The sequence below is a fragment of the Dermacentor andersoni genome, chromosome 1 (assembly GCF_023375885.2).
Source record: "Dermacentor andersoni chromosome 1, qqDerAnde1_hic_scaffold, whole genome shotgun sequence".
Lineage (NCBI taxonomy): Eukaryota > Metazoa > Arthropoda > Arachnida > Ixodida > Ixodidae > Dermacentor > Dermacentor andersoni.
The window spans coordinates 268,429,749-268,573,927 of record NC_092814.1 but is presented as its reverse complement, the minus strand read 5'-3'; the positions used below and the strand labels follow the sequence as shown (position 1 = coordinate 268,573,927).

Here is a 144,179-nt window from a genome sequence, read left to right as displayed (position 1 = left end):
CCTTTTCAAAATGGCGTCATACTTGACATCTCCGGAGCGTCTGCTGTTCTTGAAGAGTGTTTTTCATCGACGGAAACAATGAGGTGTGCAACGGACATATACAAAGTGTATGGAGCCGGAGCATTTCACTCTTCGAAAGTCTACCTGCCGTGGTTGCTTAGCGGCTATATTGTTGGGCTGCTAAGCTCGAGGTAGCAGGATCGAATCCCAGTAACGGCAGTCGCATTTTCGATGGGGGCGAAATGCGAAAACACCCGTGTACTTAGATTTAGGTTCATGTTAAAGAACCCCAGTTGGTCCAAATTTCCGGAGTCCCCCACCACGGCGTGCCTCATAATCTGATCGTGGTCTTGGCATGTAAAACTGCATAATTAATTAATTAAATCTTCAAAAGTCTGCGGTACAGTTCATTTCACTGCTGAGCCCGTTTTACTCCTAAATTTCACTGCCAACTGAAGTCAACTTGACAATAAATAGTTGCAGCGATGCAAGCATTTTATTGCAGTTGAATAAAGAATTAGACTTTCGCCATTCCACTGTAATAGGCGAGGGAAAACGCATAAAATTACGCGCTAATAATTTTATTTTGGTGGCTACCGCCTTATTTGGGTAGCATGAAAAGTTCGAAGTTTGTAGCCTCGCGGAGGAACAGTGGCTGGCGGTTATGAGGGCGGGGCTTCCCTGCAGACTTAAGTTGTATTTGACTATAGTAGCGTTTTTTTTAATTAGCTCTGGAAGAATTATAGAGAAGTATTAATTTGCGGTACAATCACAGGTTCTTTTGTATCCCTCGTTTACTGCTCTACCAAGTGCCAAAACCGACTCGTATTGTTATTTGGGAAATTGCGTAACGATGCGTGGCCGCCAGTCCCGTACAGCCGCGTAGAGCGCGGAACGCTGCAGTTCTAGACGTACTGCGCCCACCGCGGAAGGTTAGAAAAACACCTACATAAACACAGCAGAGAAGTGGCTACGTGAAGTGGCTTGACTGATAACTGAAACGCGTCATTCAAAACACACAAACTCATTCTCCACTTCCGGTGGCGTTTTCTTCATTTCTATTTTAAATAAAAAGATGTTGATCCATAAATATTTTCATAAACAATGGTTAAATTTGTTAATTTTCGCTTTTCCTTCCTGTTTGGCTGTTGCCTTGGCTCTCTCCCTTAGTATATCGCCTAATTTCTCGATTGCTTGCGACTCTCGTTTCCAGTTGCCAGTTTTGCGCGAAAAGTGCTGTACAATTAGAGAAAAAGCAGACGAGGTTACGGGTTACAGTCATATTGCTTATGGGTTTAAGGGTTATTGCAGGGTTTGATGATGGACGCTGTTTCGCATTATTTTATTTTCCACCTTATCTAACCCATATCGCGGCTATATGGTTCCGAGGATCTGCCAGTGTCGCGGCGAGCCGTCACTCGGGGAAATAATGATCCAGAAAGGGTCCTTTTGAACTCCTTATCTGGCATTACACCGCAGCTCCACCCCACAAAGACCCCACAAAGGCCTGCCACACCTTCTGTATAAGGTTTTGACCAGATGGGAGTAAAATGAAAAGGCGGTGTTCCCTACCATGTTCCCGTTTCGAAGTGAAATTTAGTGAATTTAGTGAAGTACGAGAATACTCTCAAGCTGAATGTAATTTTCAATACCACGCGTGCTATTCACTCCTTTAGTGCTACGCCACTACTCCAGTGTTTTACATGGTCCGAACGGCCGGGAGCGTCTTTTTGCGTTCACTGGAATGCGTGTCGTCCGTTATGTGGTGTTTCGAGGCAGTGGGAAGGAAGGTATGGCAATGCCCCATCAAAACTCCCCCCCGCACCCTCAAACCATTAATTAGTAGCGAGGAGCTGTGGGATACTGCCTTGCGCAGCTCCGGTCCCACCCTACAGGACCGAGTCCCTGAGGTGGGCTGAAGAAGTAGCGGAGGCATACCACGTCTGGTAGACGGACGTCTAGCCACATTATGTGATGACGGACGCCTGCTGGGACTGGAGTACATAGACCTCTCCCCCCCCCCCCCCCGGCCCCTCCCCTCTCTTAAAAGGGAAATAAAGTTCATTCATTCATTCATTCATTCATGACAATTCTCCACGTTGCCGTTACACTAAAGTTCGCCTTTCTTTTTCAGTAGTTAATGATACTACGGAATAATCGTAATTGACACATTACACGCGTCCTTAAAACAAAGGTCGCAGCGCTCCTCAGAAAAAAGTCAGCCGACGGATATTCCTCTGGTGTATATGTTGCAAATCGGAAGGTCGTGACCTTGGGTTGCCACAGATGCGTAAGTTCTCGTGTAGTTGCACGCAAGTGCTTCCAAGTTAGAATACGTAGAGGTCAGCATTACTGATCGAGGATGCTCTCTACGCTGGATAATATTCGTGACAAAAGAACACTAGGCGACAGATAAACATAGTACGTCACTAGAAACGCGACAAAAGGCACGGAGGCAAGAAACAGTACTACACAACGCTCACTTTGCGAGACAGCGGAAGGGACAAACCTACCGCTATTTATAGGCATGCACTACGAGGAACCGATCCATCCGGTGATCGTCCCTTTACCACAACAACTCACGGCGCGAACAAAGGAGACCTACCTCGCCAGGAAGTCACGCTCACCGAGTGTGGCGTCTTCTAGGCGTTTATTGGTCATATTGCGAGTACTTTCGACGCATGCCGCCTCCTTTATTTATTTTTTTTTCTAAGGAAGTTGCAACGTTACTCCCGGTGATGATATACTATAGCATGGCTTACTCAGCTAGGACACCCCGATGCGGCACAGTGAAGACATATAGCGGGTAACGGACTCTGCAGGCTCGTCCGTCCCATGCACCATTTGCAGCAGTGGCGACACTCGGCTTTCCGGCACCCGGTGCGGCTGCTCCGAGTGTCGCACCCCCTCCCGTCTTTTCTTGCCGCTCCCTCCTGTTTTCGTAGCGCACATTTTGTATAGAGAATGTGAAGTAATTTAGAAGGGCAGCGCTTTTAGTTGTTACCTGTAATTTGACATATATCTCTTTTAAAAAGAAAGAAGACAATATGGTGGCAGTTTGGCATGCCACATTTTTATAAGCGTTCTAGAAATCGTGCCGCTAGGCCCTGCAAACTGGGAGCCCACAGTTAGCAGCTAAAATATTATACATTAAAATGACACAAAGTAAACAATGCCATGCATGATACGAACTATGCTTATCTAAACGATAGCTTACCAGGGTGTGAGCTTGGCGCGAGTTGGTAATCCAATTTAACTTGCTAAGGCGTGTTATTGGCGGGAGCTGGACGAAGAAACATGTAAGACAAGTATGGCATTTCTTGCAAGTCGCGTTCATTGAAGGGTAACAGAATATATACAAAAGAAATGCATCATAAAAACAGATAATGTTGCCACCAAAGTGATCAAGGCGCGAAGGAGAGGACTGCATCAGCGCTCCTTCCCTGTCCTTATCGAACAAGGAACTACGTTTCCTTGCTAACTCGCCTTGGTCACGTTGATTGCAACATAAGTCTTCATCTTGGGTTTCTTCGGTATATACTCCGTTGCCCTTCAATAAATGCGAGGTGGAAGTAGCACCTTGTTTGTCTTACATTATTATTTTCGTAATACTGCCAGCCGCCTTTTGCCAGCCAAAGCAGGGATGGATCACAAAACACTAGAAGAAAGGATAAGAACGAAGCAACTGACAATGCGCGTGAATAAAAAAAAATGAATGCATAATCGTGTTCATCATACACAACTAAATAAAACGCATAATCAAATGAAAGATGGGTTGCAAAACCCTGATACGAACCGAGAGAAATAGGAACGAAGCAACTGACAATTCGCGTGAAAAATATTTATTAAGCACACATGTTTCTTCGTCTAAGTCTAGTCAGCAATGCGCTTTAGCAAGTTAAAATGCTTATAGCAAAATATAGTTACTACTCCTTACAACGGGAAGCAGTTAGTTTTCATAAACATCAGGCAAAAAAAGAAAAAGTATCGGGCGACAACTTTGAACGGTCACATCGGGTGTACTTAAGGTATAAAGAACAAAATTAGGCTCACACGAAAACACACTGAAAACATATTGGTTCCAAAGCTTGTGCGTTCAACTAAAAACATTGAGGAGCCATTCCATTCTGTGAAGGTGAATCACCAGCGAAGCTGTAGCACGTCACACAGGGTTAGACAAGGGTGCATGTATTAATTTTCATCATTTCATCAGAATACCACTGCGAACTCACTGGCAATATACGATTACTGATAATACTATAGACAGCACCCCATTAAACACTAAATATGTTTACAGAAAACAAACGCGCGGGCTGCACCCTTGTCAGCACACCCCCTAGTGACGCCACTGGTCCGAAGTCCTTTATTAGCCCAAATTATATTGCCATAAAAAAGAAAGAAAACAGTAGAAAGAAAGAGAAAACCACTAACCACACCAATTTTACACCGTGCCTGTATACAGGGTGTCCCACGTAACTTGAGCCAAACATTAAAAATTTGCAAATGCAACGTAGCCGGACAGAAGCAAGGTAATCCTGAATGCCGTCGCTTGGAGGTATTCAGATTATTTTGTTAATTCCACCTAATTAGATAATTAGTCTTAATTAATTAATCAACTTCTCAAATATTATAAGGAGATTAAAAGTGCCAATGAGAAAATTGTAGAACAACGTGAAAAACTCCCGATACAGCTTTCTGTTGCTCTGTACTTGCTACATATAAGTGTTTTTCCGAGCGCGAAAGAAGCACGCGAATACACTGGAACCCGCCGTGGTTGCTCAGTGGCTATGGTGTTGGGCTGCTGAGCACAAGGTCGCGGGATCGAATCCCGGCCACGGCGGCTGCGTTTCGATGGGGGCGAAATGCGAAAACACCCGTGTACTTAGATTTAGGTGCACGTTAAAGACCCCCAGGTGGTCGAAATTTCCGGAGCCCTCCACTACGGCGTGCCTCATAATCAGAAAGTGGTTTTGGCACGTAAAACCCCATTAAAAAAAATACACGGGAAATTGCCACGCGACTGGCCGCCCGAGGCACTTTGAGTGTATTTGGGGGCTTCTTTCACGCTCGGAAAAACACTTGTATGTAGCAGTGAATATTCAGTTTAGTTTACTTTCAGTTAAGTGAACTATTTCCTTCGGTCCCTTGAAGTTCACTCAAGTGAGAGTTCACTGTATTAACTCTATGTCACCATGACTTCACTTCAAACGTTCTCGTGCGAACTCTATGACTTTACACACGTTCTACACTCCCTGGTACGCAGTCGCATAGTCACATATACATTGGTACCTGCCATGTCATGGCTGCCATGACGTGTTTTTGGTTGTTGCAGTCGTTTCTGACGCCAGGAACCATGCTCTTCGAGATTTCCTATAGAGGTAGCCGTCACTGGGGTTGATATTAGGACACCGTACGGACTGCTTCCGTCCTTCGAAGGGCGCAAAAGCATTGCCTTTAAGATTGGTCAATTCCTGTTACTCAGAGAGAGCTGCTTGTTCAATTATCCGTCAATGACAGTCCCGAATTGGCCGAGGCGTTGATTTCAGCCAACGAGCATTGCATATGAAGCGTCTTGGGCAGTCCTGGACAGCCCAGGGGGACATGTCGAAGAAGCCCATCAACCATGTGGCGGCTATATTTCCAGCTCCTGAATTTGCTTCCGGAGCTTGCAGCACACAGAAGTGTGGACTTGAAGATCTGACGTTTGGGGCTGTTGCTTCGAGGGGGCCGTCGGGGGGAGTGCGATTCGGCCACTATCTATAACAATTATCACTGCCAAAAGTAGCCAGAAAGTAGCCATGTCGCCAAGCACAATTTTCGGTCGCCAGGAGCCTCTAAATGTAGTCAATCTGGTGAGGAACCACCAAATCTGGCAACTCTGATTGTGAGGCAGAGGCGTGTGCAAAAGTCTGGCTCCTGAAGACAAGCGTGCCAATTCGTTATCCTCTATACATCACGCGCCGAAGTTATCGAGCACAGTAATGTACCTCCTACTATAAACACATTTTTTTTTTTTTGCGAGAATCGCAGTTCCGATTTAAAATTTACCTTTATTATTAATTTTGAGATACCTAGGGTAGTACATTTTCCAGCCACCAACGCTAGTCTAGCGCTTCTTGCGTTCGCGTTCATTCTGTGAAACTGCACGGCACCACCTGCTCTTGCGTTCGTCTCGTACGTCTCTGTATGAGGTCTGTTAGAAAAGTATCCGACCTTTGGCCGAAGAAGAAAAACTCGCATAACTGTAGCGTTGGAAGCCTAATCACCCTCAAAGTAGCCTCCTTGGGACTCCACAGACTTCTCCCAGCGGTGCTGCCATTGTAGGAAGCATTGCGAGAAGGCCTCTTTCGGAATGGAATTCAGCTCAGCTGTCGTTGCAGCCACAATGTCCTCTCTTGTCTGAAATAGCGCTCATTTCAATGGCCTCTTGATTTTGGGAAACAGCCAGAAGTCGCAGAGGGCCATATCAGGATAGTAAGAAGGCTGTTGAACTACAGGAGCTCGTTTTTCGTCAAAAAAGTCTGAATCAAGTTCGAGGTATGTGCAGGAGCATCGTCGTGATGGATGCGCCAATTTCCTGTTGACCACAACTCTGGTCTCTCGCGCCGCACAGTATCACGTAGGCGACTGAGGACACCCTGTAGTACTCTTTGGTGATTGTTTGACCCTGCGGTGCGTACTCGTGGTGTACCACACTGCGGGAGTCAAAGAAAGCAGTCAGCATCACTTTGAAGTTGCTGCGCACTTGGAGGGCCTTCTTTGGTCTTGGTGACGTGGAATGCTTCCACTGTGACGACTGGGATTTGGTTTCCGGGTCGTATCCGTACACCCAAGACTCGTCACCAGTGATTATGGTGTTCATGAAGTCGGGGCCACTGTTTGTGGAATCCAGCATGTCCTGTGAGACTTCAATACGAAGTTGCTTTTGCTCCACCGTGAGCAGCTTCGGCACGAATTTCGCCGCAACTCTCTTCATGGCCAAATATTCGGTCATAATGGAATGTGCAGAAAAGTACTGATGCCCACCTCTTCCGCAATTTCTCGGATAGTCACACGACGGTCCCGCATCACTACAGCGTTCACTTCGGCAATGACCTGGTCATTTCGGCATGTTGATGGCCGACCGGAGCGTGGCTCGATCTCCACCGATGTGCGGCCGTCTTTAAACCGGTTGCACCACTCCTTAATCTGTGTGCTGCTCATAGCATCGTCACCGAAAGCCGTCTGAATCTTCCGAATGGTTTCCACTTGGCTGTCGCCCAGTTTCTGGCAAAATTTGATGCAGTAGCGCTGCTCCAGTCGCTCGGCCATTTTCCTTGCAATAAAAAACCGACGAGAGCACTGCGCACTACCTCACTCAAACGCTGCGTCCCAGCGAATGACGCTATCAGCAGGCGGGGAAAAAATTCGCACATGCGCACGAAGGTTCAAGGTCGGCTGATCCAAGCGCGCTCAATTAATTGTTTCATATCCATCAGGTGTTCGCATATATATATATATATATATATATATATATATATAGTAAGTTTTCGGGTGTCAGGCACAGCCGACCAAAATAACCCCTGGTGCCGGAAATCATTCTGGAGTTTGTCCAGAATGTCCTTTTTACGCTCGAAAAGACATTTCAGCACGAACATTGCAAAGTCGGGCTGTATTTCGCGGCAACGCCCATACACTGGGAGTCACATACCGCAAGGAGCCCCATCCGAGCACAAAGTTTCAAGGGCGTTCTGATGACGAGCGGGCTCGTCGTGGCATCTCGCGGAGGCCGCGGAATTTACGGAGCGCATGGATTTAAATTCCGAAACTTTATGTGTATAATGTTCTCACAAAATTTTGGTGCGAGAGGTGTATTCACATTTTCAAAGTCTTGCTTTAGCTTTTCGATTCCGGAAGTTTGTGGGTTTAATGTTGTTATAAACATTTGACGCCAAAGGTGCATTAATTTTTCTAAAGTCGTACGTCGGACCATACAACGAGGCAAACCAAATCAACACACTATATATCAGACGAGTTGACAACGCACGCAGCGAGGCCCGATGAGACGAAGCGTTGTGGTGGTTCATTGTGCCGTCACGTCACAGAAAAGAATATCAAATTTTTTTTCACCTGCGCCAAAGCATCCATGTCAAAACACTAAAGCCAGCAAAGGTAACTAAGTTCTTATTTATTTTTCTATACTTTGACTTTTATTCGCGAGGACACATTGAGCGTCTTCAATTTTCTTCTTCTCGCTACCCGCGGGCTGCCAGAGCAAAAACGCATGTGCTTTGGCTGCAGTCAGAGCCCATGCGTTTTCCTCATGTTGCCCCTACCACCGCGCGGTGCACTTCGGTGCGCGTTCGTTTTTCTCTGGCCGAGTGGATTTTCGCCTGGCAGAATTTTGGACGCTTTCTGGCTAGCAGACGAGAAAAAGAAACAATGGTCGCTCGCCGCCATTACTGTGGGGACTTGACGGATTTCAACGCTTCGCTTGAGCGCAACCTTTTCGGAAAGTCTTGTCTCGCCGGAGTAGGATACCAAACAGTATGCGTATTGGTTGTCTGTGTAGCAAGCGTCTCACGTTTTCTTCGATATTCATTCGGTAGCCACATTATAGGTGCCAAAAGTAGGCGTTCGATTGTGGCCAACATGCTTTCCTTTGCGTTTTTTTTTTCATTCCGGTGTTCCGGCCCCACAAAAGAAAAAAAAAAGACATTGTTGCGGCGCAGGGAATTGCCGCGTGGTGAAAGTTCGAGTTCGTTACTTCCTCTTTTGCGGAAAGTAATGGGCCACGGGACGCTTCATTTGCCGGATACTCTTTTTATATTATAGCGATAGCAATTATATGGACATTCCAGGCGCATTCCTGCCGTCGCCCTCATGTTCCGCATAAAGTCCAAGGCCGATAACATCGTGACCACGCGCCGCATGCTGCATCTGCGAGGGAAAGCGGGGGGTGGGGGCATGGCCGCATGGGTGAGCATGGGTGAAGTGGCCTGGGTGAGCCGACGATGGTGGCTCAGTCTTGTGTGCGCAAATGAAAAAAGCGAGGAGGAAGCGCGCCGCCTTCAGTCGCGCGTGATACATCAGGGGGAGTGGAGGGAGGGGTGGGCGGGCCTTAGGATTCTGTGATCTGTGAATCTGTGATTGCCCAGCATGTTTATTTGCCTTGTTTGACGCATTATATATAGTGACTTTTTCTTAGAAATGCAGATTTATTGGAGACTTATACGTGCATATAAATATCTTGTTGCGAGCTCTTGTGTATACGCGCAGCGAACTTTGTTACCAGTGACACTTTTCTGCCCTTTATCAAGCTGTATCTTCGCATTTGTATATTCCGTTGTATCTTCGCATTTCTAATGTACAAGGGTGAGTCAAATGAAAGTGAGCCAACCATCCCGGAGCAATAATGGTTCTGTTCGTTATCTGCGAAGCCTGCGCGTAGCACAAGGGCATATCTCATTTACAAAAGTGACACGCAAGAGTGGAGATAAATGTTCTTTAATGTTATCATACACTGGGTTGAACATGGTTGCGGGACATAATGGACGCTCTAAATGTTGAACAGCGTGATGTCGTGAGATTTTTGACAGCTGAAAAATTAAATTATGGGGTTTTACGTGCCAAAAACACTTTCTGATTATGAGGCACGCCGTAGTGGAGGACTCTGGAAATTTCGACCACCTGGGGTTCTTTAACGTGCACCTAAATCTAAGTACACGAGTGTTTTCGCATTTCGCCCCCATCGAAATGCGGCCGCCATGGCCGGGATTCGATCCCGCGATCTTGTGCTCAGCAGCCTAACACCATAGCCACTGAGCAACCACGGCGGGTTGACAGCTGAAGATGTTTCCCAAAAAGAAGTTAGTCACCGTATGGCTTCCGTGTACGTTGAACATTGCATTTCGTTGGCCACTGTGAAGCGTTGGAGCAAACGGTTTAAAGAAGGACGTGAAAGTTGCAAAGACGATCCAAGACCAGGCCAAAGCCACCGTGCAATCACCCCCAACACAACTGCAAAGGTTCAGTTCAGTTCAGTTTATTACCTTAAAGGTCCCCCGTAGGGGCATTACATAAGGGGTGGGTTTTTATAAGATAGCAAACCATCGTCAGAAATAATTATTTAACAAAATAGTCGGTTACAAGTTCTGTGAACGAAGATGGACAAGTGGTATTAGCGATCTTGGCCGGAAGGCCGTTCCAGTCTGTGGCGGTATGGAAGAAAAAGGAGGCTGCGAAGGTGGTTGTCCGTACACGTGGGCGTGCCACTTGAAGTGGATGGCTGGTGCAATGAAATATGCGTGCTGCTGCTGTGATATAAGGCTCTTGATTAAGGGAAGAAAAGAAGAACTTGTGGTACAGGGAAAGACTGGAAATGCGACGTCGACATGAAAGTATTGACAAGCCGGATTCTGATTTCAGAGATAAAACGCTGACGTCGTGTGAGTATCAGGTATGAATGAATCTAACAGCACGATTTTGAACTGATTGTAATGAGTCTGTGAGATATGCCTGATGCGGGTTCCAGATGGCTGACGCGTATTCCAGTTTCGGCCTGACAAGTGACTTATATGCTAGTAATTTTCTATCTGATGGGACCTGCCGTAGATTCCGTTTTAGAAAACCTAAGGTTTTGTTAGCTGCGGAGATAATGCTCGTGACATGTGCGCGCCAAGACAAATCGTGAGATAGGGTTACACCTAGATATTTATAGGATTGTACTGATTCTAATGGTGTGTTATTAATTGCATATGGGAAGAAGGAAGGGTTGCGACGGCGGGAGAAGGACACGAATTTACATTTGTTGGCGTTAAGCGTCATCAGCGAATTGCTGCACCATTCTAAACCACTTAAGATCATTTTGGAGAACAGTATGGTCAGAGGAGTTATTGATAGAGCGGTAGATGACGCAGTCGTCTGCAAAAATGCGTATATTACAGGAGACACACTGAGGTAAGTCATTAATATATATTGAAAATAACAGGGGACCAAGAACAGATCCTTGGGGCACGCCAGAGGTTACTGGGAGGTGTTAGGGTTGGCGTCTGCCACCACGTGCAGAGAAGAATTTCAACCGACCATCTCACCCTGCCTCGTCGAAATGAGGCGTGACTTCGCCTGCTATTGTGGGCGTCCCACACCTCGTGCACAAAGAACTTTCTCTCACCCGACCTTCTTCCACCAGGCCTCGTCGAAATGAAGCGTGACTTCCTAATTGGCCATCATCGGACCGTTTCGAGTGTCTGCCTGTCTGCCGGAAGCCCCGCAGTGTACAGGCCTCTTTTGTGTGTGTATGTGTGTGTGGGTGTGCGAGTTTAGAGAGGCCCTTTCCTCGAATTGGACCTAGAGGAGAACTTCCACGAACCCGCAACGCGCAGAAGAGACGGACAGGCGTCTACAATTCCAGGAGGCGTGACGACCTCCTCCCTGCAGCAATCTTGGTATAACCAGAGGAGGCGGGGCCCTCTTTCTGTGCCGGTCACGTGACGTCGACGGAAGCAAGATCCCGCCCACGATTGTAGAAAGCCTATTTAAGGGGCTCCGAAATGTAGTTTTAATCACTTCATGCTCTTCTCATTTTCTTTCATCTACCTTTGAATAAACCGTGCAAGTTTCGCACTAGAAATCGTCTCGCCCTTGCTTGGTCGCCATGGTCTACCGGATGCCTGCAGCCCGCCGACAACGCCACGCTACCCAATAAGTAACGTCGGTCGAGCTTCGATAGGCAGGCGCCGCTACTACTCGGCAGCAGTACGATACGCTACTGTTGTGAATCGGCATGCGCCGCTGACACGTGTTTGTTTTGTTAGATTCACCGGCCATGCCTCTTGAGATTCGGCAGTGGCTGCGGTGCACGTGACGTCACAAGATAAAGACTATAAAAGCTACACTAACCTTTAATAAAGCGCTCGTTCTTTGCCAACTGCTTCTCGAGTTACTTCAACAACCCTGGAGTACGCAGCAGAGGGGACTTGATAGGTTACCGTTGACTAAAACCATTTGTGTGCGATTAGACAAATTCCTTCATCCAGATTACAACGTTAGGGTTCAAGTTCAACAGTTGAAGTTTTAGTAGCAAACGTCGGTGGGATACTTTATCAAATGTCTTTGCAAAATCTAAAAAGATTGCGTCAGTTCGTACATTGATGCAGTGGCGTAGCAACAGGGGGGGGGGGGGGGGGGCGGGGGCCGTGGGCCCCGGGTGCAAGAGGCCAGCGGGGGGGGGGGGGGGGGGTGTCATATACGTCTGAAGACACCCGGAACTTGTTGATATCCTCGCGTTCCTCGACTACACCCGGGGGGGGGGGGGGGGGTGACAGAACACCTATGGGCCCCGGGTGCCAGAGGACCTAGCTACGCCACTGCATTGATGTCAAGGTTAGTATGCAAGTCATGAATGAAAATAGCTAATTGAGTTTCGCAAGAGAAACCTTTGCGAAAACCATGTTGTGAAGGGTGAAAAAAGTTATTACTGTCCAAGAAGGCAACGATTTGAGAGTGGATGACATGTTCCATGATTTTGCACGGCACGCTTGTTAATGAGATGGGTCGATAATTTAATGGGGAATTTCTGTTACCTGTTTTGTAGACTGGAATGATCCTTCCTGCTTTCGTATCACCCGGCATGTTTCCTGAAGAGAGTGACTGTGAGATTGATTAGACAAGAACGGAGGATAAGCATCGATAAACTGGCAGAGCCTGTGAACATCAGTCATGGTTCGGTTCACGCCATAATTCATGAACACCTCGGATATCGGCTCTTGTGCACGGAATGGATGCCCAAATTGCAGCTCGGTCTCCTCCTTAAGAGGAAGCTTTAGCTCGGGCGCTCGTATCTAAATACATGTAGAAGGAGAACTCGTTTTTCTCCGCAACCAATGCAGCAAATTTGACGAGGTTTGTTGCATTTAAAAGAAAAACTTAAATTCTAGTGACTGTTGGTTTCGAATTTTTCATTTAGGTCGTCAATTCTTCATTAGATATTCACCAAAATCGCAAATTTTCCTAAACCTAAATTATCAAGTTTAAAACTAGGCAACTCAGCAATGAAAAATGATATCACAATTCTGTGAATTGCACCTAATAGTGCATCTACAGCGGACAAAATTTCTATGTTACACGTGAATCTCAAGAAATTTAGCATTATGGAAATACGGCTTTCGCAGAATCCTTGTACACAACGTAACCAATTCACGTAAGATACGAATTGACACACCAAATTTGTCCGCTTTGACTGTTACAATAGATGCCGTTTACTGAACAGCGACATGTGTGCTTGATGCAGAGATATTAGTTTGTAAACGTCGTGCTTCTATATTTTTTTTTCAGCTTTCGAGATTTTCAAAATATTTAAACAATGTTAAGGCCCTAAATCGAAATTCCGCTGGCAACAGACACTAGAATTTAACTTTCTCTCTCAAATGCAACAAATTTCATTAAAAGCGATCCGGGGGTTATCACAGAAAAGCGTTTCTGCGTTTTACATGTATGTGAATAGGCCGCGCCGGAGTTGGGCGCGAGCTAATTCTTCCTCTCAAACAATTTGTCCGGGGATCAAATACATGAATAATAACTGCATTGTCATTGCTAAATAAGCTGCAAACGAATTCTTAAACGCTACGCAATGTCAAAACAAGTAAAATATGTATTTTTTCGTAAAAGAATATACTTGTATGTGCCAAAAATTTTGCCCGAAATAATCGATATCAGTGCTTCCATGTTTTTTCTCTATTTAATAAGTAAATAAAATATCACACGAACTTTAGAACTATGTCAGTTCGAAACCAGCAAGGCAGTGCATGCCGCTGATATGAAAAATGTAAAGGCCATGAAATTAACAAGGTGAGCACAAATATTGTAATGAAACTTTGTCATTCAAGAACCTTGTTTAGATTCTTGTACATATGCAACGGCCAGTGAAAAATCTCAATGACGCTGTCATTTGTTCCAATGCATTACGCAGGAGCAGCTGTCACCGGTCGTGTATCGTGAGTAATTGCACCGAAATTATAGCCGCAACAGAGAGCGCGTATAAAGAGCAGGAGTTCTGCAAAATAAACGAGGGCGAGTAAAATGAAAGTCAGCCAATGCGAATGTATGACAAACTGGGTACCTTATTTAAATGTAGTCTCTATGATCATTTAGACATTTGTCCCGTTGTCTAACGAGTCACGTGATTTCCCTCTCATTAAATTCCTCGGGTTGCTGCTTCAAAAAGTCTGCAACTGACTCTTTCACGTCATCGTCCGACACGAATCTGGTTCGCTTGAGCTGTTTTTTTAAATGTGGAAAATGTGGAAGTCGCAAGGCGACAGGTCTGGGCTGTATGGCGGATGTTGCAGCGTTTCCCACTTGAACATCGCCAGTTTTGTATTAACCACATCAGCGACGTGGGGATGGCATTGTCGTGGAAGAAGATGACCCCATTCGTCAATTTTCCACGTAGTTTGTTCTTGATTCTGACACGCAGCCGATCTGGCGTTTTACAATAACGAAACAAATTGATAGACTCTCAAGATTTAGCAAATTCTATCAGTAATGGCCCCTGATGATCGAAAAAAAAAAGAAGTCAACACCTTTCCGGCGGAAATGATGGCCTTTCCTTCCTTGGGGGGGGGGGGGGGGGGGTGAATTCGAATGTTTCCACTGTAAGCTTTGCCGTCGTGTTTCAGGCTCGTAGAAGTGGCACCATGGTTTGTCCCCGATCACAATTGGAGACAAGAAGTCGTCACCCTTATTGTGATACCGGGTCAGATGAGACAAGGCAGCGCTGAACTTCTCCGTCTTCCGGAAGTTCAAAATCTTGGGCAACCAATGCGCGCACAAGAGCGGATAACCGAGATGTTCATGAATTATGGCGTTAACCGAACCGTTACTGATGTTCACACGCTCTGCCATTTCATCGATGCTTATCCTCCGTTCTTGCCTCATCAGCTCATCAACGTTTGCAATTTTGTTAGGGGTGATTGCACGATGGCTTTGGCCCGGCCTTGGATCGTCTTTGCAACTTTCACGTCATTCTTTGAACCGTTTGCTCGAACGCTTCACAGTGTCCAATGAAATGCAATGTTCAACGTACACGGCAGCATTACGGCGACTAATTTCTTTTGGGGAAATACCTTCAGCTGTCAAAAATCTCAGGGCACCACGCTGCTCAACTTCTAGAGCGCCCATTATGTCGCGCAACCATGTTCAACCCAGTGTATGAGAGCATTAAACTACCTTGACACTCACACTTGCGTGTCACTTTTGTAATAGAGAGATGCCTCTGTGTCACGTGCATGCCTCGCAGATAATGGACCGAAAAATTATTGCGCGGGGTGGGTTGGCTCACTTTCATTTTACTCGCCTTCGTACATTAGAAATGCGAAGATTTTATTTATTTATTTATTTATAGTACCCTCAGGGCTTACAATGAAGCATTATAGAGGGGAGGGGCTAATAAATACAGATAAGTATGCAAGAAAGGAGAAAGAAAACACGAATACTAATTAGATGACAATGCATGGTACAACGTAAAAATAACTCGAGAGCGACACAAAAAACAAAAAAGCATAATGCGGTAAAAATATAATTATACAAAGAAAAACGGAAAACTTCAGTAATACAGATTAAATATAAATACATGGTATATAGGACAGGTTAGAGTGAGACAATAAGCACAGAATGATAGAAAATAAAGCATAATACAGTACACAATGTTTGCAGATTAGGTAGATAATAAAACAGAGAGTTTATCAACAATAATATTCAGGAGAAAGCGGAATTGCTTTATACATTCACATCAGGCATACTAGATAATATTAGTAAGTGCCTTACGGAAGTTATCTGTGTTAGTTATACAGACTAGTGGATCCGGTAGGTGATTCCATTCCTGGCATGTTTTTGGAAGAAATGAATTACCATAGGTAGACGTTTTGTGGAATGGGATGTTCACCTTATGACGATGGTCCAAGTGTGCGGAAGTAAAATGGGCTGGTTCGATAAAGCGTGATTTGAGTGTAGGAATTAAGTGGTATATTTTATGAAACAGACAAAGGCGAGCGATTTTTCTGCGTTTGGAAAGGAGAGGTATGTTGAGGGCAAGTCTGATGCTAGTTACGCTTGCTGTGCGCTGGTAATTGTTGAGAATAAAACGAACGGACCGATTCTGCACAGCTTCTAAGCTGTTAATTAAGGTTAATTGATGAGGGTCCCATATTGAGGATGCATACTCTAGATTAGGCCGAATGTAGGTGACATATAGCTGTTTTTTCAGGGAAGAAGGTGCGAGTGAAAAATTTCGTTTAAGATAGCCCAGCATGCGGTTAGCTTTTGATGTAATGTGTTCGATATGTCGTTTCCATGAGAGATTATTTGTAATGTGCACTCCAAGATATTTATAACAAGATACTGATTCAAGTGGGATGTTGTTAAGATGGTAGTTATAAAAAGATACTTGGCTGCGTGAGATTCTCATGAATTTGCATTTTGAAGTGTTAAGATTCATGTGCCAGCGGGAGCACCAGGTTGTAACGTTATCAAGGTCTGATTGTAATGTAACCGTATCAGAATCATTAGTTATTTTTCGGTAAATTACGCAATCGTCGGCAAACAAACAAATAGAGCTAGTGATTTGGTTAGGCAGGTCGTTAATATAAATGAGGAAAAGTAAAGGCGCCAACACAGAGCCTTGGGGTACACCCGATTCTACTGGCACCTCTGGTGAGTCATTGTCATTGATGGTTACATATTGGGTACGATTAGAAAGAAAGCTGCAAATCCATTTGAATATTAAAGGGTCAATATTTAGAAGGCTTAGCTTATAGATAAGTAATTCGTGATTAACTTTATCGAAGGCTTTAGAAAAGTCTAAAAAAATACAGTCCGTCGCAAAACCTGAGTCCAAGAACGCATGCAAGTCTTTAGTGAATGTTATTAGTTGTGTTTCACAAGAAAAAGATTTTCTGAAACCATGCTGATAAGGGCTAAAAAAATTGTTTGATTCAAGAAAGTTTACAAGGTGAGTGAAAATGATGTGCTCAAAAATTTTGCAGGGTACCGAAGTTAATGAGATGGGTCTGTAATTCAAAGGGTGATGTGGGTTTCCCGATTTAAAAAGTGGGGTAACCTTACCGGTTTTCCAATCAATGGGTAGGGCACTGTCGTTAAGTGATCTAGTAAAAATAAAGGTAAGTATGATGGAGCTGTATTCTGCAGTGTTTTGGAGAAACTTGGAATTAATACCGTCAATACCACATGATGATGACCGCTTTATCGTGAAAATTCTGGCTCGGATACCTGCTGGGTCCAGGGTAATGGGATCCATCGCCGGAAAGTTAGGGGATGTAAAATTGTAAATGATTGGGCAAACGTGTTGTTTAGTACAGATACAATGGAATATACAAATGCGAAGATACAGCTTGATAAAAGGCAAAAAAGTGTCACTGGAAACAAAGTTCACTGCACGTATACACAAAACCCCGCAACAAGATATTTAAATATACGTATAAGTCTCCAATAAATCCACGTATCTAAAAAAAAGTCACTGTATACAATGCGTCAAACAAGGCAAATAAACTTGTTGCGCAATCAGATATCCACAGAATCCTAGATCCCACCCCCATTCCATCCACTCCCCCCGATGTATCGCGCGCGACGGAAGGCGGCGCGCTTGCTCCCCGCTTTTCTCTTTTGCACACACAAGACTGAGCCACCATCGTCGTCGTCTCACCCATTCCAGCCCCCCATCACTCTCCCTACGCTTTCACTCGCACATACAGCATGCGGCGCGCGGTCACGATGTTATCGCCCTTTTAATTTTTTTTTAATTATGGGGTTTTACGTGCCAAAACCACTTTCTGATTATGAGGCACGCCGTAGTGGAGGACTCCGGAAATTTCGACCACCTGGGGTTCTTTAACGTGCACCTAAATCTAAGTACACGGGTGTTTTCGCATTTCGCCCCCATCGAAATGCGGCCGCCGTGGCCGGGATTCGATGCCGCGACCTCGTGCTCAGCAGCCCAGCACCATAGCCACTGAGCAACCACGGCGGGTGTTATCGCCCTTAGACTTTATACGAAACATGTGGGCGACGGCGACGGCAGGAATGCGCCTGGAGTGTCCATATAATTGCTATCGCAATACTATATAATAAGACTATCCGGCAACTGAAGCGTCCCGTGGCCCATTACTGTCCGCAAAAGAAAAAGTAACAAAATCGAACTTTCACCATACGACAATTCGCTGCGCCACAGCAATGTCTGTTTTTTTTCCTTTGTGGGGCCGGGGCACCGAAATGAAAAAGCGCAACGTATGTTGGCCACAATCGAATGCCTACTTTGGGCACCTAATGTAGCTACCGAAAGAAGATCGAAGAAAACGTGAGACGCTTGTTCCACCGAGAACCATACGCATACTGCTCGGTATCCCACACTGGCGAGACAAGACTCCGAAGAGGTTGCGCTCAAGCGAACGCGGTGCAATTCGTCGAGTCCCCACAGTGATGGCAGCGAGCGACGATAGTTTCTTTTTCTCGTCTGCCAGCCAGAAAGTGCCCAAAACTCTGCCAGGCGAAAATCCACTCGGCCAGAGAAAAAAATTGGAGGACGCTTAAGCTTCGCCTTCAAGAGTGGAACGCGACAACGTTCCCGTCGACCCGCCAAGGGGTGTAAGACAATGAGCTACGGCGCAGCGATCACTTACGAGGCGCCCCGCATCGGACTTTGCGCCCACCTATCACGCGGTGAGCGTCGAGCAACGCAGCGTTCGGCGCGGCAACGAAACATGCGCCTGAGCAAACGGAACGAACCAAAGAACTCGGTGTCTCGGAGGGGGAAACGATCTACGCGAGCCAAACGTCGTGATCGGCACGGGCAGAGAGATAGATAGATAGTGATCTAAAGAAAGGAACGACGCTTGATTCTGCAACCCGTGTGGGAGCACGGCGAAGCGTCGTTAGGGGAGAGAGAGTCGGGGCCGCGACGCGCCTCGCACCGGTCCCCGCACAGCCCCAATGCGCGCGTGGCGCGCCACCTGTCGGGGCAGCGCCGTACATTGAGAGGAGGGGTCTTCTGTGTTTGTCGCAAGATGGCTCTGCGTGCGCGGAAAGCTCAGAAGAAATGTAGCGGAAACGTACTTCGCTACGCGTTTAACTGCGACTTGTGTAATTTACATGCACATAATTACCGATATACACAGCAGTATAGCTTTCTACGGCACGTTTGTAAGGCAACACCGCATTCACTAGAGGCATTTTTGTCCCACTTTGACCGATCGAACTCAAGGCTGAGTGGTAGCGTCTCCGCCTCACACTCCGGAGACCCTGGTTCGGTTCCCGCGCGGCCCATCTTGCAAGTTGTTTTTATTTATGAATTGCCTGCCGGGATTTTTCGCTCACGGTCAACGCCGCCGACACCGACGACGCCGGCTTTTCTGCGACACGAGCTCCTTAGGGCTGATTTACGCTCGAGCCGCCCATCGCCGCAAGCCGCACCGCACGCTTGCGGTCGCGCGAAAAATTGCACGTATCCAGCACTTGTGCACAAATTACCATTTACACTGTGTGCACAGTGTATACCTTACACATTGTAAACCGAAATTTGTGCACAAGTGTTTGATACGTGCAATCTTTCGCGCGACCGCACGCGTGCGGTGCGGCTTGCGGCGATGGGCGGCTCGAGCGTAAATCGGCCCTAACGCTCTTGCGTTAAAAGCGAACGCGCACCGAAGTGCGCCGCGCGGTGGTCGGAGCAACACGAGAAAAACGCATGCGCTCTGGCTGCCTCTGGCAGGCCGCGGGTAGGGTAGCGAGGAGAAAGAAATTGAAGAGGCTCAATGTGTCCTCGCGAATAAAAGTCGAAGTAGAAAAAATAAATAAGAACGTAGTTACCTTGGCTGACCTTTAGTGTCTAGACATGGACGCTTTGGCGTAGGTGAAAAAAAGTGTTGATATTTTTTTATGTGTCATGACCGCAACAAATGAACCACCAGAACGCTTCATCTGATCGGACCTCGCTGCTGGCTTTGTCAACTTGTCTGATAGTGTGTTGATTTGGCTTGTCTCGTTGTATGGTCCGTTGATTTGGCTTGTCTCGTTGTATGGTCCGATGTAAGACTTTAGAAAAGTCAATGCACCTTTGGCGTCCAATATTTATAGTAACATCAAACCCACAAAGTTTCGCAATTGAAAATCTAAAGCACCACTTTGGAAATGTCAATGCACCTTTCACATCAAAAGTTTATGAGAACTTTATACCCATCAATTTCGGAATTGACATCCATGCGCTGCGTAGATTCCGCGGCCTCCGCAAGATGCCGTGGCGAGCCCGTTCACCATCGAAACGCCCTTGAAACTTAGTGCTCGGATGGGGCTGCTTGCGTTATGTGACTCCCGGTGCATGGGCGCTGCCGCGAAATCCAGCCAGAGTTCGCAAGGTTCGCGCTGAAATGTCTTTTCGAGCGTGAAAACGACATTCTAGAGAAAATTTAGAATGATTTCCGGCACCGGGGATATCTTGGGTGGGCGGTGCATGGACAGCACGAAAAAATTTCGGGGGGGGGGGGGGGCTGAAGCCCCATAAGCCCCTCCCCCCCCCCCCCCTTGGCTACACCACTGGTGCTCTCTGTTGCGACTATAATTTCAGTGCAATCGCTCACAATACACGACCGGTGACAGCTTCTCCTGTGCAATACATTGGAACAAAGGATAGCGTCATTGAGATTTTTCCCTGGCCGTTGCAGATGTACAAAAATGTAAACAAGGTTCTTGAATGAGAAAGTTTCATTGAAATATTTGTCCTGAACTTTCTCATTTCACGGCATTTGTATTTCTCGTATAAGCGGCATGCACTGCTTTGCTGGTTTCAAACTGATATAGTTCTAAAGTTCGTGTGATATTTTCTTTACTTATTAAGTAGACGAAAAAACATAGAAGCGTTGATATCAGTTATTTTGGGTACAATTTTTGGGACATACGAGTATATTCTTTTATGAGAAAATACATATTTTACTTGTGCTGACAGTACGCGTAGCGTTCAAGAATTCATTTGCAGCATCTTTGGCAATTCCAATGCAGTTATTATTCATTGTGGTCCCTCGACAAATTCTATTCCTGTATATGGCTCCGGCAGTGGCGTAGTCAGAATTTTCGTTGGGAGGGGGGGGGGGGGGGGCTCGGCCTCCTCCTCATGGCGCGATCGCAAGATTGCGATTGAGGCGAAGGCGAAGAGGCGATTGGAAGATTGGTGGAAGAAAAGTAGGGAAACGACAAAAAATGGAGACGAACAAAAGCAAAGTTCGCAATATGGGGTCAGGAAATTTGCTTGTGGGAGTTCATGGGGCTTTCTTTTTTCTTTTTTAACCTAGGTAGGACATTAGGCAGTATAATTGCAAGAGCTTGGTGGCGCAGCCCAGCGCCCCGTTCCAAAGGGGACGCTCATAACATCCATCCACATCCAAACATCCATCGCAGCTTCGCCTGACCATTGAAGGTGGCCTATGCACTCCAAAAGTCAAAACCTTTCAGACCTATTTCTAGAGACATGTCGACGATCCGCGCGCTTACAGCTGGAAACAGCAGTCAGAATGTAACCGCAACGCGAGAAGCTTGCGATGTGCTAGAAGCGAGCCAGACGGACACATGTCACTGTCTGCACGCAGGAGAAGACGACCCTCTTATCGCTTACACTTGAACTTGAAATAAATCAAATAGGAGCTGTTAACTTTCTAAATCCGCTTCAGCATAAATTGCAATACATAAGCAAACGGGGAAAATGCAAGAAATTGAAATGAACTTTAGCTGAGTATCAGTAATATGACCACGGAACGTTTCAAAACTGAACTGAAAATAGGACGAAAGACCCCGTTCTCTTACCACATATTTGTCAGCTACTAAGTAATCATAAAAAAAGAAAAAAAGTTATAGACGTAATTCCTAAGGTAATTCCATTATCCGCCGCGCACATGACAAACTGTGTGATAGACAGAATTGCGTTCGATCCACGCACCATTTTTGCGGGACAAAACTACGTTTACACGCCAATGTTCTAGATGAAAACGTAACATCTCGAAAGTGATGCAAACCTCAGGAATGAGTACGTGTCAACCGACCCCAGTCCTCATTTGCAACGTGTGCTATAAAGTAGTTACCAATTAAACGTTAATAAGCATTTATCGCACGAATTTTTTAGCATAAATGGCTGTCGGTGCTAATAACAATCGTTGCTGAGGAAATAATTCCCACCTAATCTGCGACAATTTATATATCAGAACACGCAAATTGAGACCAGGGATTTCACTTGAAAGCACTAGTCGTGTGATTCACTGAACTAGCGGCTTATTAATTCCTGGTGACGTTAAAGGGCCCTTCACCAAGCCACATAGCAAATTTTGGTTATACGCTCGAAGCTGTTACATGTCCTCTAGGGAGCGTTCTGACGCAAAAATTTTTCAAATCGCCTCATTAATAGCCGAGATAGAAATATGTCAGTGCCGCGAACCCATGATTTCAGCAGGCGGGCTCCACTGCCAAGCAAGACGCTCTCTCCACCCACCCCGTCTAGCCTTCGCAAGCGAAATTTCTTCCCTGCGTTCTCCCATACCAGACGTCGAGGATCGCGGGACGCATATGTCACAGGCCCCGCCTTCATTTGTTTTTTTCTCCTCGCATTTTTTTTTTTTTTCCTGTGGTACGCATTTCCACTGACAGCGCCGCGCGCGAGCCGTTGTCTCGTTCGCGCAGCGGACGATGTTGCGCGCTGTGCGCAAGGAAACATGACTAGCGGTATAATTCTGTGCTACACGAATACTGAGGCAGGACAAGCGGATCGCAGAGCTTGATCACGTGCTGGAACACGGTAGAAAATGGCATAGTTTCGGTACCTGCGCACGTGACCGCACGACCGTGGGAACAAGCAGACGAAGCGGAAGTACATCTCTCTTGCTTCGGTGCGAAGTAAAACAAAAAACATGCAGACATTCCGTTTGTGTGTTTAATTACTTCTCTAAACTTCAATTCATCAATTCAAGCAACAGATCGCACAGATAACAGATGTTGTCTTGAATAATTCTCGAGGTCACGTGTCACTACGAGCGACGTCGCACTGCGGACACGAGTACGTAGGCGCAGGGGCAGGATTACGTCACCATCCGGCTTGGAGCGCGGCGTCCGCGAGTGAAGAGGGAAACGGCTTTCGGATTGAAAGTTCAGATCTTTCCGTGGCGCGTAGCGACGTAATACTTTGCAGACACGATTGTTATCGCGTAATGTATGCTCTGCGCTTGTCAGCTCAAAATAGCCAGACCTGGTGAGGGGCCCTTAAGATGTCAGCCACGACGTACCGCTGGCGCACTCACTGTGTCAGAAAAACAGAATATATATATATATATATATATATATATATATATATATATATATATATATATATAGAGAGAGAGAGAGAGAGAGAGAGAGAGAGAGAGAGAGAACTGAAAATTGGGGTGTGGAGTTCACGCATTTCCACGCACACTTTACATAGACCTTTGTTGTGTGTGATTCGCGAGTGCCGACGATTTCGTTAGCCGTAAAAGCGACTACGAATAAGTAAAGCACTTTAGCAAAGGTGCTTGGTGGGTGAGTTTGTTCACGGATGCCTAAAAGAACAAACCAGTCGACCCGACGATTATATGCACATGCGGACGCACACATAACACGGGCTTTTGAGACTTGCAACGTTCTCTCAATGTCATATGTGAAATTAATTATCCTATTACAGTACTTAATTACACCGAAACTATTTTTTCCACCGATCCGCAGAACTGCTTATTCACGTTCTAGACAGAAACAAAAGTAGATTTCTATCTTGGTTGTTGAATCGTGCTTTATCTAAGAATGAATAAATAGCGGCGCTTGATCACTGCGCTAAGAACCTAACCGTAATCCCCATCTGACAGCATCGCCTCGACGGTTTATGAATGTACCGCCCTGACGTTCTCATGACTACAGTGTACCATGACGTTGTTGACGCACTGAACGCTGAATGGCGTCATAAAATAGACGCTCGCAGCGTCACCGTTGGTCACGTTCGAAACTTTGCAGGCTATGCATCGATTGGACAAAATATTTTTCTGAGTTGCTTCTGTTTGCTATTTGTATCACTAAAGTGTGTGACATTCAGTGACCAAGGTGTATTCGCAGAACACCTTTGAGACACCGAAACCGAAACTTAAATACACTGACACTTGTTTTAAGCGTGAAAATGATTATGTTACTCTAAAAGCACCGTTGACTACATTTTGTAATGTTGAAGGCTTAAAGTATGCGCACGTTCCTGCTACAATGCTAATCAAATGCCCTTAACCTTTGCTGCAACATGCTTTTGCGACTTGTAACGCTCTCGCAATGTCATATGTGCTTTTACAGATGAAAGCTTCTTTCTGCTTTTTTCCGCGTACACTTGAATCATGTATTTCTGGTGGCGGAGCTACGCGAGCTTTGACGCTCTTGATTCAAATCAGGTTTTGATCAACGTTACGACTTGGGACAATTTTTCACCGTCTGTCCTCGCATGGCAACATAGGATCAATAACACAGCCTTACGTCAACTTTAATGAAGTAACAATATTAGGGACTGGCAATAATTTCTTTAGAGCAGAAATTTTTTGGCACGATGTTTACATATTTCTGTCGGTCTGCGTCAAGTGACTCTACGCTCAAGAACAAAAATGACAAGTTGATCCAAAGCCAAAGAAACAAAAATGGCGTCGGCAGCGACCTTGGCATTACCCTCGCCGTAAACCGTGATTCTCGTAGCAGCAAGCAGCAGGAGCAGCACAGAGCTGTAGCTTTGTAGGTATTCTATTCTGCGACTGTAGCATATGATCCCGGACGAGGTGATCCATGCATTTGCTCTCGATTTTGGTGGCAGGTATACGCAGAGACGGTACCGTGAGTGTTCCTCGGCGAAAAACATATTTGCGTCGTCGGGCTTTTGGTAGTACGGCCCGACCTGCCACACAAACCACGCGGTTCGCTAGGCCCCCCTTGCGAATGGGAAGACCCGAAAGCATTGTTCTGTGCTGATAGCCTAGCATCCAGTATTAGGCTTAACATCGGTTCAAGAAAAGAATTGTCTTCGTTTTCTTGCGGATCCGTCCCCCAGCGGTGCGAATGTGGCCAGTCCGCGTTGGGGAAACCGCCTCGGGTGCCGTATCGGCGTGCTACGCAATTCGGCGGCCGCCTTTCGCAAACGCTGAGGAGCAGCACCGCCACTGAGTTCCGCTCCGAGTCCTTCCCCACTGCCCCCACCCCACCACCACCTCCCGCGGAAGTGAGCGGTCGCGTCTTCGTCGGAGGCTCGTACACGACTTCGTGCGGTGTGCGACTGGCGATGCCGTCCGCGCATCGTGGACACTGTGCGTGAACGAGCCCCGGGCCCGGTGGCACGTTTGTTCCAGGTTTCTCCTGCGCGCTAGCGTAAGATGATCACCCTTTGGAGCTGACACAACCGCCGAGCGACTCTGTTGCCACAGCGCCGGGAGACCCTCGCCGGTTCCTTTCGTTGAGGTGAGTTCCTTCGTATTCTGCGTATGCGCGCGCTCATTCCTGTGCTTTTCGCCGTCCGCACGTCGGGACGAGGCTTCGTTGCCCCTATTCTTCACACTGTAATGAGAAAACATTGAGGGGGGAAAAGTCGCCGTCGACATGTTATCCACCCGTGGTTCAGCTTCGCGCATGCCGCGGCTTCAGGGCATTTCTATCGTGCGGGGCCCTGAACCTAGAGGTTTTTGTCGGAAACAGAGGAAGCGGTGCGAACAGACTCGCAAAGGTAGAGATTTTTGCGAGCCGCTCTTCCTTTCGTTTTAATTTTTCTTTTTCGTCTGTATCGACGAGAAGCGCAAACGGACATGCCGCGCCTCCATCGTCGTCCGTCGTGCGAGAACCGGCGTTGCTCAATCAGCTGTCGCCTGGTCACGGCCTTTTTGTTTCTTCTTGATCGTGGCTTATTTTACCGAGAAGACGAAGTGATTTTTTTTTTTTACAGTTTTTGCCTGTACAGCGCTGGATTACTGCTGCTGAGTAGCGGAGTAGCTTCATTGCTGCTGCGTCTGAAAGTGATTCGTCGTTTCGTTGTAACTGCACGTTCCTGTTTAATTTTTGGTTGAGCACTTGCTGTGGAGCTTGCGCATTGTTGAAAAAGAAAAGGAAGTGCCGCTTCGCGCGCTAAATGCGATTAAAATCGTAGCAATGAGCTCGTGACTCCTGCGCATACTGTCTGTGCGCATGTTTCTTTCTCAGTAGCAGTCATTGAGGTAGCGCGCGCGACATTTCACTTCGTTCCATGCAACTTCGTGCGCTCACGTTGCCAGTATGAGCTCCGGGAACATGTCTAAAGATTGTTTTGGCTGCTGTATGTGTTGATAAGTAACATATATTTCCATTTTCTTTTGCTGCAACAGGCTGCTGTAGCGGAGCGGTTTCGTACGTTTCGAATACTTATATCGCTGCATGTGGGTGTTCTATGAAGTACGTACAGTACATTTGTGTTCGAAACTAGCCTTGCTCGTGGTATTAAATTCGACGAAGTAGTTGGCGCAGGATGTGATTGTGAGGTTTGCTATTGAACATGTTTTTAACACGTTGTGATTTTGAACAAAAAAGAATGCTTACTTATTGGTTGTACGCAGATTGAATCTTCGCGCAAGCAATTATAACTGTTTAAAAGGCGACTGTGTTTATTCAGAAAACGAACCACTTTTTCATATGTGTCATCTGTGAAGATAGGTTTTTTTTTAAAGCTCTTTTGCCCGCAGCGGTAGCTCAGTGGCTGTGGCGTTCCTTGGCTGAGCGCGAGGTCGCTGGTTCGATCCCGACCACGGTCGCCGCATTCGGTCGCATTCCAGTGGGGATGGAATACAAAGTACGCTTCTGCACTGTGCATGGTGTGCACGTTTAAGAATTCCAGGTTGCCAAAATTATTCCCCCAGTAAGGTTTGCCTCATTATCAAATCGTGGTTCTGGCAGATAAAACTCCAGAATTTAGTAATTTCTTTTATGCGGTTTTGTAAGTTATGTTTTCTTTCGCTACTGCAATTCTGTTCGCGAAAAGTGTGCACACCTGCTTGGAGAGCTAGTTCTTTTCTTGTGTAGTGTTCATTACAATTAACATTAATTTTTCATTCTTCCACACTTTGTGTAGTTCAGTATTTGAGTTCAGTATTATGTTTCTGCACGAACCCTGGCATTGTCTTTGTTGCTTAAATTGTATTGCATTTCTTGCTCAGGCACGCAAATGTGCAGTATAATTTTTATGCTTTTATTGGGTCTTGTTGACATACCTGATAGCACATGTGTATTGAACTTGTCGTTCTGATGCAGCAGCTATTGTAATTATCAGTGACAGCTCCCACCATTTCTAGGTTTCATTGTTTTGGATAATGTGCCAAAAAAAAAAAGAAGCTTCCTCAAAATTTTTGAAATGTAAAACGTCGTTGGTATTGATCCCCAGGTTTCTTTGTATGTTGGGCTGGTTTAATTTTGGCCGATAAAGTAGTGGCAGTGAGCACAATTCGGTTCTGCATAATGAAACCATAAATGGTAACATTAAACCTGTGCATTTAGTGTGCTTATATGCATCTCTAAAGCGCACAGACTGCTTAACAGAATAGTGCTTGAGATTCAACAGCTTCTCAATTTTCTTAAATTTCTTATATTTGTGCTTGCATTCAAGGGCCACATGGTTGGTGCCCATTTTTAGCTAATCCTCCAAAATGGGTATTTAAATGTATTTAAACGTGGTTACTCAGTGGCTATGGTGTTAGACTGCTGAGCACGAGGTCGCGGGAACGGATCCCGGCCACGGCGGCCGCATTTCGATGGGGGCAAAATGCCAAAATCACCCGTGTACTTAGATTTAGGTGCACGTTAAAGAACCCCAGGTGGTCGAAATTTCCGGAGTCCTCCACTACGGCGTGCCTCATAATCAGAAAGTGGTTTTGTCACGTAAAATCCCATAATTTAATTTTTAATTTAACTCCTGCGGGGACGGTAGAGTGTCCGCCTCCCGTGCAAGAGGACAGTGATTCAAATACCGGGCCGCACAATTCTCCACCGGAAAATACAAAAAAAAAAAAACCGTGTGTTGAGAAAATTGCACAAACAGGCCTGGAGTGCGGCCTGATCCCGGTGACCAGAACCGGTAACGCACTCTCTCACCAGAGCAGGACTGGCCACCCTGGTGCAGTACTTGGCCACAACCTCCTATATGAACATAACAATCAAACCCCGGCCCTCAGTCCCCAGCAGCTACGAAGCAACTGACCACGGCGGCGGTCAGACCTGCGACGCTGCAGAGGGTGCTAAGAATCCCTGGCTCCGGACAGGCCGCCATTGGAATATGAACCTGGCAACGTTTAACGCTAGAATGTTATCTAGTGAGGCGAGTCTAGCAGTGCTATTGGAGGAATTAGAGGGCAGTAAATGGGATATAATAGGGCTCAGTGAAGTTAGGAGGCCAAAAGAAGCATATACAGTGCTAAAAAGCGGGCACGTCCTGTGCTACCGGGGCTTAGCAGAGAGACGAGAACTAGGAGTCGGATTCCTGATTAATAAGAACATAGCTGGTAACATACAGGAATTCTATAGCATTAACGAGAGAGTGGCATGTCTTGTGGTGAAACTTAATAAGAGGTACAAAATGAAGGTTGTACAGGTCTACGCCCCTACATCTAGTCATGATGACCAGGAAGTCAAAAGCTTCTATGAAGACGTGGAATTGGCGATGGGTAAAGTGAGAACAAAATACAGTATACTGATGGGCGATTTCAATGCCAGGGTAGGCAAGAAGCAGGCCGGAGACAAGTCAGTGGGGGAATATGGCATAGGCTCTAGGAATAGCAGAGGAGAGTTATTAGTAGAGTTTGCAGAACAGAATAATATGCGGATAATGAATACCTTTTTCTGCAAACGGGTTAGCCGAAAGTGGACGTGGAGGAGCCCGAATGGGGAGACTAGAAATGAAATCGACTTCATACTCTGCGCGAACCCTGGCATCATACAAGATGTAGACGTGCTTGGCAAGGTGCGCTGCAGTGACCATAGGATGGTAAGAACTCGAATTAGCCTTGACTTGAGGAGGGAACGGAAGAAACTGGTACATAAGAAGCCAATCAATGAGTTAGCGGTAAGAGGGAAACTAGAGGAATTCTGGATCAAGCTACAGAACAGGTATTCGGCTTTAATCCAGGAAGAGGACCATAGTGTTTAAGCAATGAAAGACAATCTTATGGGCATCATTAAGGAGTGCGCAATAGAAGTCGGTGGTAACGCTGTTAAACAGGAAACCAGTAAGCTATCGCAGGAGACTAAAGATCTGATCAAGAAACGCCAATGTATGAAAGCCTCTAACCCTACAGCTAGAATAGAACTGGCAGAACTTTCTAAGTTAATCAACAAGCGTAAGACAGCGGACATAAGCAACTATAGTATGGATAGAATTGAACAGGCTCTCAGGAACGGAGGAAGCCTAAAAGCAGTGAAGAAGAAAATAGGAATAGGCAAGAATCAGATGTGTGCGTTAAGAGACAAAGCCGGCAATATCGTTACTAATATGGATGAGATAGTTCAAGTGGCTGAAGAGTTTTACAGAGATTTATACAGTACCAGTAAAACCCACGACGATAAGGTGAGAGAGAATAGTCTAGAGGAACTTGAAATCCCACAAGTAACACCGGAAGAGGTAAAGAACGCCTTAGGAGCTATGCAAAGGGGGAAAGCAGCTGGGGAGGAGCAGGTAACAGCAGATTTGCTGAAGGATGGTGGGAATACTGTCCTAGAAAGATTGGCCGCCCTATATACACAATGCCTCATGACCTCGAACGTACCGGAATCTTGGAAGAACGCTAACATAATCCTAATCCATAAGAAAGGGGACGCCAAAGACTTGAAAAATTATAGACCGATCAGCTTACTGTCCGTTGCCTACAAAGTATTTACTAAGGTAATCGCAAATAGAATCAGGAATACCTTAGACTTCTGTCAACCAAAGGACCAGGCAGGATTCCGTAAAGGCTACTCAACAATAGACCATATTCACACTATCAATCAGGTGATAGAGAAATGTGAGGAATATAACCAACCCTTATATGTAGCCTTCATTGATTACGAAAAAGCATTTGATTCAGTCGAAACCTCAGCAGTCATGAAGGCACTACGGAATCGGGGTGTAGATGAGCCATATGTAAAGATACTGGAAGATATCTATAGCGGTTCCACAGCCACCGTAATCCTCCACAAAGAAAGCAACAAAATCCCAATAAAGAAAGGCGTTAAACAGGGAGATACGATATCTCCAATACTATTCACAGCATGTTTACAGGAGGTATTCAGAGACCTGGAGTGGGAAGAATTGGGGATAAAAGTTGATGGAGAATACCTTAGCAACTTGCGATTCGCTGGTGATATTGCCTTGCTTAGTAACTCAGGAGACCAATTGCAATGCATGCTCACTGACCTGGAGAGGCAAAGCAGAAGGGTGGGTCTGAAAATTAATCTACAGAAAACTAAAGTAATGTTTAACAGTCTCGGAAGAGAACAGCAGTTTACGATAGGTAGCGAGGCACTGGAAGTGGTAAGGGAATACATCTACTTAGGGCAGGTAGTGACCACGGATCCGGATCATGAGACTGAAATAACCAGAAGAATAAGAATGGGCTGGGGTGCGTTTGGCAGGCATTCTCAAATCATGAACAGCAGGTTGCCACTATCCCTCAAGAGGAAAGTGTATAACAGCTGTGTCTTACCAGTACTCACCTACGGGGCAGAAACCTGGAGGCTTACGAAAAGGGTTCTGCTGAAATTGAGGACGACGCAACGAGCTATGGAAAGAAAAATGGTAGGTGTAACGTTAAGGGATAAGAAAAGAGCAGATTGGGTGAGAGAACAAACGCGGGTAAATGACATCTTAGTTGAAATCAAGAAAAAGAAATGGGCATGGGCCGGACATGTAATGAGGAGGGAAGACATCCAGTGGTCATTAAGGGTTACGGACTGGATTCCAAGGGAAGGGAAGCGTAGTAGGGGGCGGCAGAAAGTTAGGTGGACGAATGACATTAAGACGTTTGCAGGGACAACATGGCCACAATTAGTACATGACCGGGGTAGTTGGAGAAGTATGGGAGAGGCCTTTGCCCTGCAGTGGGCGTAACTAGGCTGATGATGATGATGATGACATATATTGGGGTTTGTACACCTCCTTGAATTCCTTGAGCACCCTTGAATTTGAGAATTTCTTGAGGACCCTTAAAACTACTTGAAAATATGTGTGCTCTTTGTCTTTTTTCAAAACTAGGGGTGGAGGTGACTTTTCAACATTGAAAGTAACAAACCCTGCATTGGGACTATGCCATGGACACTGGGTCTCTTAGACTTGTCGTCCTGGACTGTCCAGGACTGCCCGAGATGCTGTCTGCGCAATGCTTATGGACCTCCTCAGGCAGCCTGGGATGGCAAATCGAAGAGCCCCATTGTGGCTATGGTGTTGGGCTGCTGAGCACGAGGTTGCAGGATCAAATCCCGGCCACGGCGGCCACATGTCGATGGGGGCGAAATGCGAAAACGCCCGTGTGCTTAGATTTAGGTGCACGTTAAAGAAACCCAGGTGGTCGAAATTTCCGGAGTCCTCCACTACGGCGTGCCTCATAATCAGAAAGTGGTTTTGGCACGTAAAACCCCATAATTTAATTTTTTTAAGAGTGCCATTGTCTATTGGGAAACAATCCTTGATGTTTTCAGTGTGCTGCTAAGCGTTGCAATGTGGTGTGTCCACAGCTACCAATGACAGGCTTGTTTAAATTACCATTGCCATCGTGAAGCTAGACCAAGACAGGTGAAGTGACCGAGCCGTACCACTATCTGTTTGCTAGTTTGTTCATAGCACAACCATCATGGCTTTATTTTCAAGCCCTAGGCTGTAGCAATGCCTCGTGGAAAGCAAGTTTCAGCCATTTGGCTTTAATGCTATGAGTATCATTGGCTGAAGTCAGACACGACTATCATGACAGAGGGCGACTGAAGTTACATTAGGTCAACTTTGGAAAGCCAACTGAAGAGCTGGAAGCGTCTGTGCAGCAGTTGCTATGCTGCAAGAAATTTCAGCTAAGAAGGAAATTTCACTATTTTCCAATATATATGTATGCATAAGGTTTGTTTCCCCTTCTTGAATTTTGGCCTTTGGCATCCTTGAACTGCCCCTGAATATTGAGTTGAATGTTCTGAATGAACTCTTGTACATGTCATACATCTCTGTGCATACACATCCATCACCATTCTTTCATTGACAAGCATCATACATTGCATTTATTATTGACATAAATGTTTTGACATCTTGCATTGTGCATCCCTTTGATTTGGTGTTTGCATTTCGGTGTAGCTTGTGAACGCTGTATTACATAGACATTGCATGAGATTAATGTTATGACCTGCGCAGAACGGCGTAACATTTGTTTGTTGTGGAGTATAGCAAATCAGTCATAATGCCATCACTAATACTGTTGCTGTTACCTTGTTCCTGTCGTTGCACACAATTACTCGCCGCAAGCATGTTTTTCCATCTGGTAATGCTTTGTAGAACCCCAAAGCCTATTCTAGCCATTGTAACCAGGGTGCCCCAAATGCTGAATAGGTAGCTAGCTGCAAAGTCCTTCACATAAGATCAATTCCAACAATGCAGGCGACCTGCATATTTTTTTGAAATTCAGTATTGAAAAGTACTTCGCCAGCTTGATTCGTCTTATGAATTGGATGTTGCTTGTGCTTGTAACTTTATGCCAGTAAGCTATTGTGCACAAGCGCTGTTTTAATGGCTTTAGTAATGGCATCATATAGCCATCGTTGAGTTTGACATATTACTGTCTTAAATTTTTTTTTTTTTTTTACTCAACACTTGAGCTTATTCATGCAGATGCAAGTTCAAGTCACTGAATTAATGGTTGATGCATATCTGTGTGGTGACACGTACTGGTAGCAAGTCACAGCAGCTTGGGACAGACTACACTGCTAAATCTGGGATGTTGGGTTCTCAGTTTTTAATTGTGGGATTTCATAGATGTGAGGGAATTCAATTGACTTATGCATGTAGATCATGGCCTACAGGGCGGATTCTTGCTGGTCATCCGCATGGGTTAATCAAGTAATAAAATTTAGTAGTGTAACTGCGTTATGGCTGGGCGATTACTCTGCTAAATTTTCTAAGGTTTAAGTGAATGGGCTTCCTCGGACTGGCTCTGTCAATTTAGGGAACATCTAATGAGTGTGTGCTTTTTAGACACATCTCAAGTCGGTGGGGCTTGGGATTGCTCTTGTGTAGATTGAGGGTCATTCTGGTGAGCACCATAAAAAAAAAAGTTCCTTATGCAGTATTGTGGTACTTGCTGTGCAGGGTGGCTCTCCCCATGTTGGTCTAGGATGACCATGACCGCGCGCATCAAACAGGTTGTGAGCAAGAACAAGAAGCGATACCAGGATGAGGACTTCGACTTGGACTTGTCATGTATCCTTTGCTGCCTTTGTTTTCTATCCCTGAATTGTATCCACTTCCATTATATGGTGCCTTTCATTCACATTTACTGTGAATAAGTCCATTAAGCCCATTACAGTCCTGTCACTTGGTCATACGTTGTCTACTGTATCATATTTATGTGCAAAGAAAGATATATGGTGCTTGTATTCGCAACATATCTAGCAAGATTTTAGACTTAAGTAGCTGTAAATGACCATAATAAGAATACTTGGCTTAAAAAAAAAACATAATGATCAATTCCTGCAGTGATGCCCCTTCCATGCAAGTTTTGTTAGGAAGCATCAAGCCCAAATCCCATGAGCACGATTTTGTGTGCAACAAGCAACGAAACGGGCCATCGCACAAACAGATTGATCGTTCTTGTCGCTTGATTGCTTGTTTATCGAAATCTAAAGTTCATCGCCTGTGACTGGGATTGCTATCGGCAACTAGCCAATAGCACGAAGCCAGAACTGGATGTCATCAGTCAAGTACTACCGATTGTTGCACGGGATGAGCTAACGACTAAATTTGTTATGTGCAAGGATAAGAACCTACTGGAAGACCTTTAGGAATATTTTATGCTGCCCTTTACAGTAAAGCACATCAACTTAAATTAATAAAGCACGTGTTGCATCAGTTCTGGCGCATGTTTGCTGCCTTTGTACTGGCAACACCGGGGAGATGTCGCTCAGTCATCGCTCGTGTTGTGGTGCTCGACTTGCAGGCAACGAGCAAATGCGACAGCTGTCGCATCGCTAGTCGCTTTCGTTTGCAAGATCGCTTGCATGGAGCTTGTACTTCATATGTTTCTGCTTAAAATAAGGAACCATTATGCAATCTATATGCTAACATCATCCTCTTCTGGGTTGGGTAGCTGGATTTGTTTTTATTTATCTACTTGAACAACTGCTGCATGTGTGTGTATATGTGCACACACATTTCTTGCTGTCAATTTTGCTTTAGCACTGTAGCCTTGTCTAGGTTACTAGGTTGAAGCACCACTAGTTCAACAGAGTAGTTACTGCAATGTTTTATTACATTTATCCAGATTTGTGTACAGTTACTATAGCGTGTGAAAGGGTCATACGTTGTTATAGATGAATATATGAGCTTTACTGTAAGTATAGCAATATATGATAGAAGGCTGTTACTTGTGGGGTATAAGTTATGATTTATTGAATTGTAGGGTTTATTTTTGCTTGTAATGCAGCATCTACTGTAGTTCATTGTTGGGGAAATGTATGTATGCCGATGTCACTGCACGTACTTACATGCACGTACCTCAGAAAGCAGTGTGTGCAGTGTTTGTTGACACTAGTTGCATGAATGCATGCAATGATTGGCATGGTATGAGCAATGTCTTCTACAAAGAAGAAAACCATAAAGGCAGAGAACTGCACTGCATACCTTAAGTTATAACACAATGCTTGGGGATGTTATCTGAAAACCATAGGAGCTTCTAGCTTGCTCACATATAGTGGACACTCGTCAAGAATCTGACCAATGCCAGCATCTACAGTTGCTGCTTTATCTCAAGTGAGCAGCATTTATAAGCGAATTCTCCAAAAATAGCAAATGAACTTTCCAAAATTAATTAGCACTTTGATTAGCTTTCTGCTGGAGCAGTTGTTGTGTTCAGTGTCTCCCTAATGTGAACTTTGCTAGATTTCTATGCCAGAATAGGTAAAAATTTCTTGAGACTTTGTCCTTGTTACTTTCACTGATGCTCAGTAATATTGTGCTGTTTGTGGTGGCTAGTAGTAGAATCGATTTCATTTCAGTAAACAACATTGGATAAAACATTCAATATTGGATAAGCATTCAGGAGCGGGAGTAGTGTGGGAAAGATGTTACTGTAAGCAAACAGTAGAGACGAAGTCACCTGGGTAAATGCCTTGCTTAAAATAGCCTTCTAGTGGTCTATTTCTATTAAAACAGTGTTTTTTTAGTGCTTGTGAGCCCACCTTGCTAACATGGCGAGATGCTTCAGTGGTAGCTGCATCGCCATTATGCTCTTCACATGAACACTAGTGAAGTAAACATTACGCTTCTCCAGACTTCTTGCTTTCACTCCTGTAGGTGTGCTTAGTTTGTAGCTGAAAGTGAGTAGTTAACACTACTGGTGTTTATGGTGTCAGGCAGCGAGTCTTGCAAGTCCCTGCATACAGCCTGTACATTGTGATGCTATCACGTCTTCATACACAATATGCACAGGCCCATAAAATTCAAGGGGCGAAGTTCGTACCTTCTGGCATTTGATAGGCACATTTTATTGGAGTCTTTTCATTCGCACAGTACTGAAGTGGTCCGCCATGCTAGCAATAACTTTTCCCAGTTCCGTAAAGGAGTACGGACATGCTATTTCTGACTTGTGATTTCTTTTTTTGTTCTAAATGAAGGTCCCAACCCTCTAAACCATAGAAAACATACTGGCAAAAGTCTCTGAGCATCTTAAATAATCCATTAAAATACTTATTTGTTCCTATGAACCAGTTTTGGTATCGATACCCAGGAGGTGGATGTATTGTGTTGTCATGACATGTTGGCTCACTCAGTTCTGCAATTGCTTCAGCAGCTAACCATGAGCACATCCAAAAGAAACGCACGCAACTATAGCTGTGTTGCTACACAATGTCAGCAAATTTTTGAGGTGTGTGTGTCATAACGTTGCACTAATATAGATAATGTGAGGCATGGAATTTTAATGCCAAATAAAATATGGAAGTGCATCTGAACCTTCATACTTGCAAAATGTCATCCTTTTAGATGCAAGAAGCATGTGGTAGAGTTTCTGCAATTTTGAACATTTGTGTCATTACTCTTTTAAGATGCAGGTGAGAGAGACTAGTAGATGATACAACACCATGTGAAAACTATATACAGTTGCTTCACTGCATGTGTTGGTAAGAAAGGAAGAATTTACAATGCAATATTATGGGTCTGCAATCATAAGGTTTGTTCTGAGTTTGTGTGCAAAATTTTCTTGCATGGAAATAATACTGTTATTATGAAGGGAAGTGTTGAATGCTTGTGAGTGTTTGTGCAGTTCAACTTTTGCAAGATTTTGCAAGATTTTGAACGCATCCTGCGTGGATGTTTACTCAACCTGTACTGTGCTTACAGCTTTAGCATTCACCTTACTCACTGGAGTACAGCCTTAATTTAGAGCAGCATGCTAGTTAAAAAGTAAACAGCATTCTGCATCCATAATTGTTGTGTTTTCTGGTGGCACTTTTTTGTCGGTGTAAAACACTGCAAAGCAGCGACTAGTGTGTGTCTTCTGGCCTGCTCATCGTGTCATTTTGAGCGCACCTTGGGCTGAGAGGCACATTGGAGCCAGGCGTGTAGGCGCTCTTTAAGGTGCTGATCCATGTCGTCTTATCTAGCTATCAGAATGGGCCATTTGGCACAGAGACTGATAAGGTCACTGTATAGATGTACGGGTTCCTTTGTTGTATTGGGAAGCTGACATTCTATTTTTTTGCTGGGCATTGTTGACTTTTCCGGGTGCTGTGGTTTGGTGCCTACTACATTGAAGTATTCTTTGTGCCATTGTATGTTGCATACATAGGAGTGCTAGTTACCACAAATGTTACATTATTGTATGGGCTTTGTGGATTACGGTTTTTCTGCCTTTTGACCATGTCCTGCACAACTATTGCATACATGCTGTAGTTTATTCTAATCAAAAGTTTTGACAAAGTTGTGCGCAGGTGGTACTAGGCTCTAATTTTTGCACTGTACAAATATATGCACTATCTACCACATACAATACCTTTTGTGTGGGGGGGGGGGGGTAGAGACGGGTGTGTGTGTGTGTGTGTGTGTGTGTGTTCACTTTTGGATATGGAGTGAAGATATATGTGGTGTCTGTGTCAGATTTGTGGCTACTTCATGCATTACTGCAACTGTTGCTTCACCATGTAGAGCAGGGTTTTGAACATGCATTTTATGTTGCCCTTCTACTAATTGTAAAGGGGGGTCATATATGTGACCTGTGTTGCCCTGTTGTGTATCACACCGGTTTTTCCCAAGTTGTCTAAGTCGAAGACTATGGTGCCACTTGCCCCAAAACATGCTTCTGTGCTGCTTGTGGTGAATAATGTACTGCATATATGGTTTGATGCCTCGGGTGAGTTTGAGACCTCTAATGTACAAGGTGTTCTGTACCTTCAGAGTGCACTGCTTGCCCTCTTAAGGTACAGAGGTTGAGGAGGGCATTTCTTACTCTTCATAGCTTTGACATGCCATCAGTACTACAGAAGGCAGGCGCAATACATGGTGTATTGCAGAAGTTGCAATAAAAAGAGTGGCCTTTAAGCTTCTGACACACATGGCTCGCATTGCACAATGCCAACACAATGATATTTCATATTTGATACACTCATTGATGGTAGTGCTACATGAATTATTGACAATTTGAATGATTAAAAATGATTCACGGTAGAGCATATTGCATGGCTCAGCGAGTATGGGCTAAAATTTTTGCTATAACGAAATTGTTGATAAAACATGAATTGTGCTGATTAAGGTTTATGATTAGTAATAGTTATTTATTTATTTAATGTGCTGCAAGTACACAATTCAGTACGTTAGGCTGCATGCTGCCTCAAACTTGAGGGGTTCACAGCCAATCCTGTTCTTTTTGGTGGCAGTCTGTGAGAAGGCTGGACTAGGCAGTGGATAGAGTTAATCTTTGTGCTATGGTATCCTAACAAATGAAATATTAACTAGCCTCATGGTAGCTTGTTATGGAATGAACAAGTATTCCCCCCCAATAAAGGAAAGGGTTTGGGCTTTGGACTGGCCTTTAAGTTTTAGAAGATATACTTGTGAACATGAGGTCTGGTTGTGCACTTGATATATATGCACTTGTAAAATTAACAGTGCAACCTGCTGCAGTTTTACTATTAGGCTGAGCTGATTGTTTCAAGGCAACATCACATCACAAACTAAATGCCTGCCCTTGGGGGCAGCATTTTCGTATAGGGAAATGCAGAAATGCCTTTGACCTAAATCAGTAGTGACGCAAAATCTTTCTTCCTTGAATAGCTGTCGACTCAATAATTATGGTATGAAGCCTCAATTCCTCAAAAAATAGTTACTTACATTTTATATTGTATTGTGACCAACTGAAAATGTGTCAAATACACCCCGGCCATGGGCATGAAGCAGAACTCCTAGTTATTACACCTTGGACATCAGAGGTGATGGTCAGGGAGTACTGCAAATCACTGGTGCATAGTAGTAAGTTGCAAGCTACACCATAACCATGTCACTGGAAGCTGGGCACGGGGCACTACATTGGGCATTCCTTCCTCCTCTGCTCTGTGCTTCTCCTCATTTCAGATAAGCCTGATCCTCTGCCATTGTTTCTCTAAGAGCACTCAGAACCACCCTCACCGTCTGTTTTCTGTCACCTTGCCGATTGCCTATTAAGCTCAGATTTCAGCAGTGTGCTCATGGTGTGGCATGCGACTGCGGTAATTAGCTGATTTATACATTAGTGATCTGCAATACCACTTGACTGCTACCTCCTACTTCAGTGCTATGACAAGGAGTCTAGCTTCAAGCCCAAAGCAGTGCTGCACTTGGTGGCATTTTGTATTAGTAACATTGAAATATGATTGTTATGTGTTTGAGGAATTGAGTGAGGGCCCATTACCATGATTAGTCACCTAAGCAAAATTAAGAAGAACAAATAGTTGAAATTATTCTGAGCTGTCCACTGTGATGTCGTCTTGGCCTTGATACAGCTTTTGAAATGTCATTGTATTTCCTTATGGTACCATACAAGTTCTTTTGTAAAAAAAAAAAAAAAAACGTTAGTTGTTGGAAAAGTGATAAATGCAGGGGTAGAAATATTTGCATTACATGAAAATATTTTTCAGAAATTAAATATTTGTATAGTGACTCTTGAGTGCGCAGATATCTGGATGCAATATTCAATCCCTCCGTTAGGGTTAGCAGCTTGAATTTCTTGCATATAGTTCTCAAGTCTTCTTGGGCCTGGGTTCATTAGCAGGGCTTTCTATTTGGCAGTTGAATTACTGGTACAAAATGCATTTTACGTCTGACAGCGTGAAGGTCTGTGTCTTTATACCTTGACTTGCATTACATCAGACATTAGCGACAATATCATTGCCATGGGCTTCCCGGCTGAGAAACTGGAAGGAGTCTTTCGCAACCACATGGATGATGTCCAGAAGTAAGTGGCACATGCCTGCGTTAACTTCTTATTTTCTAACCTGGTCCCTTTGTTTGGTAGTGCTTATGCTGATAAAAGGGGCACTCTGGAAATACGTTCGAGCATTCATATACACAAGAAAATGTTGGTTTATTTCTTGTTTTGTCATCGGTGATAGTGCGTTTTGTGAAACAGCACTAGAAAGAGGCTTTTATTAATGTGTGACAAACTTCTGAAAGAGGCCAGCACTGGTGAAGGATAGGTTATGTCAAGCATGTACAGGTGTGTGTCTTTTGAAATTTTAGAAGCATTGGATATGAACTGACAGCTGTAATGTCTGTAAATTTAGCTTAGTTTGTTCTGAATGGCTAGGCTACTGAGAAGATAGTTCCCTACAAAATTATTAGAGAGAAATGTGGACTTAGTGTATATGGGAGCTGCAAGTATAGTGTTTCAGCCAGCATGGGAATGATGGGTAGTATATGAAATTGGCTGAACTTTGTCCTTCTGGCTTTGGCTGATTTTGTGGTTTTGCAAATTGACAGTTTTCAACAAAGTATTGGGCTATGCATTCAACAATTCGCAGTGATTAATTGTGTGTGCAGAGGCGTGTTCACATGTTTAGAAAAAGATTGCTTGAAAAATGAGAAAAGTGAAGTCTTACAATTAATGCAGCAGGAATGTTTGAAGGCCACAAGCACGAATATTAGACAAATACATGTGCTAGCTATTATTCCCATGGTGGCTGAACAATGGCAGCGCCAGAGCTCCTTTAGTAATTTCCGGTAAGCGCGAAGGCATGAAATCAAATCTCGGCCTTGGCCGCCTCATTTTCGATGGGGACGAAATGCAGAAACGCCTGTGTACCGTGTATTGGGTGCACATTAATGAACCCCAGGTGCTGAAAAATTAATCTGGCAGAGTCTACCACTATAATCCACGTAAAACCCCAGAATTTCATTTAAGTTTTAATTTAGTAATTTCTGTAGGAAATAATGATTGAGAGGAATATACTCTAAATGCAATGGAAAATGCATAAATCAATGAAAACTGGAGTCATTTCGTTTTGAACTATTTCGAGCATGGTGCTCTTGCCTTCCTTGCCAATTTGTCTGACGGGCATGACACTCTATTGAGCAGTGGAACAGGTGTGTTAATGAGCATAATATTAATTTCTCTGGATTTGTGTTTACTCTTTCAAAATAAATTGGTAATACCAAGTGCCTTTTTAAATCTTGTTATATTATCTGGAATTATTAATGAATTGAAAGTTACTGTTAGAATTTCAAGGGGCCCTGCAACACTTTTTCTTAAAAACTGGGAAACACTGGAGTAAGTGTGATACCTCTCAATGAATCTGTTCCAACAGAAATGTTTGAAAAGGGCCTCATTATAAGATAAATATAGAAAGCGCATTGCTTAGTTTTTTCATTCCTCCTCAACACATCTTTCAGCTGGGGTGGCGCCGATAGCAATGCTTTGTCTATTGCTTTTTTACTTTTTCTTCTTTCCGTGGTGCATTCATGGTAACGCTTCAAGGTTGGTATCTGACACAGATGCCGGAGGGCAACAAAGGAGGGTTGACAGAACGGGCGAGATGCAATAACAGCTGTGGTTTCTCTGTTTGCTAGATGAGTGCAGTGATATATTATCTGAAACTATTATGAATTAAGTGGCCGAATGGCCCTAAGGCCGGTGTTGACGGGATCATTCTCGCCCAAAGCGATGCAGTCTATGGGCTGTCGCACAGGTCTATGACATCATAGACTGGGCATAATATGTCCACGGCAGGTTTTGGATCCCACAATTCTAATTGGTTTGAAGCAGCCATATGCTAAACTTGCTGCATCCTTTGCTTCTGCTACTATTCGTTCGTTCCAAGAAAAAAGAAATTGGAAGAAAAGCTAATGCTAAGTACAACAGCACTTTTTCATTTTTGCATGCAGCTGCCTGAATTGAATGAGGATCTTGTTACTGCCAGAGCATGTAAGCATATCTATCAGACTTAAGTATTATCAAGATATTTCTTAAAGTTACACCTTTGCTACTTTGCTTTCTTGACGTTTTTGGAAACCGCCGCAGTGGCATAGTGGCAATGGCATTGCGCTACCAAGCCTGAGCATGCAGAATGGAATCCCTGTTGGCGGCCGCATTTCGTTGGGGTGAAATGCAAGAACACCTGTGTGCTGTGCATTGGGTGCACGTTAAGGATGATTGCCCCTCTAAAACTTGTGCCGCAGAATTCAGACGCTGTGAAGTGCTGAAAAACAGATTGGCCAGCTGGTTCGGGAGATAATTGAAGCAGCTGAAATTTGAGATTATCTCCCAGCTGGTTCGGGAGATAATTGAAGCAGCTGAGATTGCAACACTTTGTAACCAATGTGTTTGTACGCCGTGCTTTTTAGTAGCAAAAAAAAAAAAACTGGAGCTTTTGCACGTACAATCATTATCTTGAGTGCAAAAGAGTGCGTGTTTCACATGATTTGCAATGACGTGTCTGTGACACATGTGGGCAAAGGTATAAGAAGCTGTTTCTTTCAAGTAAACGTTGTTGAAAGTCAGCACTTGTGGTGTTGGCTTCTCGTCTCGTGTCTTGTCTATGTTCTGCGCTGTTAGCACCAGGATGGAAAACCAACAAGACCAAGCTGCTATTCTAACGTTAAGGAACCCCAGCTGATCAAAATTAATCTCGAGTCCCTCACTACGGCATGCCTCATAATCAAATCGTGGTTTGTCACGTAAAACCCCACAATTGGATTTTTAAATTTCATGAAATTGTTTGGGTGGGGAAAGATTTTTTTTTATTCAATGTTTATAAAAAGAAATGGGTTTGCAAAAATTAGAAAATGAATTCTGTGATTTAAGCAGTTGTGCATCTTGCATAACATTTTTGTTGTTATGCTGTACATGTGCACTTACGAACAAGCTGCACACTGGCAGAGGTTCAGGCAAAATGCTTCTGTATGGTTGCTGAGGTGCTTATACTTAAGGTGCTGCATTTTGCATCTTTTGTCTCACCTCATTTCTTACTCCATTCCACAGGTTTCTTGAAAAGAAGCACAAAGGCCACTACAAGATATACAACCTGTGAGTGTTAAGAATTTTCTCTAGTTTAAGAATTTTCTCTAGTGCTGAAAAGTGAAGGATACCTTGGCTGTTTCCTTTGGCAGGCCACTTTCATGCTGGAAATGGGGGGCATGGGTTCAGGGGGTGTGTCACGTCATAGCAGGGGTATGAATTCGGCTGTTTTATTTGTGGCACATGGATGCCCTTGAGAGTCTTCGTGCTCACAATATTATGTTAGATTGAACTTTTAATTGAAATTGATGTAATACCCCATAAGCGGTTTTTAAGGTAATAAAATGAAATGAACTGGCGGCAGGTTGGCTGCTTCATGGGCATCTTCAGTGGCCGTAGAGTCCAAAGTTGGCATACCTAGTTGTGGTATGAAGGGGGAATGCTAGAGGAAGACCTGAACGAAGGCCTTCACATTTGGGGATTCAGGTATGCTTCCAATTATGCACTACATACAGATGTCTGTAGGTAAAAACACACCTTCAGCAGGGTTCTTTCTAGGAAATTTTGAGGGATTGACATCTTGCGACTGGCAGGGGGATTACACTTCGAAATTTGAAATTTTCACCAGTTGACCGGGGAGTGGCGGATGGCATTTTCACAGCCGCTCATCATGGGGAGAACCCTAATCTTGAGTTACCAGCAAGAATGAAAAGATTAAGTTGTCTGATCAAGCAAGCACAGTTGTCAAAAACGGTGTATTGATCAGCTCAAGTGTTATTGGCACTGCAGAAAAAACATTGCATTGCATTAAAGGGAGTGTGCCCCAGCTAAAAAGCAAGATCTCCTTTGTTAGAACCTAAACACATGTTATAAACAGTTTTTCTTTTTCCACTTGTGCAGAGCAAATTCTACAGGATGATTAATTTGGGGAACTGGAAACCAAAATTTGTGCCTGTGTCCTGCTTTGCATTGGCACAAATTGTTGGTCATTACAGCAGTTGCTGGGTTTCTCTATGCAGCAGTGGTGTAGTTGCAAACTGGAAGGAGCTTGGAAAAAAAAACCTATAAAAGGCTTTTCATTGCCTCTTGAAAGTGCCTGTGTGAAGTTGTATATATACCAACAATGGGAAATGCCTCTCAAGCTTGTGTATGTGGCATAACTGGGACTGTTAGAAGTCAGTGCTTGCAAGTGTGATGGAGCAGCTTAATTTAGCTTTCTTTCACAGGCCTTGTCGGGATATAGTTCCCCATACAACAAAGAATTCAACAAAGCAGCTATTGCTGGGAATAAAAAAAAAAAGTTCCCGCCGCGATCGAACCTGGGCCTGCTGCGTGCAAGTCAGCTACTCCACCACTGAACCACACCAGCGCTTGCTAGCATGCAGTGGAAAAATGCTTCATAAACGCATGCTAGCATGCGAGGAGACACACAATGCGACATGCACGCCGCATAGCATTGATATATGCACAATTTGCATTGCAGTTGCATATTGTTACACCAGGTAGAACGCCATGTAGCAGATGCACAGGTAGTGGTACAAGGCTGTTAAAGTAGGTTTGAGGAAAAAAAATAAGTTTAAGGAGATGTATACAAGAATGCTAGAAAAAATATATGTTGTGTACCTGATTAAATCAAGCTGGCTAGGTGACTAAGTCACCGCTGCATTTCAAAGGGGATGCCAATAACTCATTATAATCACCATCAGTAGCATCATATCATGCCACTTGTCAAATTAAACTGGCTATGTGACTGTCACCACCGCGTTTCAAAGGGCATGCCACTAAAGCATCATCATCAATAGCATCATATCATGCCAGTTGCCTTGCGATGCGAGATGCATGCTGCGTACAGTCTATATGTGCGCCCTTTGCATTGTAGTTGCAAATTACACCAGGTGTAACAGTTACAGACGTAGCGGTACAAGGTAGATATAAAAGTCTTGAGGAAGAAAAAGAAGACTAAGAAGATGTATAAATATTGATGTAATGAAAAACATGTATAGCATACCTGATTAATCCAAGCAGGCTAGGTGACTGTCACTGTCCCGTTTCACAGGGAATGCCATTAAATCATCGTGATCATTAAATACCATCATCGTACCATTTGACATGCGATGTGGCGCGTGTGCGGCCTAGCGTCAATATGTAACAAACATTGCATTGCAGTTCTGTTATATTCCACTGAGTGTCCCGACATGTAGCAGTTGCATATAGCACTTGCAGGGTGCTTGTGGTGTGAGCTGGTTAATTCAAGCAGGCTAGGTTGCTATTCGTGACCACTCCGTTTTATAGTGCATGTGAATAAACCGTCATTATCATCATCAGCAGCAGCAACAACGTACCGTGCCATGGGTCAAGGGATGTGACATGTGCGCCACATTGTCTGGGTACCTGTGTTTACTCTTTAGTATGCATTATGGCGCCTCCTCGCAAAATACAAACTGCTGCTGAAGAAGTGAATTGTAGAGCTATGTGCTCGGCTGCAGCCAGTCAACATCGGGCTCAGCAAACTGCTGTGAAGAGAGCAGGACAAGCTGCAGCTCGCTGTCAACGTGGAAAACAGCATGAACAGACTTCGCTGCGAAGACCCTGTAGTGCGTGGTGCTGAAAATGGAGCTCCTATGGAGCCGCTCTTCCAGCTTACGCTGGACTGTGCTGCATGTGCTGCGCAGGCCTGTGACTTTTTCTTTTAACCCTGCTCACTTTCTCAATTTAAGACCAGCTAGGTCAAACTGCTGCCTAGGTAAAACGTAGGGAACGGGAAAGAGCCTGATATACAAGAAACCTGCGGCAAGATTGTGTTCATTTGGGCTGTTTGGTTTTTGGCATTGTAAAGGCAGTGTGCACACTGGACACAGAAAAGAGACACACAGTGTTGATGTGTGTCAACACTTGATGCAAGTGGCTGTCTCTTTTGTGTCATGAATGTGCACTGTTTTGCCTCAACTTTCTACCTTGTAGCCCCTGTGTGGTGGAGCCCTAGGACAAATGATAGCAACAGTAATTATGTTTAATTTTCAGCTCAAATATTACTGTTAGGAACTCGGGTGTAGCTCAGTTCTTAAATAAGAACTGAGCTACACGTGAGAATGGGCATAGACAAGAAAATTCAGCCATCATTTTGCATAATAGGGGGTTTGCTGGGTGTGCTTAATACTAAGCAAACTGATTTTAGCATTGATTTAGCATTAGGTTAATTTTGGTGGCTTGCAGAAAAGGCTTCAGAAATGGACATGAGTTGGTAAATACAGACTTCTTTGGGTACAATTTTTATTTACTTTTTATTTAGTGTTGCTTACTTGGATAATGAGCAGGGTTAGTGATTAAGTTGTGCATGAGGGTGGCAAATATATTTTGTAATGCGGAGAGCAGTACTGGGCAAACAGACGGGGATCTTCACCTAAGCTACTGATAGCAGAGCTTGTGACACCTTGGCTTATCTCTATCTGAAGTTTGGGTATGCTGTTACTGGTATAGTAAGTTTAGTTTGGTGCTTGTAGTTCTATCTATGGTAATTCGTACTGCTGGTGTTTTGCAACATTTTACTGAAAACCCATCTTGTGTAAATGCACATAATTCTCTACCATGATTTCACCCATGCTATCTCTGCATACCTATCTGGTGTATATAAAGGCGATAATAATCTGGCCTACTTATAGTATGCTGAGTGCACTGGCTAACTCTTACTACATTGCAACATTACCAACTGCTAGTGCCTTACTTGGGATAAAAATGATGTAAGATTTGTGCAGTGTAAATTAGGCATCAGGTGCCCTTTGACCTAAAGGGAACTGTGATATAATGGTGGGTTTAAATTTTCCGAGTTGGTGTCTGCATCTGCCCACATGTTTTCAGCATGTTGAACTCTCAAGGGAATTACCTTGCAGCTAAATTGCATGGCCTGGAATTGAAGGGGGCACTGCGTAGTGGCACAAGGCCTCGTACACTGCAAAGTGCATACCTTCATTTGTGGGTGCACACTTAGGCAAGAGATTTTTGTGGTTACTAGGTTTTGAAAACTTGCTTGTCCTAGTATAGTAAAAACACTTCTTCTTGATATAGGGTGTGAAATTGGTATATGGAAGATATAGCACATTTCAAAAAACTCACTTTCAATTTGAAAGATTTAAGGTATTGTATGACATCATCTAAGCTGTGGTACAGCTTAAAAAAGGTGTAAGTGTGTCTCTAGACATGCTAAGTTGAAAAGTTCCGCAACTGAAGCCCTCTGTGAAAGCATTTCCAATCAGAAATGCTTAATTTTTGGATGGCTATAATTTCTTACTGCGAGTTTTTTCCCTCCTTGTGTGGTAGTGCCTGACACTGTTGCCCAAGAAATTGGTTTCATGCCAGACTTCCGTCATTTAGCAAACTAAAAACAGTTGCCCCACCTTGCATGCTTATAACAAATGGTATCAAGTAGGACATTGTTTGATCCTACATGTATCAAGGCCTTTACACTGCTACATAATGCACTTGTCACTGCTCATGGCACTTTGATGTGATTTCAATACCTGCAGTTGTTTTTATCTTTCTTCCCTAGTGTATGCTGCTCATTGTCTTGCACCAACTTTTTTGTTTGCCCTTGCTTTGATGAGACATTGATATGAGCAGCTTGTCTGCTGCTTCCCCTTACTGGGCTGATAATGGTGTTGAAACAGCAAGCAATGGATAATGTATTGGGAAAGGGCAACACCACTTGGGCATTGTCAGTATCACATTTGTAACCATAGAGACACCATGTTTGGACAAAAGCCCAAATTTCAATGAATGCTAGCTGTTATTTTTTACTTCAGGACTTTAAGCTTCAAAGAAATACAAAAATGCAGCCTGTGACCAGTTCTTCACCTGCTTTCGAGGTCGTGCCTCAAACTTTGTACTGCACTTTTGCAATCGTTTACTGTTTAGATGAGAGTTGTAGAGATTCAGGGAAGTGTAGTCATTGAAAAGTGGCAATTATAGTTGGCCCAATGCACTGTGTATATGTAGTACATGTGTAATAAATTGTGGGGAAAAAATTTGAATTTTGAATATTGAGGGTTAGTTGCATGTACTGGCAGCTTTGTGTATGAGAAGTTGCAGTGTACACTGTGCTCGTTTGCAATGTGAAGTAATCTTTAGCATGCAATGTATGTTATTCATAGTATAGTAGAGTATGAGTTGCAAAGCTACACTTGTGTAAAATGTGCCTCCTGTAACGCTCCCTGTAGCACACTCCACATGGGAGTTGCTCACCTGCGGCTAAGGGAGTTGTTGTTCTGTGCTGCTCACCACATTCATTGCCAATAAATGTTATACTCGCTTTCACTTTGTTCAACCTTGCATATGCAGCAAATTATGACCTTGGTAAATGTGGTTACGGTGCTTTTATGCCTGTTGGATATGTGACCGCCCAAGGGCATGGAAGCAGCGAAAAGCATCCAGGCAGAAGTAGATTTTGTATATTTCCTCCATTTTAAGTTGCCACTCGCTGTTCTGCATGCCAGTGCTGTCTGTATCAAAAGTGTGAAGACCACTGCTGCTAAGCTCTCCTCCCCATTAGAGCACCAATCGCTGGCTTTCGTTGGCAAAATTGAGGCCTAATCTTGCTGCAGGCAAAGCTTGCAAATGCACTACCAGTGCTCAGAAAATAGCAGGCACACTGTGGTGGCACAGGTGATGTGTCCTTTACAGTTTTTCAACTTTGTCCCCACCAAGCAGTGCCCAGCTGCCATACACTGATACTAGGTTCTATTTTCTTCATAGTAGTACACACACACATTCACTGATTACAGATACTGTGCTATCTGCCATCATTCAGCTCAAAAGCAGGCGTTTATTCTTACAATGTGATGTCATGGTCTTTGTGTTGTTGAACCTGACATACTCATCAGCATTATGCCACAGATAACTATGTGGGCAGAAGTGCCCAGTGTGATTGCATACAGCAGGCAAAAAGGCACTTGTAGCTTGGTGACAAGGCTTTGTAGATTTCAGAGTTTATATTTACACACCAGCTGTCACCGTCTCTATAGATTTGTGCTATTCTTACTTCCAGGAATTGAAGCTAGAAACTCTGTGGGAATAATTTATTGATAAAATGTTTTGTGCACATTTGGAAGTTATGCATTATACCTCATGTTGAGGGCTGAAATTTCAATTATTTTGAAATAAAGGTTAAGAATTTGATTCCAGTTTAGGTAATTCATTTGCCTTGCAGCAGATTTTTCCATTTTGCAGTGTGCACCACAGTAGTTGAACTCATTCAAATTACTTAGTGAAATGTATTTGCAGACATGTTGCAGGCATTTCAGACCATGTAACACCATGGTAAAACAACTATTGATTGGTGTGCATGTTGTAAAACACTCACAAGAAGTGCACAGCAGAGTGTAGAGCTATGGGGGGATAGTGTCTGTATATTGTCTTAGCTATGATGCATGAAGCATTGTGAGCTTGCTTGTACAGTCTCCTTACTAATCAGATATTACGAGAATGGGCATAAATTCTTCCCAGATATGCATTACTTATGTAAGCTGCCTGTTCAGTTCAGAGTTCCTGCGTGCATCTCACTTAAGGGTATGATTTTCACTTACAAGCAAGCTTCATAAGGAGCAAGTCAGGTTTGAGGGAAACCATTTGTGACTTGGAAGTGTTTTCTTTGTAGTGGGAAGCAGTGTTTTTGCTGCCAGCTTGTCTGACAGCATCTCTGCAACACCTTGTCCACCCCGTGGTCATACCACAATGTGTTGCACATTTTTTGCACACCGTTGGTTGCATGCTGGGGACTGTCGGTATGATGAGCATTTATAGACAAGAGCAACAGCACTTTCTTTTCCCCTCTCATTTTGAATAGGGGAGAAGGAGAGGTTGCACAAAAGCACGCAACTGTCTTACTTCTTTTGTGCCTTGCAAATTTGTTCTCCCAATAACTTTTAATCTTTCGATGTGGCATGAGACTGCAGGGAAGGTGAAGGGTCTTATGAAGGTGGCCTATGTGGCTGTGGGAAAAAAGTAGGCTGAGACACAGTGTAGACTGTCGTGAAATGAACATGGACTTGTGCTTGCTATCATAAATCGCCGTCAACCACCACCACCACCACCCTGTTCTCGTGACATTTGCACCTTTCAGAAATTTCTGGATGGAACATTTGTCCCTGACATTATTTTGCCTATCTTGAACGTAGTTTTGTCACGTGAATGTGTGCAATAGAGCTGGCAAGTGGTCTTGCATGTGCAACATGCACAAACTTGCATCCTCCCAGCAGTGATGCTAAGGCTATGAGTGTGTGTGTGTTGCTCAAGTTAACTTAGATATGGAAAGGGGGTACAGGTTTTTGGGAACAGCCTTGTATTTATGTGCAACTGCCTTCCATGGCAGACGCATTTCGATGGGGGGTGGAATGCAAAAACGCCCATTTACTTAGATTTACATGTACATTAAAGAACCCCAGGTGGCCACAATTAATCCGGAGTCCCCACTACAGCATGCATCATAATCAGATTGGAGTTCTGGCAAGTAAAACCTCATAATTTAATTAATTTTTGCAATTGCGTGAGAGCTCTGGCCTTCCTTCTGCTGTAGGTGCTCTGAGCGGCAATACGATGCCAAGAAGTTTGAGAACAGAGTGGCACACTACCCATTCAAGGACCACAACCCACCGAAAATTGACCTCATCAAGCCTTTCTGCGAGGATGTTGCTGAGTGGCTGTCCAAACACCCGGCTAATGTTGCTGTCATCCACTGCAAAGCGGGCAAGGTGTGTACAAGCTGTATTACATGTTATGTTATATGTGTCTTTGGGTTGACAAGGTCTAGTGTGCTGTGAAGTTGGTATTTGTCAAGTGTAGTGTGTTATCATGTGATTTTTGTTGTAATTGCAGAGTTGAGAGCTTAGCTTCTGAAAAACATTTTTGTGATCTTTCATTCTAAGGTTCTGGAATTCATGGTAGTGCTATTGATAGAACTCTGTTTATGCTTTTGAAAATGCCTTTTCTTTTGTATATTTTTTATGCCTTTTACATTATGTTGTCTAATAGAGCAAAATATTTTTTCTTCTTTTTCTGTGCTCATGGCATAGTAAATGACTTAGTTGGCCTCTTTATTGTCATCAAAGTGGTCATGAAATGTAGAAGCAATACTACAGTGGTTGGATGGAAACACTGCAGTAAACAGACAAAAAAAAAAGTAATGCACAACAGCACACAGTGTGGTGAATTTTGCGTTTTTCTCTGCAACTTTTTTGCTGCCCCCATAAAGCACATACTACCAGCTAGCCCGAGGACGGCATTTCTTTTCCCTGAGCACTGCATGGGCAGCTCTAGCTGGTCTCTGAGCATGATTGATGATTTAAAGGCAGTGCAAAGCACAAAGTGTGTGAGGAAGAGAGGTATGCGATTCAATGGGAAAATGACTAGAATGCAAGCTCGACCTCCCTCTTCGCATTATCATTTCAAAAAAAGAAATGTGGCAGAAGGCTCTAGTAGGTTTTTTAGCAGGATTACATTTCAGTACTAACAGTACTAACAATAGAAGACCTCTACCATGTATTGCCCATCTGAAGGACAGAATCTGGTAGGATGCCAGGTGTTCTATGAAGATAAGGTTGACCTTCTCTTCCTTGATATGCTTTATTGCAGTCTATTCAAGATTGTATCACCGTGGGTTACTGCGAGGACAGTTTTGTGCACAAATATGGGGTTAGTGTTAACAATATTATGGAGCACCACATTTATGCTGTATTATGGCAGTATAAACGGGTACAAAAGGGGGGTTATGCATAGGTTCAAGTGTAGCACCTATCCTGAGTGAAATTTTCTGTTAAAAGGTTGACAGGATCTTGTCAAAGCTGTATTTCTCTTAGTTAATGATGGTGTGGGTTCTAATATATGAGGGTGAATGAGAACGTCCTTGTCCCTATTTTTTTTTTTTTATTTGCCAAAGTACGACTGTAAATGCGAAGTCAACATGTCCATTCCCTGAGGTTAACCTTTCTTAAACTAGCCCGGCCTTATCTGCCAGTAGCTCCCTGGCACGGCGCTGCTGTCAGTTGAAGATAGCGGTGTGCTTCGCACATCCTTGGTGTATGAGCAGCGAAGTGGGATTAGTTTTTTTATAGAGCAAGGGATGAACGCCCATCGAAATCTACAGGGAAATGCAGCCCACATATGGGGAAAGGGGGAAAGGTGTCTCACTTTTAGAAGTGTGAGGTGGTGGTGTTGTGAGTTCGCAAAAGGCTGATGAAGCCAAGGCAGCAGTCCAAAGGTGGTTCCACAGTCACGCGGACGAGTTCTACCAGAGGGGCATCTCAAGTTTAGTGCTATGATAGGACAGATCTCTGAACTGGTGTGGGGACTATAAGGGAACTAGTGTAAGGTATGTAGAATATTATATACATTTGTAATTAGCTGTATGTACCTTCTTTTGGCTAATAAAAAATAGGCACAAAGACTTTCCAATTCACCCTCGTAGTTGTGATGAAGTTCAAATCGAGCTATGCACTGTACAAGGTGCAGATGTAAGTCGTGCTTTGTAGCTGAAGTTAGATTGCCACAATGATCACAACATGCGAGAAATCTCTGAAGCATTCTGTATTAAAAAAAATTAGTGACAGGTGCATGAGCCAACCATCAGTGGCTTTGCGGGACATTGAGTTTGCTCTTTTGAACCTATGTTCCTTGTCATCAAGATTATCTGAACTTTTGTTTCGTTTTGCTGTTTGCTTATGCTTAGCTGTCTGTTTGTTTCTACTGTTTTCGTTTTCTTTTTTTCGATCTGCCGGTGTTTCCATGTGTGTGCACTGTAATGTTTGATAACACCGTCACCTTCTGTTTTTATAGATACATTCTTTTTCCAAAAACATTTTAGTTGGCAGTTGTGTCCATAGTTCTTTCATTTAATTGCACAATTCTTTTCCTTCCACTCTTTGTGCTACTTTTCAATGATGCTCTCTCAAATTGCTATTCTGGTTCAGTCTTGGATGCTTCAACTGATTTTGTAATATAAATTCTCGTTTAGTTAATTGTATGATCTTTATCCCTTCTACCAGTAGAAGCATGTTGTAACTGGACTATGCAAGTGTAGAACAGGCATAGTGAAAGTTCTAAAACAAAACACAAAAACTGTTTAATGTAAGTTGCATTTTATCAGCATTCACATAGACTTCTGATAATGTGCAATGAAAAGCACAGTATATGTGTTTTCTTCCCGATTTTTTTCTTAGTATAATGTATAACATTCAGTAGCATTGTCTGCTCTTTTTCAATCGATATTTTTGTGGTTTATTGATGGAAGTTTAGCCTCTTCTGCTTGAACAATTCCACTCAAGTTGCCCTGAATGTCTGATGGAGATATTTGATAACTTGTAGGTTTGAGTTCTATAATATATATATGAAATGTGTTTCAAATACAGTAAACTCCCGCTAAGATTAATTTGAAGTGACTGTGACGAATGTGTTATCAGAAGTAAGAGAAGTGATCTGCCAATCTCAATACAATTTTATCTGTTGTGCAGAAATACCTACGACATGAAACAATTAATAAAACAGCAGTAAAACCAAAAGGCACATAAATAGGCATATTTGTGGTATTTTCATCATTCTAAGTGTTGCTTTTGCACTCTTATGTGTTTAATTGTTGCGTGCCGGTATTGTGCAAGTCAGTGCAAAGTCACAAAAACTGACGTTTCATCTAAACTGCTTAGATATTTTTCTGTGCCCTGATGCTGTTGGAAAAAAAGAAAGAAGCAAAATATTCGGGGCATTATCAGCTGCATCACATGTGAAGCTGGTTCTTGTGGCTCCTAGGCAGTGTCCTCGTCTTATTACCAGCTTCCAGAGGTACACCCTTGAGCAAACGTATACACACCATAGGCTTGGCTAATACTGGTAGGACGAGTAGAAAATCAGCTTCATGGCGGAATGCCTGGGCAGTATGCTTTTGGTCAGGGAAAGGAATCGAGGGCTTCCTAAGTTACTATATGATGTCATCCCTGCAGCTTTCCACATAATCGTCAATACTGGCGTAACTATTTATGTATTCAGAAACACCATTTGCTTCTCAAGTAGCTAGCAGAATTGCCTCCTCCAAAACTGTCAATCCTGGCATCTCGCAGAGTCCAGTAGCAAGTGTCAGTTGTGGCTGTGGAAGTTCAGTTAACTAAATTGGTGGTTTGTGTCAAGTGGATTATTATTGCTTCTTCAGTGGGTCTATGAGGAACCAACCAAATGTTCACTCAATGTTCCTCATATCCGAAAATTAGGCTTAACCAGGTTCGTATTAGTGGGAGTCTACTGCAGATGTTTGTCTGTTGTTTATCTCTAGAATACCTGAAGAATGATGATTTCCTGTGTGTTACTCCAGCAGGCTCCTATGAGCCTGCTGTGTATATTTTTGTGAGAGTACATATTCCTGCTACAGATGGTGTACTCACACTGTCTTTCATGTTTCACGCTTGTGTGTTGCTTTTGCTTCCTTCATGCTGTTTCCACGCGGCAAAAGTATAATACCAGGGACCAGTGTGGTGGCTCCTTGTGGCTGGTTGGGAACAGGTGGAGGATCACATGTGGTCCACAAGTTAGCAAGAGTTGCATGTCCGTTAACTAGAAGGAATAGAATTGCTGATAAAGCAGAATATGAGAATTCAGCAGTTAACTTACCTAAATTGAAAGGAAAACTAAGTGCATTGCGATGCCACAAGCTGTAGTGGATACTCGTAGCTTTCAGTGCTCAAGTTGTGGAAAAAGGAGAGTGAAAACATTGAAGGCAGCTGTAGCGAGCCTCTGATTTTTGGTAACAATGCTGGATAATACTTGTCAACCAAGTTAATAAGGTGATGCTCATTTATTCCTGTGACATTTTGGTGTAGTGAGTTATTGCAAGGTAACTCACTAACCATTGTGCTTTCTGTTCATGAAACAAACTGCATTTCCACCTGCAGGGTCGAACAGGAGTGATGGTGTGCTCATACCTGGTACACAGCCGCATGTTTGCCACTGCTGGGGAGGCTCTCTCTTATTACAGTGAGCGCAGGACGAAAGACCTCAAGGTAGTAAAGCACAGATGTTTTCCTTGGTTATGTGATGCCACTAAACCTTGGCAATTGTTAGCCCCACACACAGAGGTGCAACTGGGCTGCAAAATGCAGCTTCTTGAAGGGATGGCTGTTGCCACAGCTTTTAGTAAGAATAAGTGGGCAGAGATATAGAGCATTTGCTGGAGCAAGAGGTGTGCCATTTTGTAACCTATGTAAATACAGTGTCCAAAACTAAGGTTGAAAAGAAAAGGCGCATACATCCTGCCATTGCAATTGAAGACAGTTACTACCCAAGCTCTATTGCAGCGCTTGAGGTTTGCTGGTAACTGTAAAAGCATCTTGACACAGTTGCGGGAAAGAAAAAAAAGATGTGCACAATGACTGCTAGAAGTGTTGATACTGACATTACAATCACGAGCAAAAACCTGAGACTTTGGCAGTCGCAATTTCCTTCTGGTGTGGCCATGTAGACTAGAATTAGATAATGCACAGTGATTGTCCAACTGCTCCATTTGTGCCATTTTGCTACAATTATACTTGCCTGCACCCACTCAAGTGCCAGTTTCGCCAATCGTGCCAAAGTGCAGTATTTTCGCCTGCTTTCACAGAAATGGAACGTTTTCAGTAGGGGTGTGCAAATACCTAAATACAGTTAAAGCTCGATATAACGAACTTCAATATAACAAAATTCTCGATATAACAAAGTATTTTACTTTTTTATTATTACAACTTGTCCATAGAACACCATGTAACCACCATGTAACGAAGTGTGTTTATACATGATTTCAATATAATGAAATTTCACTGCTGCCACGAAGAAATACTAAGACAATGAATGATAACTTCTGTGGGTGCAGATGGTTGTCAAATGATTGAATTACAAGCGGCTGCTTGCAAACACACTTCAAATTGCACGCTGCGCGAGCGACCACTGAAGCGGAGCAGTGCCATGTCCTGTATTACATCCAAGTGCCCTGTTTTAGAGGTAATTTGCCGTGTGTGCAAGAGCGGTTGTGCCGAGGTGGCGCAACATCATGCCAGCTGTCTTCCCACGCGTTCAGTACTGGAGGTTATGTAATCTCGAGTTTTGGAGACTCGTTGTGAATCATTCGCTCCTCACTGCCGGCGCTTTTCCTGATAGTGATGTCTCATTGCGGGCGACACTGTCAGCCGTGGGTGCAGAGTGGACACGAAAGTGGGGCTGCATTTGCTTTGTACCGCCGACGTGAAGATTCAGTTCAACAAAATAATTTTTTTCTCATCCAAATTTACGTTTTTTTTTTTCGATTGCCCGATAATTCATAAAATTTTGCAGGATCCTCCATGTAGGAAACATCCATCGGCGGCTGCACTTATTTGCATAAAAAGTGGAAGTTGAATGTTCAAAAATTTCCCATATAATGAAGCAAGTTGGCAATTTTATTGATTTCGTTATATTAAGGTATAACTATATGCAAATACAAATGGAATAGTGAACATTCAAATAATTTAATTCATAAATTGGTTATTCGTTGCTCCATTTTTCGAATATTCGGTAAGATACCCAGCTGAAGTCCCCTGCACGCGGCCTTTTCATGGTGCTTGGTTTTTCCCAGTAAAGAAAAAAAAAAAGAAACCTATAGGACTGATTAGCTACTGAAAGGCATGCAGATCGTATCGTGTGTTCATGCACACAAACAGAAAGTTAAGCGCCAGTCCTGTATTTCATCCTTGTTTTTTCTGGCTACTGTTCTTTTCCTTCTTAGTTATTGGCTGCTGTTGGCTGTTGGCTTGTCTTCTTTTACCTTTAAGCAGTAATAAGAAGCTGCACCAAATGGCTACACGTTATTGCTATACTGCTTGAAGTGTTTAAAAAAAAAAATGCCCTCTTTTCTCTTTCAAAACTGCTCTGAATGTATGATGTGGCTGTTTCTAAACTGCTCCGGAAATGTATTTTCCTGCTCCAAAATATTTCTCAAAATTTTTAACTTACTGGACTATTACTGCATGCACTGCACTGCGTGAGCAAGCACATTTACATTGAGCCGAATTTTTGTCTTGGTTGTGATTTTTTTTCCCTACTTGTATAGTACTTGAATTTTTGCTCATGATCGTATGTATTGCTTGCACTTTTTGCATGTTCAGGTGATGTAAGTATGGTTGAGTGTGTGAAAGTGCTCCATTTAGTGGGAAAAGACTGTCAAGTTTATGTTGATGTATGTTTTAATTACATTAATGGGATGATTCTGTTCTGTTACAAGCTGCATACCTGCCAACCCTCCCGATTCGCCCGGGAGACTCCCGATTTTTGACTGAACTTTCCGATTGTACGATCACTGTCTTATATCTCCCGAAAAGTGGTCTCTGTTCGCACAATAATGGTTTTTGCGAAACCGGCACTGCGAAATCTAAAGCCGCATCGTAAATCGTCAGCATCACCAACAACGACCACACTAGCACCATCGGTATCATTGACTAAGCAGCTGACTATGGTGCCTAGTAAGCCGACCAAACCCAGAGCCAATGTATCTCTTGCATTTCATGCAGGCCTTCCTCCATGGTGCATCTTGTTGCTGCTGCTTGCAAGGCGTTGCTGCTTGTGTGTATGATTAGTGTTGGCTAGGCCGTGTGTATGCGGTGCACTGTGTAAAGTTACAATCCTCATGTGTTTGATGCCATGGCGCTATCAAAGCCCAAGAAAAGGTAATTGCAGAAGTTTATGTGATCTTATGCTTCTGAATATCCGTGCTTTTTGACATCAAGAAAAGGAGAACCTTATGCATTTTGTACAACGTGGGGATGCGACGTCAGCACAAGGTGGCAAAGGTGACTTGAAACTGAACGTTTCCACGGTGCACTGCTGAGCAGCAAGACAACATAGTGAACTTTCTCTGGAACAACTGCGACGACAGTGTAATACGTGTGGAGTGCCTGTTTACTGGATTCCTCGTCGAACACAATCTACCCCTTAGTGTCAGCGACAACATTGGGCCTTTTCTACAGAAAATGTTTCAGAAATGTGACGAGGCGAAGCGTTCTGGATGTTGACGCAACTCTGAAACTCAACTCGGAAGAATGCGGCGGTGGCCAACCTGAAATTTATTTCACAGGCATCGTTCTCGAGTCTTCGGTTTTTTATTCAGAGTTTCCCTCAGCTGCTGCCCCGAGAATCCAATGAATCTGATGAAGATGCTTAAGATGCTCTCGAAGCTGAATTTGCCACACTACATGCGTACAGTAGTCTTCAAGAGCACATTCTGAATGAAGAAAGGTGGGACGTGCAGTGGTCTATGGTTGCAAAATGAAAAACACTGATGGAAAACATGTTTTACTGAGTTGCTAAGGTGATGCTCGATTTACTTGTGATACCGCATAGCAAGGCAGAGTGTGAGACGATTTTAGCATGGTACGAAAAACTAGGACTGAATTCTGCTCATCAATGTGCAACACAACCCTCCAACACCTGCTGCTAGTGAAGGGCCGTCCGTCTGGACCATGTTTTGAGCAAAACTACTCGGACAAATTTTTGAAGTGAGCAAAGCCTGCTACTGCAAGGTCCCTGCAAAAGGACTCATCGAACACTGCCTGAAAGTTTGAACCCCCCCCCCCCCCCCCCCCGGGTTAAAACAGTGAATGCAACCCCCCCCCCCCCCATTGGCGCGAATAAGAAGTCTCCTGATTTTTTATCTCACCAGGTTGGCAGGTATCAAGCTGTCTTTCTTTGTCTTTAATTATGTAATGCATTGGCCTTAGTGTGAAGTAACTTGGCACTGGCATTTGACAGTGTCTGCATTGTGATCACAGCCTGTTGGCTGCAATGGAGGAAGAAAGGGGATTGAATCCAATTATGTCTATGGTTAACGTAAAATGTTATAACAATACTATATAACAATGTTATACATACTACTATATAACTATACTATACTATACTATACTACTACTATACTACTATATACTATATACTACTATATATATATGTTATACTATACTATATAACAATGTTATACAATACAGTGAAACCTCCTTTATGCATAGCTGGCTGAAATGAGACAATTATGCGTTGACAGCTATGGGTTTACTCTCATTAGTACACACGTCTTTTAAGCAAAAAAAGCAAAAGCGAAAAAGTTATGCAAAGTTTAAAACAATTTAAAGCAAAAAAAAAAATGTTGCTCTATAGACAGCTTGTGCAACACAGTTGCCGACTGATAATTCGGACATGCTCGATTATACAGACAGCTTTGCGACATTGCCCTGGCCCCATAGACAATATGCAAGGTTGACTGAAATTTCAGACACTTTACAGCACACAGTTAAATCATTTGGACTCTGCCTGCACAACTGCATGCTGATTCAGCCATCGCATTGAGCAGAAGGAGCTATATTTTTGCTTTGATACATTGCCGGCTGTGTCACCAGCACCTGCTCAAAACCAACTACTGGAGCCTAATTGATCCAGTAGTGGTCAATTGTGCCCAAACCATGGGATGAGCCAAGCCAAGTTGATAAATTGTAAAGGTGGTGTTTGCAGATTGTTGTGCGAGTTCTGTGTGTCCTGCGTTTGTTCTTTTAAATGTTGGAGACACAATCCCTGGTGACTTTTGATTGCTATTATGAATATTTGTTGCTCGGAATTAAGGAGCTTCAAGTGGTGCTAATAATGCACCCTCAGTGTTTGTTCCAAGGACAGCTATTAAATGAGGGAAGGGCTGGACAGTGATTGTTGTCAAGGAAACCGCGATAGTTTGGCTATCACAGTGTAGTCAACCTTTTCTTAAGTTACCAGGGGATGGAGCTTCAGTGCATGCATTGACTGTACTTTGATATACCTGTAGCAACAGCATGACAATAGTTGAAATACGAACTGACTATATTGCAGGCAAGCGATGTGCCCACAGCAACTCATTAACAAGCTTTTTTTTGGCCACCTGTGGAATATCGCTTATTCTTTGGTGAATCTGATTTTTTTAGACTCCCTATTATTCGGACTTCTAGACGGTCCCCGTCGAGCCCAAATTGTCCGATGGAGACTGTATCTTTTAAATCTGGCTTTTTTGTACAGTCGTGCAATGTAGTGAGGCAGTAGTGAGCACTCTTTCAAGACTGTGCGCCCTGCCACTCTGCTCTGGGTCGGTGCATTGGCTTGTTGCAGTTATCACTATGTGTGCCTATTAGTGCAACCATGCAAGAGCCAGCATCATTTTCTATATGGTTCATGTCCCAGTGAGGCACTGATAAATTTTTTGCGGGGTCTGTGCAGTGTGCCGATTTTAAATGCCCTCGGAGCCCTTTCTGCAACCTGATGTGCAGTGATGGTTCGCTATGCGTGACCATGGTGCATTTATCGCTGAGCTTATGTAGTGCTTTCTCTTGCTGGATGCCTTTGTTTTGTTATTTTACACATGCTTGAACAAGCTCTCTTGTGTGGCAGAGGTAGCACATATGCGTTATCTCGAAAAAGAATGCAGAATGCTGGGGATGATTGATTTGCATATGAAGCTTTGTGGCCTCTGTGTTTTCATGCATAGGCATTGCCACACTTGCTAGAATGTGCGCCGGTATTTGGATCGCCGGTGCTTGCTCAATGCGCACTTCGCAGTGGTGTGGGAAGTGTTTTGCCCTTTGGAAATGCTACAGGTCAACTTGGGACATGTCGATTGTACAGTGCAGTCCACTTATAACGATACCACATATAACGATATATCGGTTATAACGATGGGTCGACATGAGAGTGTCATTTTATGCATTAGGTCTATGGGGAAAAAAACCATTTATAACGATAGGTTATTCACCGTATATCGGATATAACGATCAAAATTTTGCAGTCTGGACGGCATTTTCCGTGCCAAATAATCGTAACGTTTGCGTTGCTTAGTTCCCTGAAACGAACGATGTCGTGGCGAGGCGATGTTTACCTCCGTAAGTTCGTATCTGCCGCCATTACCGCGCAGCGCGTCTCGCCCCGCCCGTGCACGAGTAGGCGCAGCCAACGTTGGCGCAGCGCGCCACAAGATGGCGCTAGCTGCTTCATGCGCGTCGGCCACAGTCGCTCCGAAAGAGAGAGAAAGAAAAAAGGAAGCGACAAGCAAAGCGGCGCGGTGGCGCCCGTCCCGCGTCTCTCTCGCGATAGCAGGCTGACGCCACCGAAGCAGCGTGCAACCAACGGTTCAACCCAGTTCGAAGATGGCGCCGACAAAGCGCAAAGCTGTGTCGCTTGACACGAAGATGGATATTTTGCAGGACTCTCGATGCGGCTTCAAGGTGAGCGCCCTCGTGAAGAAGTATGAGCTCGTCCAGTTAACGATATCAACCATCTTGAAAACCTCCGGGAGCACCGCGATTCTGAAGGCAGGAGCTATCAGCGGCCATTCCGATCAGCGGAAAAGGGGTTAGAGACCCTTTGTACGCCGGTGTTGAAGAGGTGCTTTACCAGTGGTTCATCACCAATTGCTTCAAGAAGGCGGGCTTTGTGCGTAAGGACAAACTTCCCCAACCTGCTGAGACCCACCCGGTGGAAGTCGCTGACATAACTGAGCTCTGGGAGCTCGTTCCTACTGGTGACACAGGTGGTGTGTCGAAGGAGCAGTTTTTGACTGCAGACAGTGCTGCCTCGTTCTGCGATGAGGTCACCGACGAGGCGATCGCCGAAGATGTGCTGTCTCGACAGACGCAAAGTTGTGCGACGGTGGCGACGGCATCAGCGACAGTGACAACGAGATCGACAGTGGCTCCTTGACCCCGACCACGATGTCCACGCAAAGTGCACTGTCGTCGATCGACTCCTTAATTGATTTTATGCATGCTAAAAGATTGCCGCCAGTGTTCGCGCAGCAGCTGGAATCCATGCACACCGCGGTTGTGAAGCTGAAGCTGCCGCAAAAGCAAGTGCAGATTTCGGACTATTTCGGCGCGCCTAATCCTTCACACGGTCATTGGCGCTAGAAATAAAGTTTGTTTTTCACGGCCTACTGTATACATCATCTATTCTTTAGAGCAAGTAGCGAATTCGAGTTCAGAGCTGCAAAGGTAAAGAGCGCAAACGGGTTTAAATTTTTTTTTTTATAACTGCAGTCCAGATATAGCGATCATCGGTTATAACGATCATATTTTTCGTCTTTCTCGATATCGTTATAAGTGGACTGCACTGTACACGACCAACAAGTGAACATGGTATACAGTCGCTGACCATTTATTCGGACTTCACAGGGACTGCGGAAATGTCTGAATAAACAGGTGTCCGAAAAAGCAGATTAAGAAAAAAAGGAAGAGATCCTTTATTTCCATGCACTTATTCAGGCTCGCAGTAGGCTTGAAGAAATCGTGAATGCGCCGTTGCACGTTGTTCTGTTTACGCACAATCAGATAAGCCTGAACCTCTGAGAGGGTCGTACGGTCACTATAGGCGGCTGAAAGCACAGTCACTGCTTGTACACGCTCCGCATGCGACGGCAGTGTAGCACATGGTGTGTCATCTCCCAACTTGGGAGTCATCGTCCGATGGTGCAGCAGAAACCTGACGAGTGATCTCGCCGTAGTCAAGTTCTGCGCATGTCAGTACAGCAGTGTCAGCACCTGTGAAACTGTCAAATGAGACGGTGTCCGGAATCGCAATGCAACCGCTGCGCAGGTCTCCACAGAACATTTTCGCCGTCAGTAGGGAGCACATCGGAAGGCGACAAATCCTAGGCCTCCCGGCACCCGCTTGCCGGCATGCCCCAGTGCAGTCTGTGCAGGCACTGTCAGCACCATTAGACACTTGACGCGATGTTTCCGTATGCCATGTTGGATCACCGCAACCTCAACACAGCACACAAAGCAAACACCACCACGCCCTTATGCCGACACCAGTCGCACAAACGAAAAACATGGCCTACTCGCAGTGTCGTGCACGAACAAATCAGCTGCTGGATTGTCTTGACGTGGCTTACTAAGCTGAGACTGGAACTGCTGTAGCAACTCTATCGAACCAGGCAGACACGATGATGATGAGCGAGGATTTCCAGTAGCGCCACTTCGTGGGGCAGCAAGGAGGCTCCGCTCAAAACAAAAATGGCGTTCAGCAAGTCGAACCTTGCACCGGTCAGAGTCGGTGCATGGTGCTCTCGATCGAGTTGGCTCAAGGTGTGTCCGAAAAATCAGACGAGAGGTTGCAAGGTGTCCGAACTTTCGGCAGTTGTTATACATTATGGTCTATGGGGAGAATGGCGGTGCCGCGAAGCAGACGGAATAATCGAGCATGTCCGAATTTTTGGAGTCCGAAAAATCAGTCGGCGACTGTATTGCACATTACCCAGGAGGTATGTACAACTGCACCTCAGCAATAGTTTCCTGCAAAAATTACTAGGGAACTCTGGTGCCGCAATCCTTCAGCTACTGTTGTTGTAATGATGGGTAGTACTACATCTCTTCTTCCTTGTGGCTTATCTTCTTGTGGAGTTATTTATTACATTTAATTTTTCTAAATTTCCAAGAAATCATTTTTCTAAATGCTTCAAGGCAATAAATTTCGGTGTTGTCCTGCATGTTTTTAGCCCCACATGTTCGTAGCGGGTCCTCTCTTCAGAGGATGCCGCTGTGATAGCTCTTTGGTATAGCACATGCCTCTAGGCCCTTGTGTTTCAAGGGCTCTGGCGAGGCAGCAGTGCTCCAAGTAATTTTACCATCTTATATATTTTATAGTTTGCATTATTCTTCGATGGATTTTAATGTTCATAGTATGCGTCATTAGTCATCGCCATAATTTTATAGCACATAGATTTTACGCACTTTACAGCGACTATATTTAGGCCACTTTACAGCCAAGTCGCATCTTCGTCACAGAACTCATCATAACACCGCGAAATCACTAACACTATCTTGGCGCTCTTTGGCCATATCTGGCCCTTGCGCCACTAAACCACACACATTCATTCAATTATTCGGTGCGTAAGCATAATGGTTGCAGATTGTTGTGCATTTATAATGCAATATTTTGTTGAAAAATCAATTTGCAAAGTTGCAAAGCAAATTGAAGCCAGAAGCTTGGGCAAATCCGTATTGTAACTACAGTAAAGCCTCGTTAATTTGGATTTCACGGGATTGAAAAAAATTTCCGAATTAACCGAATGTCGGATTATCAAGGGTACCAAGAGAACAATGAAGAAATGCTTACTATGTCAATACGCTTTTATTTACTGACCGAAGTCCTGTTTCTATTTTGCACAACAGCAGTGCGAAAGCTGCAGTTCTCGTCATCTCGTGACTGATAACTGATGACGAGTGGCGAAGGCCTCGAGATTTCCTTTACAGTGTGGCCGTGGCGCGTCTTAATTAGAGGCACACTTTTCACTACCGCGCGCACATCCCCATTATTTTTTCGCCAGGTCGCCGACCATTGTGATGTAGACTTCATCCTTGACAGCTTTGCACTGAGTGAAAACAAAACTGCTGTTTGCCACAACCGCTGTGGACAAAACTGCAGCCACCGTCAACGCGGTCATGGACAGTGACCTTGCAGCTCTGAAGGCGCGCGGCCGACGCACGCACTGAGTCAAAACTAAACCACCATTTTCTGCAACTGCAGATTATATCGCTGTCACTATCGATGCGATCATGGATAGCGACTACGCAGCTATGAAGGCACGTGGTCGACGAGTGCACCGAGTCGAAGTGGAACTACTGCCGCAACTGCTGCAGATGAAACTGTGGCCACTATCAGCGTAATGATGGATGGCGACTACGCAGCCATGAAGGCATACGGCCAACGTGGTGCTATGCGTGGCGGTAAACGCAAGAATAAAGGCTTTAAGGGCACAAATAGGTACGAAGCGTTCTGGCGTTGCTGTTATTCACGTACGATTTTCACCGATGACTATGGCGATGTGGACTCCATGGCTTCGTTTTGGTCGATGCAAACACCATGTTTGTTCTTTTGCGTTGCACATTTGCAGCACTCGCCGAGCTCTGAGAGTTTTTCGAATGAACCGATATGCGGCCAGATGCGTCCAAATTAATGAGTTTCATTTCATTAACTAATGCATGCGCCTGCCGGGACCACAGGACAAGTCCGAATTATCCAATTTTCTGAATGAACGAGGGTCGAATTAACACTGTTTTACTGTATATAAAATCACTCCCATGCTGGCTTAAACCATCGAATTAACAATGTTTTACTGTATTTAAAATCACTCCCATACCATCATACTTGCAGCACCCAGAGATGCTAATGCTCCTCTTTCTTGTAATTTTTGTGGGAAACTGTAGTCTCAGTGATCTGATCAGGGGTTCATATTAAGGACGTGTTGGTTTTGCTATTGTCATGCTGCCATTGCATTGTAATGGCACTTTCTGATAAAGTGTGCAATGCAGGGGGTGACAATCCCAAGTCAGCGGCGGTATGTGGAGTACTATGCCAAGCTAGTCAGCACACGTGCGGAGTACAACCCAGAGACGCTGGTGCTGGACTCGCTCTCTCTTGAGCCCGTGCCTACGTTCAACGGAGGGACCTGCTGTGAGTTGCACATCCTTTGACTAGCTAGTCCATGGGGGTGACCACTTTCAGTCGGGAATTTGAACTATTTGTCAGAGTGCACGCTGCATAGTTTTTTTTCGTTTCTAAGCTAAGCCCTTTCAAGAAATTTTAAAGGCAGATACTTTTATGTACATCGGGCATGGTTAGAGGGTAGACGCAGAATGTATAGCATTTGTGCATTTTAGGGTTTGCTACTGCTGCTTTTTCTGTTATCATGGCCATGCTTGCTGTTCATTCATGTGGTCTTTCTCTCCCTTTCTCTCTCTCTTGTTGGAGGAAAAGAAAGTTAGAAATATTGGAGTACTTTAATCACCATATTTATTTTATTTTGTTTAGTGTTTAGGAGAAAGTGTACTGCATGGGTTCTATCATTTTAGCATTTGATGACTTTGAAGTGCTGCAAGATATTCTGTTCCACCTTGCATATTGTTTGAACAATCCAATTGGGCCTCAGTGTAACCAAGTTGTCTTTTCAGCTGATAACTTTGTTAAACTGAGGCTTTTTGTGTTGTTAGCCCCAAAATCTCGGTGGACTTCTAGACAGCTACTGGGGGATGGAACTTTGTCAATAAGCAGTTGTGAAATTTCCTGCAAGAAAAACAAAGCAACTATTTCTTGACCAAGTGTGCTGGCCATTATCTTGATTTCAATGAACGATAAGTAGACTTGTGTGAATATCAGTTTTTGGTTTGAAGCAAATAGTAATTAGTGTCGAATAATTTTGAAGCAAAAAGTTGGTTCTTTACTTGCCAACAAGGAAACTGATTTGTCTCTGGTGCTGTTAGTCAGATACAGACACATCACACCCACTTATGATACCAGTTTTGAGGGACCCTGAAACGATTTTGATTATTTTGTAAAAACGTACCGAGTCGTTAGAGTAGGTCTTTCTGATCATTAATTGACACATCTAAGTGCTCCGTGTAAGCGTCGCCCCATTGCGGGAATTGCACACACTGCGCCAAAGCGCCGCAATTCGCAGAACAGCGCTGCATTGGCGGGGGCCGCCTCTGTCGGTACAAGGTTTGTCCGGATCGACAGGACCGATTGAAATGATAATGTAGCGCAAGCAGAGGGAACGGCAACAAATGCAGCGCATACTTCGTGAAGTGCGAAGATCGGTGGATATGCGGCAATGAATTTCACATCACTTCAACAGCTGTCAATCTAACCCGCACACATTATCTCGCTGGTGAGCCATCCGTATGAATATATTAACGGTATGCATTCCAAGTCGGCTTGTGGACCGTTACCACATCGACCAGCGGCGAATTTTTGTCACGGCCGTACTGCTGAGATCATTCGGCTTAAACCACTGCTTCATTGGGCTTGGGCGAACTAACGTTACAGTTTGGTGCCGAATCAGCGCAGATCTGTTTGCAGCAGCTGCCCGACACTCGGAAAGCCGACTAACCGCATCGCAAACGAAAGCAACTGCACAGGATCATGACAAAGTTGTTTACGGCCGCCATCTTTGCGATACACCCTACGGTAGCCTCTCGTTCCCGACACTGTGCGTAGACACGCGTCAGTATCTTTTTGGTAGCTTCGAGCAACCTGTCGTAATACTAGCTTTTGATTTACACGTCGGGCGCGACAGTGCTTCATCCTCCCTTTCCCTCTTTCATCCGCAGGGTGGATGAGAGTGAAAGGGGGGAGGAAGTGTTGCGCGAAGTTGCCGTTATCCTCCCAAATTTTGAATCCTTGATAGGTGGCAAATCACGCCGACCCAAAGTTTTAGCAGTGCCGAGTTACCGTACGGTAAGTGTGGTAATATCGTACTGGCCTAGGACTGCGTTTGTGCACACTTACTGTACGGCATACTAAACGGTAAGGAGTCGGTAAGGCTCGGCTCGCACTGCGTTTTGCGAGCCGAGCCGCCCCAAGTCAAAACATGTCCACTTCTCCCGTGCGTTTTCGCCATAGTAGGACCAAGGCACAAGTTAACTTTAAGGGGGGACGCGGGGATCAACTATGGAAAAACGACCCAAAAATTACTTTTTAGAAAGTTGCAGATTCCGAATCTTTGACCCCTTTTCTATAAGTTTTCCAAGTATTTCCGCTGAAAACGACTGCTAAGTACCATAAATAAATATATACATCAGGCAATACAGCGAAAATTTCGTGAAAATCGGTGGAAAAGTCGCGGTTTTCGAGCGCCCCTAGCTCCGGAACGGCAGTACGCGGCGCGGCCATGCTGGTATCGTTGAAAAGCGCGCCTCTTCGCCTTTTGACGCCCCTTTTTCATTTCCTGATAGAGAGAAGAGCAAGCATAAAAACATAAAAAGTCTGAAGGTCGCGGAGCTGCTTGTTACGGCCGCCGATTGGCTTGCTCCGTCACGTGCGTTCTATGAGCCGCCTTATTGGCTGGGTCTGGAAGCGAGCTGCTGCGGCGTCTGCTTCTCCCGTTTCTTCGCGCGCCGGCTGCTGCGCCTTTGTTTACGTGTTGGATACTTGAGGTACACCGCCGCTTCATCGCTTTATTCCGATTTGAATTTTCTATTTCATTTTGTGGTTTCGAGCATGACTGGGCGGACGTGGACGACGAAATACGCGACCAAGCACCGCTTCGGCAGCCGCCGAACATCCGAACGATAAGTAGTCCTAGCAGAGATGTGTCCGCGCGCTAGCTTGCAAGAGAGACTGTCGACGCATTGCCGGGCAGTTCGCAGGCTGTTGCAGCCTTGAGCTCCAATGGTGATGATACCGAACTAATAGCGGCCTTTTCCGATGCTTCCGGGCCAGCGACGTCCCGTAAATACTCCGCGACGTACCCCGATTGTGCCACCACCGTCACCGAGATGAACGACGAAAGTGCGGTCCAAGCGCGTGCGTCTGCCGGCCGTGAAAACGAACCGTGCATCAGCAACGGTCGCACCATACAGTCGCATCTTGAGTCACAATTCATCTTGTTGGAGGTGTTGAATATGACCGCCGCCACTGTCCGCGCGTCACTTGGTTCTGTGCCGGCAACTGAACGGAAGATAGGGTTTACGGCGGGAGGAGCATGCTCGGTGGTGACGGACTCAAGCGAGTCGAGCGGCTGAGAAAGATGCCTTGAGCAAGAAGAGGGCACGAAAAGCACATGAAAGCAAGCATAAAAGATCCAAGAAGCCAAGAGATCAACCGGACACCTGCACCTACAAGGCCGGTGGTTTCTACTCGAATAAACATGGCTCAAAACTTCGAACACCTTTTTCTCAAAACTTTTTTATACCACCAAGGTCAACTTGCAAAGCCAATATCTCAGCCACTGTTATGAATATTTTTACACCGTTTGTTTTGTTACACTCATTGTGCACCACTGCACACAGTGACATGTTTTGTTTTCAAAATAGTTGCTTCAATAATTTATCTTATGTTTTCACAGTCGAGATTTTCATGCAACTGGAGTAGCTACCAAAGAATGAGAATATTAAAAAAATCTGGTAGGCTAAAAAAATTACAGGAATGTCACTGTGTGGAGGATACATATAGGAGTGCTATCAATGTTTGCTTGAACTCCTTCCATCAATATACAGGTGTGCAGGCATTTTGCAAAAATGAAAACAGAAAAATTTTGTAAACAAAAAAGTACTGCAGATATTGCAGCCATATTTTCACAGTTTTGTTTATGTGATATTATTAACACCTGTGCAAAATTTCTTCAAAATCGGCTGGTAAATAAAAAAGTTAGCTTTGATCCCCATGTCCCCCCTTAATTCACGTTCTGCGGCGTGACCAAGTGGCAGCATGTATGACAGCCCTTCTGACTGGAAGGTAAACTTGAGCTGAATTGAACTTGTGGTGGTACCCTTCATAACAGACGAGTAATATACTCACGCTGAATGTGAAAAAAAAAGATATGAAAGCAAAAATAATTGAAAACGAGAAAAATGAAAAAAAAAACTTTGGATTGGTGGCGCCATCTAGTGACGCAGAGTTTACTTAGAGGGGATGGAGAGTTTTTATTGCCGTAACTAACTATATTCTACTTATCTGTTGGTGTAAAGTGTCAGCAGTGGTGCAATTGACAACAAACAGTCCTATTTTTATATATTGCTTAGACAAAAACACCTATGTAACAAAAAAATGTTTGACGTGTTGTAGGACGAAGTGTCACAAAATGTCGCTACTGGCCTCGTGACTGGCATCTACGTTTGCCGTAACCCAGCGCTCCAGTAAAGAATAATATGTGTATGAACAAGGTAAAGCTTTTTAGTGTTTGCCAAAATGAATACAGTCGAACCTCGATATAACGAAGTCCAATTTGCAGCCGAAAATTCGTTAAATGGCGAGTTTCGTTAAGTCGAGGTTCGCATGTTTCAGCAGTCCAAATTAAGATGCAGGTTCTTGGAACACACCTGGCGTATGACACTTTGTAGATAGCAAAATTACAAAGATAACCAATAAACCCCAGAACTAATAACACAACCAAGAGCGTGATGCCCGATAGCCAGCGGGTACGAACGCATTTTTCTTCATTACGCGTACGGTGAAGAGCAGGTCTGCAGCAAGCGCCGCGCCTAGTGCTCATCGCTGCCACTAGATGTAGCCATCAGTGCCATCATCATCATGATTTGTCATCACTAAAAAAAAAATCCTTTCACGAAGACATGGCAACCCGTGGCGCAAAGAAAAAATAATTGTGCTCATACCAGAGCTATCAACTTGAATATTCTTTCGAAGAAAATTGGAAGTAGTATCAACTTGGTGGATCAATGAGGCCACCACTTACCATCGGATGATACCGTGCTCCGTAAAGCAATGACAACGTTGATTCATGAACGCTGGTATATTTTATTTAACTTCCCGCAGAGCAATTCTATGCAACTCAGATGGAAGCGATGAACTCCGTCAGCTTCATCTGCCGCTTTTTAGTAAGCGTCGGGGTTATAAGGCAGTCGTAGGTTGACAGGGCTGCTAAGGCTTGCTCTTGCGAGTGCGCGCCCGCATACGTGCGTAAGAGATCCAGCGCATCGATGACTTGCTTCGGTGTAGCTATGCTGCTTGCCGCCTGGACTTCTTCGTCCGAGTCGTCGTCCTGCTTTTCTGTATCTGTGACGCTCTGGATTTTTGCGTCATCGTCCAGCTCTTCAGTTGTCACAGCGCAAGCATCGCTGAAGACAAAGTGCTCGAGTGTCACGTCGCTTGGGGCACCTCCCTGATCGCAGAGCAGCTGCCACGAGTCAATGACATCTGTTGTGTACGCCATACTTTCGTCACCGTCATTGTACTCACGGCGGAGCTGGGCCTTAAAATTAAGACGAAGGTCCGGGCTTGTTTCATGACCATGTCGCACTTCACTGGCAGGGACCGATCACATATTTTAGCGACTACGCCGCAAGCTTAGCCTACAGCTCCGGAAAGCGTCCAGACTTCGGCACGTGGGAAATTTCTCACTTGCCGTCACAGATCAAAATTTCGCTTCGCTGCAGTCGCCACTCTCGCACCACCCGTTTGTTATTTGTTCCTTCGACGTAAAGGATGGCAGCCCTCTTCAACGCTGCTGTGAACGAGTGGCGAACGATTAGTGGGCCTAGAGCACTCATGACTAGGGAAGCATTGAAGTAGCGCGTAGCCGGCAGTCAAGTGGAGCGCGTCAAACCAGTGCCTTTCAACAGAGAAAGAAACCCCAGGAAACCCGCGAGCGGTGTCTGCTCTTCCATGAACTACCAATACTCCCCCCAAGCGCCGCCGTTCTGAGGGTGCCGCCGCAAATGGGAATAGCGGCGCTTCCGTCAACTGACACCCCCCATGAGTTTTGCATGCACTGTAAGACTCAAAAATGTTGAAAAACCCTTCCGAAAAGCGAACAAACTCGCAGGATAGCGAAAATATACGGGTAGGGCCATAGAGCAAACATAAAATTGTAATTACGTTGTAGCTCCCGTTGGTCTCGCTTTTTTGGCGGGGCCATGTTTTGGTTTCGATTGTAAGTCGACCCCCCCAACTTCAGCCTTTCAAATTTAAAAAAAAGTGGTCGACTTACAATCGTGTAAATACGGTAACCAACTGAGAAAATGTGCCCAACGACCCCTGTTCGTAAACTTACTTCCGGTTGGCGCTTTGCCGTTCCAACAGGCCGGTGACGTCATAGCGTGACGCGTTCCGGAACTTCTGAAGCACTCCGGCTAGCACTACAGGAGCGCGTCCGCTGCGGATTTCATACGTACACGATAGATGGCGCAGCGGCACGTTCTGCTCTACATATTGAAGCGCGCCGGGAAAATTTGAGTATTAAAGGGCGCATGCAAATCGCTGTATGCCCGGTTAAAGTTTTCGTCTGCCTGTCAAGGAGGCTTCTGGTACGTGCGTGCGATGCGCGAGGACTTCGTTAAATCGGAAGTACAGTATGAAGTGACCTCGTTAAATCGCGAAAAAAAATACATGGTTTTCAATGGGGCAGAAATTGGGAAAAATAAAGTGCGTTATTTCGAGAATTTCGTTAAATTGAGGTTCGTTATATCGAGGTTCGACTGTATTTCCCATTCAGCGCATAGTTAATGTATTTTGCAAGGCCTGAATGTTAGCCACGATCATCATTATCACGTTACTGTACGCATCAAGCCACACACGCGGCTAAAACATCTTCAGTCATCGCGGTAGGTTAGTACGGAACAGTAATAACATACCGCATACGGCACTTACCGTACGGTAATACGACACTGCTAAAACTCGCTAATAAAATGGGGCAAAAGCGGTGCCATTCTTTACCGTCGGCGCCGGCTACTCGCGGAGCGGTGATTGAGTCATGTGATGCACAGTCCTTTCGTCTCTCACACAGATTGGCCTTACGATAACCTACCTGCTGTAAAGTTGGGAAAGCCTTACTGTATTTTGCAGGAAAACTGGAAAGCTAAACTTTCTGTGCAATAAATAAGATTGCCACAAAACACAAGTCCACTAATTAACTGAGAACGTCATTGGCATTCAGGGCGTCACTAATTCACTAGTTTCAGAGGGAAAAAAAAAGCACATGATTCTGTTCAACAAAAATATTTCAGACCTTAAGGGGAGACGCGGGTCGAAAAACGGCGATTTTCATCAGAAAAGTCAGTTTTATGTTTTTGACTGTTTCAGCAAGATTGATCCCTCCTCTTTCACATATAAAGAAATCAGAGCCGTAAATGATTGGGAAATTATAAATAAACTCGGTGAAAGCACCCGAGATGGCGAGAAAAGGTGCAAATCTGGCCCATTTTCCAGCGCGTGATGCGTCAAATCGCGGCGTCACAAGCTATTGGGCTTGTGCAAGGCAGTAGGCCTACGCTTTTTTTCTCCGAGGTCGGCTTTGCCGCGTCACAATCTCCCCGAGAAGTAATATTAAAAACAAAATTTCACCGCCAAAACCGAGCGCTTTCGCTGAATTTCTAAATCACGTGGTGCGATTCCGGCCACGCCATTGGCTGCTTGCGCGCGACGCGGCCGCAGGTTGTCTGCTCTTTCTGCGACGCGCCGCTCTCTCGACGTATTCCCAGGCTTTCAGGCATTTTTCTGCTCCTTGTTTCGATGGATCCCGTGAAGAAACGCGATTTTCGACCTCGAAAGTATCGGTCGAAGCACAAGTTCAAGGGGACTCGCCGTAAAGTCAAGCGGCGTGCAATAGAGACGTCCGCAGCAGCTAAGCCTAACCTAGGTGACGGCGACGCTTTCGACGGTTCAGAGCCGGCCGGCCGCTCAAGTTTCGTTGACAGCACAGACGAATTCGTCAGCGCATCGGAGAAAAAGTAGATAATCTTCGACAATCAAGATAGGAGCGGCGAGGAGACTGCAAGCACCTTTATCTGCGAGATCGGCGTCGGGAACGTGAGCGCCGCGGCATGTCCGGCGTGCGAACGGCGCGACCTTTTTATCCGTGAGTTGGCCAAAAAACGGAAACGACTCGCGTCGTTTTTGGGGTTGTGTTGCAACAATGCAGCGTGTACCACGTCCGTTACCTCGTCAACGTATTCGTCGCGGTGTGCATCTCCGGTAGACGACGCTAACGGTGGAGCGCGCCCTTCGGCCAGCCCAAGAGAGAGTTTCACCGTGAATATCAAGGCAGTGGTTGCGGCGTGCGCATTTAGAGCTGTACACAATCAACTCGTCCCATTTTGTGCAGTTCTTGGTGTACCAAAACCGATGCACCATAAATCGTTCACCGCCATAACAAAGAAAGTGCACCTCGCTGCTACAAAAGCAGTGGCTGAACTTGGAGTTCACTCGGAAAATAACAGCGCAGGAAGTGGGTCAGCATGGTGCTCATGAAGACTCTATGAGAGAACAACATATGGCGCAGGTGAATTCTAAAGTAGTGCACTGGATCTAGATACCCTGGCCTGCATTATGTGCAATTTTTATATAGATTTCAGTGCTACAACACAAATAAAGGACTTTTATAACTTTCAATCGTGTTTTTCTCAGCTTCATAATTTTGGCCAAACATGGCTTTTCTGCACGACATTTGATGTACTTATTGTGGTCCAATCAAGACCAAATTTGGTGTGCATCATCTTTAAGACGTGTTAGTGCGACCAGTTTATTTTTAAGAATGGAAATGTTCAATACCCTTGGGTACCAGTCACTGAAAACGAAGCATCAGATATGAAATTCTCTCAAAATGTTGCCTGTCAAGGGAATTGCATTATCTTGGTTATTAGCAATCAGTGGAGTGTTAGGGACAAGAAAAGCCGTTTTGCACTGCTATATCACGCCAACTGCTAGGTCCAGTAGCTGCACAAACATGCACTGTTTTTCACTTATGCATGGCACTTAGGACATGAAAGCACCAAGCTATCCTAAAACTAAAAACAGATTTGGAATGAGGATATCAAGCTATATAAGTGGTACAATTTTCATTTGTCTAGCATTAATATTTAAAAAAAAAGGTTTCTGAGGAGCGTCTCCCCTTAATATACTAGAACTGAGCTGTAATCAGCGCTGGCATACTAATTTCGTGTTCCCTTCAATAAGCGTAGACCGTACTGCATATCTTTAATTCCATGTACCTAAGTTACAGATAGTGTGCTACGTTCTTGTTATGCAATGCTAGGAGACTCCCACGCATGTGCAGCACCGTATTTTCTTGCCAAAAATTTGTAATTAAATTTTGTGAAAAATTTTCTGATATTCGATTTGACATTTGGCTTTTCTTTCTTGATTTGATTTAAAATCTACTATTGAGTGTTCGCATACCTCCAGTTATAACAATTAAATCTGGCTAACTGGGTGGGTGCGCCGAAAGGAAAAAGACTGAAAAATTCTGCAAGTCGCTTTGTCACACCCCTCTTTGTACCGCACACCCCGTATTGAAATTGAAATTGATTTATTCATTATAGATTACAGGTTATAAAAAAGAGATATATACAGAAGGAGGTCCTATAGTCAAAGACTGTATCGGCACCTTCTGTTATTTATCAATATGTGTTTTCTGAAGGAACGAGTAGAACTACACATAAAATCATATATCATCATCATAAGGACGCACCTTTGTCGCATCACTGGCCTCACATGCCCTTCTCCTCTCGGTAAGAGGGTGAAAGGGAACGGGGCAGCGTAGGCGTGCCTTGTGGGATGTGCGGCACAAAGGCAGGTGTGGCGAAGCGGCTCACACTTTTTTTCTTTTCCTGAATTTCGCATTCCCTTTCTTTTCGGCACAGGTACCCAGTAGCCGGATCTAATTGTTATAGCCAATAATGCAGCATAGGAACATTGTAGTAAGCGGTTTTATTTTACTATAGAACACACTCAAAAGTTAACAGTGCATAAATGAGCTCGACTCTACTTTTTCTGTCTATTTAAGATGTTTGAATATTTGTCCCCCTCTGCTTTTTTCATGCAATCTGGTTATAACAATTATCGGTTAGAACCATGAAATTTTCTTGGCACTTGAATATTATGAGTGGGTTCGACTGTATCCTCATGCAAAAATGCAGCTTCTACACGTCTTACATCTCCAAAAGCATAGAAAATTTGTTTAAACTTTTGCTCACTGTTATGTTTCAGTCTACTTAAAATTTCGTGGTGGTTGAGGCAGTGGGAGCATTTCGCTTTCGCTCGCTGTGCATCATCACAATGCTGGGAAGTGCTACCTTGACTGCGCAACACCGGGAGATTATGTTGCGTTGCACAAATTCAGCTTGATGCATTTCGTCTACATGCAAGCTTAACCTGCTCTGTTTATTAAGCGTGCAAGCAAACTTGGTAGGCGTGCTCGGCACTTTTGTGGTCCTCAATCTAACCCGTGTCCATGACGCGGGCCCGATCCTGTGGCAGTATGCAGTCCACCACAGTGCCTGCCTTGGCTGTTAGGCCTAACCAGCGTTGCTTCACTGGGTGTCTGCCATGCCACGGAAGTTAGGGTTTAGTACTGTGTCGATCCAATTGCAGCGGTTGTACGGCTCTTGCGAAACCAAAAAAAAAACCATCTCGCCAATGAATGAGAGTACTTATCCTGAATGCCACTACATTCATGGTTACCAGTTTTAAGTATGCCGCCCGTGGATGTGTCTGAAAATTGAGCCAAACGCCTTATAGCATCCAAAACTTTGGTTGCTGTTATACATTGGTCCAGTAGGGAAGGTGGTGGTGCCGCAACATGAATGTTAGAATAGCCGAGCAGGGGCAGAAATTAGTAGAGGACTGTAAACAAATTTGTCTTTGCATTGTCCCGACTATGAGGTATGCGATCCAACTTGCTCACCAAAACTGAAACTGTTGATTGTACATGTTTTTGAAAAGTTAGCAATCTTTGTATATATAACCCGTACCAAAGTTCTTTTTTTAAATATAACAATGAAATTGGGATGTGGCTTATATGCGAATTTTGCCCTGAAGTGTGGCTTCACAGTAGCACGGGCCATGCTGCTGTGAAACTGCACCTTTAGGTCAAAGTTCTCTGCATAAGCGTCACCGAAGAGGTGGGGAACAGAGTTGCTTGCCAAAAATAGGGCTTGAACGATCTGTCTATCAGCAAAAGGAGGCTGTTTTTACAAAGATTTAACTACTATTGTATGTAGATATTTCTACAGGTGATACACAGGAATTCTTAATTTTTAAAAATTTGTTTCTGGTGTGCTGTAATTGGAATTGTGGTTTATACAGGGAAGTGGCTTATATGTGGAAGAATAAGTAAATTCGTTCATTTTGAATACTTTGGAGACTTCGAATACTGAAATTCGAGTCAAAGCGGATGTAGAATAGCATAATATTCGATTGAATATTCGAAAATATTGAATATTTGCACAAGCCTAATGTAAAACATGTACAAGATAAGAGCAAAGCTACATAATGTGTTGCATCTATTGCTTTGACCAGCTTTTGGTTGCTTTTATGTGCATTATAACTTAACAGCTGATGCTAGCAACTAGATTTCGTTTGTTTAGTGAAGTCTAGTTACCTAGTAGTGATACACGAGGCTGCAGCATATGCTACATTGACCAACGACAAAAACTGAACTTGTCCTTGGTGTGCCATGAACAAAAAAAAAAAAGAAAGAAAGAAAGAGGAAAAGGCTCCTGTGTGTCCTGCATGAAAACGTTTCCTTCACTTGCAGTACCTTCAGCCCTTTTCATTTTTTTGACTAAGTGTGAAGCTTGACAGTTCATTCTCGTTTCTAGATTTTATATTTTTCATCTTAATGTGCTTGATTGTGGTGCATGAAAGGAACATACCAGGCGTGGGCTCTGTTACGTTGTGACAGATGTTCCAGTGGTGCATTTTATTTTTATGAAGTTAGTTTTCAGATATCAGTAAATTGAGGCTCAAATATGCCAACAAAATTCTGAATAAGACCTTGTTTTTGTGGATGATATTGGTGAAAGTTTACAATATTTAGATAAAGCATCTTTTCCCCTCAATAATTTAAATTGACAGATTCACTTGTGAAGAGCTCAGAACTAGGGGCATGCAAGTATTTGAGCTTAAGATTTGAAAATTGTATGCTGGCTGATAATTAACTTCAATTTTCAAATACAGCAGCACCCCTCTAATATGTTTTCCACGGGACCGCAAGAAAAAAAACTTAATAGCTGGGAAACGTATTATGTGAACACGCTCTTTGTGTCATGCAGACGTGCTGTTAAATATTAAAACAGACAATATGCACGTATCAGCCTCTATAGGATATACAGTCACCAGACTTGACGGGAGACTGCCTAAAAGTTTGAATAATCGGGAGTTTGAAGTATTGGATTCGACAGAGAATGAGTAATATTCGTGTCACATGGGCATCCACGAACTCCTTTAGGATAAGGGAGTGCGAGACTTCCTAATACCCGTGTCACATGGGCAACTTGAATCTCCTTCAAACTTCCTTCCCTTAAAGGACCGTAAGGGAGTTTCACCTCAAAGGAGTTAGCTCCGTGTCACACGGCCTATAAGCGAGCTTTTGAAAGCTGCCGCTGGGGGCCCATTAGGCGCTGCTCACCTCGTACGCAGTCATGAGAGAAACACGTTATATATTGCTAAAAAGTTTTGGTTACTTGTCTTTTCATACAAAATATAATTATTTATTACAACAAAAAATGGCGCAGTCAGGGCAAACGCAGCAGCCATTCCAAGAACGCCCGGTTCGAGAGTTGAATGTAGCTGCTCAACTCAAATATCTTTGTCAGTGCTCAAATACTATATTATATGCAATAAAAACAGTTATAATTGCTGGTAAAAGTGATATTAATAAAAATGAGGGTGATTTCTTGACTCGAAATTCAAGCACGCTGGGAACAAGAGTACTCCCTTCAGTCTGCAAGGGAGATCTTCCATCTCCTTTCACTAGGAACTTCCTTTGCTAAAGGACTGCCGTGTGACATGGCGCGCATCTCCCTCGAGATAAAGACGTCCTTGGTTCAAGGGAGTTAAAAGGACTTTAGCCGCGTCCGTATGACAGGGGTATAAGGAAGTTCGACCTCAATGAAGTTGTGGTGGTGTCACACAGCCAATAAGGAGTTTCTAAAAGTAGCTGCCAGAGGCGCATTCAGCGGTGTTTTGTTTTTGTACAAGTACAAGAATGTAACTTCTAATTATGCTCATAGCTGTTATAATTACCACTCCTTCCATAAAAATAGTATTCAATATCTTTGATGCGAAAAAGATACACCTCGTTAAAAATCGGAATGCGCTCTCTTAACATACCAGTGCTGACAGCAACGCTAGCTGCCCTGTGCTTATCTGTGTTTTCGTTTGCGGCATGGCGAGTTGGCTCTGCATTCTCCTCCCCAAACTGCTGCAAACTATACTGTAACGCAACATTTCGTGCACGGTGACATCCTGAGCTTTCCTTTTATTTTGTCTACTATGCCTGTGCCAATCGTGAGTGACCACACCGAGCACTGCACGACTAGCACGACAAAGGCTATGTTTACATGCACCAGACACTAGTGGGTTGAGTTAGAAACCGGGCTGACCGAGCCCGACGTGACTGCGTTTACATGAACTCGCTTCTGACGAGTCTTGGACAACGACGGCACATAGCGCCAAGCCGAGACATCAAAGCATTTGAACTGCTCTTCCGGTTCTCACTACCGTCTGTAGCAGCTCTATTCTGTGGGTCTTATCGCTACGATGAGGTTGCAGTGCACAGTGCCTTGTCTTGACCTTGTCGAGATACTATTCCTGCTGCCGGCACATAAATCGTGCCGTCCCGGTGTTCCCATGCAAGTCTCAACGCTGGTGGGCCGGACCTGTCTGCACCTGTTTACATGCACACTACAAACTGGTCGGTTTGAGTCAGCCTACCCCATGCAGTCGAGCTGACTCAGCCCGACTTGACACTTGTTCAGTCCGATCGGCTAGCGTTTACATGAACTCAACAGGCATATTTCAGCCCGACAAGCCGACTTGACACGCTTCTGTTGGGTTCATGCAAATGCCCTGAAAGACGAGAAAAACATGGCACCAAGCGGCCCAAGTCGAGAGTATTGTGCAGCAGTAAGCGAACTGTTGCTGACTTATGCTTGAACTTTTATTTAATTCAATAGAAATGTTCTAAACACATGCAACATTAATTTTAATGCAAACAATAATTAAATTGTCAGTTTTACAACAAGTATGGGTACGAGAGTACTCCTTTCAGCAGCTGAAGGAGATCGCCGATCTCCCTTGACCAAAGGCTTCGTTAAACTCCCTTAGTGAAAAGGCGACCGTGTAATGCTGAGTGCGTCTCTCTCCAGATAAAGACGACAGAATGAAAAGTAGTTTGCAGGTGCCCATGTGTCAGGGGTATAACTCATTCCTTGAGTGGCCAAGAAAGGTGCCGTATTCTCGGATGATCCCTTTTGGAAGATTTCGCCTGACTAGCCCCAGACGTATCGGCATCTACGAGCGACAGCATTCTTTGCGCAGGACCAAGCACGATATCGCAATGCCAGGATCACTTTCGCCCGTCCATGCTTTTGGTGCTACGAAACTGAAAGTAGTATCTTAGAAAGTGATCGTCTGAGTATGTCGCCCAAGTTTATCTATGTGTTGCTGCCAGCAAATACCCAAGCTTGTGACCTGGTCAGTTTGTATTTCTACCATTGTCGTGCTGTCGCTACAGATAGACAAAAAGTACAGTCATTGCATGCACTGAATCTTGATCCCCTGGCAACATAACAGAAGTCTACCGAGCTGCGATAGCCGAATAATTGCACATTTCTTGGCTACAGTCATTGTCTGGCGCTTCCCTCACTTAAACACCACCCTTGTTAGTGCATACATTGCAGATGGACTTGGCGTCACTTGAAACTGCTTGAAGAAGTTACCGGGACCCTATAGCTATTTAACACGTAAATGAACAACGCTGGACGCGTGTAACTTGCACGACAAACAGCAAATGCACATGATGCGGACTTTGAACACGAAGCGGCTTGGCTTGGCTTGCCCTACAGTTTAGGCACGGTCGGCGAATACTGGATTGACTAAACTTCGCTAGTTCTGGCTTCGAGAAGGTGCTGGCGGTATGGCTGATAACTATGACGGGGACGTATTAAAAATAAAATATACCGTATAATGCGGAATATAGGTCGACCCCCTTACATTGAAGCAAAGAAGTCAACATAAAAATTATAAGGCACAAAACTTCGTTTTATTTAGTGGTGCCGCCAGACTCGTCACCTGCTCATTCGTTTGAGCTGTCTGAACTCTCGTCCAAAGACAACTGCTTTTCACTGGCTGCGTCCCACATGTCATCCTCGGTGCCGTCCAAGGAGTTGCTAATGCAACACTTCTTGGATGCCCGTACCACCATATCGTCGGGCAGCGAGCGCCAAGCCTGCGACACCCATGTGGCCACAGTGGCGAGAGGCGGCCTGCGCAGCCGGCCAGTTGGGGTCGTTGGGTTGTCGCCGGCCATCCACTGATTATATTGTTCATGGACACGGTCTTTAAAGGGCTTGTTGAGCACGACGTCCAGTGGCTGAAGTGTTGACGTCATGCCTCCCGGAATGACGGCGAGTTCCGTCGCGGAGTGCCTGCTTTACACCTGTGGTCAAGTGCCTGCGAAAGGCATCCAAGACGAGCATGCTCGGACACCGCAGGAGTGCGCTGGGTCGCTGATTCCAGACGGTCTTAATCCAATTGAGCATGAGGGCCTCGTCCATATAGCCCTTGTCATTCACGCGAACGACATCTTGCGGGAAAGCCTCTTTCGGCTGCGTCTTCCCCTTGAATATTATGTATGGGGGCAGCTTTCTGCCGTCTGCAGTACAAGCGAGCATCACCGTGAAGCGCGAATGCTCGTTCCCCATAGAAGGAAGCTTGACTTCTTTTGCGCCGCGTTCGCACACTGTGGTGGGCGACGGCATGTCGAACCACACCGGCGTTTCATCAGCGTTGCCGATCTGTCCCAACATGTAGCCATGCTGCTGCCGGAGACGGATAACATAGCGCTGGAATTCGACCAGCTTGTCCTCGTATGCCTCTGGCAGCTTCTGGCAGACTGATGTGCGCCGTCGAAGTGCGAATCCCTTGCGTCGCATGAAGCGACGAACCCTATAAATGGAGCCCTTGAATTGTTCCTTGGGCAGTCCGGATTCTCGGGCGATCTCAATAGCTTTGATGCGGATGAGTTCTGCTGTCACTGGCAAAGATCTGGCACGATGCTCGCGGACGAAATCCGCCACCCTGTCTTCGAGCTCCAGGTGCACCGCGCCATAGAATAAAGAACCGCGCCGTGCCCGCGAGTTGGTCCGCGTCGGTCACCAAGGGGGCGATAACGATGCGGATGCCGAAAGGTCTGCGCTCCTACATGTTGCCAGACGACTATTCATGTTGTGCCAAGGGCCGGTATATAAGTCGAGGGGTGAATTTTTAGTAAAATGTTTTGAAAAAAGCTCGACCTATATTCCGCGCTATACGGTAGTTACTTTTGCTCAATTCTGTGGCCAAATTGGCCTGCATTTGTGCAGGTGAAGTCTGAATATTGAGTGGTGCACTTTAAGATGTCCGAAATTCCCACCTAGACACGCCACAAAGGCCGTTGGACGTCGAAAGTGCACGTTCGTGGTAGTCGGAAGTGCACAACAGATCGTCCAGCGCGGTTGAAGCTTTTCTTCTAGTACATTGTTTAATATTGTAGACGGTGCACTTGATATTTTCTCATAATTATTCGTTGAAGTTGCAAATCATGTGGGAGTGTTGCGGGAAAGACGACGTATCAAAGGGGATTCTCTTGCATAGGTGTCTATGAGTCCTTTGCTGGGATTAGGCTTTAGCGACTTTATGCCTTGGAAAAAGTATGAATGAGGAATGTATCAGCGGGTACTACTGCACTTAGCATTTGCATCATGTGTAATTTAAACTGTTAAACAGTCTTGTCAGAAAGGGTTGTCGGAATCCACATATAGTATGGGCAAGTTAATCTTGAATGTTGCTGCTCTACTGCCATGTTTAGATGCATTAGTACATCAAATCTTATTCCATGATGTCAAACTTGCAGTGTGCACAGTATATTTAAGTAGAAAGCAAAGCAGCCAACCGAATTTTTGCAATGTGACCTAACCTGCTGGCGATGTGCAGTCGACATCTGCACTTTGTCGCGTGAAGATACTGCTGGTAACATTGTACTGTGCACTAGGAGAATGTGAAATGTAAGATTATCATAATAATGCAAGTGCAATATTAGGCACCCACTGATTTTTTGGACACGGACAGGGCTGTAAAAGTGTTATTAATTGGGGGACACGGGTTGTAGAGACCGAAAAATCGTGGAAAGTCACTTTTTTGAGAACATTATTTTTTGGATTCTACAATGTCTGATGTATTATCTCAAATTTTCACACTTCTTGGACCAATATTTTGGTCGTAATGGCGTTTTATATCGCATTGGCAAGTTGTATTTTTACTGACGAACGTGCAAAAAAGGGCCTTTTTCCGTGACACGTAGTTGCCGTTCAAAGTTTCCGATTGCAGCCATCTTGGTCTTGTTTGAAAGAGTGACTCTTCTCATTCAGTTCTCGCGCCACCGCTACTCTGGGTGCTGAATGGCTATGAAGAAAAAGCCCGCGAAAAAGTAGTCCCATGCGCAATTCCATTCGTCGACTGAGGCAGGTGACCGTAACAACGCCACGCCATTGGCGGATTTTCGCCGTCGCCTGCTGGGGCTTGCGAAACTCGGCACGAGAAAATTCTGTTTGCTACAAATCATAAATGTGGCAAACAGAAGAATAAATGAAGAGTTTTAAACTTTCGAAAGTGCGCCGTAGCTTTGGAAGATGCCAGCAGTAGTTTGCTACCTGTGCCGAGCCCCGTTGGAGTCTCTTCCCCCGTGACTGCGGAATAGGCTTAGCAGATGAAAGCGCTTTTCGCAGCGGCCGGTGTTCATGTGGCATTCCAGCACTGCTAATGCAACCTGATGATTTGGAGAAACTGAAGAAGGCACAAGAAAAATGGCAAGACGCCGGCTACCCAGCGAAAATAGAATTTTCTCACTCACGCTGCTGCGGCTGCGGCTGGCTTGGATGCGTGGTAGACGCGCTGCGATTCTCTGCCATTCTGTGTAAAACGCAAGTTGTGGTGCAGCAGCGGGCAAAGGTGAACATGACTGCGGTCTCCCCATAGAGATAGTCATCTGGTGTGCGATCTGTGGCGATGCCACGTCGGCACGGAGTTCGCTGCGCGTGAGCAACAGCCAAGCGTGGACCCTCGTTCCTCATGAACTCTCTCGCTGTGGACAAAATGCGGAGCGCCGTTAATTGGCAAACAGCATTAAAAGAATTCTTTTTTTTTTTTGTCAATTAAAGATGCACCTCGTGCGCGATCTGCGGTGGTGCCGCGTTGGCCAAACATGCAACCCATTCTTCGTGAACAATCTCGCTGTGCACGAAATGCGGAGCACCGGTAATCGGCAAACGACACTTTTTTTTTTTCAATAACAAACGTTTCACACTAGGGCATACATGCTGGGGCATGTGCTATGGGCAAACTAGCCTGTTAACTGGTAACATGTAAATACTCCATTATATTCCTGAATAAATCAAGCTATGTGTTTTTCTTTTCATTTTCATTTGCCTGTTTGTGGCAACATTAGTACACCTGTAATTTTATATATGTATATAATATATAGAATTCTGAATGTGCAAATATGTAAATAGCAATGCCTCAACATTGTACTGAGCAAAGTTTTTCTTCTTTCTCTTTTTTCTCAAAACGTGGTTTTTGTTCACTTTGCTTGTTTGCTGTATCAATACCTTTGGATCTAGGACAGCTAGAGCTATTATTTCTTTTGCAGCACAAAGCTAAATGTTTTGAGAATGCAATGCTGAGAGCAGATTTTTTTAATTTTGAGCTCCAAATTTTTATATTTACATTTACATTTCCTCTTATTATTGATACTGTGAACACAGAACTTCAATGGGCTGTAAAATGACAAATCATTGAATTTCGAATCTGTTTTCAGCGTTGCTATCCTTATGCACTCTAGTATCCAACTATATAATGTTTGCAACTTTCCCTCTAGCAGGTAATTTTTAATTGTTTCAACAAACAATAGAAGGTAATTATTATCACGGTAACTACTATGTATATGCAAAATGTAATTAGATATTTAAGATCAACACGAAACACTGAACGAGCATATGCAGTTTTATCAGATTTGATCAAGAAATAAGTTATCTTAACAACCCTCCCCCCTTAAAGAGTTGCGGTGGTAAAATTGACTTTATTGTTTCTCTGCAACTTCAGCAACACAGCAAAGTCATTTACCGACTTTTGCTTTGTTTTGCTTCATCAAAATAATACATACTTGAAATTTCACGATAGCCGAGGCGGTGGGTGCATTTCACTTTCACTCATTGTATGCACAGTCTTCTACCTGTCGTGGCACCCCTCACTAGCTAGGCCTAGCAAGCGCCAATTTGCTGGAGTTGGCGACCAAAGTTGCAGTTTGCTGCCAAATTGTCAAAACACTTCGCAGTGGCTGTACCACTCTTGAAGAAAAGTGCAGGAACCATTTAATGAAAGTACAGGCATGGGGTGACAACTTGAATTGTGGCAACTTTGTTTCTGGCCTCCATGTTTTCAACACTGTGCATGTGGCTCAGTCCAAAAAATCGATCAAGGCACTGTACGGCGCCTGAAATTTTAATTGTCATTTTACATTGCTTCTATGGAGCAGGTGACAGTGCCGTGGGGAAGTCATAATTGAGCGTCTAAAAAATCAGCCACCCGAAAAATTGGTTGGCAACTATATTGCATTCAAGTGCTTTACTGTGGATAAATCTGTAACAGAGCTTTCCACATTGTTTGCATTGCAAAAAGGCAGTGAGATAAATGTTTTCGTTTTCAGTAGTTCTTACATTTCTTTTAGTCCTTTGAGTTTCAGAAGAATCAATCAGGGGCTGTCACATTTGGCTATGTTTCTTCATGTATGTCAACGCTTTAATGACTAGAAAAATACCCAGAAAATTTTATTTTCTATCAAAATATGCAAAACGCATCAAGAATAAGCATAATAAAAAAAATATATTTTGCTGAAATTTTTTCAACAGTAAGGGGAAAACCCTAGGCAGGAAACTGGAAGTGAGTTTCACCCCAAGCCACCTAACACTTCGTTTTCAATTTGTATAGACAGCTCATCATATGTGAACCATAGGTGCACATTTGATTAGCTTTACGTGTGACACCACTGCAGCTGGATATGTTGCATCGGTCTGTCTCCTCTGCCCTTGCTTTCGCAAGACAGTGAGTTATAATAAAGGGATAATGAGACATCCACCCCATCGTAGCAGTTGCTACAAAGGAAATCCATACAGGCTCTTTAAAAGAAAAGCTTCCCAGTTGATGAAAAATTCGTCCTGGTCCAGGACCACGGCCTTTCCAGGGCAGCGGCTCTACCATCTGCGCTAACCAGGCAGCTAGCAGATGGTAGGGCAAAGTCGAACCTATCAACAACTCGAAGGCAAGATTTTGACGTAATAGTTCTGTGGAAACATGCTAGGTGGAGAGAAGTAATTAATAAAGGGAAAATGAGACATCCACCTCATTGTTGCAATTACTACAAAAGAAACCCATTCGGGTTCCTCAAAAGAAAAGCCTCTCAGTTGAAAAGTTTTTCTTGGTCCGGAACTTAAATCTGCGACTACCCCCTTTCCGGGGCAGCCACTCTACTGACTTCGCCCTGCCATCTGCCTCTTCAACTGCAAGGCTATTATTCTTTCGAGGAACCCGTATGAGTTTCCTTTGTACCAATTGCGACGATGGGGTGGATGTCTCATCTTCCCTTTATTAATTACTTCTCTTCACCTTGCGGATTTCCGCAGAACTATTATGCCAAGACAGTGAGTCACGTGCCAACCTTATTTTTCTTGTCCAGTGTTCCTGCTATAAACCAACAAATGATGCTTGCCAAACTTCTTGTTCCTTGTCCAATGTTCCTGCTCTAAACCAACAAATGATGCTTGCTACCTGTCATTCAGTGTTGGCTGAAGACATTTAGCCAGAAAATTCACACTCAATGCTGAAACTTGGCAAGAAAAAATTCTGTTTTGGTATGTTGTCTGTACGCAACACTTTTCAACAAAGGGTCGAAGGGGCCTTGAAACACTTTTTTAACATAATAAGAAAACATTGCCGATCTGTTAACGTTGCCGATCTGTCCTGTGAACATGTGAGGCAAATATTATTGCACTGCATGTAGCAGAGAATTTAGAACCTTGTGTCATAAGCAGTGAAAAATTGCTTGCTCTCACTTCCGTTATGTCATCATGCAACGTCATTGCAAGCAGCTGGACCTGCAACAGCTATTGGCTGATTTCGTGATCACGAGAACATTCTCATTAATACAATTATTGCTTATTTGAGTTAAATGAAAAATACATATCTGAGATCTCAAAAAGACAGAAAAACCATTTCATCTCTGCACTGCTGGTCTAAACACGACAGTTGCATGTTGCTGCGCTTGGTGTGCACAGCCTCCGAGATTAAAAGTATAGCATAGATATTGCAGCTACCACGACGTGCTGCCACAAGCTGTGTTTGGGTGGGGCCTGCGACGCATTGCTCTCTTGCTCCCCCTTGCTGTCTCCCTTTTGTAGCTTCAAGCACGCTATAGTGGGATACAACTTTAGAAAAAAGGGGGCGTTTACTCCTCCGAGGCGGAGGCACACGAGCATCCACCAATGGGCGTGCACTCTGGACTAACGTCATGAGCCGGACGGCCGGTGGCCCCGCCGACTGAGAAGATGGCCGCCCACGCTTCGAACTGGGCGAGGTCGCGTCAGCTGTGTGCTTCAGCCCCTCGTCAGAGTGAATTCCAGAACTGTTTGTGATGGTCTATCATGCTGGAAATATTACTGCGAGCTTACGATGCGTCATTTTTGCCGCGTGCGTTTATTCTGAGCCGTGATCCGGCGAAGGAACATTTCAGCGAGCATCGCTGGCGCTGCGCTACGCTTTGCCTGAAAACAGGATCCCGCGGCGACCGCTACGAACACATATCCTGTGTGATTGTTCCATGTTGTTTTATTTCGCTCCCGAGTGAAGTTACGACGAGAAAAGTTTTCCAAAGACTGGTGCCTACTGTTAGCGGCGGGTGTGTTCGTGTACTGTGTCGGTGTGTTTTTTGTCGTATGGGGTCGTTTTTCATCGGACCGAGCATCTCGGCGACAAACTTGGTCGTGGCCTCCGCGCTGCATTCAGGCTTCCTGTTATGCCAATATGTGTAGCAGTGAAGGATTATGTTGCGAGAATCGCTATTCAAGATATGGCCACTCTTGTTCTTCTTGTCGAGGCTCCTTGGTGGTGTGGACATCGAGGGACACAAGGCTCATTCGGCAACAAAGTCCGAAGTCGCTGGGCTTCACGGCGGAAAACTCGCACGCAATGCCTTGTGTGAACTGGCGAGATTGCAGGCTAGCAAAAAAAGAAAAAGAAAAAGAAGAAAAATGTGAAAACACAAAACCAAAAAATATAAATTTTATTCTGTTTAAAAGCAAGAGTGAGAGAGAGAGTAAAACTTTATTCAATCTAAATAAAATAAGGCACGATGGTTGGAGCCCCTATTCCAGGGCCCCACTGGCACGAGCGGTTCGCTGGGCTTGGTCCAGAAGAGCCAACTGGCTCTCCCGACCCTCGTCCGCAAGCCATGCCTCCCACTGCCTATTCCTCATTAGTGGATGTTGGTGTAATATGGGACTGTCTATGTGCGGCGGCCTCCTGGGGCACTCCCATGTGATGTGTTTTAGTGTGGGTGTGTCTGTGCACCACGGGCACTCGTCAGTGAACCTCGTGGGGTGTATTCTGTGTAGGTGGTGCAGGTTGGGGTATGTATTCGTCTGAATACGACGCCAGTCCCTCTCCTGTTCGCTGTTTAAATCGGAGTGAGGATGTCCAAAACGTCTCCGCTCCTGCCTTTGCTGTAGGAGGATGTCACGAGAATTCGGTGGAAGGACGTCGCTAGGCCATGCCATTGCTCGGACGTTCAAACCTCGAGCAATACGGTCTGCCCTAGCGTTTCCTGCCAGTCGCTCGTGTGCCGGACACCAGACGATAGTGTGGTGCCCCTCTAGTTGAGTGCCTAAAATTTTGATTATTGATTTGGGTGCCGTTCCTTGTAAAAACAGGCAGCAGGCCGCTTGTGAATCGGTTAATATGACAGCCGAATTGGTTTGGCGCTCGGCGTCCTGAATGGCCAAGGCGATGGCTGCAGCCTCTGCCACGCATGCCGAGGAGGTTTTGAAGGATGCCGTTGTTATGTTGTTGTTGCATGTAGAGACTATGCTGAAAGCGAGAGTATTTATTTAAAACGATGAATGAAGCATTTTTGTACCTTCCTGCCTCGACCGTATTCTCGCCCCAGGTTTGTAATGGTGGCGATAAATGCATTGTTTTACTTATAAGTACTTTTCCAATAGCAACTGATTCATTTTAAGCTTGGAAAATGAGTAGTGGATACGCCGTGTACATGTGAACAAGCGCAAAAGCCTTGCAGAGCTGCTCTTTCTACTTTTGTCACTTGCAATGAGGCTAAAGAGCAGACGACGGGCAGCGTAGTAGACGGCACGGGGTTATTTTTTTGTCGCTATCCGGCATGTGCTGTAGCACATGAGAGCTCTATTAAACCAGTCATCAAAATACAAAAGTCTTTATTTATACTGAGAATTATGCGTTTCAGGAGCACAATTTTTCAAGCGGGACTATTTTAGTCACGGAGGCAATCAACTGTCGCGCTTTGGTCATCTGGGCGGGGCTTCCCCTTTTTTCTAAAGTTGTATCCGACTATAGTCGAGATGAAAAGAGTGAGGAAGCCGCTGATTGGGCTGATAACTATGTCTAGCTTCACTTGTGCTTTGAAGGATTAGAAAAATTCTTGTGGCAGGAGGTTCGGGAGGTGGCGTAATTTAATAGTAATCTCATTCTAAGATTAGTTAAAGCAGTGTTTCAGGGCCACTTTAAAACCTATTTGTGACTAAATGCAATCCGCAGTTTGCCTTCAACAAGACCTGTGACAAAACATCACATACCGCTTCGACTGCTGTATTTATGCCATTGTATAACATTCCTTGGTTTTGAATATTGCAGCGCCATTCTTCCTGGTTTGGAAGAGTGATGCCAACACCATGGAGAAGTTGTACATGTCTCCTGTGATCGAGGGACGTAAAGGCAACTCCTCGTCGCTATGCTTCCACCTAGGACGCAGAGTGGCCCTCAAGGGCGACATCAAAGTGGAGGTCTACAACAAGCCCAAAATGATGAAGAAGGTGTGTGCCACTGCTCCCTGAAGGCAGTGTACAGTAGAACCTCGTTCATACATTTTTGAAAGAAACACGAGAAAAAAGTGTGCTAAGCAGGAAAATTTATGACGTGAACTCACTAAAAAAAAATCTGTCCTTGTAGTTTTTTTTTGCTTTTGTTTGGCAGAATCGGCCGTAGTTGACATCTATGTATTGTGAAGTGTTGCACGAATCATTGCAGCACAAGACGCTGACGCATGCCGAGCTGATGAAGCCCAGCCCGGCGCAATCGAATGAACAGCAAAATCTAATAGGAGATATTCAGCTTGCTAATCGAATTATTAGAATGTTCACTATACGATTCGGTGATGTTCGAGTATTTTCACAGCCCTGCTTATCGCCTATTAGATGTGTGGTTCCAACAGTACTACGCCATACGCGCTGGGGCTCCACCCGGGCGCCGAGCAAAATATTTATTACTGTTGCTACTAAAAGAATTAAATGCACTGGTACTAGGTAATCCAATGTGCTAGTTGCAAATATGCAGCTAGTTTTTCTCTACTTACCGTATTTACTCGATTCTAACGTGTCCTCGATTGTAATGTGCACCCGTTTCCCTGACAAAAAAAAAGTCCATTACAGTATCGCACACTTCATGCTTTTATACAGAAATACAACTTTCTCGCCTTTGGAAAAACAGATCTACAGTGAAACCTCGTTAAACCTTGTTAAACCGTAGTTGGCCGGAGCTCGTAAAAAGTGCATACTAAATGGTAGTACTGCTTAACCGAAATAGCACGAGATCGCCCACTTACCTGTCTAAAACGGAACTCAGAGAGGGTGGAATGAAAGGGGAAAAAAACATGTAGTATTTATTCACTTCGCACTACAAAAGTGTTATTTTCGTTTGATGCCGCCGCGGCCTAGCAGCGACGACATCAGTCTCGAAACTTACTGAAGCTGCGAGCCAGCTTTTCAGCTAGCCCCCTCTTCTCGGCGAACACTCGCACGGGAGATTCCTAGTTCACGTTACGTATTCTTCGTGCACGTGCACAGTATCGCTGCAGAAGTCGCGGGGCGCCTTTTTCATTGCGGGGTGCTGTTCTCGTTGCGACGATTTCATTCATGAGGCTGACGTAACGCATAGCTTCTACCACTGTGGGGCCTGAATTGCCCGTGCTGGCGCTTTCTGTGTCGTCCTCATCACTCGCTAGTCTTCACTTCGGTAACAACAGAGGCAACGATGGCAAAAAGTCGAACCTCGTAGCCAACATCTGTTTCAGGTCGCAGCAGCGCCGCCGAGCACCTTCTTCACATTCCAAATGCCACACACTGTAGTCAACAGCAGATCCCTGTTGCGTGCCAGTGCTGACTTCTTCGTGTCACGTTCCATAGCACGAACAATGTCTATGCTGAGCACCCGGCGTCTTTTTTATTCAAGCTTCAGCATGACGTGAGTCCTTGGTTGCACCGTTGCACGACGCTTCAATGCTGGCGCCGAAATGACGTTGATGTTGATGTGGCTTCACGCACAAACGTGCAGGGCGCTTGGAGGCTGTTGTTTTGATTTCTGAGGCTTGTTGTTCTGCCGGGCCGCCCGATGGAGACGACGCACCGCCATGTCTGTGCGATGACAAGTGGAAACACTACGTGTTAACAGATACGTACGCAGTAAGCTGGTACGGTTTATTCGGATACAAAACACATTATGTTCAATGGCCGCTGAGTCGGGGATTTGACTTTACTACTTTTAAAACAAAGCTACTGTTCAAGCGGGTACGGTTTAATGAGGTTTTACTGTAATTGCAAAATATTATTTTTTCCCTTTCTGTAATAATTAACCTTTGCATGTAATTTGAGTGGGTGATTTAAAATTTTCGATGAAATGTAGCATGACTGACTGAACAATAAATTAATGTTTAATTACTACGAAATTATGATGGGTCACTATAGAATGCTCAGTCATTCTCCCCCCTTGACTCTCTTTCTATGTAGTCTCCAGCACTTTAGCATAAAATTATGTAAATGTCGCACATTTGTTGACAGTCGATCGTGATTCGTGGCTGAAGGGTTTAAGATATCAGAGTGTAGGTACTGCTGTGCTTACCTGCTCACAGTAGAATGAAAGTGTTGGTGTTGTGTCCGTGGTGGCCATCTCTCTTGAGGTTTGGTGTAATCACCAGCATCTTGGTTTCTTTCTCTATTTGTGTGCTGATTATTATTATTTGCAAGAATATTTCTATAACTCATTAAGCAATTATATATAAATACATATAAAGGAAATTGGAAGTGCTGAGTGGTCGTCCTACTTGTGTGTCTGCTCCGAAATCACCCGCAAAGTGTCTTTTTCCTTTTTTTCCCATTCAGTTTGCGTGGAATATTAGTTCATCCTACTGTAGTGCTCCTTTAGTATGTTCAGCTAGAGGTTGCTGGCTTTTGCATCACTTGTATTTTATGTTCATGCAGGAAAAGATGTTCCAGTTCTGGTTCAACACCTTCTTTGTACCTCCAAGCTGCAATAGTAGCAGTGGTGGCAGCAGTGTAGGGCGAGGTGACGCACACTCACACCCCAATGGTGTCGCAGGAGGAGGAGGAGGAGGAGGAGGAGCAGCAGCAGCGCCTGCAGAGCTCAGGTGGGAACTGCCTGGTCAACTTTATTAAGGTGAAAGCCTTAAGGGGGGACGACGCGGCCTTTGAAAACCAAAAAATCGCAGAAAAAGTTGATTTTTCGAAAACTACATATTCGGGCAGTATGTCTAATAAACCACCATTTTTGTAAATATCAACGTCAAATTCATCGCAAGACTATTTCAAATAAAGTTTATAACGAGCTGCGACAGCCCTCAAGCAGCGAGCGAGCGCTCAAAATACCACTACTTGGCGCGAACGCCATTTCTCCACCGCTCCCCTGAGCGCCGCCATTTTGGTGTTGTTTTGTTTGTGCATTCTTGTGCTTATTTTTCCACGCCACCCGCGGCAGTGACAGCAGTGCAGGAGAGGTATAAATCGCGAGAGATTTCAAGTTTCCCATGGCTGAGATGAGAAGCTGAGATTGGGCGAAGCGCGCACTCCTCAAGGACGCGGGGGAGCCTGCAACTGCCATTGGCTACTGCGTGCGATGACGTAGTGATCTCCTGCATAATGCGTCTGGCCATCGTCTGCTTTGGCTCCTCCATCGCCGGCTCCCTTTGTTGTGTTCCACTTGCCATTGTCTATCTTTACGTACGTTCGCATATTCTCCAAATTTCTACCGTCTTTACGAGACGCTTTTCAACCGTCTTTACGAGACTGTTGTTGCGTTTAGCCTGCCGATTGTTCTGCAGTCGACCACGATGCGCCCAAGGAAACTCGAGATGTTACATGTGTTCAGTGCAAGGAAGCGTTCTATGAAGCTCGCTTGCATGGCGAAGCTTGCCGCTTGCTCGCGCGCCGACGATGATCACACCGATGCTTCCTGTGGGGCAGCTTCTGCTTCATCTATGCAAGAGTGTAGTTGCGTCGACGCTTCTAGCAACGTGACTCTTGCTCCTACGGCGCAAGAATTTGTCGTGACGAGTGCGCCTGGTGTCTCGTGCTCATCGACAGCGGCTTCCACATCCTCTCTTTCATCTGTCTCGAAAAGTGCGATCGCGTCCTCCACTGTGCACTTGAAAACACTTTTCCTGACGTGTGAGGACAAAGAGGCGGCGGATAAAAAACGTGCTTCTGTGCAACACGGACTTGGTGCTATGTCAGCGACAGAGCAAAAATTTCAAGCAGTGGAGTGCAATCCTGAAGCTGCCACCGCTACAAGTGAAGGCGAAAAATTTCTTCTTGTGCAAATGGATGCCCAAGGCGACCTGCTATCCGAGATCCCGTCGGTGCTTCGCGACTGGGATGAAGGTTCAAGGAGGCACCCAACTTGGACTTGCAACAAAGCTTGAGCTGCTATGCTTACATTGTGGAGTAGTTGCAAGCTCGTGGAGTTCTGCTCGTCCGGATGACTCAATGGCCTTTGACATGAATATAAGAGCCATTTTAGCAACAAAACAGATAGGGAAGGGACAAACAGCCCTGAATGACTTTTGGGCAGCGATGAACGTGTCCCATCGTGGTCTGCATCATAAGACTTTTCAGAAGTACTTGAAGAAATTCAGGGAACCACAGACACAGTGCATAGACAAGTTCTATGCAGAATCTGCTTCTGCTGTGAAAACCACCTACAAGGAAATGGATCCATATTTCAGCAGGGCTATCACGGTAAACTTTGATTGAACATGGCACAAGTATGGCCACACGTCCCATATTAGAGTTGGTGCAGTAATTGAATATCATACGGGCCTCATCTTGGACGCCATTGTTTTATCGAACCAGTGCCTTGGTTGCCAAGTAGGACCAAAGCCTGGAGACCCAGGCTACGCAAGCTGCCAGGAGGATCATGTGTGCCAGAAAAACACTGACTAAGTCTGGGAGGATGGAGGTTGAGGCAGCTGTCATCCTTTTCTCATGTTCGGTGCTAAAGCACAACCTCCGTTACACAACGCTCATGTCTGATGGAGATAGTGCCACCTTCTCTGCCCCTGCACAAGAAAATGTTTTTGGACTAGTTCCCATTTCGGGGGGAGGGGGGGGGAGGAATGCCTGAACCACGTCCAGAAGAGGATGGGGGCAGTACTGCGCAGCCTTGTGCAGAAAAGTGACAAGGCTTTAGGAGGGAAGAGCAGGCTGACAAGGGCCCTCATCGACAAGTTGACCGACTATTATGGCTGGGCCCTACAGAACAATTCCAACGATGTGGCTGCAATGCAGCGTGCAGTGATGACATCGTACTACCACGTGACATCGACGGACGAGGATCCTCATCACTACTTGTGACTTGTGATGAGGAAAGTAAAGAAAGTCGTAAAAAGATCGCTCGGTTAAGGCTCATAATAGTCTGACGTAGCATAAGCGCGCGCGCGCTCATGCTACGTCACATTGGCGTGAACGTCTTTAGTTCAAGCACTGGCGCAGTCAACGTAACCGGACGTAGCCAACGCAGTCCGACGTGCCCGACGTTGAGATGGCTCTTGCTCCATCCGCGTGTTTGTCGCACCGACTGTGCTGACCCACAATGCATGGCGCAAAGAAAAAAAAAATGTTGCAGTTTGCAAAGATCACCATATGCAGCTTGTTTGCTTGCTTGACTTACTGTCTTCTCAACGGCACTTATGCATGAAAATAATTTTCTGGTTGAATATATAAGGCAACCAGAAACATGAGCACACACAATGACTAGCAGTGCTTCTGCTGGAAGAGCATCCTGGGAATCAACTGCATCTTTTTTGCAGTCGGCACAATCTGCAGTTCTGTTAACTTTGCCGAATGCCACATAACCAGCTAAATTGTACAGTGCAGTTTCTTCTGGCGCTGTAATGGTTGAGGTCGGGCATGAAATAGATGGTAGCTGGCCCATGCTGTCGTCCAACTTATCGACGCTGAGGACGTTGTTGAAGGGAGTCTTGTTCTCATAGAGAACGAGGAATGTGGGATTTATTTACGGTATCTACATGAGAGCGCTACAGTTCTTCAGTCTAGCATGACTGAACGAGAATGTACACTGAAGAGCCGACAACAGCTGCTTATAAACACTCTGCCCTCCCTAGATCCCTAGGTGAGGGAAAATGGCCGTTTGACCAAATGGAGCGTCCAAAGTCATCGTAGCCTTTGAGGGGGAGGGTTCACCCACTCACTTCCGTACAGGTTGCACTGACCACACCAAGGTGAGAGGGTTCTCGTAGACACGGTTCTTTACCCGAGCAGGCGCCTCTTTATCCCAGAGTTTACCCTGCAGTCAGTGGCCGCCCCGTCTGTCCATTAACCGACGACTTCTAGCTGCGTGAGATGGCACCGCAAAGCATCTCCTTCCAGGAATTCCCCCGCTCCAATTAAAAATCGTGAAGGCGGCGGCGACTTCACTAACAATACCTGGTCTGCCGACTGCATGTATACATCCCGGCGTCGTTCGGTTGGGGACGCGGTGCGTTGTGGTCCATACAAAGCGAGTTGTTGCAGCAGACATTGTGGCGTCAACGGGCTAGGGACTGACGTATTTTTGTTTTCAAAGCGAGTCGCCGCAGCAGACCTGCAGGCGCCATTCCGACGGTCGCTTCCCTGAAGATTGCCAGCTCCCCCTGGTCAAACGTAACAGCGCCAACACGATATGATATAGGTGTGATCATCGTGCAAATTGCAGATTGGCAAGCCACAGGCTCTGCATGCCTATAAGCACTTGCTCTCTTTTTTGGTGACCGCCACCTTTTATACACAGAAGACTGACAACTGGGCAAGTTTGGGAAATGTGTCGGAGAGGCACCGGTGCAATTCGGCACTGGCGCAAAAAAGTGCCATTTGTCTGGGTTGCTTCTGTACCCACTCGTACAGCCAGGCACGAAACACGTCAGCATATTGGCTGAATATCAATGCAATTTGCATACGAAATCTAAAACACGCCGAAGAATGCAGCACTTCGTGGCGAAGAGCGGCTGGCCGTAGCAGTCGGCCGTGAAAGCCGACGGCTTCGTTGCCTGCTCGTTATAGTGTACAAATATATCTGCAGTCTCTCACTGAAGGGAATAACGACTCTTAAATGGGCCCTGAAACGATTTTGACGATTTTGTACAAACATACTGAGTTGTTAGGGTAGGTCCTCGGATCAATAATTGATGCATGTAAATGCTCCGTGTAAAGCGTGTAATTTATTATAAGGTCTTAAAAATGTACATCACTGCCGATCGCAGTACACTGCTCGGCTGAATTTTCAGCCGCCCCTACCCATTTGACGTAAATTGGCCTAATGGTGTCAGTAGGGCGAGCTATCCGATTGGCTGCCCAGGGCGCGTCATCGATAATTTTTCCAACCTAATGGTGAACAAATGTTGTTTGTATAGTCGGAATGTTAATTTGTTTGTATATAAAGAAAGTAACAGAAAGAGAATTCACAAGAACCATTTCTCAGTACATCTAAGCACTTCTGGAACAGCAAGTGTCATCTGCTTGTTACAACATGCTCCGTCTTGACAAGGGCTCTGCGTTCAGTGTCGGTCTGTCTTTTTGTGAGCACCATGAATCGCCTTTGTTGCGTTGTGGGCTGCAAACGCAGCAACTGCCAATATGTCCAGCTGCGAAAACCTGTCCCTCTGCAAGGCAGCAGACGAGCTGAGTGGCTGCAGCACTTCAGACTATCAGCATCTGATTGGCACCAGGATTTGTGCATTTGCGGCTACTACTTTACACCGAAAGATTACTACCACAATAGCATTTCGAGAGTCTGGTATTCGGCTAAACGCAAGCGAGGAGACAGGGCCTGGCCGCTTGACCCGTGCTGTTTCATGGGATGAACAGAAACGCAAACGTGAATGATCTGCACGGTGCAGCTACCTGGTGGCACAGAACTCAGCCAAACACAGTAGCAGTAATGAAGTGTATTCTTGTTTGCTGCTGGTGTGAAGTTTTCGCAGGAACGTAATCGTTAACATGCTGTTTTTGTAAATGTTTAAAATATTTTACACTTGGTTAGAGCAATATTAGCTCTTTGTTTGGCTAGTTAAGCTCTTTGCCAACAGGTGGCTGGACTGTGCAGACAGATCAGGCCGCTCATGTGCGTCTACGCTAAAGTTGCTTCATCAGCTTGAGTTTATGCCTCCACCCATCCATCGAAACACCCAGATCACCTGTGGTTACGATATTACTAGATACGTTCGACACTGCGACAGAATGCTCTCGCTTGGGGTCGACTGCCAGGCAGCTGCCGGAGAGGTTGGTGAGGCTTCGTGCGCTCGGTCCTAGAGAACCGGAGGTAGACAACACGATTTGCCATCATGACGCAGAGTCAGTGAAGTGTTTTTACCGATTGTGTTTCTTACCAATTTTAACATGTTATTGTTCCACATGATTGGCGACGCCTCCAGGACACCAAAGCGGCAACGGGGACACAAAAGCTGGAAGCAGTGTGGCCCGTGGGTTGGGGGTGATCGGCTGTCCACATTTGCGGACAGCCTATTTTGTATGCGAACACCCCCTGGCACGCTTCGGCCTCCGCGGCTCCAACACACAGGCCGCCCTGCTTCCAGCTTTGATCCCCCCGCTACCCCATGGGTGCCCTGGAGATCCTGCGCTGCCTGCTTTATTATAACCTCAGGTGCTCTCCTGAGGCCTCCGTCTGCCGGCTATGTGGGCCCTCCTGGAGCAGTGCTTGTAAAAAAGTCCAATCTTATACAACACCAGTCAGAACCTTGCTCCTTCAGGCACAGTGATCACCAAATGGGCCGTCCGTGCTCACTGCCTCACCGCGCGGGCAGCCAGCGGCGGAGCATAAAACAAACTTGACCGCACTCCGCAATGCTGGTACGTCTAGGGGACAAGCGCATACAACACGTGCTAAGAAACCTCCTCCGTAGTGTCTAGGCAGAGTCATATATTCAAGGAGCAAAAGCCCCTAGATTTTCTCTCTCGCGCTCGCTCTTACTCGTGCCTGTGCGCAAACGGCTGGCTATCCCTCAAATGAACGTCTCGTGAACTTTCCACTGATGTGTTAGCTCAATGCACATGCGCCACTGCAGGTATGTCCTCCATTCAATTCGCTTCCTTTAAGGGGGGAAGCGGGGATCAGATCGCGATTTTCGCGAAAAAAATCGATTTTTGAAAAGTACGCTTTTCAGAATCTACAGCATCATTTCTATCTTGTACTGAAATATTTCACCGAAAAACAAACTCTAAGCACTTAAAATAAATATATTTGTCGGTGCCGGCGTCCACAAATCCGCCCGAAATCGCGAAAAAGCCGCGAAGTTCAACGCGCGACTGCTCGGCTTTCCCGCCACGGAGCGCCGCCATTTTGGTATCGTTGGAAAGCCCGACTCTTTGACTCTTTGTCCCAGCCCTTCCCTTCCTTCCCTGCCAGCCAGCAAGCGCACAAAAAAAGAAAAACAGGAGAGTGGCAGCACGGAGCAGCCAATGGCTGCCGCGCCCCGATTGGCTCTGCGCCGCGGCTCGTTGTAAGGCGCCTCCTCATTGGTCGACGCCGCGCCATAATGGCGGCCGAGGCAAGGAGCGCAAGGAGCGTCTGCTTTTGTCCGCTGCTGGGAAGCCTTTCTGGACTTTCCTTCTCTTGTGTTTCGAGGACGTCGGCCACGTGCAATGGATCCGCGCACGTTCGAAAAGAAGTACCGGACGAAGCATGCCTACGGGAAGCGGAAACGCAAGCCCGTCACAGCAAGGAAGAAGCGGCGATTGTCAGCAGGTGGTTCGGCCGAGCCGAGCGTCCGTTCAGAATCGGCGGAGTACGCGCCCAACGTGCTGTGCGATCTCTCGCCCAACGTGCTGCGGGATCTTGCGCCGAGTCGAGCACCAGCCAGCGATAGTGAGACGAACCATGATCTTTTGCCGTCGAAGCGCGGGCGCAGTGTTACTTCACCGGTGACGATCGACATGCCAGTGAGTCTCGCCGTACGCGAGCGTCCCGTCGCAAGTTCGTCCAGCACAGATTACGGAGTGAGCTTGCAGCGGTCATCGCCGCCCGACTGCAGAGCATCGGAGACGCGCTTCCGCGGTGTGTCGTTCAACGCCGAGATGTCTCCGCAGCCAACAACCGCCAGTGAAGGCAGTCCCATGCCATCGACGAGTTCCGGCGCTTCGACGGAGCTGCAACGCGGGCGCACGCTCGCTGCCGCGGATGCGCCGGCGGCCGACCTTGCCGCTCATCGCAGTGTTGACTGTTCGCCCAGTGAACGTCGCACTATTCAAGCTCACCTGGAAACACGATTTGTGTCCGCGGAAACTGCAGAACTGCAAGCGTCGAGAGTTCGCGAATCGCTTCGCGCGGTTTCAGCAACGGAGCGCAAGTTCGGGCTGACTGGCTCACAGGAAAATGCCATTCCCGCACCTCCAGAAGAGGAGTTTATGCTTGTTCAAGTTGCTGCTTTGAACTCGCTGATTGGTTCCCCGCTTTGCCCAACTTGTCAGCAGCCCGGCCTAGCAGTGCACCGCGAGACTGAACTGGGACTAGCTGTGAAGATGGTACTTTCATGCATTTCCTGTGGTAGTACCCTACAGTCTGAGTGGTCCTCACAAAGGAAGAGCGGCTCTAGAGCTTTCGAGGTCAACATCAGAGCTATGCAAGCAATAAAGAGCATTGGGAAAGGACCAACTGCTCTTAATGACTTCTGGGCCACCATGAATGTCTCGCATCGTGGGTTACACCACAAAACATATGATGGGCACCTCAAAAAGACTTTCAAGCCTGCCGCAGCGGCAGCTGCACACAACATCTTCACAGATGCTGTAGAGGCAGTGAAAAAGGTGTACACTGAAATGGAGACAACATTTTCAAAGAACATTACAGTAGTGTATGATGGCACATGGTTGACACGCGGCCACAGCTCCCATACCGGCGTAGGCTGTATAATTGATTTCCATACAGGGCTTGTGTTGGACTGCATAGTTCTGTCCAACTTCTGCCTTGGGTGCAGCCGACAGCCAGCAGAAAGTGACCCCAACTATGCTGAATGGAAGCAGCAACACCAGTGCCAGAAAAACACTGATGTGAATTCTGGAAGAATGGAGGTTGAGGCTGCACTACAGCTCTTCAGGCGCTCCTTGAGCAGAAATGATCTACGTTACACAAACATAGTTTGTGACGGGGACAGCCGCATGTTTCGCACTCTATGTGATGAAGAAGTTTATGGTTTTGTGCAGCTATCTAAAGAGGACTGCATAAATCATGTTAAAAAACGAATGGGGGCTGCACTTCGCTCTTTGGTGGCCAAGGCAAAGAAAGGAGAGCCACTAGGTGGAAAGGGGGGCCTGACACAGCAGCTCATCAAAAAACTGACAAACTACTATGGCCTTGCTCTGCGGAACCACTCGGAAGTCGAGGAAATGCAAAGGGCAGTAATGGCAACGTACTACCACATCACATCAACAGATGATGAGCCCCATCATGAGCTGTGTCCCCCTGGCCCCCTTAGCTGGTGCAACCACCGGTCAGCTGAGGCAGAAGGGCAGCCAGCACCAGCTCACAAGTACAAGCTTTCAGCTAAAGTTGCTGAAGCACTCCTGCCTGTGTACCAGCGCCTCTCAGACCCTCAGTTGCTGGCCCGGTGCAGAGGAGGCAAAACTCAAAACGCGGCTGAGAGTCTCCATTCAGTGATATGGTCACTAGTATCAAAAGACCAGCATGCCTCACTGTTTGCTGTGGAAACAGCAGTGCACGAGGCAATTTCAAAGTACAACTCGGGCAGTCTGAAAGCTTATTCAGACCTGTGCACAACATTGGGCCTGCGCCCTGGTGCCCTCTCTCTTCAGCGGGCTGTCGAGAAAGACTCCCAGCGAATGAAGAAGGCACACAAAGTCCATCTCCTGAAAGGACAGAGGGCTAAGAAGTCACCTGCTGCCAAGGACACCAAATTCTACAATGCAGGAGCATTCTAGACAGTGTGTGCCAGTATGGAACTTTGAGGCTTGTTTTCTCAAAAGTTTGTTTTGAGCTTATCACCTCGCTCGTGGAAAGCATAGCACGGCAATGGGAGCACGGATTTTAATCCTGTTTGTTTTGCTGCAATTGGTGAAGTGTGCCTTATGTCAAGACAGTCTCAGATTTACCATTTAGGCTCACCATTTTTTTATTACACAATAATTGGAGCATGATACATTCTAAACATAAAGAGAAGGTGCATACTATATCGTTTAGAAGAAGAGCAGAGAAATTTAAAAAGAAATTAAGAGAATCTTGACTTAGACTATACTTCTTAGTAACTATTAAAAACATTTACAGACCCATAACCCATTTTGCTGTCACGCTAGGCTTTCCACGAGCAAGCAACATGTGAGCAATATATAAATAATGATAAAATATAAACTACTGAAGATATGATTGTGAAACTTTGCAGCTGTCTGTTTGATGCTATTTCGAACCTGTATGCCAAATTTCATCACTCTAAGATAAAAAATGAAAAAGTTAGTTCCGATCCCCTCATCCCCCCTTAATTCAGACATTTTCAGGCCCCTCCGAGTTCGAATTATCGAGGTTCCACTGTATAAGTATAGGTGGTGTCCTGATATGTATCCCAGCGATCCTTTCCTTTGAGTAATAGCCACGAATCTCAAAGACTATGCTTTTTGGTACTACGAGCACCAATAAACGTCACGGCCGCCATGTTTTAGACATTACCTGGTGCCATTTCTCGGCAGAACACCTCGTAGAGAAAGAGCATAGCCTATAAGGTGTAATATGAAAAAAGAAAGAGAGAGAGAAAAAAATCCGCAGCGCCGAGTCCGCCTTTTTATCTTGAAGGTCTTGATAGAAGAAGAGAAGCGACCTGCAACAGAGGTGTTGGCCATGCCCGGCCAGGAGCAAATGCGTCTCTCTCCAGTCAGGCCTAAACAAAGGATCGCATATGGAAAAAGCAAAGCTACGGGGTCTGTGCGACGACGCCAACGTCACCAATGTGCTCTCACGCACTAGCACTCTCCCTATCCATGATGGCGCAGAGTTTGAATTATCGGTGGCGGTGCGGATATCAGCATGAATTAGCGGCATGCGTTACATATTGCTTTCAATACATTGTTGGATGGACTGCGGCGGCTATTTCGAGTTATCTGAAATTGTGAATTAACAAGCTTTTATTGTAGTGAAATAGAACCGTTACTTTGGCTGGTTGGCTGAAATGCAGTTTTTTATTTTATTGACATCCTTTTCTTTCGCACCGTTTGAGATTGGGTGCAAGACACTAGCCTTGTCCTCAAGCGAGAGGGCATTGTGCTTAGTACACTAGCACCTTGTTCATACGTTTTGGAAAAAAATTTCGAGATTAATTGTACTAATTGAAAAATATGTACGATCTGAAATGACGTAATGCGAAGCATTGCACACGAGGCACGAGACTCCGTTGGAGCTGGTGGGGGTTCGGCGACCCGAGACACATGTTTTCCTATTACGTAGTGTTTTAAGACCATGACAGGAAACCAAAACGAAATCAAACTGGTGGGCGGCGGCGGATGCCACCGAAGTGAAACATGACACTCGTATCGCATCCCCTGCAGCAAGGAACGGCGGTGCTTTTGGATTTTCACCTACTAAATGTGTGCAGTATGCTACAAATGGCATCATACCTGTGACATCATACCTGCGTTGGCAGATGCAATGGATGGCTATAACAAACAGGAAGAAGAAACAAGCAAGACCCAAACAGAAGGCAGGCAGTAGCGAAATGTGTGCTCCGTGTGCTCTTCTGTGGCACATGATTTCTTGCTACTAAGCATGTTAGATATTTGCGGTTGCTTCACGATCCATCAGTGGTATCGACATGCGTTTGATTAGCGTTTTATATCTGATGTGTGTAGTTTAGAAATAATTATGTACTTCTGGTGACGCACTATTGTGAGGGTACAAATGCTTGACATGCTTTCTTCACAGTCGCTTAGCGGTTTTGACAAGTGTGTACAGTGCATTTTATTACGACTAGGCAGCTCCGACATGGAAAAACAAATGTGAAAATGGAGCATGGAAGTAGACATGGATGCACAAGCCACTCAATACAGACGCTATTCCATCTATGCCAATGAGGACAACAAAAATAGTATTCTTGTTTCTATTCCATCTTGAATTGCACTGCTTAGTTGTGCTTCTGATCAGCTACCAACTCGTTCAGCTAGTAATTTCAATTGTAATAATATATATAGTACAGTCAAACCCGGCTACATCGAACTCGCAAAAAAACGCCAATCAGTTCGATATAGAGCATAATTCGATATAAGCCTGCTAAATAATTGGATGTCATAAAAGCACATACCATTTACAAAATCACTTTATTAACGAAACTAGCTTAGTTTGGCATAAATTAGTCCTGCATTTTCTTCTGCTTGGGCAATTTCGCTGCCTGCGACGCACGCACTTCCCCACGTTGTCTAAGGAGTCGGAGCAGCTGAGGCCGCAACCTTCCGCATTCGCGCAGAAGCGCCGGACTAATGCGAGTGCACCAGTCACTTCAGAGGATATGGGCAAAGGACCGTAGTTGCTTTCCTCAATGTTCCTACTGTCATTTGTGCTCGGTACGATGTCGGCGATGTAGTCTTAGTTTCCGGGCTCTACCGTGGTCGCGACACCATCATCTGCACTCACAAACTCGTCCACCGTTAATTCGAATGTCCCGGAAATTTTGTCAGCTAGCTCCAAACTTCGGCAACGGCTTCGTCGCATTCATCAGAATTTACAGTCCTCACCGAGTACGCGGAAACCGGCACGTATGAAGAACCCCTCGTACACGGCCGTGCGTAAGCGTCGGGCGCCATGGCACCGGGTTGCGAGTCTGGCCACTTTAGCCCTAATCGTGCCGAGAGTGCTCCTCGGAATCTTGCACGCTGCGGGGACATCCAACTTCTCATCGCGTTCGACGCGATTTATGATTTCGAGCTTCACGACAAACGGCGAATTCTGCCGCTTCATCACGGCAACACTGCGGGAGAAGGCCCACAAGGCGCAAACACGATAAACCAGAGAAGCAGCCAGACAACTCGCACTTCGCCATCTTGCACGAAGAGAGCACAAGAGCTTCTGATTGGCTGTCTGAGCAAGCGCTGTAGGCGGGCCAGGATCATCTTTTGCTGGGGAGTGTCGCTAGATAGTGATCTAAAGAAAGGAAGGACGCTTGATTCTGCAACCCGTGCGGGAGCACGGCGAAGCGTCGTCAGGGGAGAGGGGTGGCAAGTGAAAGATGATAGAAAAAGAGGGAGGATGGTGGCCTAATAGACTCCACTATGCGCTACACGGGGAGTGTCGACGGCTCGCCCGAACAGCCCGAGATAGCGCGGTCACGGTAGGGAGAGCGGTTGGATGGAGCCGCGCCGCCGGGTTTCCCCGCTACCGCGAGGGAAAGCCAACCTCTGAGGGCACTTTTCCGCCGCTTGACGTTCGATATATCGGGAGTCACTGCAATATTTGTTCGATGTAAGCGTAATTTTTGCTATATATACTCATTGTAACTATACCGTGACCAGAAATTGTTCGATATATAGAATAATTCGATGTAAACGGGTTCGATATAGTCGGGTTCGACTGTATTGATATAGTGCAGCTGCCCAATTCTTTGAATATATCAACGCGATTGCTGTCCAGAATATGTGTTAGTGCCTTGCAATGGGACAGACATATCTCTGAGTGGAACAACCTAGCTGACCATATGCTGTGACTCGAATGCGCTTTAAGTACATGAGCTTATTCTGGTGCATTATTATTAATGCATAAGGATACGGTGCTTGTACCATATTAAAAAACTGGGCAGCTGTATTTATTCAATTTGTGGACATGAGTTTAGCAGATGAAATGGTTAATGAAACCCAGGACAGCTGGGAGGAATTGACTCTATATTGAAATGCTGAATTAACTGTGAATTAGGCTTAAATCTGCATTTATCTTCTTGTATAATAATAAAAATTTCATGCAGAAACTCTTCTGGGAGTTGTCCAAGTATGCGTAAGCATTGTGCCACTTGCTCATCTCCATGCAGCCCAGTGTCATTGTGAATGTTATGAAACTTGATCCGATTAGTATCAACAACAGTGCTGCAACAACAGGAACAGCAGCAGCAGCGGCGCCAGGTGCGCTGATGATGTTCCGATCATTCTAAGCCGTTATTGCTCTTTAGCTCCTGATCCATCCGTGTCAAACCATTATCAACTGTGATCAACCATGCTCCGGTGGCGGCGTATGGCGCGGTTGTGCAGGCCTTGTCTTGACAGCAATATGCGATGGGGACAGTGTGCCTAGTGCTCGTAGCCTTGTGTGCACTGTGTTCTCGCTGCTTAGTTCGCATTGAAGCAGGACGCATGGGCCCTATCTTGAAAGCTATCTGGGATGGGCATAGTGTGCGCCGAGTGCTGATAGCTTTGTGTGCGCTGTGTTATTGCGGCTTAGTTCGCACTGAAGCGAGAGGCAGCACAAAGGTCAATTCGCTGGCTGCTATGGGCCCTATCTTGAAAGCAATTGTCTTACGTTTCAGAAGGAGAGGTATCCTTTTTGGGTCGGCATAGAAATGCTTACACATTAAAACTATAGAACAACAAGTTGAAAATGCTTTTAGTATAATACATAGTGATTGCAGTTTTCCAGATATTACTACTACCATATATATCGTCTCTTTTCGTTAACTGCATGCAAAACTGCCTGTTTTCACCAGAGCAGTAAGTTAGTGCTCCAAACAGCAAATTTTTCTGCTCCAAGAGCATATATTCCTGCTCTGAGCTGTGATTTTTCTTGCTCCGAAAGCTGTTTCAAAACAAGAGCCACTTCAATCACTGAAAAGTTCATAAGGCCAACTCTGTTGAATAATTGGTGTGGGTGATTAAATCTGTTCCAGCTCCTTGGGAGGCTATCCGCATGCAACTATTCATAGAACGGCAATATGCAGTTTAGTGTCTAGCTTATAAGAACTTATGGATCACCTTTCAGGATGAATGTGATTTTGTAATGAACGAAGTGGTCTAATATATCTTTCTTGTTTTGCTGCTCTTCTTTCGCAGTAAGACGTCATTGAAATCTAGTAAAGTGATTGAACTTAAATGTAGGGCACTGCCCAAAATATTTAGGCAGGTGCATGTACTGAAGAAAAGTTAGTAATCATTATTCTCACGTGCTGTATAAAATGTATTACTGTTGATTTAATAAATTTGGAACTTGATTGTTGGCAAATACTATTCCATATAATATCTGTCTTCAATATGTCAAACATGCTGCATGTCTGTGGCAGATTGTTCCACATAGCACTTATTTTTTTACTTGAGTGACCTTTATAAACAAGAATGTACTCTTTCTCTTGATTTTAGAAGAGCAAAAGCGCACACTAATGCAAGATCACTTTACAAGCAGTATATGCAGACAACAACAAACATAAGAAAATGCCGCAGGTGAGATGTGCTTAATGTCGGTGCCAGCAGTTCAGAAGTATTGATGGGGAGAAGGTATTTTTCTTAAAATGTCGCGAGCCTTGTACATTGCTTTAAATGTTTAGGCCACTATAGCACTTATCGTAAGTTCTTTGAGGTTGATAGCTCTTGTAAAAAGTTGGTAGTCTGTAGCATTACACTGTTTCATCAGAGTAGGGCAGTGTGATACATTGCTGAATATATTAAATGCTACAGTTAAACCTCGATATAAAGAAGTGAGTAAAATCAGCGCTTTCCTTTATATTGAAATTTTGCAACATCGAAATTGGACCTTTTCTTCACAGAAAACAGTAGCCGACCTATTTTTATTTCTAGGAAGGGACCGTAAAAATGTCAGAATAATTGGGCATTTATAAAAAAATGAATATAAATAAAAAAATTAGTTTTGGTTAATTTTAGAGTCGACCAATGTCACAGCGTGATGCTGTGTCGATAAAGTTCTCTTCACAGTGACCATGCAGCACTTTGAAAGCCGAAAAAAGTGCAGGTCTAATAAACTGTGATCGGTGTAAGTTGAGCTTTCGCGTCTAGCCCACTGCCGCGACTTGCCAAGACAGTCTCCATTGTCGCCTAGAGTTGGATGACACTGAGTGCTATGTTCACCTTAGCAAACAGCCCTCCACGCAGTCTGACCCAACACAGCATCAAAACTCCTTGGACGCTGCAAAGAATTTGCTTGAAATCGCATATAAGCAGGGAAACAACTTCATTGACAGCATCTTTGGTCGCTGCTGCCACATCTATTGTTTTGTGATATCGTGCACTCATGTAATGTATGAAAAATTAAGCATGATTTCGTACGGCGTCCGAAATTTCACTTGCAGTTATGCAATTGTTGTACTCAGTAGGTGGTGGTGCCGCGGGTATTGTTTACTATGCTGTGAATTACGTCAGTGTGAGAGCTCGCACGGCATCGGAAATTTTGATTGCTATTACGTATTAGTCCCACAGAACGCTTGCAAGTTGGTTCTGTTAAGTAGGTGGTGATGCTGCTAAATCATCAAACAGCTCTGAAAAATCAGTGCAGGTGCAGTGCACTTATGCAAAACACTATTATGTGCTGTCAAAGTATGTAATCTGTATTCCAATTTATTTCACTGGGATCTGTCCCTTTCTGAAGTTCAGGACAGCTTCTTCTGACTTCAAAGTTAAGGAGAGCGAGCCCTGCGATGTCCTGAAACAAGCGGCAACATCCTTTGCTTTCTCGCTGATTGAGATTGCATGCAAGACACTAGCCTTGTCCTCAAGTGAGAGGACATTGCGCTTAGTACAGTAGCACCTTGTTCATACGTTTTGGACAAAAACTCGAGAAAAATTGTACTAACCAAAAAAACTTGCAATCTGAAGTGACATAATGTGCAGCGTTGCACACAAGGCTTGAGACGCGCTTCAAGCTGGTGGGGGTTCGGTGGCCCGAGACAGGTGTTGTTGTTTTCCTATTGCGTAGTGTTTTAAGATGGCAACCGGAAACCGAAACGAAATGGAGCTGGTGGGTGAGACGTGATGCTCACATCATGCAGCCTGCAGCAGGAAATGGTGGCGTGTTTCGATTATCACCATCTAAAAGCATGCAGTACACTGCCAACGGCACTACGCACTGCATGCTTTGAAAAAGATAGGTGTGTCGTGTGTGTGACGTCTCTCCCACGCAACACCATCCATGATTAGAGACGACGTAATTCAACCATCGACCAGCCCGTGGGCTTCGCCTGTGGTGCTGGTAAAGAAAAAGGATGAGACCTTGCGCATCTGTGTTGATTATCGAAAGCTAAACGTCACAAAGCGGGATAGGGATGTCTATCCACTTCCGAGGATCGATGACACCCTCGATAGATTACGAGATGCGAAATTATTTTCCTCTTTCGACCTCAAAAGGGGATACTGGCAAATAGAAGTGGACGAACGAGATTGTGAGAAGACAACATTCGTCACACCAGACGGTCTATACGAATTCAAGGTACTTCCGTTTGGCCTCTGTTCCGCACCTACCACCTTTCAGCAGATGATGGACACTGTGCTCTCCGGGTTAAAGTGGCAGTCCTGTCTGGTTTATCTTGATGATGTCGTGATTTTTTTTACCACCTTTGCTCAGCATGTGGAACGACTAAGGACTGTGCTCAAAGCTATTAGTTCAGCAGGGCTGACGATAAAGCCACAGAAATGTCACCTCAGCTTCCATGAGCTCCTTTTCCTCGGCCATGTGATTAGCTCTGAAGGCATCCGTCCTGACCCTGAGAAGACCGCAGCAGTAGAAAAGTTTCCTAGACCAACCGACAAAAAGGCGGTTAGGCGATTCCTAGGACTTTGTGCCTACTACAGGCGTTTCGTCAAAAATTTTTCGAAGATTGCCGAGCCGCTAATGCGATTAACGAAAGTAGATATGCCTTTTGTATGGCACAGTGAACAAGAAGATGCATTCAATAAGCTGCGATGGCGACTTCAAAACCACCCGGTCCTTGCGCACTTTGATGAGGAAGCGGAAACGGACATCCACACAGACGCCAGCAATTTAGGACTGGGTGCCGTTCTCGTTCAATGGCAAAACGGAGAGGAAAGAGTGATTGCATACACTAGCCAACATGTCCGGACCTTCTTATGCATGTCACCTGGCTTAAGTGCCCGTAGTACGCGAGAATCGGAGGCAAGAATCCGATGACGGAGCTCGAATGATAATGATGCTGCAACCATGCAGGAAACACGAACATGTGCCTATACCCAGTGGCTTATGCTGGTAGGTACAGTTAAACCTGGATATAACGAAGTTGACAAAAGCTCGCAATTTTTCGTTACATGCAGGTTTCGCGTGAAGGCTCGTACGAATGATGCAGAAATGAAACCAAATAGCTCAATATATCCGTGAAGGTGAACTCACCCTTCAATCATTTATTTTACACTAAAAAACTGCGTAATTTCCGCTTGCTTCTTCGGCACGAGTGTAGGCACAACACGCCGCTCCAAAGAGGCTAAATCGTGTAGAGCTCCTTCATCGTCGAGCGAGCCGACGAAACGGCGCATAACGTCCATTGCGTTCATCACCTCCTTTGCAGTAGGCACGTCACATGGATCTGCCTCGCAAGCACCATCATCACCGCCATCCGGATTTCGCACGCTTTCAGCTACTGCTGCATCAGACATTTCTTCTGTAGTCACGGCGGCGTTGTCGGCAAACAAAGTCAGTCAGTTCAACGTCGTCGGGTACACCACCGTTAGTACATAGCTCGTTCCACGCTTCGGCCACATTGGACGGAGTAGAAAGGTCTTCCTCCTCCTCGTCGGCACCAGCCCGTGCGTTTTTGGCTATTCCGGCCTTTAAAAAGCAATTCGCGATAACTTCTGCCCTGACCTCTTGCCAGGAGGCAGCAAGCATCTCGACTGCTTGATAAATGTCGATCTTCATCTCCCGTTCCAGACGGATGTCGAGAAGTATTTTCAGGATTAGTCGGCGCCGGTAACAGCATTTAAAACTGTTAATGACCCCTTTGTCCAGGGGTTGTATTAGGGACGTGCAGTTGGCGGGGAAGTAATGCAGTTCGATGTTCGACAGCTGCAGGCCCTCGACGTGGTGCGCCGAGCAATTGTCCAGCAGTAGGCAAACTTGACGGCCTTGCTGCTTGACGTCCTGGTTAAATTCCTTTAACCACTCAGAAAATATTGGCCGAGTCATCCACGCTTTGGAATTCGCCACATACTTCACGGGCATACGCTTCGTTCCCTTAAAACACCTGGGACGGACACTTTTGCCGACAACTAGCGGGACTCGCTTGTCTGTGCCGTCGAGGTTGGCACACAGCAGAATCATTATGCGGAGCTTGCTCTGCTTTCCACCGCGGCAGTCATCGCCTTTTAACGCTAGCGTGCGGCCCGGAAGCATTTGATAAAATAGAGCTGTCTCGTCGGCATTGTAGACATCAGCCGCCTCGAAGCGACTCAGGATTCCAGGCAGCTTGTCAGCCACCCACGAAGCAGCAGCATCGCTCTCTGCGGAGGCAGATTCGCCGCTGATTACTCTTCCGACGACACCGTGCCGGCTCTTAAATCCCTGCAGCCACCCGTTGCTTGCCTTGAAATCGTCATGACCCAAGATACACGCAAAATCCTTTGCCTTCTGTTGCAAGATCGCGCCACTTATGGGTACATTTCTGGCTCGCGTGTCCAAAAACCACGTGAACACTGCCTTGTCCACATCGGTGTATGTGGACAGCTTCAGTCTTTTTTTCTGCGAGCTTGTTCCCGACTCCACTGCGTTTCTGATGCTGTGTTCCGCACTCAAAATCGTTGATAGTGTGCTCGCTGGAATGCTGAAACGGGTGGCAACGTCCTTCTTCTTCTCGCCCGCGGAGACTGCATTTAAAATTGCGAGTTTGTCTTCAAAAGACAGAACTTTTCGTTTTCTGGCAGTAGAACTCATCACGACCAACCGACGACGCAGTTAGAAGCGGAGACGCACGACTACACGCCGACAGGCAGGCCTAGCACCTCCAAAACAAGTCGGACAAACCAGTACCAGAGCACAGTTGACACACGCACACGTGCAGAACGCAGAACAACACTCAAGATGGCGAATGCAACGCATCCATAGAGAAAGAAAAAAAAGTGACGGATATCGTTCGTCATCGTCCCTCCCCCTCTCCCTTCCGGCGCCTTGGCAATGAAAGAACCGGCTATCAGCGTTGCTTTTCAAGTGAATTCTTACACATAAGTGTGTCTAAGCCGTTGAAACAAATGAAAATCACAAAATAAGAATGCTTGTCCTCAAATCCATACGAAACAAAATAATTCTGCAAGAGAAATCCGCTGCCGATACCAATGCCACCTGGTGCCACGCTAGACAAGCAAAGCCTGAAAAGACTGCTACGTTAGGCACGGAGCGGCGCTAGTTGCCGCCATCATCATCATCATCGCTAACTTTGCTCGGTCGCGGCAATCCCTGGCGTTCGCGTAGCTGCTGGCTCCTTACAGCATTAATATTCAATAATCTAGAGCATTTCTTCGGCCGAATTTTCCTTAAAAGTGCTAAAAGTAATGACTGATCAGCTTTGGGAGTTCGTTACATCAAGGCTAACCGCCGCAACGCGTTCGTTACATCAAGGTCGAAAATACATGGGCTTCAATGGGGGCAGCGTTGGGGAATTCAAAAACTTCGTTAAATCCAGGAATTCGTTACATATAGGTTCGTTACATCCAGGTTTAACTGTACTACCAGCCCTGCTGCATAGAAAGCGAGATGATACGATAGACTTAAAGTGCCTGAAGTTGAAAAAGAATGTGTCCCATTAAAACTAAACCATAGCAGCAAACCGGTATGCCTGACCTTCAATCACAGAGCCAACTCTATCGCTGGTGGCCTTTACTGCTGCCACTGCGCTGCCTACATGGTGAGCCCAGAGAACGCCTATGGTGAGCCCTAGGAGTTGACATCTCTCACAATGTTCACTCCACTGTTAATCCTTTGACAGTAATAACACCGAAAAAGCTTTAGATATGTCTAAAAACACATTCTACGTGTACAGTGGAACCCCGTTCATACGTTTTTCACCGGACCGAGGAAAAAAAAACGTTACAGCCGGGAAAACGCAACAGTGAGGAAAGCTCCGAAAATGAATGAAAAAAGTGCAGTTTCAACTATAGACAATTTATTTCCACAGAGTGCGCTTAGAACTTTAAAAAGTCTAGAATGGTGGCTTGCCATTTCTTTCGCTCGCTGGAAATCGCCACACGTTTCTCAATAGCCTGGAAGGCCGCATTGCTGTCAGCGTCGCTGTGAGGTGTGACGTACCTGCGGAGGAGGTCCAGAGCTGCGACGGCTTCTCCAAAGCTAGGATTTGGCAACTCCCCGGCATCATGCGGCTCGTGCTCCTCGTCGTCACCACGCCACGGCAATGGCAACGGACGAAGGAATATCCGCGGGAAATTTTGCCCTCTTTGGCGTAATCATGCTAACATGCTAACGATTGTTCAGTATTGCTGCGGAGCGCGCGCGTCCGTGCAGCCCGGCTGCGCGCAGCGCGGTTTCGCGAGAAATGTAAACAAGAGAGGAGAGCTGGCCCGATAGGCGGAGCAACCACAGAACACCTATGAGCAACGCTATAGCTTCACAAAGAGTGACGTCAGGGCCTCTCCTGAGTTTCCTTCCTCCGTGAGTCGACCCGTCCAACAAACCATGCGGGGACCGTAATCACAGTGATGATAGTGAGAGCATTTTTCGCGAATGGCCACTTAGTGGCGGCTTCTCGAACTGGCGTGTGGCTTCTTGCAGCCAGTTCCATAGCCAAGCCTGGCCAAGCCCGGTCAAAACTCATCAAAAGTCAAAATGGCGGTTGAAGCGCGTTGCCTACTTTAGCCCAGGCCGGTTCGGGTTGCGACGCATCATGCGGGAACGTTTTCACAGCTACTACGTAACAGCGGGGTTCCTTATACATTGGATCCTATGGAAGCCATGCCAGGACCGGATGAAAACGACGTAGCAGCCGGGAAAACGCAGCAGTGAGGAACATAACAGCGGGGTTCTACTGTATAATGTGTGCAAAAAAGAAAAGCGGAGTTTACCAAGAAAAAAGAATTAATAGTACAGTGTAACAGAAGGTGGGCTTCACTGCACACAAGCATCTTTTGGGTCAATGAGCTCTTCATCAAAGAATTGAAGAAACTGCTCCACTACAATGGCTGCATTATTGAGTTGGAGGTTCGTTTGAGGAGACCCAGTAAAAGGAAGCACAAGTGGTGCTGGAGAAATACACTTGGTGGTGTATTCACGGTCATCAGTGCTTAGTTGGAGAGCCCATGACTCCCTAAGTCGTTTGAGGCCAGTTCGACATTGCTTCTACTTGAGAAGGATGGAAGTTTTCGAAAGCACACATTTTCTGTTTGTATGAGCAACCCGTGCTGAGTAATTGGCGCTTCCCATGGGAGCTACCATATTGAAGATGAATGTGGCTGGTGCAACAACAAACCTCTACTCAAAGAATGTATCTTTGCTAGATGTAACACATTATCTGGTGTTATCTACAAATACATCACATTGGACGAGCCAGAGCCATCTCCAGGATTCCATTATGAGGTCAAGCATTTCTGGATGAGCTTTGCTTGTCTTCCGTATTTTCTGCTAGTTAATCCTTGACGAGCTAGCTCCTCATATGTATGAAGAGGCTTAAAACAAGATTCAATTTTTTTCATGATGCTGCTGTGCAGTTTCTTGTAGTAGTGAAGAAAAAAAAAAAACTCATATTGGTCGCACCAATGCGCATAGTTTTATGCGTATAGAAGTCTGACCATTGATGCACTGGTCATAAATGACATCCTAACTGCAAGTACCATTTTCATGTATAACATAAGAGTGCTGGAATTGTGTAGTAGTTTTTGCTTTATGATGTTAAATAACTTTAGGAGGCCATAGGGTTCCAAGGACATTTGCAGCATGTTTTCATCTTTAGTAAACATAAGCTTTGTTTACATTCTGCAGGCTGTTTGTACATGTTGAAGGAGCTGTGGATTGCCTATTTTGGTTGTGTTTATAGCTGTAGTGACCTCATTTATATTTGTAGCTAAGCATGGCGAAGTGTGTAGTGCATTGTCAAAGATAACAAGTTTGCCATGGATCAATACACAAAAGCCACAGTGCATAACACAGCCTGTGACGTGTTTTATAAAGTGCGATAAAGCTTCGTAATGTAGAGGATGGCTGCAGTAATCTGGAGTCAAGCTTTTTCCTACAGGAAAACAATTGTGGATCTTGGCATTCTGTCAAGCATTGTCTTGTCCTGAATGAATGCTTAGGTGGTATGATTTGGTAAAAGACACCCAAGGACATCTACGTGAGCCTTCCTACCTTCAAGTTTGCTCTGTATTGCGCTTTGTCATTTCAATAATGGCATTAGAGGCACATTTGATGTCCTGGAACAACTGAGAACCCGGCTTTTACATGATCAAAGCTTGTTTCACAGATCCCCGACTGCCCATTTTGAGGGCCTCCTGTCACAGTACTGACACTGCAAAACCAGCTATAAAAAAAAAAAAAAAAAGGAAAAAGACAGCTGTCACACTGGGCAACAGCAGGCAAGAACAAGAGTCGGGAGGATATGAGCTTTGAATCTGAGGGATTTTAGCTCTTGTGAATTTGTTGTATGTGTGATGTATGTTGGCGGGACCTGAACGCAATGATGTTGAGGCCCAGTAGTTTCAAGTTTGAACCGTCTTCTTTTATTAAAACTACACAAAACAGTCTTCTTCCTACTTGCTTGGGAGGATCTAGGTGGCAGTGAAATTGTGCTGGCAGTGTCTTCGCCTTTGAAAGACTGGTCGTGATAAGAGAAAAGACGGGGAATCCGGGAGATGGCAATTCAAGGCGATGAGCAAAACGTGAACAAGGTGAATGCAGGAGCCAACGTTTCGACAAGTGGACTTGTCTTCTTCAAGGCCTTGAAGAAGACAAGTCCACTTGTCGAAACGTTGGCTCCTGCATTCACCTTGTTCACGTTTTGCTCATCGCCTGGTCGTGATAAGGTGTTTCAAATCTTTTGTTGGTTTTCTCTGAACCAATTTTTTTTTTACGGTTGTTCCATAAGTCAACAAGCTTAACACTTTTTCTGATAAATATTTTTTGGTGAAACTTTGCACAATTATATATCACATATTTGTGTGCAATGGACCACAACAAAATAAAGTTTTATTATTTTATGCATGCCATACCGATCAGAACAGCTTTTATGTTTTTCATTCTTCTATCTTTACACTCCCAGGATTCTTGAGATCTCATTCGTTTTGGTTCACTGACCTGTCGTGGTGGCGTAGTGGCTTTCGCATACCTCTGCTAAGCCAGAGGGCGCAGGATTAAATCCCAGCTGTGGTGACTGCATTGCAACAACGGCCTTGTATCATATTGGGTGCACGTTAAAGAACCCCAGGTGGTCAAAATTAATCTGAAGTCCCCCACTACGGCATGCCTCTTAATCATATTGGGTGTTTTTTTATCATGTAAAACCCCAGAATTTTGTTTTGTTTTGTTTCACTGCACAGCGCAAAGGCTCACCTGTGAGTGTGAAAAATTGTTTTGTTGTTGTGAGTTACATTAAAGTTAGGAGGGCTGGCGTGAGACCCACTTGTGCTAAAAATATTTTAAATAAAAAGTTATAAAAAATTTTACACATATAAGATAGCAGTTTTACCAACTAGATGTTGTAAGGTTTGGAGTCAGGCTTGTAGGACGATCGGAGGAACTTGAGGCGACAGGACTAGGCGAGCAGAATTTATTTACATTATTTACCTTTGAACATGGGATACATTCGACAGTCTATGCGTGACTCCCAAATGGAGCCCACAAGACTAAGCATACAGCAAACGAGCACGACGACGAGCACAGAGCATGACGACGAGCACCTTAGCAGCCGACCAACAGCCATTTTTAAACACTTCTGTTCCCTAGATCCCTAGGTGAGGCAAAACGTTCGACGTCATCGTAAACAAGCCGCCTCTCTGCGGGACGGTTTATAAACACACACACGCACACACAGGTTTCAGTGCCCCCTCCGTGGGCAGACGACCTTTGCAGCGCAGTCGTCGTGGTGTCGATTGTCCTACGTCCCTGTATCCAGGTGGTCACGCCCGACCCCAGCCGGCGCCTCTAAATTTCCAGAGCGGACCTCGCACAGTGGCCTCTGCCGCTGCCCATTGTCTGGCATCTTCAAAGGCCCGTGAAAAGGCACCGCAAGACATCTCCTTCCAGGAAATCTCCCGGCTTCAGTCGAACTGTGAAGGCGTTGGCGATTTCACTAACAATAGCTGATCGCGTTTAGTCATGCGGCGCCGAGGGGTTGTTGACGCGGCACCTCGTGGTTTCTACGAAACGAGTCACCGCGGCAGGTGTTGAAGGCTTCCATGGTATCTTCGGGGAAGCTCGCCATGCTCGCAGCTGCAGCTGGCTGCGAAAACTTGCATGTTGCCACCTCGGCAGGCCATTCCTAACGATGTGCTCTATAAGCTAGATTATATTACACATCTTCCTCTTCTAAAAAATTTTTTGCCTCAGCTTAGTCACATACTTTAAATAGCCTGCTTCTAGAGAAGCAAAGTTAGGATTCTTCAAACGTATATAATCCCTCAGCAGTAGAGCAGAAAACAGACACATGCATGTTTGAATGTTCAGGACATTGTGTTTATCCTAACTTATGTAACATTCTCATAATGTGATCTAACAATAGACAGTGAGACAACAGACATTAGTCCAATTACACTGGTAAGATGTGTTAATTTTCACTGTGGTTTCTTCAGGTATTCCAGTTGCTTGTTGGACTTTGCTTGGAAGTCTGAAGCTTTCATCCCTTCTATTCATGGCTGTTATCCTCCTCTACTCCTATATCACTTCTTTGTCAGCTCCACTGCATATTGACCAGAGCTTACGTGCAAGTTTGACTGTGGGTGTTTAAGCCGCCTATTTGTGAGGTGTGAAAAGTTTTGGTTTCCTTGTGGCAGTGTGCAAGCAATGTTTACTGTTGTACCTGGCAAACACAAATAGCACAAGATATAAACAGGGCACGTGTGACACAAATAGGATGCATGTGCTTTGTCCTGTTTGTACCTCGTGTTCCAATGTCTTGACTGTTTGTCATGTTGAACGAAAACTAATTAGCCCAGCTTCGAACTTTAACTTATTGTTGTACCATGAATTTTTGTGTACCTGCCTGTGTAAAACCTTCTGCTGCTTTCTCCTGCAGGGTTCACAATGGGGGAGAAGAGGAGGTGAGGACGTTAGTCCTGTGCAAGGACGACCTTGACAAGGCATACAAGGACAAGACTCATAGCAAATTCAGTAAGGACTTCAAGGTGAGCACTTCCTCTGTTATTCTCAACTAATGTAGGTACACAGATTTTTTGCTGATTTTGGGAACCTAGGTGCAACAATTTGTGGCAGTAGGTAGAATATACTGATGATGATGAAAGGGTAAACAAACCGATGTGCAGTTGAGGGTACGTATCAATTTTGAGCAGACTTGAGGGTGCCTAGCAGCTGTAAACACTGGGAGAACTTGGACTTGTTAGATAAGGTGAGTACTGTTTATTACAAGGAAAATTTTAAGTACAGGGGAATAATAATGAAATTGTTAGAGGTATATTGCACAAAACAATGACCTATTAAAAGCACCAAGATGGTAAACAGGGCTCTCCCCATGTAGGTGACAGTGGTTTTAACACCCACCAGTCACTGCCCATCTCGTGATTAACTATCCACTGCTTGATTACACCTACCACAGCTGCAAGGTGCACCAGCAATGTGTGGTGTGCCACAGCCACCATATGTGGAAGGGATGGGCTTGCACAAATGGTGATAGCTGCCTAATGCTCTCCATAACCACACATGAAACAAGCTGTGTTGCTCCATAGCAGGAACATATGTTAGGAAATGTGTTTTCAACAAGTGCTGACTATTTTTGGGCCAAAAGTGGACCACCATCCAGTCGCAACAAAAAAGCTGTTTGGCAACGTGCTCAAGGGCTGTTCCACCATTTTCTTCTATTCTTGTGATTGTGAACATAACCGCAATCACTGATACAGCACTTGCAGAGCTTGCCTCCTTATATATGTTGAGATGACGATTGCCATGCACTTCACCAGGTGACTGTCCTCATCAGCATTTGGAAATTAACAGCGTGGGCTGCAAGTACCAGAATGGCAAAAAAAAAAAAAAAAATTACAGGAAAAAGTAAAGGTCTTAATGCAATGTGCAACAAGGAGTGTTCCCTAAACAAAACAAAAAAATGCCATATTTGTACAAATCTAACGCGCACCCAAATTTCATCGGTTTAAAGTGCGAAAATGAAATTGAACCTGAATGTAATTGGCACCCGTTTTATATAAAAAAATATATATATATATAGCATGCCCCCACATTTGCAATCACAAGAAATGAGCGGTGCAGAATTTACCTTCACCAAACGCAAGCTTTTTTTAATGAGCTTTCATAATGAAACCGGCACATTGTCGTTGCCGTTTGCACTTCATGACCACAGAGATGAAGCGCATAGGGGCAGTATTCTCTAGTGATCACTTTTAGAGATATACTGCCATCACTTTCACAAGATTTTACGCGACTGCATGGGATTTCTCAAAGTATTTCTCAAAGCGAGTTGGCACAGCGCCAGAAACGCTGGCTGCCGTAAATGCTGACGCAACTGGTGCTGAGTCGCATGAAATCTCGTGAACGTGTTATGTCCAAAAGTGATTGACTGAGAATACCACTCCATGTCGTAGTCGAGCACAAAACGAATCCACGGCTACCTTCTCGAAAACATGCTTTGTCACCATGATGGCATTTATGCTTCATCTGACGGCTCTACCGGTGGGCTATGGCCAACACCACAAATGCAGTTTTGGTTTCGTATCGGATTGTACACGCAGGCGATTTTTGGAGCAATTTTCTCTGAAACAAGTGCGCATTACATTCGTTTAAGTACAGTAACTTATAATAACAAGGCACAGCAGTGTGTACTGTAAGGTGTGCAATGGGGAACCATAATAGTGTCCAGAATAGAGAACGCACAACCAGAATAGAGAAGCAAAAGTAGGGCTTTTCCATCCTGTAATTGCCTTCCTTGTGTTGCCCACTGAATGGAAGCTTGTCGGGAGGATTGGCAGCACACAACAGTCGAGCCTTCCTCCCATCTTGGAATGCATAATCGGCTCTCATTGCTGATAGGCTGACACAAGGCCTGGACTTTGCTGCGCTGTGTGTGGTTAGTGAGGGGAAGTTAGAGGCACTTTTGGTGCAAGCTAATGTAGCAGAAGCACGACTGAGGGTAGTCACCAATCCATTTAAGCAACTCGTGCAGCATGCACATGAAATGCATGGCCAGCATTGTGTTCATTGTCTGGGACCTCTTGTTGCACATTGCAGAAGAAACTGCCCATTTGGAGCATTTTGGTGGAAAACAAGCAATATAATTGGCCTGCCTGCACAGAAATGTGCAAGCACTGGTTAAGATATTTCAATGTGAATAGACCATTTTTGTAATGGTAAAGCTAGCTTTCCTGCAAGTCAGTTTTAATGGCAGGGTAGTTGTTCTGAAGTCAGTGTGCATTTGTGCTGTTTGCACATTTTATGAGATGGAATATGTAGGTGCAGCTCTCATGATGAAACAGTGCACAAACAGACAAACATTAGCATGTGCAGTTTGCACTTTGTCATTTGAACATTGACTAGTGCCGTCATTATTTGGGCAAATGTGCAATGAGGAAAATAGTCCATTGTTTGAGCAAAAAGTTGTGGTGGGGTGATACAGTTGAATCTTGATAATTCGAACTTGAAGAGGCCCGAAAATTTGTTGAAAATTTGTTCAAATTAAAAGAGCTTGTTCTTGAAGTACAGTCGAACCCACTTATAACAATATTCAAGTTGCATGTGAAAAAAAATCAAAATGGGGGATCGTGTAGCTGTTCCGAGAAAACTATTATGACGGGGAGGCCAGTTCCCCTCCCCACCACCTTCCTCCATCCGGCTTCTGATTGTGTTGACTCTTTTAACTGTTTAACTCTGCTTCCTGCGCGCTCCAATCGTGTGTTAAAAAGCCGCGCCTGTTGGCATTCAATAATGGCACTGCTATAACAAGTGCAAAAGAGGGGTCACAGGTGGCAAGTGACGTACGAGCTCTGCCGAGGCATCACTTTGGTGGCCCCAAAAGGTGCCTTTTAAAAAATGTGGGAAGGTTGCCGTGGCAGCATCTCAGCTTGTGAAAGCCAGAAGAAATGCTGGGACATGATCGCCACAAGCATCTTGCCACATACTTCCCGCTGGATTGCACGAAAAAACCACATGTCCGTCAGCCTTGCTTGCTTTACGCGAAGCTTGCCGACATCCTTTTCCAAGGCATCCATGTGCCCCACGTAGTGAAGCGGAAGGTCCCTTTTGAAAACAAGCCCACGAGGAACACGATGTTCAGGCAGCCTGCCCTACCGCGTCAGCGCTACCGTTGTGGCCGTCAGTGTCGCTATCCAATGCAAGCACGTTCGCGACGATCGCCTCATCGGTTAGAAGTGCTTCGTTTCCATATCTATAGCAGTGTGCTTTCTTTTCACCGGGGCAACATCTTGCATTGCCGATGATCAGCGGGCAGATCAGCCATCTTCCATTCCAGTGGCGAGTCAAACCAGCTTGAGAAACAACATGGCCAGGAACGACTTCGACGCAACAGACAAAGACAAGCATGAGCGACTTCATCCATTAGCAGAATTGCGCAGAATGAGGGCCATAGAATAAAGAACCAACTGTGAAGCCCCAGCAAGCAATCTAGAAGCAGCACCGGTAGCGTTGTCAGCCCAGTTGGTGCGGTTCATTCATGTTTAGTAGGGTGGCGCGTCGCTGAGCTATGTGCGCAGCCCATTCATGTTCGGAGGGGTGGAAGGCCTACAGGAGAGATGTACGCAAGGCTGGCATGCATCTCTCGTGGAGAGAAGCGCGCGGCGACAGTTGGGGTGGCGGGTGATCGTGCGGTGGCTCACATTTCACTTTCTCTTTTTTTTTTTCTTTTCAAGGATTACGCATTCCATTACCTTTAGGCATGGACACCCAGCAGCCAGACTTCGTTATTACCGATAATGCGGTGTCGGGACATTGTAGCAAGTGGATTATTTCCCCACAAAACACATACAAAAGTTGACGGTGCAGCAGCTTTTCAATGTTGTAACTGATAATATATTGTTAAAACCGGTATCATTATAAGTGAGTTCGACTATATTCGTGCACCATAGCACGATGCACAAACTCTGCGAGTCGTGAGAGGCAAGCGAGGACCACGAAACTGGCCATGCTGGCCAATGCTTGCTTCCCGATAACGGCAGAAAACAAAACTTCAAGAAGTAAGCTGGCGCCGGGCCGGCACGGTGACAGATTCGCGCGGAGAGGCGGGTGCGTACAGAAGCCGTCAAAGGTGAGGGAGTTGCGAGGGTGTTAAGAGTGAGGGTGACATGCACATAGTTGTGAGGAAGGGTCGGAGGAAAGTGGATGTGCTTTCCTGCCAGCTTGATAGATGGCGCTAATTAGTGCTGCCACCTAAGACTGCCACTGAAGCAGCGGAGTTGCCGAGGCTGAACTGGGCCTCTGCCACTGGTTCCCTCTATATGCTCGCACGCTTGTTCTTTCGTCTGTTGACAGGTCAGCCCTGTGTTTACGCAAGTGATGTCTTATCAAGATGACGAAGTTGTTTCTACTGATCATAATCATGTTGGTGCACCCCCTTTTGTTGCAGCGTTTCTTTGCTCAAAAGACAAGGCGAAGGAGGTACTGGGGGTCGCCTGTGGGTCCTTGTATTCAGGGGCTGTCTTGTCATACAGAATTGGATATGGCGCACTGTTTCCAACGACCTTTTCAACGGGACGTCTCGGTAGACTTGCCATTGTAAAAGAAACGGGCGTGAACGAGACCAAACCAAGCCAACCAAAAGATGTGACGTCAGATCTGCCGGCTTGTTGTCGGGAGACCCGTTGCGTGTGACCCGCTCACGCGAGCAGACAATAGTGCAAAACAAGAGGCCCGGCTGATCGAGACGCGAGTATGAATAGAGTGGTCGGGCTGGTTTGCATGACATCAGTTACCTGCGCATACATCACTGTAGGGGCCACTCTTATTGGTCTCCTCCGCTCGCGGCTCGCTTGCTGCTGCAGCGAGTCGCGAACAATCGACCAAATTGGACCAGGAACGATCCCTCCCGCGGCGTGCGTTCTGCCGTTAGTGCAGCTGGGGTTGTAGCGGTTCCATTATCGCCTCCAAAGCAGGCAAAGAAAATGGCCTCGCGTGCAGGTAGCGTGAGGATAGAACACGCTAGTGCCCTCGACCTCAGTGGCCACGGTGTTGGCAGCTCCCGAGATCCCACTGCACCATGGCTGGCCATCCTAAATAAACCGTGGCTACAGCGGCTACCTTGTCGCGCTGCCTCCCACAGGGTATTACGGTGCGATGCAGAAACGATGACCTTGCCATTTGAGAGACAGTGAAATTCCGGCTGCATTTTTTTTTTTCTCTTCGTACGTGCCATTGAGGGGTCTCTCCTAAGCTTTTCTTCTATGGCAGGGTAAGAGCAATGCTGGTCATAGGCGCCACCATGTGATTTGGCGCGCTGCTGAGAAGATTGTCAGAGCGCAGTATGTTCGAATGAACCTTCGCAAATGCTTGCGCGTTTGAATCACCAGGTGTTTTCACCCATTAGAATACACATAACTTTGTTGGTACCACTGCGTCAGTTAGAATAAACCGGAAGTTCGAATTAAGTGTGTTCGAATTAACAAGATTCAAAATTACCTGAAATCAACTATTTGCTTACAATGAGCCCTCTTGTGTGTGTTGGTGGAGACTGTAATGATTTATCGTAGATATCAATGGACTTCATGCTTGTAACATTCTTCCATTGTTTTGTCCAGGTGTCACTAAAGTTTGTATCCCCAAGCCACCTGTGCCCCTCGGGTGCTGGGGGTGACGATCCCAGCAGCGATATTGAGCCAGGCTCTGAGAGTGACACCACAGACGACGATGATTGGGACACACAGGAGGCGACCCACATCTAGGTCCGGCTCTCTCCACCCTTCACACACACACCTGCCACTTCCCACAACTCACCGCTGCCCCCCCCTCTCCCCCGCTGCTTGGAGGGTTCCACCACGAGCACAAGTGAACCCCCTCATTATTTCACCACACCATTGGCATTCTCTCTCTCTCACCCACATACTTGTGTAATGTGTTGCCATGTGTTTGTATATGTGCATATATCTGTATGTGGAGTTGGCAGTGTACTTTGCTATGGCAAGGTTCTGTATTTATTCAGTTGTTGACCAGACATTTTGCCTTTGAGGAGGCAGACCTTTGTTGGACTAGTTATAGCATCTGGTTTAAAAAAAAGAAGTGAGAAGTTTACACAGTGTGCTGTTTGTATTGTTCAGTTCTTACTCACAGTTAATTCTTGTGGTTGACAGTGGGTGCCGGCAATTGGCTGTAGCATGTGGCTAAAAAGCATTAATGCAGTTTGCTTTTGAGAACGGAACTGCTGACGGGAAGCACTCTGTAAACGAGCGCCGTGCTTTTATTAGGGGATAATTTTTGACAATTTTTGGATGCATCTTCAATTTTGATCCATGGCAAGTGGGAAGTCGCCATGCGGTAAAGAAAAGGCATATTTGGGAGAGGAGGTTTTAGACAGCTGAAACTCCTGTGGCAATATAAATGTCGAAAAGATAAAAAGATTTGCGTGTGTGTGCTTGCGTGTGTGTGCTTGCGTGCGTGTGCATGCGTACGTGTGTGTGTGTGTGTGTGTGTGTGTGTGTGTGTGTGTGTGTGTGTGTGTGTGTGCAATAATCATTTTTGATAGCCTTTTTTTAAGGAATGTGTTTTGCTTTTAATACCTTTGGTTGGAAAAGACTGCAAGGTCTAAACTTCGGTGTTTTTAAAATACAGAGATAAGCTATTATTTGTGCAGGCAGGTGTTTGGGTCATAGTTAAGTACCTGGCAATGCTCCAACATCGCTAGTGCAGATTTCTTTGTGATACGACATTTTGAAGGTTTTATTTTCTTCATAAAGAATCTGCTGTAATGCAGTGGCACTGTGTTCAAAATGGCATTGACATGGCTTTCAGCCTTTGACGTACGTGTAGGTTATAGCACAGCCTTCTCCGTGCATAAGGCGATTGATGTGAAACCAGAGAAGACTGGTCACTTTAGTGACCTGATTGTCAAAGTTGCCATGCTGTATTGTCATTGGGCGTAATCAGGTTGCATTAGAATATGGGGAAAGACTGGATGACTGCAAGATCCAGAAAGGAGCAGTACTGGGCCTGGATAATGTAAAACTATTTCAGTCTGTTTTTATTCCAATCATCCATTTGCCCTCCGTGATAGGTCAAAATGGCTCGGGCTTTGCGTGTATGTGCACGGAGCCCACTCATATAGGCTGGGCCTGAGCTATTTTGACCTATCATGTAAGGTTAATGGCGGATTTGGAATAAAAACAGATTGGAATAGTTTTATATTATTCCAGCCTTGCTGTTGTTACTGTTCACTTTGTTCTGTGCTCATCTGATACCTATTGTTTAATGAACCAAAATGTACTGTCCTTTAGCACGGTGTAATTTGGGGCTTCACAATTTTCGTTCGGTTTGTACTCCACTGCAACTGTTAGAATGCTCCACCTGATTTTTAAGCACCTGTTAGTGAAGGCAAACTTTAGTGGCTAAGTTTTCAGGCTTCTTGTGTTTGCCTGTAGCATGTGCAGTGTGTGGAAGGCTTGCTTTTCCAGTGAATCTTGGTCACCGAGCCCAGCTTTTTTAGTTTTTTTTTTCCCTTCCCAGTCAGTGAGTTCTTTGGGTAAAGGAAGCCTTGATTATGGATTATTTTTAGGAGTACCTGGATATATGTATGTATAGGTATATATACGCACAGGCTATAAATAGATTTTTATGAAGGCCATGTGTGCTTGAAGAAGCTAAAGAATCCTTTGCCGAAGAAGCTAAAGCATCCGGTGATCATACCTTTTAGTGTAGTAAATGAAAATTACACTGTGCAAATCTAAGTTATAATTGAAAAAGGCCAGTCTGCACACCGTCAAAGCATAGTAGTGTTTGTGCGTTTCACGCTGTAGTGTAGCTAAAAAAAATTAGCAGTATGGAGTGACAGATATGCAAGTTAAGATAATAATAAGAATGCTGTGTAATACGTATTGAGATCTTGCTGCCAGTTTACATTTCCTATAATTTAAATGCTTAGCCCTTAAAAGGAAGCTTTAAGGGCCCCTCACCAGGACTGGGCATTTTGAGCTGACAAACGCAGAGCATACAATGCGCTATAACGATGATGTCTGCAAAGTATTACATTGCTACGTGCCGTGGAAAGATCTGAAATTTCAAACCTAATGCCGTTTTCCCTTCTTGCGGCCTGCGCACTCCAATCCGGAGGATGACGTACACGTGCTAGTGTGCCTACGTACACGTGTTCGCTGTGACGTCACTCGTGGTGACAAGTGACTTTGAGAATTATTCTAGGAAACATCTGTTATTTGTGTAATATGTTGCTTGGATAGACGAATTAAAGCTTAGAGAAATAATAAAACACACAAACCGAATGTCTGCATGTATTTGTTTTACTTGGCACTGCAGCAAGAGAGGTGTACTTCCGTTTCGTATGCTTGTCCCCACGTCGTGCAGTCGCACGGGCAAACACCAAAACTATTTCATTTTCTACCATGTTCCAGCGCGAGATCATGCTCTGTTATCCACTTGTGTCTGCCTCAGTATTCGTGTAGCAATTGCTTATAGCACTAGTCAGGTGTTCTCATGCACAGCGCACAAAATTGTATGCTGCGCGAAACGAGACAATCGCAACAGCTTGTGCGCGATGCCATCAGCGGAAGTGTGCTGTGCTGCAAAAAAGCGAGGAGGAAAAAAAAATAAAGGCAGGGCCCGTGATGTATGTGTCACGCGATCCTCGAGGTCCGGAATGGGAGAACGCAGTGAAGGAATTTTGCTTGCCGAGGCTAGACTGGGCAAATGGAGAGAGTGTCTTGCTTAGCAGTGGAGCTCGCCTCCTGAAATCATGGGTTCGTGGCACTGAAATATTTCTGTCTTGGCTATTAATCAGCCAATTTGAAAAATTTTTGGGGCAGAACACTCCCTAGAGGACACGTAACTTCCAGCGTACAACCAAAATTTGCTATGGGGCCTGGTGAGGGGCCCTTTAAAGGGGCACTGTAGGAAAATATTAAGTTGAGTTAGATTGAAAGATATTGTATTTGAAAGATCCTTAATAACAAGTTCATCATTTGTAGTGAGAACAGACCTTTCTAAGCGAGAAAACGACAAAAATTAGAAACAGGAGTGGCACCACTTGTGGAATATACCTCCTATGGGACATCAGCACTGGCTGATTTGCAGAGTGAGGAATGGAGGGAAGGCATGTGGAGATTATGTCAACTCGCCCTTTGTGGCACGTTCCATTCAAATTGAGTAGCGACAGCGGGGCTTTTGGCAGCAGTTATTTAAGCAACAAAGGGATGTTTGGGCACACAGAAAACGATGATAGGCTTCTGGACAAACAAACTATTAATCTAGCTCAACTTATTACATATTTTCCTTTAGTGTCCTGTTAACAAAAGTTATATTTACTGGAGTACTGGTCACATTAAAATATTGCACATGGCCATGAGTACCGTGGGTTTACCACCGAAATTCCACAGCTTTATGTTCGTAAATGTTTTATTCCTGTGTATGTTAGTCATTGTAAGACAAGTGGGAAGTAGCTCAACTTTGGAGATACCATCTGTATTCGCAGAAAATCTTTCAATTTTCTTCTATGTGTTAATTAAAAAAAAAAATCAAGCACACACATGTTGGGTTCATTCTCCTAGAGGGAACAAAGGTGTTGCTTGGATGCGTAGTTGCGTACATGCACATCAATCCTAAGAACGTTGAGGTCTTTTTTAGAGAATTCCTTGTGTGCAGGCAGTTTATAATTGCACCATAGATGCACAAGCTAGTGACCGATACCTGACAGCTGAAGGCTTTGACAGTGATCCTTAGCACTTGTTTTCAAAGGCTGCATTTTTTTACTGGTGTAATTAAAAACGAGCACTTCTGTGAGTTTCTGAAGTCTTACTGCTTGCACTTACACCCTGTATATATGTGTATATGTAGAAACTTTGTACAAGGCTACATTAATAAAAGTGTGAATGTAGATGTGGGTTACCAAAACCCTGTACGATACTGTGTCAGAAAAATTTGGTGGAGGCATTGCAAAATGTTAGTGTAATTGGTAAACGATGGAAGACACATTTATATTGAATTCTGCCCTGTGTTTTGCTTTATTGAACATTGGCATGCATAGTCAATGCTACCCCCGTGAGGAGATATGTAACCTGCATTCTTGCAGTGCATTTGTGCAGCTTCACTCTCCCGGCAAAGTGAGTTGCAAGTGAAGGCCGCAGATATGTGCTGGTATTGGCACTTTTGAGGCTCAGTGATCTCATAGTGTAGACCAATGACATTGCACTGGCTGTTAAAACGCTACCGTGTGATGCTTTTCTGGCTTTCAGGCTATAAAACTGTGGTCTGCTGCATGTCTCAACAGTGTGTAGCGTTTGCTCTTGTTTTGCTGTGTTGTCCTGCATTTTAGAATCAAACAATATTGAATTGCGATGGGAGAGGTTTGTGTGCCTCATGTGAATGATGTGCATGATGCTTGGGAGTCAGTGCAATGTGTGAAGGTAAAATATGGTCACCCAGCTTTGTTTTGCAAAAATTTAGGTGGTTCTGTGGCCTCACTTTCTATCTCGAAAGCTGTGAGCTTTCTTACCTCGTCTCTATCAGTATGTTCAGTTTTTGGTTTTCAAAACTTGTTGACACGTCGTAAATTTATAATAATGGCCCCTGTTCGCTGACTAACAATGCATTAACCCCTTTAGCGAGCAGTGGGAATATATACTCCCTACTGTTGGCTTTTTGCTGCTGAGCTTACAGTGAGCATTTTTCCTACTGCATGACAGTCACCCTCTAGTGGCAACAATGCAAAACAAAAAATTGCTCATGTCATCTTTTATACTCCACCATGAGCTTCACAGACACTGCTTTTCTCATGCAGTGCACAAAACATGCAGTAGGTACTGAACTAGTGCAAAGGCAGCAAGGAAAAAAAAAGTAATAAAGTAACCTTTCTAAGCATTTTCTTCTTTTTGAAATACTATAGCCAAGTAATGTTTCTGTGACGTCTACAAAAATTTGCCTCTTAGAGTTTAAAAAGCTGCCATTCAATTATGGCACCGCATGCTGCCATGAGTTTGATACCATTGCCAGGACGCTGTGATGACAGAACCAAGTTTGGAGTAAAAAGCACCATCATACAAGCTACTTCCTGCGAACATTGCCTGGCTGTTGGGGCTCCACTGACTTGCTTGTGACAAAATGTGGTCAACAGGATCATGCGGTTTCTCCAGGCTAAAGTGTCTAATTGTCCGATGTTTTGACTGACGAGTTCAGATATGTTGAATTTGATTTGAAAGAAAGGGAAGCTTCCTTTCACACTGTCATTCTTATTTTATTTTTCGCGCTTTGTTCTGGCTTTGTGAAACGTCCAAAGGGCCAGGGTATCCAAGGTCTGTCTTGAGCAGTTAATTGCCATTGCCAAAATTTATTAATGGGGCTTGAGCTCTTGCTTACCTTTTGGCATCACTTGATTGACTGTTCCATTTTCTTGCCAGTTCCATGCTCTTGTAGTGATTGTGGTGCTCTGGAGCTTTCAATGTGAGCTGCACAGGTGACCCTGTCTTTACCCTAGCTGGTCGTATGTGCATTCGAGTTCGTGGTCATTGTTGGTATTTTGCATTGTGTTTTGCTTTGTGCTCTTCAGCTTTTTATTGGCGATCCTATTTTTGCTTAGTTCACCCATTGCTGCATGTTTTTCTTTTTTCTTTCGTTCTTTTTTGTAGCAATGCATTTTGGCTGGGTCTGTCAGCATGTTAAATGATGCTATTTTTAATACTTTACCATATGCTGCGTGCTTTCCTGTTGAAAGGCGGTGCTTGCTGCTTGTAGTAGTCCTATCTTATGTTGTGCTCTGTGGGTTCTTACAATTTTTTTTTCATGATCCTATTTTTTTTTTGCTCGCTTTTGTAATGCGCTCGATGCCTTTGTTGCCCTGTTAACAGGCACAGAGAGAGGCTGTGTCAGTGTAGTGATTACAACTGGTAAACATACTTGACTGTGTGATTGGTTGTTTGACATTATGCAGAGGCCCTTTTACATTAGTTTCCAATAGGTTCATGTCATTCTGCTGGCCTGCGCATTTCAAGTGCACACCTCACTTGACCTTTGTTACATCTGAAAACAGCACAAATAGCTGCCTTGTTTTATTATGTCTTTCCGCATAGACACCCTTTATGCAACACACTTTTATAGCTTTGTGCAAACTGATGTCCAGGCAGACATGTCTCTTGTCCACCCCCTGACGGCTTTATGGGTATCACTGCACATTGGATGGCGTACATGCAGATTAGGGACGAGTGAATTCGTGGTTGATGTCGGTCGTGTTTATGTCATTTTAAAACAAGGAAAGACTGTAATTGTATGTCTCAATATATAATTCATTGGGTGCCTTGGTTCGAGTATTTCAGCTTTGTTTTAGGTGCAGTGTTAATTATTTTTATCTGTTTTACATTACCCAAAATGCTTTTATTTAGGGGTGTGCAAATATTCGAAAAGTTTGAATATTATAGAATATTATATTTTTAATGTTTGTATTCGATTAAAAAAATAGATATTCAAAAATGTTCTAATATGTGGTTGAATACGAATATTTGAATCAAATTGAATATATTGCTGGCTGTGTGGGAGCACGAACATGTTTCTTAGTATTTGTTTCTATCTAATCTATAAATATTGGGGCGATATTGGGCTGAATTTCGGGATTTCGTGCTGCTAGTGAAAGTTTGCCTGTAAAGCACACTTAGACACTAAACATCTAAACTGTGCGGCAAATCCAGACTCCCAGTAGCAAGGGCGAACTGGTTTGCAGACAGCGAAGATGCTTCCCCCCCTTTATTTTTATTTTCAATTTTTTTTTGCAGTGCCACCCTCAATTTTGAGCTTATATGCTTGACAGCAAGTGCGATGAGTGACGACTGGCACAGGGTCAAATGCCTCAGATTTTACAGGCATTTGGTGGGGTATAATAAGGCACAGGCTGGCAAGTAGAACTAGTGAGAATTACTAAATATTCTGAGTTAACATGAGTGAAATACACAGTGGTTTAGTATAACACCTTCTTTGTCTAGGTTTTTAACACAGTGTAATTGCAGTGTTCCAAAATGACAAATTAACCCAACTTGCTAATAAGTGCATATGCATATCATTACTCGATATTCAGTTTGTATTTGAAAATTTTGATAATCGCACACCCCTACTTTTATTTCACTGTGGCTCACATTATTTGAATACGCATTATTTTAAGGCAAGCATCGTTTGTGGGATTCTGCTGGAATACTGGAAGGCTGGATTTCTTGCTGCTGAAGGGTACTAAGAATACAAGATCAAAGAAACTAGACAAACATATGATCTCAAGTGCAAGTTCTTTTGGTCCCCTGGCCCATGGCATTTAAACCTGGTAAAAACCTCCCACCCCTTTTGTTTGTGTGTGTGTGTGTGTGTTTGTGTGTAGAAGGACATGAAACAATCAATTCAGCTCTCTTCGTACTTCTGCACCATAGTGCAATGAATAGTTAATTTTCACTCTTTGAGAATGAAGAACAGCTTTCTGGTAACGTACATATGCTCTTGAATTTTTTCTGCCTTTGTCATAAATACTTTGGGCTCCAGTTAAGATTATTTGTTGCTTGTTCATTGAAATAGAATTGCGGTGCCAGGAAATATGCACAGTGGTAACCTTGCTCATGAGCTTTTATTTTTGTCAATTTAGCACTGGCTTTATCTGCTGCCCCTATCGCTTAGTTGTCAGTAGGCATAAACCACTTTATAAACATGCATCACAAATTAATGCCCGTGCCACACAGGCACCAAAAATGACATTACTGTATTTTCCAGTCTATAATTCACGTTTCTTCTCTGAATTTTTCGTCAGCGCCTCTTATAGAACGGTGCAACTTATATGCATTCTTTTTCCACGGAAGAAACTGCCATCAAAATCGGACATGCAAAGCGCGCTGGGTTGACCTCTTCTGGCAGTTGCTACGGTTTGTGTGCACACTATGGAGGTACTGGGTTCTTCTTGTGTTCGAGTTGCCAAGCACCTTGTGAGAAGGACAGCAGCAATGCAAGTGGCAGCACGCTGACCACGAGTTGACCGACTCAGAAGTCTGCGCATCTCACCTCACGCAATACTCCTGGAGCCTGTGAGGTATATGAAATTAAAATAAAATGACTAATAATAGATAATGACTAATAATGATCTGCAGGTCGCTTTCAAGATACAGCACGCGCCACTGCGCAAACTACACAGCTGCTATGAGAGTACAAGCCACCCCACCTCTATCCCACGCTGCTTTCCCGCTTTCCTCCCTTGTGCGTGGTTCGGCTCACTGTCGCACGTGTTCATTCGCACATACAGCATACGGGGACAATGTTATCGGCCTTAGGCTCTGTACAGAACGTCACGGCGATCACAACAGCAGAAATGCAGCGGGAGTGCCCACATTGCTGTCGCAATTCTATACGAACGGCACCAGTACGCTTGCGTGTGACCCGCGTTCACGAAGTGAAACGTCACTGTGATTTTTAAATCTCCTACTGAATGAACAGGTGCATCCTATGCACCAGTGCGACTTAGGTGTTTTTTTTTTTTTTTTTTTTTTTTTTTTTTTTTTTGTAGAACTGTCATTTTGAGGGGGGTGCGGCTTATACAAAGGTGTGACTTATAAACTGGAAAATACAGTAATTGCTTAATGCCCTCAAGTTTAAGGCCATTCACGTGGTGCCACATGGAAATACTTAATGGTGTTGGAACTTAATGCCACTTGCGATATAGTGCTTTCTTCCATCTCATTCAGCTGTCGAATGTGTACTCCAGCTCCCAATGTTTTATTTGCTAAATATTATACATATTTTTTATGATTGAAAACAAGCTTACTGCTTTCACCTCTGCTGTCATGGTAGTGCTCAGTGTCATTAAGAATGCTTGTGTAGCACCTACTTTATAGTTGGGCACTTAATGACATTAACTCTTCCATGTGGCATGGGTATTTGGTTCATAGAGTGCCAAACTGCACAAGAACCTCTGTAGGCACTGTTTGTAGCTTGGTTGAAGACTTCATTGTCATCACCACCAGCAGCTAAATTGAGTCCACTGCATGACATTTGTGTATTTTGTAACTAAAAATTATGAAAGGTAGCAAATAAGTTACCTGGGTTAAAATGTAAGTTCTTTTTTCTTTGACACCAGTTTTTACACACCTTATCTGGACCGCCTATTTAATAAAAAAATATCGGAACTTCTGTATGGATCAGACTGTTGCTTTCTCACGAAAGAAAGCGTTTGCGACTCCCACCCTCTAAATTTCTGGTGCAAGCAACTTGTCTCATGTCTAGCCTGTACTGGCCCTGCCAACATTATGGGCAGTCAGTGTCTGATAGTGTTGTTAACATTTTTCATGTGGTACTGATGTGCAAGTCTAAATTTGGTTCATTACAGCACATCGTAGCAAATTGCTAACTTCTAGTTTGCAAGATTTAGTATCAGTGATTCACCTGTCTACTCGTAGTTCTCTTACACCGCCCATATGAAACTAGGAAGTGTCTTCTGAAAACATTGTACCATTACAGAATACTTTTCTCAGACTGTGTGAAAAAAATATATCTGGGACCCTAAAAGCATCCCTGGGTTGGCGAAAAGTTTCCTGCCTACATGTGCACTAAGTGGGCGATTTGTAATGCACTGTCATTGTTCCAAAGTGTTGTGGTGCTGAACAGTTCATGGTGCTCCAGCTAAAATTGGCAAATTAGAATCGTGAGACAGGTTGTTTAGTCACATGTGCTTGAGACTCTGGGTATGCCTTCAGTTCATGGAACTGGCTTAAAAATAAGGCTGCAATATTTGATTTGCCGGGCGTCAGTGCATTGGCCATCCTTCTATTTTTAAATGCAATAGCATTTATTCTTTCTGACTGCTTATTGGTTGCAGGGGTTGAAGGTAACAAAAATGTGGGCTTCTATTTGGCTGCGGTGGAGCTAGGAGAGAGAAATGGCCAGGAGCGTGTGGGCTGCCTGCCTTTTCTGTGCTTGTACCATTTTCTTTGTGTGTCAATTTTGCCCAGACATCTGTGCATACAAAGCTTCATTGCCTGCTGTGTGAGAGCATTCATGGCAAAATCTCTCATCTTTGCTTCATTTCTTTATTATGGGGCCACTGGCAGGGCTAGTTGGCTCATGATGGAGCTGAGCATGATGAGAATCTTGATTATGTGAAAGAGGGGTTAACACATCCACCTTGTACAGTCTTCGTTAAGTCATCTTGTTTCAACCAGATAGCTAGGTACTTTCACATTATTTTGTTCTCTTTTATTAGTTCTGTGACACCTGTGTAGTATGATAATTTATGTACTTTGATCAAGAGATGAATGAATGCATACCTCTCTGCCTGTCACTCATGCTGTTGTGCCTGTTACATGTACAAATTATCCCGTGACCTGCCCACTTAGAGTGCATGTTGGATGGCGTGTGGTTTTTATATAATGTGATGTGTGGACACTAGGAGACATGTTTAGTCTTTTGTGTACAGTTAAATTTGTAGACATGTTTATTGCAGATATCTGGAAGTGTCAAATGTGCTTGAAATGTTGGCGGCAGTGGGCATGTTTACTTTCTCATTAAGGAGTTGTTGAATGTGTCCTCTGGTGTGGTGCTGACATGGCAAAAATGGCATGTGAAATATTCTCCCTTTTGCTGTTGTCTGCACTGATTTTGACTTCAGCTTATCTGAGGCTATTCACATCAGCAGTGAATCCAGGCAAAACTATGATTTTTGGTGTTTAACTCCTTGTTTTCTTTATTTAAATGGAGCTTATTCACCTTCTTGTTGTCACAATCACATGCATGATGCCCAACTGGGTGTTAGGCTGATATGTGGATGGCTGTTGCCAGCATTTTCAGTGTGTGTGTGCATGTGGGAGAGAGAGAGAAGGTTGTTAAAAATCTTAAAAGAAGTGCCTGCTTCTTTTGCACATCTTGCCATCACTTTCATTTCATTGATTCCTGTTTCAGTACGAAAGTGCAGAGAGGTGATTGTTGGCACTAAGCCCTCCGCACAAAGTGACCCAGAAATGTTCTTGTGTGCTTGTATCCGAGCGTGTGCATTCTTCTTGAGCCCAGTTGAGAAGCCCCTTGGTTGTATGGGATGTGGTGGCAGCCCCAGCTTTTCGCCCTTACAGTTGGCCCCACTGATTAGCCCCTTTTCCTTCCATTTGGTGCCATACTTTTCATGACTGACCAGCTCGCTGTATGAACACATGCAAGTAAATCACAGGTTCGATCTGTTCGCACACCTCTACTCAGGAATGTGGGCAAGGATCGGGTTGTTTACTATCTCTCTTGGCATTTTCTCATTCCCTCTTTATAATTTATTTTTTACAAGTGTTTTTAAGCTGATTAGCAAGATTCATGCGTTTCTCTATGGTTCTCTATGGTTTGGTGGTTTTCCTCTGTCAGTCTCTGCTTTGTCCTGTTAGTGTAGCTTTTCTTGGACAGTTGAGCCAGCTTTGTTCCTATTACTTTTGTGCTGGCCAATGGGGGCTATCATGCAGATGAAAAAGAAAAACAAGTGGAACTTTGGGCAACTATGGGCCACTTCCAGAAGATAAAAAATACATTAGTCTGTCTATGGAGGTATTGTCTGCTTTGCCTTTTCTTTAGACCAGACCTGTGCACAAGGCCTCAAGTGCTCTGTGTTTGCTGCAAATCCGGTGAGCTTGTTCATTCCATCCCCCTTCAAGCCAAGTTCTACATCTACTGAATATGCTTTCAGTGGCAGGCGCAGTTTTGGTCTTTTGGTGTGGAAGCATTGTGGATGCCAAAATTCCGACCGAGTCGGTCATTACAGTCGAACCTACTGTAATCAAAGCTTTGCACCTGATCTACAAAGTTGAGCCTTTATCCTCAGCGCCTCAAGTGTTGGCAGTGTCAACATAGCATTAAAAGTGGTTTATTTTTCCCTGATGCTACATCTACAATGAGAATCGCAATTCTGGTGACCATAAATTTTGGTTACAAAGGTGCTGTCCTTTCTGCAGAGCTTGGCCTGTGCTGCTTTGCAAAGGCAATGGAAGTTCAAATTATTAAAATGGTTGAACAAAGTTCTTGCTCCTATCGAGAAATTATTGCTGATGGTTAGGCAAGAAGCTTGCGACTGTGCCGTTGCACAGCCCGTTAACCCTGAGAAGCAGATGTGGCCCTTCCTCAGTCCCTTGCTGATGCAGTAGAAAGGGCTATGTAAAGGCTATGGCCTGTTGTGACCTGTTGTGACCTCTGAAATTTCTGATCATCTGCATTCATTGCATCATCAAATATAAACCATTTCCTTGCCCTCGCTGTTCAATATGCAGGTCCATTTACTGCTCTTAACTGGCCTCAGTCAGGATGCGTGCTTGATTCTGATGATGTGAACGGGGATCCCCACTCCGTCGATTGCTCCAAATCCCCCTCTATCTGAGAATATTTGCTCTCTTATTCAATTGACTAAAAGTATGTGACAGACAGCCTTTCAAAGAAAAACCTTTCAGAGTAATGTATTTTGAATCGGGCAGTCTCCCATTCAATATTTCCCTACCATAGGGTCTCTCAAAATATTACAGTGGAATTGCTGACCGATTCATTGTGCAGCAACAGGCTTATATCTGTCTTCTGAGTTTTCTCCAGACATTGTTGGGTTGCAGGAAACTTTTCTATCTTGTCAAACATTTCATTTGAAGAACTCTTGGTTTTTTAGCTTAAGCAGAGGCGTAGTGTTCTTTAAAAAAAAAAAAGATTCATAAAACAGATGTATAAGCGTATGTCTCCTGTCTGCAAAATTTTTGCCATAAACATGAGTTAACGACGTGGTTTTGTGTTAAATTATTTCGCTGTCAGTGTACGAGATACCCGCTGTGGAAGCAGCTATCAATCACATCATGCAGGAAATAGTTTTTGCTTGACTCTTCACTCAGATGACCTTGGTATACCTTCATTGCTGATCCTTACTTGCTGGCCTTAAGTTCAAGCAGCGCAGATAGTTTTTGCAGGCACAATCAAAACCTTTGAATATCCAAGATGCCACACCCTCAAGAAAATTCGATCAAAATAGTAAGATTGAGTTTGACATTTGTGTCACAAAATAATAAGGTGCAGTGATTTGGGTATCTAAATCTAAAGCAAGATTATCATCCTTGCATCGTTGTAGCTATTGGTGCTTCATTGTGTAAGAAGGCTGGGGTAGGTATTTTCTCCCATTTGCTGGTCTTTTTCTTTATGGCTTCCAAATTTCACTGCCATTTTCGAAACTGAGCTTGGCGACTAACATATTTACTTGAAAATAGGTTGAACACAAATATAGGTCAGCCCATATTTTTTTGGAAAAACGAAAAACTTCGAACATGACACCTTTATTTACCGAAAGCTCGGCTGCTAAATCTCGCTAGTCGATGCCACAAGCTGCATCCTTGTCGGAACTGCCAGAGAAGTCATCCTCGTTGGATGCTTTGCAGGCATCCTCAGTGCCATTGAGGGTGTTGGATATGCGCCATTTCTTAAAGTCAGAACGACAGAAAGCTGAGCTAGTTGGTAAGAATTTATCATACAAAAAAGAGGTTAGGCGTGCAGACAGGACACAAGAGTAGAGAAGTGGACATTGGAAGTGGATCCCCATTCTTGGCCCGTCCCCCATTTGTGGGTACATGTCATGTTTGAGGCTCAACAAGGACATTTTGCACAAAGTTCTGTTAGCTGGCACACAACTTGTAGACACGGCGTTCGTGTTGTCCACTTCTCTACTCTTGTGTCCTGTCTGCACGCCTCGCCTCTTTTTTGCTTAAAGTCAGCGTGGATAACCTCCATACTAGCTTAACGCTGGGCGCGATGGAGGAACTCCGTTAGCTCTATACTTTTGCTAGCTTTCTCACAAATATAGGTTGACATTCTTCGATCACGGATATAAATTGATAGCTTATTCTGGGTAACATTTTCCAGAAAAAAAGTAAACCTATATTCGAATAAATACGATATGTATTCTCGAATTGATTGCTCTTAAGTGATCATTTGCTTTCAGTTTGTTTGCTTACACCCTCCTCAAATTCAGCTGTCTTGTGGGCATTCCTCTTGTTCATTCCCCAACCCTTACTTTTTGCTAGGTTATTATGAGCACCTGGCAACTGTGGGTTCTCAAATAAAATGGCTGATTCAGTAGTGCGAGCATCTCGCAATGAACCTGTCGTCTGTTATGCCAGCTCTGGCTTATGCCACCTCAATTACGTAAAGGAAATTTTCAATATGTATCTATTCCATCAAATCATCAATGGTACTCTCTGACTTTCAACATCTGTTTTTTTTTTCTGGAAGATTCCTTGGTGGGGGAGGGGGGTCCCTAAGACATCTCAAGGTTTCATTTGCAAGGTCATGTGACCATATACCCCCTTTGTCTATATTTACACAGGTCTTATATGGTGTCGTTCCTGTAGTGAAATGGAATCAATTGACCACTGCTTCCTATTCTACGGATTTATTCAAAGAAAAAGGCTTCTTGAAGCACTATTTTGCAAAGGTTGTTTGAAACTAAGTTTAGGTTTTACTCTCCTTTGGAGCGTCGGCACTAGGTTCTAGCCACTGGGATGTGTTTGATACTGTATTCGATTTTGTACAAGCTACAAAACATTTGCATATGAATTTTTTTCTTTAATGTCACTATTATCTTTTTTTACAAATTCTTTATGGTCTGAATTGTCTAAGGAATCTGCTCTTAATCTATTGGCTATTCATGTTGTCTGATCAGTCAATTGCACAATTTCTTCATTTCCAGTTTTTCTTTCTTCAACCTTTTCATTTCTATGTTTTTTTTATTGCGTTCCTTCCAACTGCCTGATTCTTGGCCCGTCCCCCATTCGTGGGTACATGTCATGTTTGAGGCTCAACAAGAACATTTTGCACAAAGTTCTGCTAGCTGGCACACAATTTGTAGACACGTGATTGAGAGCACACTGAACAAGGCATTGCACATCAATCATCAAAAGTAGCAGCAACCGAGCAGGTGATACTCGGGGTGGTACTGGATTGAAACTAGAGGCCCTTGCTCCATTGCACATACAGGACACACTCACCATAACCAAGCAAAAGTGGAGCAGCATAAGGCTGGTCATTCATTGGAAGTTCCTCTTGTGGATGGTAATAACCTTGGAGGATGCATGCATAGTTTGTGTTGGTCTCTATGTGGGTCTTTGTTAAGGTGTGAAGCAGACTCCCGAGGCTGTGATGTCTGTGTATTATTGGCGGGAATGAACATTATGCTTTGCAGACTTTATTTACATACTGCTGTTCAACAGAGTAGCAGTGAGTGGTAGCCAATTATTGCTCAGCATTTGGCAAGATGTTGGCAACCAGACAAAAGAAAATGTACCTGCTCGGATAGAAGTAGACGAAAATTATGGCCAGTGGCGTGATCCTAGGTTCCTTTGCAAGCAAATTTGCCAGTGTCGGCGAGGAAATCTTTGTGCCAACCATGCATGATTTGATGCTCGTGGTGGTGCCATATGTGTGGCGGTGTACAGTAACATTGCAAGAGTCGAATCTTTTCACCTGTGGCGGAAACGCAGGTTGCCCGCTGTGTCATGGTCAGCTGCAGAATGGGTGATCTTCAGCGACGTACGCCAGCCATAGCTGTCACTCGTACGTGTGCCTGTGTGTGTGTGTGCGTATGCGTGCATTGCTGTTTGAACTGGGACAATGTTTCGCCGCTCACTAACTTGGCTGCTGCGGAGAAGGGACAGCAACCGGCCCACTTGCCAGCGCACAGAGTGATGACGCAACGACCTCGTTCCTACAGACGTTACTTCACTGCGATGTGATTGGTTCGCTGTTTTCTGTGAAGTGAGAGAGGCTTCAGGACTGCTGTACGGGAGTCGCTGCTTTCGCCGAGCAGTGTTGAAGTGACGTTTGCTAGCGACATTTAAGGTGGTTGCTGGCCTTCATAATATACGGCTGGGGAACTTGTTGACAAATGTGCTTCGCGAACACTTTAGTTTTTGCTGCGTTTTCTCTGTTTATGACGCGAGTGTTTGTTGACCGGTTTTGTGAACGAGGGTCGTAGTCGCGCGCATGGTTCGCGTCGCGACCGGCCTGTCGGTCGTTTTGATGTGCAAAGAGTTAAGCAGGGGCTTTCAAAAAAAAAAAAAAAAAAATCGCGAACGACCTGCCTCGTAGAGAAGCGTTGTTTGCGTGTGCGTGGTATGAGCGAACACGTTGTGTTGTTCGATGTGGTCCCGCCGTGGCCGACTAAAGGAAGTCAATATAGGTTTTACCCTCCCTTTACTTTTTTTTTTTTATTTTGTGTAGGCATGGGATGTTGGGCAATGCGCGACACGGAGGCAAGCTATCGCGACAGGTTTTGCACTCGTTTTGTCCGCAACGTGGTGCTGGCGACCATCACGCAAGAGATGCACATCGCGAAAGAGGCCAGCTCGCTACGGGCCTGTGCTCTAATCGACGTCACACACAGAAGTAGCTGAAAGAAGTTATCTGCATAGCGCCGCTATATTTTGTCGAAAATTGGCTTTGTGGCCTGCACTATGGAGTTGGATTGCGACTCCATCTCATTAGCTCTCCATTTGCAGCTAAGCGTTGGTTGTCTGACGTGACCGATCCTACTAGAGTAACGAAATACGGCACGATTGCATCCCTCTGCAGCCGTTCCTGTTTGATTGGTCAGGCAGTTGTCCCGCCGCTGCGAATCAACACCGTTGTCGAAAGAGTTGTTCAGTTTCGCGTGGTAAGAACGACGGCAGATATGCCATGTGCTAAGGCTGCATGCTGCGTTTTGGTCCTGGGCGAATGATTCAATATCATCCACATATGTACCCTGTCTCTGTCGCTCGATTTATGGATTTTCATTCTCCCAGTATGCATTGAAAACTTTCGCTGTCTTTCGACACTATTACCTTGAGGTTGTGCCGCGCTTAGGACCCGTATTGCTGCACTAAGCTAGCGAGACGGTGTCTAGCGAGAAATTAGGTCATAATGCCTGCATATTGGGCTGCAGTGAGTGCGCTGTGTGCCGCTCGGCCTGCCTTCACCTAAACGCCGAAATTCTGACCATGCAAGCGGCAACCTTACTCTGGGTGGTGCACCATAAGTGAAATCGTTTCGATATATCCTCACGACGGTTCGCACACGTTTTGGTCTGCCAAATCATGTTTTCCCTTTTTTTCCAGAATCGGCAGCGTTAGTAATCTTATATTGGTAAAGTAGCGTTAAAGGCAACCGGCAGCGTGTCGATTGGCACAGTGCGATTTCTGCATGGCAGTGCCGCAAAGTGATGGCACGGGAGGTAGTAAAAACGGAGCAGTGGCACCTCTGTGCACCCAGGCGCCGCACATTCGAATCGTCCAGCCCGATTTTGCGCGAATGGTTTGTGGAGCGCTCAAGACAGCAGCGCAGGCGCCGTCACTGCTCCAGCAGCTGATGTTTCTACGATGGCAGCGAATAGCGATTAAGCTGGTTTGTGTGCACGTGTGTAGTCTCTGGTTGCTGGGTTTCTGAGGGACAGGTGCGAGTTGATGGATCGTGCTGGTTGCGGCGCAACCAAGGGCTGGTTATGAAGACTTCTACTATTTAAGGGGACAGGCGCTGGCATTGCCTTCGGCACGTGGTGCACGCCCGGCTCAGTGGTATAGATTACACATTCAGCTGCAGCCACAGTCCGTGAGGCTCGAAGATTTTCGTGTGCGCGCGATTGTTCACGCATTCTCTTTCGGCCACAAACGTCGGAGAGAGTCGCGTAGACGCATTTGGTGTTGCATTAGTGCGCTAACGCTACACTCTGCGCCGCACTGAAGGCCCATCCACATGGAACAAGTTGACGACGGATTGTCGGCGCCGGCCGGCGTCACTCGATGTCGACCGGCTTTCATGTTTCGCTAGCCACATTGGACGTCGGCGCTGTGATCTGACAAGGCAGACTTAGGTGGTCGAGCGAGCGTCACATTGCTCTTGACGAAGGCGGCCGGAGCCAACGCCGAAAATCCGTCGGAAACGTGTTCCTTGTGGTTGTGGCTTTGATGTCCGTGTTAACGTTGCCTCTACACTCTAAGAAAAGTTTACACCCTTTGGATTGCCCCTTCTGCCACACAACGATAATCGTCATCTGCCTTTACGCGTTTCCTTTCTTGAAAACGCCGCGCGCGCTACTTTCCTGTCGGGAATGCTATCATGCTGATAACGCACATGCCGTTCGTTACTGGAAAGTACCGGGCTCGCCGCGTTAAAGAAAGGAAACGCATCAAGGCAGATGACGGTTATCGTTGTGTGGCAGAAGGGGCACTCTAGAGGGCGTAAACTTTTCTTAGTGTATCAGCCGAAGCTACGACGTGTGCTTCCGTTCTTCACCTCCGTTCTCATTTTTTCCACGCTTCACTGAAAGTTGCGCGAGATGGTACTGATTCATAATGTTCGTTGCGCAAGAAGCACACGTTGCGCAGAAGCAAGGAAGGAACTCCTATCGTCTGTGCCTGCCTTTCGGTACTTGTTGCTCGCGCAACTCGCAATATGACCCCCTTCCAGCTTGGTGCTGTTAGGTGACAGGGAGTTTTAGATTTTGCGTACGTAGAGTTAGAACACGCAAACCGCCGGGCTTGCAAAAGAGCGCAAAAAGGTATACAAATGAACCCCAAAGGAGTACAAAATAGCGCAAGCCGGTCGTGGCGCTTTCAGTACGCAAATTCAAACTCTCTTGAGACACGTTCTGCACCTCTTCTCCGAATGAACTCCACTAACAACAAACATTCTGACACTGGGCAAGCGACGCCGAACATGCTCTGACGTTAGGAGGACACGTGGCGAAGGGGCATTCTCATGATTCCGCCTCTGTTTGGCTGACGGACAGCTGTAGCTTCCACTCCGGTGTCGCATCGTTACGAAACAATGTAGTAGTGTTGGACCGTGGGCGCTGCCAGCTCATAAAAGCTGTTCGGTTTGCTGTTGCGTGGTGACGCTAAGTTTGCGCGCTGTCGCAACGACTATAATTCGTCTGGTCCAAGTCTCCGTTCTTTGCCGGCTGGCTCCATACACTGCTCGCTGTATAGTAACGCCTCTGTCCAATTAACAGCCCGGCGGAGGCGTTTGTTCGTTTCTTTCACATTTACCGTGACCAAAGAGACTCGCTTAGCTCCTATCTCGAAAATAATTGCCGGTGCTCGGGCAGCTCTTAGCGACCAGTCCTTGGTCGCGCTGCAATTGGTAAACCTAGGGAAGTGCAACTTCTGGGCGCGTTGCGTCGTGAGAAAGAGCTAGACTAAAGTCGTGGAGGGAGTTTGATATGTCTGTCGCTAGGCCATTATTTGGAGAATCGTACAACCTTTCTTCTTTTCTTGCACAATCTACGATGTATTTTTTTTTATACATACATATATATATTCTGAGAGCGATGCTGCGAACACGTCTGGTGGACGCAAAAACGAGATACGACGTAGAAGTGGAGTCGGCGTCCGTTTCTGTGTTCTTTGGCGCTTTGTTCATTTGTGGCTTGTCGCTGCGAACCCTTCGCGGTGTATGAACGACGTCCCCCCCCCCCCCCCCATCATGCCCTCTTTTCTTTTTCTCCCCCCCCTCATATCCCAGTGTACTTACGTCCCAACGTTGTGATATTCCTGTACGAATACATGGTTCGTATTTTGTTTGTCTCCTGCGTTCCCCTCCGCGCGTTTTTGTATGTGAGTGTGCGTGTTTAGTGCGTATCATACAGACGAGTCTGTGCCAAAAGCTGCTGTAAATAAACATTGTGCTCTTTTAATTTGTGTCCTGGGTGTGTTAGTGCCGTGGAGGCACCGACCTGCGGCTCTTTCCGAGGCCAAGCCTGGTGGGTTAGGTGCTCGAGGGCGAAGTGTGTTATTTGTGTCTCTCGTTACGACACATGTAAACCGGCTGTGTACTCGTCGGAATGTACGAGTGTGCTGTGTCGATGGAATATAACGTATATTCGCCTGGCGTATAACGTATACGCCAGTGCTTTAGCGAACTTCAGTGTGAAATACCGAAACGAGCGCCGACGTTCATTGTTTTTCCCCTGCTGATCGGTGAAACGTGTGTGTGTGTGTGTGTGTGTACACAAACAGATTACACGAAATGTAGCATAACAGTGCTGCAGGCGTAGCTCGCATTCGTCGAAAGTACGTTTGTTATGCAAAACGGTGACGTTATATTTTCGATTACGCACTGTTATGCAAAGGGACCTTTGAAACTGGACAGAAACGCACCACGCACAGCGTATAGTGACGCATAGTTTTAAAGGGACACTGAAAAGGAATATTTAATCAGCTTGTACTGCTATCTAAAAAATCAATTTTTCTGATATCATTACAGCGAAAAAATAAGCGCCAAGCTTCACTTCTTTCAATTAAGCGCCGAGATCTCGGCGCCGGTACATAAGTGTGAAGTGTAACGTATTTTTTCGTATTAGGCCTATTTTGGCACAGGAAAAGTACTCCAGAGTTATATGTTGAGTCCCCCTTCTTTTTAGAATGCAATGCAATCCTTATTTATGGCGGTACAGTTAAGCTATACAGCCAAGTAGACACTGAAAATCGGTAACCCTACGGATAGCTGGTGCGGTTGGAAGGGTGGTGTCGCCACCTGTCCTGTTATTGCGTCATTTCCGGCTTGCCAAACTTACTGCAATGCCGTATCGTTATATACTTTCCCACCTTTACTTAATCTGTGCACTTAACCTTTGCACTTCGCCTTCTCTGGGCCTTGCGTCATAGTATCGGGTTGCGCAATGCTGAAATCAAGAGCATAACTTTTTTTTAAATTTTTTTAAAGGCGGACACCTTGAGTGGGTCATACCCCCGATGGTCTGGAAAACGCGAACTTGCGGTACAGAAAGTCGAATGAGCTCGTCTCGCGCAGACGCGTTCGTGCCCCTGCACGCGCGTTCGTCGTCTTCCATAGCTGGCACCGATGCCGCTCGTCATGCCAAAAAAAAAAAAAAGGAGGCGAAGTTCATTAAGATAGAGTTAATTCGGGCATTCGAACACATGACCTTTGGTGACAGTTGAACCCTCGAGCTTATGTGGAAGTCGAACCCACGACCTTTGGTGTCAAGGTGAAGTTAAGGCGCAGTTAATATAGAGTTGAGGCACTCGAACTCGCGACCTTTGGTGCGAGAAAACAAGTAACAGCGCATTCGGATGAGAATGTCGAGTAATTTAATGAATG

At 45.0% G+C, this 144,179-nt stretch overlaps 1 protein-coding gene across 3 annotated transcripts; it reads left to right on the top strand.

Moving 5' to 3' along the window:
• Positions 1-24,709: 24,709 nt before the first annotated feature.
• On the top strand, positions 24,710-142,755 carry LOC126547709 (phosphatidylinositol 3,4,5-trisphosphate 3-phosphatase and dual-specificity protein phosphatase PTEN-like). 3 transcript variants are annotated; one of them, XM_055063133.1, is made up of 12 exons: positions 25,536-26,353; positions 33,380-33,490; positions 39,626-39,710; positions 42,732-42,776; positions 50,272-50,446; positions 54,626-54,733; positions 65,048-65,189; positions 89,166-89,344; positions 91,784-91,950; positions 116,980-117,088; positions 122,672-122,815; positions 138,566-138,650. In XM_055063133.1, exons 1-11 carry the CDS (start codon positions 26,314-26,316, stop codon positions 122,813-122,815), a joined length of 1,305 nt encoding a protein of 434 aa, XP_054919108.1. In that variant the 5' UTR covers positions 25,536-26,313; the 3' UTR covers positions 138,566-138,650. The 3 variants fall into 3 exon arrangements, with proteins under 3 accessions (XP_054919107.1, XP_054919108.1, XP_050051620.1); XM_055063132.2 differs by lacking the exons at positions 25,536-26,353; positions 122,672-122,815 and adding an exon at positions 24,710-25,509 and having other exon boundaries at positions 138,566-142,755; XM_050195663.2 differs by lacking the exon at positions 138,566-138,650 and having other exon boundaries at positions 25,537-26,353; positions 122,672-129,623.
• Positions 142,756-144,179: the final 1,424 nt, after the last annotated feature.

What these genes read in the sequence shown, in the direction of transcription:
- LOC126547709 (XM_055063132.2), top strand. Translation starts at nt 33,406, where the DNA reads ATGACCATGACCGCGCGCATCAAACAGGTTGTGAGCAAGAACAAGAAG. An exon ending in GTTCAACGGAGGGACCTGCT is followed by an intron (nt 65,190 to 89,165) that starts GTGAGTTGCACA and finishes TGAATATTGCAG; the next exon opens with CGCCATTCTTCCTGGTTTGG. An exon ending in GCAGCGCCTGCAGAGCTCAG is followed by an intron (nt 91,951 to 116,979) that starts GTGGGAACTGCC and finishes TTTCTCCTGCAG; the next exon opens with GGTTCACAATGGGGGAGAAG.